The sequence below is a fragment of the Danio rerio genome, chromosome 5 (assembly GCF_049306965.1).
Source record: "Danio rerio strain Tuebingen ecotype United States chromosome 5, GRCz12tu, whole genome shotgun sequence".
Classification (NCBI taxonomy): Eukaryota; Metazoa; Chordata; class Actinopteri; order Cypriniformes; family Danionidae; genus Danio; species Danio rerio.
The window spans coordinates 24,741,880-24,862,500 of record NC_133180.1 but is presented as its reverse complement, the minus strand read 5'-3'; the positions used below and the strand labels follow the sequence as shown (position 1 = coordinate 24,862,500).

Below are 120,621 nucleotides of genomic sequence, written 5' to 3'. Positions count from 1 at the left end.
GACTTTTTTTCTTTCTTGTACGTTTTTGGTTGAGGTAACACCACCTGTTGCTCTTCTGTGGAATTTCAATATTTTAGGTTTCAGTCACTCAACGCGTCCCAAAGCCAGAGAAAACATCCTAATCCAATTGGAGATTCTGGTTTTACAACCTGCAGTTTTACACAGACAATAGATGGCTATTGGTGGCTAACATCGTCAATTTTATGCACTTTCCAAGTTAACTTTGTATCGACAAACCTAAAACTGTTTGTAGAATAGTGCTTGTCGATATATAAATCTATTGATCCAACAAATTAATTACTTGAACTTTTATTTTAACGTCAGGTTTTAAGCAAATGCAATATGCTAGCAAAAGCATTTTTAAGAAGCAGTGCATTATACTGCAACAAAGAAATTCCCATAATTATAATTTTGCATAGTTGTAAGTATATTCACAAAGGGTTTCTTTAACACATTATTTTCAGGCCTGGCATCCTCAAAAACACTGATTATTTTTAGTTACAGGTAAAGATAAAAATAGATGCAATGCTTCACAGTGCTTAGCATAATTGAGTTCACCACCTTTTAAAAATGAATATTTGTATCCATTTCTCAGTGAATATGGGCAATGTATTTTGGTACATTTAAACAAAACCGATTTATTAAACAGATATATTCATTCAAATAATATTTTAGTCACCAAGCATCTTTAAAAATTCAAGTATAATGCAATTAAAATGCTTCTCTTCTCTGTATTTATTATTTTTCTATAACATATAAATTTGGGTGTTCTAGTTTTTTGAGCGTTATCTTAAGTTCTTTTGTTAGATAAGCTCCAGATTTGGCTTCAGTACTGACTCATATAATGTATATGCACAGATATAATACTGTATAGCTTCCTATTAAAAATATGAATTTAAAAGATATATTTGTGAGGGGTGTACTTATATATGCTGAGAACTGTATTTCAAATTTACATTTGTATTTTACAGGCATAATCTAGTTTGACTAAATCCCATATATTTTATTGCATAAACATTTTGGATTGCTAACATTGATCTTGCAGTTTAATTAACAAATTTATATAGTATACTATATATATTTTCTGTATACATTTTTTATGAAAAGGCTTTAATTTTGCACTGCACCATATTGTATTTGAGAGTCATAAAATGTATTTATGCATAATGTATATATGTTATATATGCTGAGCACTGTACATTTAGGACAAAAAAAGAGGTTGAGCATTAAAATAATGATGTAATGATGTTTTTTTTGTTTGTATTTTTATAGAATACGTCCTATTTCATTTGAATTCAATAAATTAGTATAATTATTATTATTAAAGTCCTCTCTCTGATTTACAGAAAAAAAGGGGAAAATGTCACTCAGTGCAAAAACAAGTGTAAATTTTCTTGTCATACGCACATATAAAATACTATATTAAAGGATCACAGAAAATGTATTAACCGTAAAATTCAGTTTATGTCTTATACTTTGCCAAAAATCAGTTTTGCCCATTTATCAAACATGTTACAATTACATTACATTACACCACTTCATTAGGATTTTCCATTTGAAGAGTTTTTCTAAGCCTCCAGTGTTTGTTCAATTATTTCAGCAGAACTAAAGCAGTACAATAAAAGTAATAATAAGAATAATAATATTACGACAACAATGCACACTAAAGATTAGATGTGTCCTAAGTCTAGACTTAAAATAGAGTGCAAAGAAGCACTCGTAATGTCCATGGGAATGAAAATAACCCATTCTTTCCCATAAAAGTGAAATTGTCAAAGCTACACACAGAGACCTGAGAAAAATGCTCATTTCATTTCAACCTCGCATTTTATTGTCTCAAAAAGTAAGTTGAAACTAGATAAGTAGATGCTTGTGCTACTGTTTTTACATTGAAAAAAATCAAATCAATTTAATTTAAAGCAAACCTTAAAATAAGAGTTTTTTTGTGTTGTTGGGTTATTTTGCGATAATGTAATGTAAGCATAACAAATTATGCTATTATTATGCTATTAAATTATGCTATTCTTTAGGCATCCTGAGAAAAATGCTCATTTCGAACCTTCATTTTATTTTCCCAAAAAGTTATTCAAAACTAGGTTAGTAGATGCTTGCATTACTGTTTTATAGATGAAAATTCACTCAATTTAATTTAAAGCAAACCTCAAAATAAAAGTTTTATTGTGTCGTTGAGTTATGTTCCAATAATGTAAGCATAACAAATGAGCTCTGCACCTCTACATTCTTTAAGCATCCTCAAATCTGTTACTACATTGGTAGCTGATACAAACAGAACAAGCCTAAATAAATTAGAAATATGCTCCAACTCTATTAGCAAAATGACCCTCAGTCTGGATTATAGGTGTCATCAATGATTAAACGGGAGAAACCAGAACAAAAGAGAAGGGAAAGGGCTACAGAAACTCCCCATCCAGTTTAGGATGCATTTGTTCGCTGGTTTAAAAAGTAATGCCGTCTATTGAACAGTAACTTTTCATAAGTTGTTAAAGGAAGCCTAATAAAGTCATTTTTATAACAGCTTTTTTGGAGGTCTTATAGGAACATTCAGATGATGTGTTAGTACAAGCTAAACTCAGAGGGGGGGAGTTCATTGTCACACTTCTTACTGATGGTCAGTCGTAGTGGCTGTGTTTGGGGATGCAGGGCTCACAATAGAAGTGTGAAGTGATGCCTATAGAAACTAATGTGTATGGATGGTTGGGTGATAAGGAGTAACTACTCACACCTGCGGTCATTAGAGAAGACGACTCACTGGGCTGGAAGACACAGCGTCAGGGAAGTTCAGCCGCATCAGGGAAGATAGCTGAAAGAGAAACGAAAAACAAAAAGTTTTCCACCTATCAATATTTTTAGTAAAAGTCCATTAATTACAGTTTATTTTTTATTTAAATCTTCAGAAATCTATAGATACAAAATACAATACAGACAAAAGAGCACTGCCCAATTGAAATGAACTTTGTAAATGAATTCCATAATTATAATTGTAAATACCATCACTGTGGGGTGTCCAAGATCACTCTTGCATGATGAGCACATATTTTCATCAACATATAATAATTTGTACTATTTTGTTGTTAGATGATGCATCAACCAGGCTAAATCTACTTTTTAAATGCTAAAGACCCTGTGTCATATTGAAAACATCATATTGTGAACTCGCTCTGATATAATACATTACTCTTAGGTCAGTAGCTATTAAAATCCAGACAATGCAGTGATTTGCAAAGTAAATTGGTTACTAAAATAATAATGTGCGGACGTCATGTCTGAAAAAACTAGAAGCATCTTATAGTAACAATAAAATTTATTTATTTATCTATATGGTTAGCATTGTTACTTTTCAAAATCTTAACTTTAAAGCAACATGTAAAGAGTTCACTTTTGATTTAAGTTAACAAAGTTAAAAGTTGGACTTGATTTGCAACAATGCAAATTAAATTAAATGTAAAAAAAAAAAAAAAAAACTAAAACAGAAAAGGCACTGTTTATAAATACTTTTTCAATTTTATGAACTGACCCAAATATAAAAAGCTGCCTTTTCAACTGGCAACAGGTTTAACAAACGATTGTAGTTTCAAACGATTAATAGTTTAAATAGTGAAAAGAAGAGACTAAAGTAACCTACTATTAAAAATGTAAGTTATTTACAATTTCACTGAGTTGTACGGCAAGTCTGACAAATAACAACAAACAAAACATTTAACAAGTGCAACTGATTAACATCGTGCAACTGACGTCTAATGGTTTTGTGGCGAAATAACTCCAATAAAGTGGCTACTGTAAAACAAAGCGTTATATTGTAAAGTCCGTTTAAAGAGTTGCAGGTGACGACAGAAACTCTTCTCCCCAAAACCGAGTCCTCCTCCTGCTCTTGGCCTCTCCACATTCACCGCACCCCTTCTTTAGTGATGCTAATATGCAGAGAAAGAAAGCAGCTGGAGGCGGACAGTGATGAAATTCTATTATCACTCAACCACTGAAAGAGTCGCAGGCAGGACGCACAGCGAGCTCAACTCGGACCTCTTTCGCTTTTAGGTAAACTAACGTCACTTCAGAACTTGTTGCTTGTGTTCAGGCGTTTACAAGCACCTCTGCTTTTAGTTACAGACGGCTCGCTCTCGTTTTGGACGCACGTGTTCGCGAAACGTTTAGCGTCAGTGGATTTGATTTTAAGCTCTTTTCTAGTTTTACGGTGATACTCCGGTATCACCACTAACTTCTGTTGGCAGCCATGTACAGCATGCTGGAGCACGACATGAAGTCCGCCGTGCCACCGACGCACCAGAGCGCGCAGGGAATGACCCAGCTGAACGGTGGAGTGACCCACGGATCCGCCAAACCGGCTGTCAACAGCCAACAACAGCAGAGTAGCGATCCTATGGACAAAGTTAAGAGGCCCATGAACGCATTTATGGTGTGGTCTCGGGGTCAGAGGCGCAAAATGGCACAGGAGAACCCCAAAATGCACAACTCTGAAATCAGCAAGCGCCTGGGCGCCGAGTGGAAGCTGTTGACGGACGCGGAGAAACGACCCTTTATTGATGAAGCCAAGCGGCTTCGCGCGCTGCACATGAAGGAGTACCCAGATTACAAATACAAACCCCGTCGTAAGACGAAGCCCGTGCTGAAAAAGGACAACCCGGCTGCTAAGTATCCTCTGTCAGCCGGTAACTTACTGGCGGCTGCCGCGGCTCAGGGGTCAGGTGGAAGCCCGAGGATGGACAGCTACGGCTGGGGTCACACCGGTGGTTACCCTGGCATGCAGACCGATGCGCTGGGTTACAGTCAGCAGCTGCACCGCTACGATCTGTCCGCCCTGCAGTATCCATCCGCCATGGCCACCGCACAGACCTACATGAATGGTGCCAACTCCTACAAGTAAGTTTACAATTGCTCTCGCGTGCTTTGTAATAACATAATAATCAATAAATAACTTTACTAATAGTTTTTTCTTGGTTACTTGCAGCCCCATGTCCTATAGCAGCACTCCACAGCAGCCCAGCCCAGTCATGTCCATGGTGAAACCAGAGCAGGTGTCTCATTCTCCCACTGGAGCCCACAGCCACCAGCGGGGTCCTTTACAAGGAGACCTGAGGGACATGATTAGCATGTATATCCCTGGAGGAGACACCACAGACAGTGGAGCACAAAGAGGCTACTCCAACATTCAACAGCATTACCTCACCGGTACGGCGCCTCTCACACACATCTGATCAGGAAACTTTCTTTACCTTCCTGTTTCGGGTCTGGAGAGCCACCGATGTCGGGTGAAGATGCGTGAACATTAACTTGATGCTGTAAAAAAGGATGAGGGTGTGTGGACACATGGTTGAACTGGAAAACCCAAGGCAGCTGGACTTCTGGCCTTGTTGAAGTGCCTCAGAATATATTGTGTGGAATGTGTGTCACCCCTTTCTATCAGTTTTTTTTAAGGTCCATGTCTTTGTTTCTGTTTAGCATTCAATGATTTTGTCATTGAGGCCCGGTGCACTGTTGGAACTGCTTGTAGTAGTGAAGTGACACTTTTTCTGTAATAAACTAGCCGTTGGGTTGAGCCAACCAGTTGACTGGTTGAACAGCTTATTATTTGCATGGTAAACCAGCTAGTTTAATATCTCACTGATTTCAAAGGCATGGCTGTGAACGCTATAAAGGTAAAGAAGGGAATGAAGCACACATTCCCTCAGTCGCTGCTTGTCCTGATGATCTAAACACCTCAAAATGAATCTCCCAACCTTTAAGCTTTCGTACCATAAGACTCTGTAACATTGTGCTGCTCTTCATTGTTTAGGTAAATGCAAAATTGAAATGCACAACGGTTTAGACATTTTTGTTAGTGTAGGTTCATGTATGCCATGAGGTTCAACAGATTTTTGTTGCATTAAAAGTAAAAAATAAAATAGAGATCCCGCTTAGAGGGATTTGACTGTATTTTCTATTAAAAAAAGATCCATTAATTCTCAACTGCTCTGAGAAATAGAACATTGTGAATAGAAGAGTTGTGTAAAAAGGGGAGTCAAAACGTTTTAAATAATGTTCATTAAAAAAAGAAACCTTTATGAGCTTGTTAAAAGACTGTTTGACTAAGAATGTATTGTTGTGAAATGTTTTTTTATTATTATTTTACTTTTACGCCCTTATAGTAAGGGTTAATAATCTTGTTTGTGACTTGACAACCTTGACAGAAAAACCACAAAAAAATGTAATAAAGTATTTTATTATTTTTGTACACTCGTCTTTCGTCTTTTGTTTACATTAGATTCAAATATGAAAATTCAGTTCATGTTTATTTCTATACCGTTTTTACAATGTATATTTTACAAAGCAGCTTAAATTCTAGTAAAGTCCAGATTTCAGAGTTGAAGTTCAACTTAGTTTAGTTCAGTGTGCTTTAAATTTCACTGCTGAAAGTTCAAACAGTGAAGAGCAAAACCATGCTACTTTTTCATTTCATTTTTACAGTGAGAACTGAACTGTACAATAATGTAATGCTTTAGAAAATTTGTATTTCAGTATGCGTAACAGAACATTAATAATCAGTCTAAAAAAATCTCTTTTGATTTTGTAGATAAAACACAATGTGTTGCAAAAATAAAGATAATTATAATAAAACATCTTAAGCAAGTCCTCTTAAAATTACTCTGAATTTTCTGAACTGATAACAGGATTATGGCAGCGGGCCCCAGAAATGTTGAGGCCTCAAGCTACAGGTTATTAAAAACTTACTGGTACTTATATAATTAGCATTTCATCTGTTCTTTTCCATTTTACACATTCAGTTTGATTCAGAAACACTTTAGACTGTGAAATTCAAAAGCAGAAATTGCTGGCAAGTGAGCCTCGAGTTTGTTTAACGATAACATGGCAGGTGCTGCTTTACTATGGCGCCACAACCTACACACTTTCACGCATTAGACGATAATGTGATAAGCGAGACAGCCCAGCCCAAACACATAGGCCTTTATTGCGAAATTACTGAAACGAGCCTTTTCCAATGATTAATCAAAACTCATTTGGACATACTTTGAGCCTTTCCCATTTAAAAGCGACTCGCTCGAATCAGCGGACTCGCTTAAGTCGTCGTTAATACGATACCGGGCTTGTGGACCAGACATTAACGCATTTAAGTCGATATGACTAACATTATAATGAGCTAAAACGCAGCAAATTAAGCAAGTAAAGGGAACAATGAGTGCAGAGGACACTGGTTTGGGAGGGACGGGTCTTGGTGTTGGCGAGTGCTGAGGGGACATCTGACCTCCATCACCTAACCCCGAGAAGAAAGTGGACATCGATTAAAACTGATAAAAGTTAGGAGGATCAAAACACAGAGGTCGGAAGAATATCCCTCCCTTTCTCTCGTTTTTTTCATACTTTGCCCCCTTTTTCCAGGAGAGAAAGCGAGTGGCTGTCCGGGCCGTAATTGGCCGTTTCGGAGGCTCATTGTCCTGCGCTTTTGAGCACGCAGGTGCGCGCAGTAAAAGCGCGCGGTTCTCAGCGCCTCTTATGCTCGCCTTTGTTCTCCTTTCTCTCGCTCTCCTACCGGGCAGAAAATTAGCGTTGCATTGAGTGCCTCGTCTCCCCTCTCTCAGCAGTCCCGAGCTTAACCCGCTCGCTGCTCCCCGCTATTCTCATGGTAATGGTGCAGTCAGGACCGGCTAATCGGGGGTGGAGGGGAGGGGAGGACTGAGGGGGAGATGCCGAGGAAGAAGAGTTTTGAAAGGGGGATGGGAGTTATAAACAGTCGCGCAGATGACGACAAATATAGTCCATAAATGCTATTGCAGGAAGCTGGACAGAGAAGGAAGACGTCCATAAAGTCAACAGGTGTTTTAAAAGGGGTTTTGTATAAGTGATAAACACAAATGTCTATGTGGTGAAACTATCAAGGGATGGATAAAGTAAAAAGGTAGCCTATTAATGATTCATGAAAAAAATATATAGAGAGAACTATTTTTAAATATAGTTGAATATTTGAAAGAGATGACGAGGGAAACACAACAGGCTTACTTTAAAGCAATGTAATGTCCAATGTAATGGTTAAATGTCAAAGCAATGTCATTACATTTTGAAAAAAACTTTTGTATATCAAATAAAGTTCAACCAACAAACAGAGACATTTTTTCATGACTAGGAAAACACAAATCAGAAAGGTTCTGTCTTACCATTTTCATTAAGGTCTCTGTTTTTTTAGAAGATACTCTGACCTTAAGGGAAATACACTTTTAGTGACTGAATAATGTAGCAACCATAAGAAAACATATTAAGTTAATTTAAGTTAAGTTAATTATATTTGTACTATGATATATTGAAAAACTTGAAAATATATTAGATTTTAAAAAGCATGAAATCTATCCACCATTTTTATATTCTTTTTTTTAATCGTATTTTTTTATCTATTATTTGTTGTAAATTGAGAAAATTCTGTACCAGCCAGTCAGATAGGCTATACATTGCAAGGGTACAATTCATGAAGCCATAAAGGACATCATCTAGCCTTTAAGTTTGTTTTGATATTAACATCTTATTTTCAGAATTAATCAGTTGGCAAACTACAAAACCGAGTGACCATTGTGTGTGCGTGCGTGTGTGTGTGTGTGTGTGTGCTAATGTGGGGGTTCAGTTGAAGGGGGAGCCAGATTTTCTTGTTGAAAGCATAAGATCTCCTAGCAACAAACAGAGGCTTCCACAGGTTGTTCCCAAAGCAACAGCAATCCCCCAAACTAACCCCAAAACTCAGCCCCACACCCACCAGACAGAGAGAGAGCAGACTCCACAATTTCACTTCAGCAACATTTAAATGGCCGTGTGCTTACACAACTGAAACTATTTATCTAACAGAGTATTTATAATGTATAATAATCTTAATAATATTGATTTAATAATATTAATTCATTTATTGTATTTTTTTGGCTTAGTTCCTTTGATTTAATGTTACAGTTTAATAAAGTTTTGATTGGATGTACATAATACATAATACCTGTACATTGACAGTTTCTCATGTACACTTCATTCTCCTTTTCATGATTCTAACGACTAATTTGATTGGTATTTTCATTTAATCATGAATTAAGCGTATTGAGTCAAAGTCGGTTAAAAGACATTACAACATTTTTCCAACAATGAGCAGTTTTGGGGAAAGATACTTTTGAAATTAATGCATTACAATATCAATTTACTCTCCAAAAAAGTAACTAGTTGTGTTACTTAGCGTAACTGCTTACCATAAAAAGTTACTTTTGCGTTTATTTCTGTGTATACTTTTTATTACCTGGCTGAGGCGTGATCTCTTTCACAACTATTTTTTTGTAAACTATTTTGAACACAAGTGAAGAGCATTCGCAGAATACAAATGTCCATTTTCTGCTTTTTTCTTTAAACACTTTTATGAACATTTAACCCCACCCACACACTAAAAAAAATAGATCACTGTTGCTTGTTGAAACTGCCTGTTTAAAATGAGCTGAAACAACACAATTTTTGTAGTTTCTTTGGCTAATTTGTTTGTTTTATGTTCAGTCCACTTAAATTTGTAAACAATTAAGTTAACTTCAGCATTTTGTGTTGGGACAACATGAAGGAATTGTGTTGGTCAAACTACCTGGTTAGGGGATTTGTAGTTCTAAGTATGCTTTGTTTGGGATTGAAGTAAGAGAATGAAATGTTGACAATAAAAGTAATCTTATGTGTTTAAAGTTAATAGAAATACTTGTTAAAGTTTTATCTACACTTTATTTTGAAGATTTAGAAGAGTTTCATGTAATGCTATGAGTTTTGACATTACCACTTTGCAGAAGCACCCATGCTTTGGGTGTTGGCAGCTTAATGAGCAAATATGCAGTTTGTTGCTTTGCTTAGTGAGCAATACCTGTCCTAAAATTAGTTCTGAGATCAGTCTCAATTAACTGTATCAAATGGCTCTTTTAGTTCCTTTAGAATAACTTCAAATAAAACTAAGGGACTTGGAAATGTAAGAAACGTATGGCATACATGACATTTGAGTTTAACTTGAAAAAAAGTACAAATGTATTTCAACTTTTTTGAGAAAATCATGTTGGACCAAATGAGGGCACATACACATAGCCAGTATTGTAAAACCTATAATAGATGACGGAGTGAACAAAAAATTAAATAAAAATAAATAAATAAATAAATAAATAAATAATATAGTTGACTATATGGGTGACGCAGTGGGGAAGAGGGTAGCATGTTCGCCTCACAGCAAGAAGGTCACTGGTTCGATCCTCGGTTCAGTTGGCATTTCTGTGTGGAGTTTGCATGTTCTCCCTGCGTTCGCATGGGTTTCCTCCGGGTGCTCCGGTTTCCCCCACAGTTCAAAGACATGTGGTACAGGTGAATTGAGTAGGCTAAATTGTCTGTAGTGTATGTGTGTGTGTGTGTGTGTGTGTGTGTGTGTGTGTTTCACAGAGATGGCTTGCGGCTGGAAGGGCATCCGCTGCGTAAAAACCTGCTGGATAAGTTGGCGGTTATAATTTTTATAATTTAAATATTTAAACAAGAAAATAAAATTCAAAGGATGGCTAATAATATATATATATTAAAAAATAAGTAAATAAAATAAAATCAATACAACACGGGGGAAACTAAATTAAATAATTATAAAACAATAAACAGTTACATTAACAATAATGTGCTACCTAATTTTAGGATATTGTAATTTTAGTTGTGCTGAATTGGATCAGTGAGTCAAATTTAGGGAATGACAATACTGGAGTATAAATGCAAAAGTCAGGGCTAATTTTGACCTTAAAATAATTTATAAATTAATACCATCAAGAGGTGTTAAATCATTAAAATACTTTAGTGGCCTCCAATGAGGCCTAAAACTTACGAGATGAGCCTCTATAAGAGGACTTAATCTTCTCCAATTTCAGAAAACTTAAAATTTCTCTTTCAGAACCTGTATTATTATTATTATTATTATTAGTAGTAGTAGTATTATTATTTTAAAGAGGAGTTCTGCAATTAACAATGCACTGTATAACATACACCTACATTTACCTTTAAAAACACATCAAAAAATAATATTTTAGAATAAGGTTATCTGAGAACTTCCTCACCCCAGAGCTCTACATGCCGTATATACAGATTATTGAAAGGTTAAAGCAATCTGTTTGCTACTTTTGTGCTATTTGTCTTGAGTAAAATAACTGTCCATTCAGACAATGCCCTTTTCCTTTTCTTTGATACTTCGAAAAGTAATATTATTATGTAACTCGCGTTACTTGAAATGAGTTACCCCCAACACTGACAATGAGTAATAAAGCATCAAGTTTCTCCCTTTGTCATATTATAATGTCATTCATTCATTCATTCATTCAATTGTTTTCCTTCGGCTTAGTCCCTTTATTCATCAGGGTTCACCACAGCGGAATGAACCACAAACTTATCCAGCATACATTTTACGCAGCGGATGCCTTTCCAACTGCAACCCAGTATTGGGAAATGTCTATACACACTCATTCACACAAACACTACAGCCAATTTAGTTAGTATTCAATTCTTAATTTAGTATTCAATTCATCTACAGCCCATGTTTTTGGTCTGTGGGGGAAACCGGAGCACCCAGAGAAAACCCACACAATCACAGGGAGAACATGCAAACTCCACACAGAAATGCCAACTGGGCCTCGAACCAGCGACACTTGTGCTGTGACGCGACAGTGCTAACCACTAAGCCACCGTATCGTCCTTATATCATAATGTATCCTGTTTAACTGCTTTTCTGATCCAAAAATTGTAGCTATCAAACATTGTACTATGATTTACACTTATTAAAATGTTAGTGAAACAAAAGTTTATGTACCAAATGTCATTTGGTCATGTTTTAAAACAAACGTTTGATGACATTAAATGTAAATGAACATATAAAAATACCTCCCTATTTAAGGATGACAAAGTTCTGATATACTAATTGAAGGTCATTTTATATCTTTAAAGATTATATGAGGAAAGCAGTTTTCTGTCAACCTGAGCAAATCTACACTTCGAAAAGCGATTACTTACTCCCAGGGCCAAGTTAATATTTAGTTGCAACATGTTGATGTTTCGTAACATCTAGTTTTTATGAGGTGGGTCATTAGCCCAGTCTCCAACCTGGAGGACCAGGACATACACTACGGACAATTTAGCTTACCCAATACACCTACAGCACATGTCTTTGGGCTCCCAGCCGCATCCCAGTACTGGAAAACACTCATGCACTTACCCAATTCATATACCGCATGTCTTTGGACTGTGAGGGAAACTAGAGCACCTGGAGGAAACCCATGCAAACACGTGGAGAACATGCAAACTCCACACAGAAATGCCAACTGACCAAGCTGGGGCATGAACCGGCCACTCTCTTGCTGTGAAGTGAGTGCTAACCACTGAGCCACAGTGTTTCCCCATAAAAAGCAATTAGTTGAGTTTATTTTTAAAAAGTGAGTAAAATTATCAATATTATTAGTCAATTACAATTAACATTAACAGGCTGACTCAATTTGTTTTTAAGTAAAGTCAACTTGTCCCTTGTAAGGCAATGGGCTTTCTCACTTTAGGTAACTAATATTTTTTTTGCACAGTGAGACAAATTAATTACAAGAAAACTGTAAAAACCTGAATAAAGCTTGGGATTGTTAAACAGAAATGTTATTTTTAGTGACACTAATCAACTTTCAGTCATTATTTTCATAGTATGCCTTTAGCAGAATACATAGCAAGTTTACTCTATTGTCGGTACGGTAAACCACAATAAATTAAAACATGTATTTAACCAGACGAGGTCTAATTTAGTCTCAATATGCGTGTTTGTGGCTCGGCAGGACACAGTTGCTATGCTCCAGTTCAGAGCTACAATAGAGAGCTGGACTAACAGCATACTTATGCACTACTGTTTGCTTGAATGCCACCAAGAGCATTATTATGGTTGACTTACATGCTCAAACGACAACAAAAAAAAAGCAAAGAGAAGTAGTGCAGGTTTGTCTGTGCAGAAGTCAGATTGTAGGTGTGGTGCTTGTTCGTGAGAGTGCAATATAACAAACATTCGCCACAGAGGGATTGCGCAAGTAAACCACCTGATGACTGACAAGAAAAACTCAACTAATGAGCAGAATATCGTCACAATCAGATTTACTAACGTCACAGAAATCCTACTCTTAGTGAGTCATCTGTAATACATATATATAAAAAAAAAGTTATTTCAACTTTGCTCTCGAGCATCAGTCATGTCAGTGATGATGTAATTTTCAGCGCACCTTTACAAAAAAAGTAACTAGGTCAATACAAAGTGAAATACACACACAAATGATGTTTTCTTGTTTTTCGAACTATTTACATAAATTGAGGTAAAACAACACAATTTCTGAGTTTTTTGGGAGACAACTTATCTGTTTTATGTTCAGTCCACTTAAGTTTGTAAAAACGAAGTCAACTTAATTCCTTAAAATCAATTGTGTGAGCTTTTAGTTTAGTTTTCTTGTATGCATTGCCTCTTCTTGTTGAATCGCTGAATACCTCCTCTATTTTAAACCACTTTGGGCAAATGTGATGTTTTGTTTATTCTTGAAATTACTGAGTGACTTTTTTCAAATATCATCATTTAGATGCATGCATTATTACACTCCAAAAATATTTTAGCTGAATCCATGCAATTCTTGAGATTTTTTGGTGCAACTCGATTGTTGTGAGCACAGTCAACTCATTTGTAAAAACAATGAAGTTAATCTAATCGATTTATGTTGGGACATGGGACGATAACTTTTCAAGCTTTACCGCTGTTTGGAAAAGTCAAGGTTTTAAAACGGCCAATATTTTCTGCTATAACGTCTGTTCGGTATGGTAAGAATTTTGTTATTTATGATTTTTTTAGGACAACAGTATAAGCAGCAGAAAAGATCTCCAAAGATGTCATTTTAAATTGTAAAGAAATCAGTGTTTTTGAAACAAATGAAGACAGCAGAAGTCAATGATTCATGTTCATTACCTAGCCTGACATGTTTAATGCTCCAAAACATTATAAGTGTTTCTCAAAATAAAATATATTGTGTTCTAAGGGGAAAAAAAGTTTTAGTTTTTTAGCCAGACCTTTAAAAAGAACTTATTTTTGAGTAGTAATCACAACAGTGTGAAACTGTGACATTTTTTCCAAGGTTATCATACCGTCAGAAACTTTTACCAACCCATGTCTAGTTGGGACAACATGAGGGAATCGTGTGGAACCCAGAATTTTTTACAATGTATCGCAACATTATATTTTAATAGACATTAAGATTTAATCAAATTAGCTGATATATTTAATGGTATATGTTAATTCCCTGCGTTTTTACATTTAGATGGCATCTGCTGTCAGCAAATGCTCACGTAAAGATTATACAATAAGATTTTTTTAGAAACTATAGAAACAGAAATAGAAAAGAAATAGAAATTAGAAACAATGACATTGTTTACACTGGTTTTCAGTCCATCAATCTTTTAGAAATGTCAATATAAGTCAACTCATAACAGTTCCAAGTTACAAAGGGATTATTTACAGTCAAAAAATATTTTTGCTGCTTGTTCAAACTACTTATTTAAAATGAACTGAATCAACACAATTCTTGAGTATTTTTTTTTTTTGGCTTAATTTGTTCATGTTTAAACTGTATACATTTATAAAAAACAATTAGGTTAACTAAACTGATGTGTGTTGAGACAACATGAAAAAATTGTGTGGAACCCAGCATTTTTAATGGTGTACTAAAGTAGTCAACTAGTTGCTTTTATGACAAAGGTTTCACTCACTTTAAGTAAAATAGCTAATGGTTATTTACAAGGTAACAACTAAACCTACTTTGATGTTAATGAATCAAGCTTTACTGTGTCAAAAGTAAAATTAAAAAATGTTAAAATGTTAAGATATTTCATATAATAATGTTGCAATAATTGATTTTTGTTATTAGTATTTTACTTTATCAAAATTGTATAAATTATTGTGTAAATCTTTAGTTCATTTCACTGTAAAAAGTGGCTCATTGACATAAAAAGGTGAGCAAACCTCTTGCCCTTGAGTAATTGAAAATGTGCATAATTATAAAAAATAAGTCAACTCACCAGTTACAAGTTACAAAGGATTTACTTACTTTTTAAAATAGTCAACTTGTCATTTTTAAGGTAATGGTTCACTCACCTTTAAGTAAAATAGCTAACCACTTTTTCTTGTGTACTTAAAAAGTAAACGCTTTGAAACTTGAAACTGGTATACGCTGACTTCATTTGACTTATTCTGACATTTTGAAAAGGCTGATGTACAATGAACTAACATGAACAATGTGATTGTTGCTATTTTTAACAAAAATCTTATTGTATAATCTTTAAGTGAGCATTTGTTGACAGCAGATGCCATCTAAATATAAAAACCCAAGAAACAAACATACACCATTAAATATATAACATCAGCTTATTTTATTAAATCTTAATGTCTAACGATATATAATGTTGTGATATAACAACTGTAGGTACTGTAATATTACCGAATGAAACAATAAAATAATAAAAAAAAGTTTAAAATCTTTAAAAGAATTTCCATTTTTATACTGTAGATACAAATGTTGCAATGATTGATGTGTTATTAGTATTTTGCTTTATAAAAAATTGCATAAACCTTTATTAATAGCCAGTTGTCAGATATCACCACATGAATTATCTAAACAACACCCATTATCATATAGAAGATCTTTTGAAAATACAGACATTGTTAAAAAATAACTACTTCACTGTATTAAGCAATGTAAAACACTATAAATTGCAACAATAATCTGTTTCAGTTTGCTAGGAAGAGTTTAATAAAGCTCCATGTGCGTGGTTTGCTGACGTCTCAAACTAAATTTGCCTGATAAACTGGATTTCTATTCCAGTAGTTGTTCGTAACATATACACATTCCAATCACTGACTTTCTGCTTCACGTGAATTCACCTTGGCCAGACAGACAAATATTCAAGATTGATTGCGGGTATGATGGCTGAAGTGTGGCCTTTCCACACCTTTCTTTTTTATCTCTTTCTCTATCTTGCTCTCCCGTTCACACATATTTAGTTTTAACATGCAAACAATACGTCATTTTAGGGAATTATTTCCACTAAACTTTATCAGCTCACAGGTGGAACACAAGAGGAGTGTTAGTTTTAACATGCTGCACTGAACGAGAAAGGGATTACAGCACTCAGATTGAAGTATTGATCCAAAGCAGCTGCTTGTGAATGAAGGATAGAGAGAGAGAGAGAGAGAGAGAGAGAGAGAGAGAGAGAGATAGCGATGCTTTATTTTATCAGATTTCTTGAGGAGTGTTTTCCACTTTACTTAAAATAACCGCAATGGGGTTTTCTTGAACTTGGTAGAACTGTTGATCATGTGGACTAAGAAATGAAACACTTTTTAAATTCCAACAATGTTCATTTGAATCATAAATTACAGAGAAATTGTCAAATTTTTTGCAGCAGCATCATCTGATATATGCAATTATATTTTATGGAAAAACATCTTAATATAGTGGCTAACTTCTTTGTCTTTCTAAGACTGGCTATTAACTATTAATACCAAAAACTTTGGGATTTGGCTTTAAAAGATGCTTTGTCAAAAAATCCTCCATTGTTTGTTGTCATTTTCATTATTCTACATATTCCCTTTGACTCACAGACTCCCGATCTCAAATAACAATTATTAAACAATTATTAGGAATTGTGGTCAAGCTACTTCTGAGGGGATACACAGTATGCAAGCAAGCAAGCAAACCTAAACAAATGGATAATGTATTTTTTTTATACCTCATTTATTCATTTATTTTTTTTACTTAATTTATCCAGCATATGTTTACCACAGTGGATACCCTTCCAGCTGCATCCCATCACTGGGAAACACCCATACACACTCATTCACACACATACACTACGGCCAATTTAGCCTATCCAATTCACCTATAGCACGTCTTTGGACTTGTGGGGGAAAAAAACTGAGCACCCGGAGGAAACCCACACTAACACAGAGAGAACATGCAAACTTAATACTGAAATGCCAACTGACCCAGCCGAGGCTCGAACCAGCGAGCTTCTTGCTGTGGCACGATCGTGCTACCCACTGCGCCACCATGTCGCCCTACTTTGTTTATAGGAATTTTTAATACATTTGCACAAAACAGAAAAACAAGCAGCAACAACAACAACAAAAATAAAACACAAAAATACAAACAAACATCCCCAACACTAATTTCCCTATTGTGGCTTTAACAGAAGAGACACGTAGCTAACATCGAAGTCTTCAAGCGTTACACAAATGCACAGCAAGTTTAAGTGTGGGGTGCATACACAACTCCAATACAGTACAAACAAATAATAAATAAACATTCATTCATCCATTCATTTTCTTGTGGGCTTAGTCCCTTTATTAATCCGGGGTTGCCACAGCGGAATGAACCGCCAACTTATCCAGCAAGTTCTTACGCAGCGGAGGCCATTCCAGCCCCAACCCATCTCTGGAAAACATCCTCACACACATTCACACACACACACACACACACACTACAGACAATTTAGCCCACCCGATTCACCTGTACCACATGTCTTTGGACTGTGGGAGAAACCGGAGTACCCAGAGGAAACCCACGCAAACACAGGGAGAACTTGCAATCTCCACACAGAAATGCCAACTGAGCCGAGGCTCGAACCAGCAACCCAGCGACCTTCTTGCTGTGAGGCGACAGCACTACCTACTGCGCCACTGCTTCGGCCTAATAAATAAACAAATAATAAATAAATAAATAGATGTAAAAAAGAAAAATGCAAAACGATATACAATACACAAAATAAGCCAACCATTCAGAGTGTAATAGAAGTGAGGTTCTGTATAAAAAACATCTTTGGTTTCTTTCTTTGGACTTGTCTCTAGACAATTAAGTAGATGAAAAGCCAGAGAGCTCTATGATTTTATCTAAAATATCTGAATTTGTATTTTGAATTTGAAGATGAACAAAGATCAAAGGGAATTGAAATGAAACAAAATATATATATTTTTGGGTGCGCTAACCTTTTAACCCCAAGTTTAACCCTAAGTTGGCTTAGATCTTATTAAGTTATAAGCATGGCCAGACAGAATCTGTGGACATGTTTTGCTATTTCTGTGGAAGAAATTGTGAGAATTTTGTAAAAAAATAAAAATTAAAAAAAATAAAGTATCATAACTAAAACCTTAATATAAATAAAAAATAATACATTTTAAACTCTTATTTAATGTTACACTGCAAATCTAATTACATCCACTTATCTGGTAAACAAAGAAAGTCTCTCAAATATCTACTAAAAGACAGAAAATAAAAAAAATAATTTACAAACAGTATTGTAGATAAATCATATGAACATTGTCAAATCAAATCCCTTTTATTGTCACATCATCAGCAGCACGAGTGCTATGATGAGTGAAAAGCTTAGAGCATATAACTATTATTATATCATAATAATATTAGTGAAATCAATGTAAAATCTGAATAAATATAAATGTACACACATTTACACAAGTAAATACATAGACTCAATAATGGGCCAAAAATCTAAGAATTTCTGCTCGTGCAGATTCCATGTGGGCCAAGTTCTAAGTAAATGCTTAAGGGCAGTTTTATGTGGACTTCACAAGAAAATATTGTTCATTGTAAAAAAAAAAAAAAAAAAGGCATATATAAATGCCTAAAATTGAAGAGAAGCCCCCTTATCGAAATGAGGTTTATTTCATCTGGACACACAGAAGTTTTAATCGTTTGTGTTTGTGCGAATTTCAGAAAACCGTGAATGAATATCTCCAGTCGGATCTGTATCATCAGTCACACGAGTGTGGCCCACACAGATAGAAATACTCACCAAACACCAACACCACATTCTCCAGATATATATGAAAGAACGACATGAATGGGCTGCTTATCAGACTCAACCAAACAACACACATCAAAGAGCTCCGATAATAAACACACAATCAAAATCTCATGCAAGCCCATGAAGAAGCTCTCAGTATATGGAATACATAAGTAGATCCACTTCGCTTTTGACATATTTTCTTAAGCCCTTTCACACACACATACGCAGTTCTCCCAGACCCTGATGGGCAGGGCAAAGAAAACACACGCTCGGTATGATGTTTCCACACAGACATGCAGATTAGATCGTAATGATGGTAGATTGAGGTCAGACAGGTAGATAAGAAGCAAACCACACGCATGCACACAGGCTTTATGGCTTGAGTATTCACTGCTCCGGAAACACACACACACACACACACACACACACACATGAACAGCACTGTAGAGGAGACCTCCCACAAAGCAGACAGAGCCAAAACCACACAACAGACCCAACAAACAAACCAGAGCACAGCGTCAACACTGTGCCTAAGCAACACACTGCCTACCATTTCAATACCTTTAAACTACTTGTTGACTTCTCTACTAATCCACAAAATACTTTCATCCAACATGGGTTAAAAAGAAAATGATGCAAAAGAAAGTGACAATGGTGGTGGAGATTTAAGCCATCAGAAACATTTTATTACAGACAAAATGTGCAGTTTAAAGGATCATAGCTTTTTTGTATGAGACAAACATTCACAAACTCTTTTTAAAGAGTGCAAATGCATATACTGCAGTGTGGATCCAAAATAATACAGAACAAATAGTCATGATTAGATAGAAAATAATACTAAACTTGTAATAACTAGATACAGAACTCAAAAATATGTAAATTAAAGTAGAAAACAACTCTCCTGCCACACAGTGGTGCAGTTTTGCAATGCTCACACGCTGAATTGAGCTCATTACTACTGCCACACTGAGGATCACTTGTGATATGACCATTTAATCTTTCCCTTTTTAATTCCAAGGCATCTTTATAGATTACTGATTTTGTTAAAGGGCTTTTTGTGTGTGGACATTATTTTTAATATTCCAACAGAGATTGATCAGACAACACAATGGGTTCTCTTTTACTGAACCATGACATTCATTCCCTGCACTGACAACAGCATTTATGTCAGCATATATGCAAGCTAATAAATATTATTTAGTTAGTATGTTCCATGTAAGTTAAATAATCAAATTATGCAGGATAAAAACAATATGAATTTGTTATCAATACTGAGATGAAACTATGTAGCTACAACTTAATATAAAATGGGCATTGCTTAAGCAAACAATTATAATTATGAAAATAATCAAGCTATTTCTGAACAGCATTGATTTGATTAGCAACACAAAATCAAACCCTGTGTGTTTTCATTCATATATAATCATTATTAAGCTATTTGTGTTTACAGCATTTAAATTTGGCCATAAAAGTTTGAGCTTTGTATGCTTGATGCACAACCAACGTCTATCCTCGCATGTCAAGCAGAACGATCATCTTCCTCAACAACCAATGATGTTTTTTATCATGTGTCAAACTGTTATAGTTGAGCTTCTGTTTGCTGGTTGGCATTTATGTGTGACTAACAAAAAACAAAAATCAATTCTGCTCATAATAAAGTGATTATTTTTTCAGAGATGTGTAATAAACCACTTGGTTTATATGGATTTCATATGGATACCTTTTGATCTCTTTCTAAATGTTTTAAATTAGCAGAACTTTGGTTAAATATACTTAAAATGAAAGGAATTTTATTCAATGTTATCTTTAAATCTTGATAAAAATCAGCAAAAGTCTTATGTTATGGCAGTATTTTCAGTTAGGAGTGAAATGTGATCTCTTTGGTAGCTGTGCATCACAATGCACTAGCTGATCTTGACAAATACATATAATATTTTTGCACAGCAAGAGGTCTAACTAATGCTTATGTGTCAATCTATGCATCTGGATTGAAAGATCAGACATGAGCTTAGACTAAATAATGATTTTTGAAGCAGTTTTCAATTTAGTACTCAAACACAGTACTATAGCAGGCTATCCGCTCGTTAAGTCGTGATGTATTGGTGACATATTGAAAACTGTATCTGAGTCGAAGCCGCAACTCATTTGAATGGAGAAAATACTTGTTTATTACCCCTTTTTAGTCATATCACACATTAAAGTCTCTGGACTTAAAGCATCTCAGACACCAATATTTTAACTATTTAAAAAAAATCAATTTCAAAAAACAAAAAAATCACTTTCTGGCCATCTGATATTAGGCATGGATTTATACTGTATATATTAGTTTGTCGAAAGTATTACATTGCTTTGTAAACGTTTATTATTACCATTTGTTTAGTCTCCCTATTCATTTTGAGTGCTTGGACCCGGAAGCCGCTTCGTGTGACATTACACTTGACAAGCCGATATGACAGTCTGCATACAGGCAGTTTCTTTTACCTCTTTCATTCAGCCTTGTCTTTCTTCATTTGAGCTTCTTTCTTACTGTTTGTTGTGCATTTATTCCAGTACATCAGGATCTGTGCAAGAATCAACCAACTGCAACAGCAGGCCAATGTTTGCATCTGAGCTGAGAAAGAAAAACCTGTGTCCTTCAGAAAAAAAGAGGCACATTGTAAATTACAGATCAATTGTAACAGGTCATATAAACATAAACTAACATCTGTTCATGAAGACCAGAACAAGCTGGCACATATCCTTCAGGTTTGCCAAAAAAGAAAATAGATATAAACAATTCTAGTATTATTACCACTTAGAAAAAGATTGCAATAGTGTGCTTAATAATATTACCGGCCACTTTTTTAGGCACACTGCTTATCCAACTGCTTGTTAATGTAAATATCTAATCAGCCAATCACATGGCAACAAGTGTTTCAGTGTTAAAAAAAGCTGATCTACTGGTATTTTCACGCACAACCATCTCTAGGGTTTACAGAGAATGGTCTGAAAAAGAGAAAATATCCAGTGAGCGGCAATTCTGTGGGCACAAATGCCTTGTTGATGGCAGAGGTCAGAGGAGAATGGCCAGACTGGTTCGAGCTGATAGAAAGGCAACAGTAACTCAAACAACCACTCGTTACAACCAAGATATGCAGAAGAGCATCTCTGAACGCACAACACGTCCAACCTTGAGGCGCATGGGCTACATCAGCAGAAGACCACACCGGGTGCCTCTCTTGTCAGTTAAGAACAGAAAAACTGGGGCTACAATTTACAAAGGCTCACCAAAATTGGACAATAGGGTATATGCCGAGCTGGTGTTTTTTCCATACTGATAAACTTCTGGTGACCTGTTTTTGTGATTTTCTTTCCAATTTATACGGTTCCTTTTACAGCATCAATGTTGTAATGTAACTAAAATACATTCAGTTAAATAAACTTTGGCATTCGTTTAGTTGCTCAAACGTAAAACAAGACAAAAAGCCTTTTACTGGCAAGCACCCATCAGAATCGACAGGCTAGCGCAGAAGCTCTATTAAATATACTATGAGAAAATAAATGCTCATATTATAATGACATGGTGGGGAAATTGTAATTTAATGCAGTGCTTCTTGTACAATCTAAGACCCACTTTATACTGGATATCACTCAGCCAGTGGAGCTCGATGATGTTTGAAGAAAACTGACCTTAAATGTGCAGATTTTTGCATTGGCATACAGTTGATCGAAAGAAATTAACCCAGGTTACTGGCAAATTCAAAGTCCTATTAGCATGCTTCGGCATATACCCTTTAAAAGATTGGAAAAACGTTGGTTGTCTGATGAGTCTTGATTTCTGTGGCAACTTTTGGATGGTAGGGTCAGAATTTGGTGTCAGCAACATGAAAGCATGGCTCCATCCTGCCTTGTATTAATGCTCTAGACTGGTGGTTGGTGGTGTAATGGTGTAGGGGGTATTTTCTTGGCACACTTTGGGCCCATTAGTACCAACTGAGCATCGTGTCAATGCCACAGCCTAGCTGAGTATTGTTGCTGACCGTGTCCATCCCTTTATGACTTCCAGCAGTATAACGTGCAATCTCATAAAGCACAAACTATCTCAGACTGATTTCTTGAACTTGACAATGAGTTCACTGTGCTTAAAGGGCCTCAGTCCAATAGAGCACCTTTGTGATGTGGTGGACCAGGAGATTCGCATCATGGATGTGCAGCCGACAAATCTGCAGCAACTGCGTGATGCTATCATGTCAATATTAACCAAATTCTCTAAGGAATATTTACAGTCCTTGTTGAATCTATGTCACGAAGGACGAGGGCAGTACTGAAGGCAAAAGCGGGTCCAGACTTTTACTATTAAGATGTACCTAATAAAGTGGCCGGTGAGTGTAGTTCCTAAAAAAAACAAACTGCCTTGAAAATAGCAACTTTTCATTTTTCTTCTGTCTTAGTACATGAGGTCTCTACAGAAGGGTCTAGCTTTAAATAGGAACATTATTGAAATTCTTTGGTAATTTTTGAGCGAGATGCTAATGGTCTAATCTGATTCAATGATCTATGCTAAGCTAAGCTAAAAGTGCTGCCACCAGAACTCGGGAACGGCTAAATGAATTAAAAAATGATAAAACTTAACTGTTTAACTCTAGGAAAGTAGAAGAGAGAAGAGAGGAAAGTGTTCCTTTGATGACAGGGTAAATCTAACTATGAAAACCAGAATAAAGTCTGTAATTTAATAAATGATTTCTAATTAAATATCATCAGATGTGAGAGCGTGCATGGGTGTATGTGTTGTGCACCTGCAAGGAACTGAAGACTCGTCCTAGAGAGCCGAGAAACACCAGGAAAACAGAAAGTATAGATAACTGTCCCGTATGTCCACATCTGAAGTTACTGACTACCTGGAAAAACTGAACACACAACATTAAATAAGTAGTTTGTATTAATAAAAGATGTACCAATACACATCCTCTATACAGATTTTTGGGGGGCACAAAGTCCTGTCTCACCCTGCTAGCAACGACAAACAGCACATTCCATTCATACAGAGTCCAAACCACTGCCACAGGGGTCAAAGGTGAAGCCAAGAGGAACATAACGCCACAGAACAGAGCAAGCAAAAATATACCTGAAAAATAAACAAACATTTAATTATGGTCAGTAAAATTATGAAACGGGTATTCTATTCACATGAAACAAGCCTTTTCTCTTTTATCTTTTTCTAACCTTTTATGGTTTTGCCTTCATGGTGGTGGATAAGCAAAGCCAGGAGAGCAATCTGGATCACTGCAAACAAACTTTCCCCCCAGGCTCTACACACAAACACATTCATGTCTTAGCATGACTGCATACACATGCAGAGTACATTCCTCTTCGGTATCTACAATTAGTTGTAAAGCAAATGTTTTATCATTGTTTAATCCATTCAGCTGATCTATGTGTCTGATGTGAGCACTTTTAGCTTAGCTTAACTTAGCATAGATCATTAAACTGCATTAGACCATGATAATCTCGCTCAAAAGGTTTTAATAATTGTCCTATTTAAAGCTTGACTAATTTGTTGCTATATTCAGGGGTGGATTTAGTGATTTTGGGGCCCTAAGCAATTTCAGCCATAGGGCCCAAGTCCTGAAATGCACACTTTCTACTTTTATTTACTTTGTTTTTATATAGCAGCTTTTTTATATCACTCAGTCTTCTTTTCAACATTTTAAATGAATGCAATCTCTACATTTTAAATGAAACTGAGATCAACTAAAAATAATATATATATATATATATATATATATATATATATATATATATATATATATATATATATATATATATATATATATATATATATATATATATAATTTACTGCTGGGCGGCTCCATGATGTATATTACATTTTCTAATATGATTATTATTACATAACATTACATTATTATAATAATATTATATTTGATATTTAATTACGTTAAATTAGTATTTTTAACTCTCACTATACAAAATATGGTACAAAGCGAAGTTATATATAGTTTATAGGTATAATTTAAACCTCTAGATATTTATAAGGGGCCCCTAGATTTCCTGGGGCACCAAGTGGCCGCTTACTGGTTAAATCTGCCCCTGGCTATATCGTGTAATAAGGCTGTTAGAAAATGAAATGTTGCTATTTTCTTCCATACATTCCTCTTCAGTATGTACCATCAACTGTCAGTAAAGCAAAAGCTGTTTTACCCAATGGGAAAGTTTTGAGTGTAGCAGAAAGCTGCATGGGTGGAGATGGCCATCAGGTCCAGAAAAACCGAGGTCAGACACAGTCCGTATGAACTTCCACACCAAAGTATTTTGCAGATCTGGGGAAGTGGAGCTGTGGAAACAAGTGATATTTAATTATCTTTAAGATACATTTAAAGATATTACATTTTCGTTTCTCATTTAAGTTTTCGCGTATGTTCACTTGCTGTGATTTTAACATTTTTGTAGTTTTGTGAGATTAGGATTCTTTCAGTTTACCTAAATAGTTTATTACATTTTTATTTATTGTATTACATAAAATTAAACCAATCTAAATGAGAAATGCTGCCTTGATGACCAACATGTTAATGTATCTCTGGTAGACTTCATTCATTTTAAGTGACAGAAGTGTTTTTAATAGCTTTAGTTTTAGGTAATAGCTGTGGAAAGAAATGCATGCTCACATTCTTAAGCAACCTCATAATACAGACCTTGGAAAAATAATGCTTTGAATAATATATGAAACATGCAGGAATGATGCCAAAGAGTCTACTTACCAATTACAATTCCCATCAAAATAAATATTCCCATAGTCTTACTCAGGACAATCTTTAGGCAGGGTACTAAAGGAAAATACAGTCAGTAAATAACGATGAAGCACAAAAATGTTTTAGTTCAGAACTGACTAAAAGCTGAATGTAGATGCCTCAGATTACAACTGGAAAGTTACAACATGTAATTTGTGTGGTAAAGAAAGTATTAGTAAAACATTAGACACTATAATATGCAGAGGACATCTATTGACAAGTCAGTATTTTGATACTCATTGACATTGTCATGCGTTAAAAGCCATGAGATTAAAACCGTGTCTCACCGTGCATGAAGTTGAAGTAAAAGAAGAACTGGTCATAACATTTTTCTGGCATAAAAAATGTCAACAAAAATTCCTTTAGCGGAGGCATCATCGTCTCCTGGTCAGACGCGTCCATAGTTCAGGCACTTCTGTTGGTGGTCCTGTAGCAAAATAAACAAGTGACTTTTGTTCCTTTTTAACATTTAGTCAAAAATATTTATGCTTGCTATTCATAACAAGTGTCTTATTTAGTAAAATCCCTCTAAAACTGCCTCTGGTATGACGGAAAAGCAAGCTTCTCCAATGATAAGTGCGTTTTAAAGGGGCGTGTATGTTTTTTGGGGTTACAAACTCGTGTTGTCCTGTTTTTAGCGCTGTCAAATGAAAAGTTCTCCTGTGTCTGGAAGTGCAAATCTACGTAAAATTATCCGAAAACAGCACTTACATTTACAGTTTTGGGCACCATTTTTGAAAATTAATGTTTTTATAACGTGGCCTCGCCACGTTAGGCAAAGTGTTATCCTGCAGGGGGCGCTCGCTGCTCACACAGCACAGTCCCCTATTTTCTATCTATTAAATTGCGACCTTAAAAAAGCGTACTTTATAATAAATTGAGGTTTATGGTATACATCATATGAATGCTAAATAAATAAACTTTCCATTAATGTGTAGTTTGTTAGAACAGGATAATGGTTGACCAAGATACAACTACTGAAATATCTGGAATCTGGGGGCTCAAAAATATATAGTGTGTTGTCAAAATGAAGTTATTAATGCAAAATATTTTTTAGAACCAAAATTAGAACACGTTTTTATATATTTAGAATGGGGAATTTACATAACATCTTCATGGAGCATGATCTTTAATTATAATGAGTTTTTTTGTCAAAAAATAACAACCATATACATTGTATTTGTGGGTTTTGCCAAAAATCTACACATGCAACATAAGAAATTTTTTTTTTCTAGTCCAGGGTTAAGGGTTTTTATTATTTTAGATTTTTTTGTCAGGCCTATTTCAAAGTCAACCCATACTGTCTCTTAATTGGAAAAATCTCGGAAATTTCCAAATCTTGGAAAGAATCAGATGAGAGAGCTGTCAGTCATACAAACACTAATATGTTTTTGTGACAGAATATTTTTTAAAATAGTAAAGCATGGAAATAATAGAGCAATTGAATTTAAACTGTATTTCACTGTTAATACTGTAAAGGCCCATTACTTACGTTTTTTTTTTTTTACAGTTTGCCTCATGCAACAAACTACCTTTTGGACACCATCCCTTTGAATGTAAAATATATTATATTAACATATCAAAGGCATAATTTGTTTTATTTATATACTAAAACTGTGTGTTGTTTTACTTTTGTTTAGGCAGTAGCATTTTATTGGGGTAGTTCACCCAAAAATGAAAGTTGACCATTTACTCATCTCCTTGATATGGGTTTCATTTTCTGGGTTTCCTTTCCTTTTTTTTGAACACAAAAGTTAGAAAAATGTTAGAAACCTGTAACTATTGACTTTCATGGTAGGAAAACATGTACAAAATAACTTATTTTGTGTTCAACAGAAAAAAGAAACTCAAACTGGTTTTGTGACAATTGAAGGTGGAGCAAAATGTTTTTCAGTTTTAGGTAAACTATATACCTTTAATACCATCAACATCAATATCATCAAAAATTGGACATGTGCTGGGATGGATAAAGTGGACCATTTACTTTTAAACATCAATTAAATTCAATTCAATTAAATTCAATTCAGCTTTACTTGTATAGCGCTTTTACAATGTAGATTGTGTCAAAGCAGCTTCACATAAAAGATCATAGAAAATTGGAACAGGGTAGTTCAGTTTTTAGTGTTTAAGTTTAGTTCAGTTTAGCTCAGTTCAGTGTGGTTTAATAATCACTACTGAGGATCCAAACACTGAAGAGCAAATTCATCGATGCGCAGCTCTACTGATTCCAAACCATGCAAGCTAGAGGCGACAGCAGAGAGGGGAATAAACTTCACCAATTGGCGAAAGTGAAGAAAAAAAAACCTTGAGAGAAACCAGACTCAGTTGGGCACGACCATTTTAATTTCTCTGCTGGTCAAACGTCTTGTGCAGAGCTGCAGTCTCAGCGGTGGAGGTTGGAAGCTGGCCTCAACGAAGATTCGTCTGTCCCTGGAGCGTCACAGGAATCAGTCTCATGCTCTCCACTCCTCCATGACCAGCACAGCAGCTGCTCAGGATATGGAAACCTTGTGATCATCTCATCGCTGGTCTTGGATTGAATCAGTGACTGCATAGTCTGAGGGCCTCGGGAAGAGTATCCCCAGGTGGAAATGTAGAATAAAGAAAATAATTAACGTAACGGCTGTTCATAGTGTATGTAATCAAAAGAGTTTCTAACCAATCACAAACATCAAACAATAAAATAAACAAACTATTGCAATTAATACGTCATATACATTTCTGCTGGAGATATAGTAAACCCCATGTTGTCTTGAGACAATTAAGCAATATCTGCTTCAGGGGTTAACAAATCTGAAATATAAATAGGATCCCCAAGCTCCCAAAAATGCATGAAATATTAAAAATAAATGTTAATTTCAAAAAGGAATAAAGATTTAATATTTGTCATGTTTGCCTTTATTATATTTGATTCAATTTCAGGTTATTGGTTTATTTATGCAATTAAGAAATGAGGTCATGTGACACTTCTTTATGTTACTATATAGATTGTTGATAATGGTTTAAATAAGTAACTAAATATGCAAATTGTAATAAAACAGTTCCTTGTTTTTATTTTTGATACAAAGTTAAGAGTGAGAGAAGCTTAAGATGGCATAATTATCATGCATAATGTGATTGTTCAAATTTTTCTGTTGAAGCATTTCATTTGACAAACAATTTGTTCGTTTGAAGGAATACCGAGATAAGAGAGCAAGATAAGAGGGCTTTTATAATCTATAATGGGTCCATATACATTTAAGAGAAGTGTTATTGTTATTATTCATACTTTATATAAACCACCAATTAATCATATCTAAAAGCATCTGTTTTGAATGTTTTCTACATAAATATTATTTAAGTTCATTTTATAATGCTTTTATGAAAGTTTTTTTTTTTTCAATCCTTTGAGTGCCTGTAAGGGTGTGTCAGTCTATGTTTTAGTATACTATGTGGTTATTAAAATCATAAAAACCTGAACACCATTAACTAACACCATAGGAAAATCTGTTTTCTAAAATCTACACTGTAATAAATGCTGGGTTTCATGCAATTCCTTCATGTTGTCCCAACACAAATCGATTAAGTTTGCTTAATAGTTTTTACAAATTTAAGTGGATTGAACATTAAACTATTAAGTTGTCCCCCCAAAAAAACTCAATTTAGCTCATTTGAAATATGTAGTTTGAACAAGCGGCAAAAAATATTTTTTAAATGTACTAAATGTTTGCTTCTAACAAAAACCTACTGAAATATTAGTAGCAAAAAAAATATTTGTCGTTTCAAAAAACTCAACTATTAATAAAAGGAATAAAACAACAGCAGTATGCAGAGAGGTCAGGGGTTTACGCAACAGGAAAGCCTTTAAAGGAGAAATGTGTTCTGTCAATGTTTCCATGAGCCTTGGCTGCTCCACTTCTGAAACGTAAACTCTGGCGAACATCAAAAACTAACTCATACTGTGTGACAAACAAAATCTGTTCATTATCAGTCACTGCAAATTTGCTCAACTCCTTTAATGGAGATATTAACACAAAATGTTCAGAAGCGTAGGAGCTTAAAATACAACAGCTTCTTACAGGGCTATCAGCGTTAATATTTTTTACAACTAAACAAAGGCTGGACTGCAACTGTCATTTAACATTTAAGGAAATGACATGAATAGTTATATAGATAGCGTTATTTGTTTTACAGTGTCGCTGTCATGGTGTTTTTCTCTTTCTTCAGAATGAGTACAAAGTCCCACGGTGCATTTGCTTTATAGCACCCTGTGCAAACATAATTTGTTCGAGTGAATACAATCATCCCACACACACATTTTTTCACAGCTCAGAATTTCTTTCATGCCAGATTTGACTCCGGCTGCAGCTGGTTGATTAAAAATGTATTGTTTATGTGATTATTATGACAACCAGTTAACACTGATACATCTCAACACACACAATGTTAAATGCATTAATACAGTAATTGATATATCTGTCATACAGACCAAAGTTTTACATTTATTTTTGTTTTTTGAAAACAGTCTGTGTGAATTTCAGAGAGTTCCCAAGCTTAGGTTTCTTATTGTGTGCAAACAGTTGTTATCGCAATACATCACAAGCTTCTTCAATAAACAAGATGAACTGAATCGATATCATTTTATGTCTTGTGGTTATGTATAAAGTCATATGTATTTTAGACAAGGTGTGGTTGTAGAAACTGGAATCCAAGGGCTGGTCTTATCTTGACTCAATAACTGACCAGCAGTGCCTATAAAAACCTCCCCACTCCCCACACAGACATGAATTCAGGGTGTGTGTGTGTGAGACTCAGAGATCAAACTTTCTGCCAGGGTCTTTTATCAACACTGTAGAGATTACAGAGGTTATTCTCAGGCGTCAGGATTAAACCTATCTCACATCATGTGTACCGGAAAATGTGCATTTTGCGTCGGGACGAGCCTGTACCCGCTGGCGGTCATCTCCATAATCTGTAATATTATTCTGTTTTTTCCTGGCTGGGATGTTAAGTACTCGCAGAATGGACAACTTACTGAGGAGGTCAAGTACATGGGGGGACTGGTCGGAGGGGGAGTAATGGTGAGTCTGATTATGATTCATTCTAATGTTGAAATATACAGTGCACAGCATATACAAGTACACCCCTCACAAATTTCTCTTTTAAATTCATATTTTTACATTAGATTATTCAGTACTGAAGCCAAATCTGGAGCTTATCTAACAAAATAACATTCAATAATGGTCCAAAAAACTAGTAAATCCAATTTTTTTTGTTATAGAAAATTACTGAAAAAGAAATTTTAAAAAAAAGTGAAATCAAGAAGCAAAAAAATAATAATTAGTTGAAATTTAGAAGGTTGTATTTTTTGTTGCAATATTTTGCTTAAATTAAATTGTTTTTTCTTTCAATTTGTAAATATTTTTGGTGTCTAAAATATTGTTTAAATCTTTTTAATAAATCTTTTTTGTTTAAATTCACCAAAATACATAGCCTATATCCACTGAAAAATGGATACAAATATTCATTTTCAAAATGGGGTCTACTCAATTATGCTGAGCATTGTATATGTACAAATATGCATTTGATTTGAACATTATAGCATATTATAGTTTTCAGAATCTTTATTAGAATTCTAAACAACATACAGAATGTCAAATTTGTGTATAAAGTGTAGACTCAGAAATAAAGGTACCCAATTCCCCACAATTTTTCTCCTCAAGTGCAATTTAACAGAGATTAACACATTTTAAAAAATAGTTTAAATAAATAACTAAATAAATTAAATGACTAATTTCTATTAAATAACATCTTTTGTCTTTGTATTTAGCTTAAATTGCAACCAAAGGGCTTAATTAGGTTAATAATAGGTTAACTAGGGAAGGTTCATTAGTCAAGTCATTGAACATAATAATGAATATTATATTGAAAATAATATTGACTTTAAAAATTGTTTAGAATTTCTTACCTGATTTAATTCCAGCCAAATCAAAATAAATAGGCATTTCTCCAGAACAAAAATATTAATAATTTCGCCTTCAACTGAATGTAAGCATTTAAGCAGTTTGTCAATAGTTGCAAGTGTGACTGAACAAGGTGGAATGTTGCACAAAAAATTCATTAGGTGTTTCTTGTTATCGCAACAGCCCTAAGTGTGCTGATTTTCAGCATGTATGTTTTGGCTTGTATTGTCCTGCATGGTGGGAAGAGTCTTTCAGAGCGCTGCAAGCTGTTCTATGGCAGCAGGTCCTGTACAGCTATGAGGAGAGGAGCTTAGAAATTAGTTTGCTAAAACTATCATGTCTAAAAATGTGTTTTAAAATTCTCTTTGTTAAACAGCACTTCGGAAACAATTGAAAATAAATGACAATTTTATTGCGGGTCTAATAACTATTGCCTGTAACTGTATAGTCTAAAAATGACTGTAAGTTTAGTTTGGGGCTTTTTCGGTCACATGCTGTGAATAAGCTGGCCTTGTAAGAATACGCCAAGTTCTAATTTCATTTGGGAAAGGAATGTGCAAAATAATTTTGTCTTGTTTTGAAAGAGGAAATACTGATGCTTCAAGGGTATTTTCATGACTGGTTTTGCTTTGCTCTTGATAAGGTATTAGAGGTGTTGCACCAAATCCGAATCAACATGAACTGAGTGTGAACAGTGTGTAATCTTAAAATTAAATAAATGTACAAAATGCATTTATTGTGTGTGTAAGTCAACTCTAAATGTAACAAATCATAACATTAAATAAAAATCCAAATCAATTCTGTCAAATATAATTCCCTCTCTCTCCCCCAGGTGCTGATTCCAGCATTTCACATTCACCTGACTGGAAAACAAGGTTGCTGTGCTAATCGCTGTGGGGTGAGTGAGCCTTATTTTAGTCTTCAGTTTATAAATATCTACAATCCACTAGAAACGTAGTTATGAAAATGGACTTTTGCAAGCAGAGGATATGTTCTGTATTTGCCTTCTTTGAAATAGCATTAAACAAACACTTAAAATAAATCTGTTGAGGAGTAAAAATAGAAGAAATTTAGGAAAAAATAAGATTTTATTATTTGGAAACTCAGATTTAAACAAAATTTTAAACCCTTAGGAGCGGAGGACAGTTCTTGCAGTAAAAGGAAAACACAAGCAATTCTATGTTGTATGTGTATTGCAAAAAAAAATAAAAAATCATTTTTCAAATGTGGAAATCTGATGCTGTCCCTAGCTTTGAAATATGTTATACTTAGAATAACTGAGATTCAGGCTTGATCCTAGCTAAAAAAAAGTTATCCTTTGTTAACTTCTTTGTCCTTTGTTTTTGGAAGAAAAATGTTAGGCCTCTTTTTTCTGACTGGCTTCTCGGACTCCCCTCCACTTTACATTTGGAAAGAATAAGATATACCACCTCTAGGAACTCTGCGAAATTTGATAAAATGTGGGATACAGTCTTTTTTTTCTGAAACACCATAAAGACTAAGGGTGTCGTTTAATTTCTGAAGATTTGTAAGTTTTTTTTTCTCTCTACATCCATCGCTGTGTCTTTTTATAGTATGTTTTGTGTCGTCATTTTCGCTTGTTTCTTACTTTTTTTTACATTTTGCACAGATTATTGTTTATGATGGGTTTGTCTGTCTGTTTTTTGTTTTTCTGACTGCAAAAATTATAATAAAAAAAGAAGAACTGAGATTCACACCAAGTGACAAATTGTCCATTTGTAACATGATTTGGGAACCATTCATATTATTTTCGCATTTTTACAAGTCACTTTTTTTACATTCGATTTTTACAAGTCTATTGTATGTTAATTCATTTATTTTATTTCATTATTTATTTTATAATGTCTTTTTTGGTTTCATTGTTCTTGTACACCTTGCTTCAATCTTTAATTTTTGTCCCAGACAGTTCCATATTATGATTGCAAATGTTATTCATGTATGCCTTTTATTTTTTATCCACCTGCGACAAACATTTTGATCAATGTTAAAGTGGGAGATTTTGAGATCTTTTTGTAATAAGCTAAATTAACTGTGATGTACTCCCAAAAGAACTTTGATATACAGTTGAAATCAGAATTATTAAACCCCCTAAATAATTTTCCCCCCAATTTTTGTTTAATGAAGAGAAGATTTTTTTCAACATATTTCTAAACACAATAGTTTTACTAACTTAACTGATCTATTTTATCTTTGCCATGATGACAGTAAATAATATTTTACAGACATTTTTCAAGACACTTCTATTCAGCTTAAAGGGACATTTAAAGGCTTAACTAAGTTAATTAGGTTAACTAGGCAGGTTAGAGTAATAAGGCAAGTTATTGTATATCGATGGTTTGTTTTGCAGACATGGGAAAAATATATATTTTAAAGGGTCTAATAATTTTACCTTAAAATGGCTTTTAAAAAATTAAAAACTGCTTTTATTCTAGCCAAAATAAAACAAATAAGCCTTTCTCAAAAAAAAAATATTATCAGACATACTGTGAACATTGTATCCCATTATCATTTGGGAAATAAAAAAAAGTTTAAAAAAATTCAAAGAGGGGCTAATAATTCTGACTTCAACTGTATGCTTCATATATTTCTTGTAAAGATTTAGATGCTGCTGTATTTTTGAAGGTTTTTCATTGAAAATTAAACTAAAAAGAAATTTAAACCCAACATGCACGATGAAATATTTTGGAAATAAAATCTAGAGATGACAATTGACATCCGTGAACAATATGCATGCGCAAAATGACTGGCAAATGAAAATCAGATTTAGAACAAGATTTAGTATAAAAACTGAAATCTGAAAATACATAAATCTGTTTTATTTTTGTATCACCGCAATCATTGTTGTTTTAGTTAAATTGTAAAGTTTTAGTAATTTGGTTGTGCATTTTTTAAAAATCTGTCTGTTTATAATTATTATTCATTTTATTTTCTACTTCTGTTTAGTTGCTTTTGTTTTACTCAAAAAAAAGTGGAAAAAAAATCTTTAACAACAAGATTACATTTTTTTAAATTTTGTTTTGAGGATTTTCTAATGTTTATTTTGTTTAAAAATAGAAAATACAAAAAACAAATTTTAGTTTCATAGTTTTAGTTTTATACTTCTGTTTAAAAATATTATTATAGTTAAAATGAGAACCCAAATACCTGGGACAGTTCACCAAATGTTTTTTTTAACTTGTTTTCATTTACTCACCCTTTACTTTTTCCAAAACAGTTCTGTCGAACTAAAAAATATATTTAAAAAAAAGTTTCCAACATTCTTCAGATTATATTCTTTGTGTTCAACAGAACAAGAAGAAAGATGGAATAAGTAATGGGTGTATAAATGATAATAAATTTATTTTTGGTGACCTATCCCCATACTTCCCAACGTTTATCTCCAAAGTTTTAAGAGATAACAAAACGGGAGGGTGGTGGGAGATAGGTGTGAAATGTGGGAAACTCACAGGAAAAACGGGAGTGTTGGCAAGTATGACTGTCCTTTTAAACTTGGATAAATGAAAAGACACAATTAGAATGTGTTGTATGAACAGGGACGTACATCTCTCACAAAACCGTTATGATACAGAGACACAAAGAGCAGTTTCTAGATCTGTTGTAAATCAGTACCTTATCAGCACCTCCCCTTTACCGGGTTAAGGAAGTACTGTCATTAAACTGCTGTTGACAGAATCTCTCAAAACCCAACGACAAATAAATGCATTCAGAATGTAACTGAGTACATGTGATGTGACGAACACTTGTCATGTGCTGTTCAGACTATTGAACAGACCTGTTCAAAAACACACAGGCACTCCTCTGTTGTGAAAAATCTATAAAGATGTGACTCATGAGTCTGACGTGTCTTGAAAAATGTGTCCTCACCGCAACTCGCAAATATTTGCAGTTTGTGACTAATAAGAAAATCAACAGTTTTACAGGAATCACCAATGACAACCTCATTGAACAGTGACAGATTTGTATGAGTTCATTTTTTGGCCAAGTTGATGCATGTTTGGGAAATTGTTCTTCAAAGATAATTTATGTCAAACATTTGGGAACAATGATTTATGAAGTAAATGCTGTCTTCTACTTGTAAATGGTAAAACACTGAAGCATGCAAGGTAGATAACTGTTTTTGAAATATTAGTAAAATCTGGAATAATTAAAAATAATTTTAATTGCATTGAACTGCATTATGGGATATTGATTTCTGTATGGAAATCTTTTGATGTTGAATATTTATAAGTTTAACAATCATTTTATTAACATGTTTAGCAGTCTAGCTCCAGTTTCCCCCACAGTCCAATCACATGAGAAATATGTAAATTGGATAAACTAAATTGGCTGTAGTGTGTGATTGGGAGAGTGTGTGGGTGATTTTCAGCACTAGAGGTTGCCACTATAAGAGCATCCACCAGTCAAACAATTAACAAAGTAATTTGGTGGTTCATTCTGCTGTGGCGACCCTTGATAAAGCATGAAATAAGCTAAAGGAAAGAGAATGAGTGTGTGAGTAAAACAATATATTGTATACAAAATTATTTATAGATATAAATCTGTATTGGCAGTTCATTACCCATTTCTTTTACCATAATCTACATGACCAAGCTTGACATATCTTGTTTTAAACTTATAAAAATGTCTATAAATCTCCCTTTGTAAAACTTTTCAACACCAAAGGTTGTTGGAAACAAGATTAAGGTTGCATGTTTGAATTTTCAAAGCGGAAATAAACAGAAAACACCAATAAATCCCATAATGCATCTGTTTGTTAATATAGTATCTGTTAGTTAACAGATTGTAGTCGTCTTTCAAGTGTAACTGTAGAGTAATTGTATATCTCCTTTTTTATTAATTCGATGTATATGTTTGTGTTGCATTAATCAGATCATTCTAATTAAATATTTTCTTTTTCAGATGTTCCTGTCCATTTTATTTGCAGCAGTAGGCGTTGTTGGCGCTCTCTATAGTTTCATAGTAGCGCTGATGGGTCTAATTAATGGGCCATACTGTTTATCTAGCTTTAGTTGGACCACTCCCTTTAAAGACAGGTAAAGCCACGCACCTTAGTATTTGAATATATTTAAATATATACATTTCAAAAATTAAAAGAGAGCTAATAATTTTGATTTCAACTTTATATATATATATATATATATATATATATATATATATATATATATATATATTTTTTTTTTTTTTTTTTTTAATTTGTATTATTATGAATTGTATGAATGTATGAATTGTATAAATACTGTATAATGAATATTTCCCAAATGATGTTTAACAGAGCAAGAAAATTTTCACAGCATGTCTGATAATATTTTTTTCTTTTGGAGAAATACTAATCTGTTTTATTTTGGCTAGAATAAAATCAGCTGTAAAAAAAAAAAAAAAACATTTTAAAGTGCATCTATGGTGAAAAATCTACTTTTCAAGCTGTTTGGACAGACATATGTGTAGGTATAGTGTATAGACCGTCATATTGGTGTGATATAAACACACCCAGTCCTTTTTTCAATTTAGCAACATAAAAATGGTATATATATTAAAAAACATTATTGTTTATATATATATATATATATATATATATATATATATATATATATATATATTGTTTGACTCTCTCAGGAACGAGAGTTACCTTAAGGACCGTGACTCATGGAAAGATTGCACCGAGCCGAAGAATGTGGTGGAGTTTAATGTGGGTCTGTTCTCCACACTACTGGTGACCAGTGCTGTGCAGCTCGTCCTTTGTGCAGTGCAGATGATCAACGGTCTTTTCGGCTGCCTCTGTGGAACCTGCAAAAAAGACAAGGGGGTGAGGAATTCAGATGAGAAACAAAAAGCATATTTAAAGTAATATATTACATTACTCAAACACTGTAAAATATACAGTGAAAGAGAACTGATTAGTATTTCGGTTTAGAGTTAGACACGGAGGAGATGATGTAAATGATTATGTTTTACCCCTCCCTATTGGTTTGAAGGGAGCTACGTTTTGTTTCTTATTCAAAACTTGTTGTAAAGTAGTGTGTTTACACACAAACAAAAAGACTTCCAATCTATTCCTGTTCAGTTTTAAAGGAGACAAATCCGACTTTTTTTTTGCACAATGCAATTTTAGTCCATTTAATAATCTTGCAAAAAATAAATTCTTTCTTTCCCTTATAATTTACTTTATTGCAGAAAAATATTTTAGATTTGAGTATGTTTGTAAACACTCAGCAGTAAGTAGGACACTATAGTGCAGTACAGTATATTGTAAACACTGTCAGCAGTACATTATCTGTATTAAAGTAAAATAATAATAATCAATAAAATTACCCCAGTGCATGTGATAATTATTTTTTATAGTCTAAAGCAGAGATGCCAAAACTAGGGCTGGTGGTAACCTGGTAGCTTTTAATTTGGCCCGCCTTCTCATCTGAGAAGAGAGGGAGAATAATGGGGATGGTTAAGAGACTGTCATTTCATATTTAATGTAACCTTTTCTTAGTTTGTTTTATTGTTAAGCTACACAAAAAAGCTAACTGAAAATAAACGTTTCAATTTAAATGGTTTAAATAAATCAGAATTAGTTTAAAATGTACATACTGTCACCTGACGGATAGAAGACAATGCAGAGACTTGTATTAAGCATTGAACTCTGCTGTTATACATGTGATTATGTTTTTATTGCATTTTATTGCAAATATATATATATTTTTTATTATTCTGCATTAGGTAATATAATTTAAAGTAATGTTTCTATTTATTTATAAATAAAATTGGCAACTTAAATGTAAAAATGTTTGGTATCTTTATCTTCGGCCCATGGCTCTCAATGATATTTGGCTTTTGGCTCTTCATACAAAAAAGTTTGGGCTAAAGTAATAATTAAGAAAATCTCAATTATGTCATTCATTTGTGTTCCAAACAAGGGCAACTTTTCTATTAAGGGACAAGAATTACATTCACAATGATTCTGCAAAACCTGTGCCTTAAGTTGTATATACAAGTAAAAACTTACAACATAAATTCACAGAGAAAGCATACGTTAGCATTATATTGAAACATCTGTTTATATTTTTATAAAACAACTCACCACAGAGTTAAGGGATCAGAAACTATCAATCTGTAAACATGCTTTGTACTTTAAATGAAGAAAATAAACATGCGTTATTGATGTGATGGAAAAAGTTAGCGAGTTTACAGTCTACAACATACTTTGTAGAAATTCTGTGTATTAAACTGCACAACCCAAAAGAAATAATGGTGATCAACAGGATGAGAGTCGGCTCTCTATAGAACAAAAATGACAAAAAAAAATGAATTATTTTATTTGACATTTTTTGCATTTATGAGGAAAAAGCTTCGTTATGGATGTGACAGATGTAAAATTGGCACTTGTGTGATTTTGGTAAATCAAATATAATAGCTTAAAGCCATCGACAGAGACATTTTGAATGGTTTTAAAGCACTGTAAAACACTTGCTCACACAAAAAGCGCAGAAACGTGAAAACTTAATTCTTTTCATAGCAAGGCATAAAATTGCTCATATTTCATTTAAATACATCGAACATATTCATTAAACTTATTTATGTTTTAGTGTTTAAATAGTAATATGAGCATATTCTGATCTACTGTAACCTCTGATTGGCTATTTCAGCAGATGAGTGATTTTAAGATGACCCATTTTTAAAAATTCTGACATTATTTTCCAATTTGTGTCCACTTTTCCAAACTTGTTTGAGTTTCTTTCTTCTGTTGAATACAAATAAACACTAACTAAAAACCAAAACGCCATCAACTTCCATATTTTTGCTATGGATGTTAATGGCTGCTTTTTCCCCAGCATTCTCTAGAATATTAGTTTAGAAGACAAAAGTGTGTAAGTAAATAGCGAGGACATTTTTATTTTTGTGTGAACTATCTCTTTAATATTTTATTGGAAATTTTAAAAATGCTAAGAAAATTGTGAATTTTGTGACAGGTAAAAAAACAACTTACAACTCTCCAATCCGATGACTGTGACTAACACAGAAATAGTTAATTTTAAACAAAGTGACTCAAAATCTAAATAAATTCGTTTTTATCTGTTGAAAACAAAAGATAATGGGAAGAATGAAGGTTACCTTAAATCAAAGTCAACGACTACCCTCAGCTGTTTAGTCCCTTCATCACCAGCGTCGTGCGAGTGCTGCAAATGTCCCTTCAGGAGTTCCGTAGTTTTACAATTGTTATCATTAAAAAAAATCATTGAAATTGCTGGTATTATACTCAGAAATTAGAGTAGGGTTAAGTGGTGAAAAAGCGGTAATTGTTTTCTTTGATTTATCTATCATGCTATTATTGTTGCTTTTTTTTAGCCGCTGTAACTCCTTACTGCTCCAAACGCCCGGGAGACCATATCCATCACACCTGCCACCCAGCCTCCCAATCAGCTACCGAGCGCCATCTTCTGGAAGATGTTGAAGAATTTAATGGAATGTGTTTGTACTTTGTGTGTGTACACGTAAATCTTTTCATATTTTGATGTTTATTGCTTACATTTTTTCTTACTACTGTTTTTTAAGTAAAGGCATATGCGTAATGACTTCTAGAGCCAATCATATTTTTTAAAGAAAGTTGCGTTAATTAATGGCATAACACTCGTTTTGTATGCATCTGTTTTTTATAGGTTAAAGATTAAATGAACATACTAAGAATAAAATCCAAACTGTTACACAATGTGTGGAATGTGTGACTTTTTAATATTACACAATATAATTCTTCCCAGAAATATGAGAATTTCTATCAAGTTAAATTAATATCTCTGTAAAACATTTAAAAGACAAAAATACACTGGTAAAAATACAATTTTTAAGATGAATCATGTAAAAGAATATGTACATTCAGTAACATTTCAAAAAAGTTCCGTCTGCCCACAGTGTGAGTGTTCTTTGGGACAACTATTATTTATTTGCGCAACACTCACATACAAGTATGATAGCCACATTGACAGCACTTAGAAACAGTTAAAACAATGCAGCATTTTACTAAAATATATTTCATCTACACTATTTGTAATAACAATTATTGAAAAAAAGCATTATGAAAAGGTTGCCTCTGGTTTTTGAAACCCACTGTATTTAACACTTTTACAGTCACATTTTAAGTTCACACTTGAAAATTATGTTACAGTGATCGGCATATATAACTAAACCTCTCATGAATCTATAAAATTCATGTTTTAAAAGGAAGCAGTACAATATTATATTTGTGCATATACATTAGTCAGTACTAAATCTGGAGCTACTCTAACAAGATAACTTACAATAACGGTCCAAAAACTATAGCTCTAAGTTATTCAGTATGTTATAGAAAAACATTAAATACAAATTTAAAAAAAAAAGAGAAGCAAAAAAGAGAATTTAGTTGAGATTTTGTAGGGTGTTTTTTTGTTTGTTTGTTTGTTTGTTTTATTTGCAATATTTTGCTTGAATTTAATTTTATTATCTCTCAATTTATAAATATGTTTGGTGACTAAAATATTATTTTAATAAATATATCTGTTTACTAAATCTGTTTTGTTTAAATTAACTAAATACATTGCCTATATTCACTGAGAAATGGGAAAAGACATTCGTTTTGAAAATGGGGTGCACTCAATTATGCTGAGCATTGTATATGCATTTTATTACTTATGGTTTATCAAGAGAAGATCAAGTTTAGACTAAATGCTAAATATGTACTGACAAATGTCCCACCTGTGCAATGGTTCCAGCTAGGGGGTTAAAAGCAAATTACAGAATTTTGTTTAATTAAGAATAAGCAAAAATACATTTCTGATTGAACAAAATTAATACAAGTTTCAAATGAACTGGGATTAGAAACAGATTAGAAACAGTTTTGATCCTATATGTTTATTTTACCTACTAGTGCTTTCAAGGCAACATCGGCTGCGTCCAAAAGTACGCAAATAGCTAGCACCAAAGCTCTCTGTATTTTGATGTACATACATTAAATAATCATTTTGTCTTAGAACCTTAAAAATCAATGGTGCAATACAAAAATATCCTTCATTGGAAATGTATTATACACACATCATCTTTTTGAAATCAACAGCATATATTGTTTGACTGCAGGTGAACTATGCATAAATACAATCCACAATGTACACAACTCTATAACTTTACTGATTTTGACTGTAATGCAATAGTGTGCAACATTTGTAGAGCTCAAATTAAAATTATTCATGAGATATACACTACCTGACAAAAGTCTTGTCGCCTATCCAAGTTTTAGAAACAACAAATAATAACTTGACTTCTAGTCGATCATTTGGTATTAGAAGTATCTTATATGAAAGGCAAAGGCCTCTAGATTACGCTTATCTTACCAAAATAAAATATGATCATGACAAAAGTCTTGTCACTAAACAGAAATAATATACAGTATAGAATATAAAGTCACGATGCAGTGGAAAAAGAATTAATATTGTGTTTGACTCCCATGAGCTTGGAGGACTGCATTCATACATCTCTGCACTGACTCAAATAACTTATTAATAAAGTCATCTGGAAGGGCAAAGAAGTATTCTTGCAGGACTCCCAGAGTTCATAAAGATTCTTTGGATTCATCTCCAATGCCTCCTCCTTCATCTTACCCCAGACATGCTCAATAATGTTCATTTCTGGTGACTGGGCTGGCCAATCCTGGAGAACCATGAATCCTGATGAATCTTCTGAAAACTTTACCCACTGTTCAGGCAAGTTATTATTTGTTGCTCTTACAACTGGAATCAACGACAAGACTTTTGTCAGGTAGTGTATACACTACAAATGAATGCGAGTTGAAATCAGTGGTGCCTTCATGTGCAATTGCTGCCAACAGAGTCACTGCCTGACAAGTCAGTAAAGCTTTCAATCGCAGTCATAATTTAAGCTGTTGGCACACAAGAGTACTGCACGTTACATGGAGTCATTAGTTACAGAAATCCAGGAATGCTAAGATGTTTTATATCTTTACTGCATAGCTACAATATATTTTACAAGACTTTGAGATTTTAATTATGAGCAAAAAATAAATAAGTAGACTAAAAATGTAGTATTTGTAAGATATAAGGTTACAAATAAAAATGATTGATATGAAGGAGTGATGAGACCAGTGTTAACAGTGCAATAAACAGATCACTTCTGCTGTGTCACAAAAAGTTCAGTCATCACTGAGAATACACTACGGTGCAATAAAGTTTTAAGACCCTCGGGCCAAGGTCTATCCAATTTAAAATGCTAATAAATGTGTATATATATATATATATATATATATATATATATATATAGTTCAGTATAATTATTTACTAATTTAGAATTTTTTTTTATATTTTGTGTTGTGTGGATTATGAACAAACACAAATTAGCAATGGCTAAAAACAGAATATTTATAAAGTAACAGTAACCTGGAGTATGTACTGCCTCAAAAAGTATTGTTCACTGATAGGTCATGATATATTTGATGTGTTAATTCAATTGAATCTTATTTTAAAGCGTTAAAATAAATAAAGCCTTGTTATAAAACTGACTGTTAGTGTGCGCACAAACCATGGCACAGTAAATACAAAACTGTTTAATGCTAATAAACGAGACTGGAAGGTCAGCTGTCAAACTGTGCCATCATGACTTTCCGACTGGCTTCATAACCTAAGAACAGTGCACCGTTTGCTGGAAATGTCCGAATCATAGTGGGAGTCAGACCAGAATATAGAGCTCTTACACCTGAAAATAAACAAGACATATTTAAATCTGGTTTCAGCAATTGTTATTGGGTAAATCATAATATCAATGCTCAGATCTTTGTCTTACCTTCGGTTCTGAAGATATGCATGAAAGTCTTGAAGAAGCCTGATTGTCTGCCTGTCATCGACATGACCTGTATCCTGGATTTAACACAGTCCATTGGGTAAACCACCAGCCAGAGACAAGCTCCACCAAAACCTCCACTGAACACGATGGGTGCGACACCTACAAAACACAAACACACGTCACAGCCGATAACACAGGACATCTTAGATCTAAGAGTATATACACCGACCGCAATCATGAGCAAAATGATGCAAAACAGAGAAACTGAAGTATTTCAAAACAACTAAAAACACTTTTTAAAATATTCTCTCTGCTCTCCAAGCCCACATTTATTTAGCAGAAATCATGAACATTTATTCAGTTTAAAGTGTAAATTAAATCAAATCAAATCAAACCATATAATTTTGTAAGCTCACATTGCTCATTTTGTGGTGATCAATTCATCTGTGTATGACATAAAAAAGTTTAATAACATAAAAGTTTAAATAAAAGTTTAAAATAAATAGTTTGCCCTCATTGTCTAAAATTTAAATCTTAAATTGCACTTCCTGTTAGTTTTTCGTTAAATTCTAAGATTTCGTCTGTCTGCAGTATTGGGGTGGCTAACATACTTAACCACTCCCCCAACAAATAGAAATGGTGAGGAGGAGGTGTCTGTTTGGTTATAAGAACTCTCCCTAAACCCTTTTCCCAATAGTTCCAAAACAAAACTTTACTACATCCAGTCAGCTCACAGCAGAAAAAACATGCCACACCCATTGTTTTCCCATTTAATACTCCATTTCTCTAGGACAGAGATGGCCAAACAAGGGCCTGTGGGCCAAAGTTGTAATCTTTGATTTGTTTGTTATATTGTTAAGCTACAAAAAAACTAAATGAAATTACATGTTTTAATTTAAATGCTGTAATTTACTTTAAAATGTACATACTGTCACCCAACAGAGAGAAGACAATGCAAAGACTGTGAGCAAATCAAGGCAAAGACAAACTGTGCTTGACTAGTGTATTCAGCGTTAAACTCCATTGTGCTTTGTCTATTTTTTAAAATATTATGAAATTACCTATGGCAGTTTTAATGTCAAATAGTTTGGTATATTTATCTTTGGCCCACAGCTATCAATGATATTTGCTTTTTGGCCTTTTATCCGAAAAAGTTTTTTTTCTTTTTTAATATAACAATCTATTAATTTAAATCAAATAAAATCTGTATCAAATTTCATTTGTGCCATTAAAATACTGGTTAAGGTATACAATGAGTGTTTATTTTTGTGATTGTAGTTAGGGATACATGTGATTTTGAATGTAATTGTGAGGTGAAACCAAGGACTAATTTTTACTTCTGGACAATATAGAAAGTCAAAATCTTTTGAAGTAATATAAAAGCTGTTTCAGGCAAAGCAGTGTCGCAGTAGGTAGTGCTGTCACTTCACAGCAAGAAGGTCGCTGGGTCGACCCTCGGCTGGGTCAGTTCAGTTGGCATTTCTGTGTGGAGTTTGCATGTTCTCCCTCCGTTTGCGTGGGTTTTCTTTGGTTTCCCCCACAGTCCAAAGACATGCGGTACAGGTGAATTGGGTAGGCTAAATTGTCCGAAGTGTATGAGTGTGTGTGTGTGTTTGTGTGTGTGTGTGTGTGTGTAAATGAGTGTGTGTGGATGTTTCCCAGAGTAAGGTTGCGGCTTGAAGGGCAATTCGCTGCGTAAAAACGTGCTGGAAAAGTTGGTGGTTCATTCCGCTGTGGCGATCCTGGATTAATAAGGGGACTAAGCCGAAAAGAAAATGAATGAATGAATAAAAGCTGTTTCTGTCACATTTACTGTAAATGCATCACCAGGAGCCACATGTATTTATTTTATTTTGTCTATATATATATATATATATATATATATATATATATATATATATATATATATATATATATATATATATATATATATATATGTGTGTGTTTCTTTGAGTCTGAAAGTGACAGTTATCCACTAATTAGCATTTTATGAATAAGCAAGCACTTTGGGTTCTGCTAAAATTGTTGATGCACTGCTGAGAAAAATTAAAATTGCATAATGGATGCTCAGAGGGTAAGAAAATTAACTGCAAATGTTTATTATCACCCTTGCTGTATTCATTTATTCATTCATTTATTCATTCATTCATTTTCTGCGGCTTTTGCGGGCCGGGTCGTGGGGGCAGCTTGGGTAATGGTAGAGTCCACCCCTGAATCCTCAGTATCGGCTTCCTCAATAGAAGATATGTCGGTGGAGTTAAATAATTAAATAAAAAATACAATTAAATAAATTTAAATTCATATGGATATAATTATCCTAGACAAGGGTGACACGATGGCTCAGTGCATAGCACTGTCATCTCACAGCAAGAAGGTTTTAAGGCCTCGGCTGGGTCAGTTGATATTTCAGTGTGGAGTTTGCATGTTCTCCCCGTGTAGGTGTGTTTCCTCCAGGTGCTCTGGTTTCCCCAACAAGTCCAAAGACGTGGTATAGGTGAATTGGATAAGCTAAATTAGCCGTAGTGTGTGAGTGTGTTCGAGTGTGTATGGGTGTTTCCCAGTAATTGGATGCAGCTGGAAGGGCATCAGCTGTGTAGAGCATTTTAAAACATTCCGCTGTGGCGACCCCTGATGAATAAAGGGACTAAGCCGAAACAAAATTAAAGAATAAATAAATTTTATAAATAAATTAAATAAATTCTGTAATAAATAAATATAATAATAATATAATAAATAAATTCTATAATAAATAAACAAAGTATACTGGCAATTTTACCATTCATTTAGTATTTAGATTTCTTATTTATGTGAGGTACATTTGAAATTTTAATTATTTTCCAAATATTTTTCAAGTGCTTTTAAATTTAATAAAACAATTTTAAACACATTTTTAATCATAATACTTTTGATAACTTCTAATTTGTCTTGGCCATGATGACAGTGCATTATATTTTATTAGTTTTTTTTCAAGGTACTAGAATTCAGCTTAAAGTGCAATTTAATAGCTTAACTGGGTTTAATAGGTTAACTAGGCAAGTTAGTTTGATTACGCTAATCATTGGACAACAATGGTTTGTTCTGTAGTCAATCGAAAACAAATTTATTATTTATTTAATCTACAAAAGGATTAATATAATAATGGCTGAAACTTGCCCTTGTTTTGTTAAAAATCACTTATAAACATTTAAAAAAGACTTTAAATTTCACAGGAGGGCTAATAATTCTGTCTTCACCTGCATGTGCCTGTTTATTATCTCTGTCGCTATCAACAGGGTTAACAAGGGTCAGCTCTTTTTAAAAAAAACAAAGACTTCCTTGTTTACTGATTGACAATAATAAATGACTCAGGTTTGTCATTTCATTAAACACACACAAAAAAAACAGACCAATCAATACATGAGAATCTAAGTATGCTGTTAGTCATCATGCTGTCAATATTTCAGATAAGGTCATTATAATGATAAACTGTAGAAACTGTCCTTCTGAATGTTTCCATACCTATGTCATCCTTGCCACAGTGCATGTAGTCGGCAAAGAGAGAGCGGCAAAGCTCGTACGCTCCAAAAAAACAGAAATACCCAGGCACCTCACGGGCAATGGTTGTGGTCAAACCCTGGAAGAAACCTGCAGGACCATCATTATGCATAATGGACTTCATCACCGACCAAACTGTGCTGGAAAATACAGACAGTCAGACAGAATGAATCGGTAGTAATGCAAGCTCTCAAAAATAAAAATAATTATGTATAAAGTGTCTGCAGAGAGGCTTAAATATTAGTTCAATACTTACTTCTGGCTTTGGGTGATCTTGCCGGAGGATGCCATCTCATGCATTGCCTGCAGTCGACACTTCACCAGCTCAGTGGGACACAAGACCAGAGAGGAGAACACAGAGGCCACAGAGCCCGCGCACGCTTTCTGCATATCACTGAACACAAATAAACATACAGAGCAAAAATTAGCTCAACTGATATAGATTTTGATCTACTTGATTGTTGATTTTAAACAGATTTTTTTTACTATTTTAATTCTGCAGGGATTATATAAATTAATCAAAAAACAATTATATTGTTACAGAAATGTATATATTAATATACACTCACCGGCCACTATATTAGGTACACCTGTTTAACTGCTCGTTAATGCAAATTTCTAATTAGCCAATCACATGGCAGCAACTCAATGCATTTAGGCATGTAGACATGGTCAAGACGATATTCAGCAGTTCAAACCGAGCATCAGAATGGGGAAGAAGGGTGATTTAAGTGACTTTGGTCTGAAGGCACAAGGGTCTAATCCAGTACAAGTAAGGTGTACCTAATAAAGTGACCGGTGAGTGTACACATATTAATTTTTGTGAAATGTTTTTGTATTTATCTTAAAAAGTTGTTGTATTTATTTAGAAATTAATTATTGTTTTATCTTTGTAAACATGATTGTGGTTTATCTGTGTTTCTAAAATTGCATCCATTTTTATCACACATAAATTACAATATATTTGAGAAAACATTGTAAATGAAACTAAATATTTCACATATTAGTTATAGTTCAAATCATCCAAAGAAATGTATAGTTTGCCTTTTGGAAGAATAGACTAAAATAGCTAAATTCACGGATGTCATTCTTAACATAATAAATGTCTTTGTCAATGTCAATTTTACATTCTTTCCATTCAGAAAATGTATAAGATACATAAACGCAACCTTTTGTTCAGTATTAGTAATAAGAGCACATCTTTTTTGAACACATGATTTCTCAAAGCCTTTTGAAAGACTCCAGCTTCCATCTTAAGAAAACATTACAGTCAAATAACATTAAATTCAATCAGCAGATGTGAATTGTTGAATACTGACACAAATAGAAACATCACTTAAACTGAACGTGCCTCAGCTCAGCCCCTTTCCCCTGTCCAGAGACAAAGCGAACCACCTCCTGGCAAAAGCCGTAGCACATGAAGAGCACAGAGTTCTCTGCGATGTTGGCCATGAGGGCCGGTGTGGTGCCTTGATACAAGCCTCGAAGGCCCACCTGTCTGTATGTGGACACGAAGCAGTCCACAAAACCTCTGTACAATGTGGGAAACGTCTGCATTTTCACCTTCGCCGTGTCCAAAGGTTGACCACTAAATACACAAGCTGCACCCCCTAAAGAGGAAAGAAGTGCGGGAGAAAGAGTTTTTGTTGTTGTTAATAAAATGTATCGTAGATTGTAGGATTGTAACATTTTTAATCATCAATATATATATAAATCTTTTAGCACATTGTTCTTTTCATGGTTAGAAACTTTAATAAATTTAGTAATTGATACCAAGCACAATACATTTAACCCCACCATTTAAAATGATGGAGAAATGTTTTATTATGTTAAAGAATACTTCATTTATTAGGATATCAGTATTATGAAGCAATGATCTACAACTATTCCACAAACAGTAGCATACGCTAGATACTAGATCACACTCTTATCAACATGAATCTAAACAAGACAGATCGGGTCAGTGAGTTTGTGTGTGTGTGTGTGTGTGTGTGTGTGTGTGTGTGTGTGTGTGTGTGTGTGTGTGTGTGTGTGTTGTGGGGACTACTGAGACAATAGATCCAGACTGTGAAACCACATTGGTAAGCAAAAGCACAGCTCAAAGGTCACACAAGGACTGACAAAAGAAACGTTGCAATGCAAACTGTGCTGAAATCTCTATCATCACAGTGGTCTAAATTATGTTACTAATTTTCCCCTTAAATGACCCAGACAAGAAGTGAAGTTACCTATAGCGCCAGCAGAGAGGTCTATAACTGCCTGAACCACCGGATGTGGCGCCATCGTTAAAAATGTCCAACCGATCCAAGAAGTCTTAATTCAAAGATCTGTGCAAAAGATCAGACAGAGATAAAAATATATGTTAATCTATTTAAAACACTGATTTCATCATTGCAGATGCACACAGCAAAATAACAGATCAATCACTGCATAACCTACATAAACAAATGTTTTGAAAACAAATAGCATTAGATTGGGAGCCTTGTCTTATGTGAAAATGTTCCCTTGATTCAAACAGAACATTTATTTTCATATAATCAATTTTCATACAAAAAAAATAGCTAAACAGTTAAAAATATGATTAAATCATAAATAATCTCATATCATACCGTTCAATTTCTAAAAACAAGACTAACTTATTTTTCAATTTTGTTTCATTCATTAATTAATTTTCCTTCGGCTTAGTCTCCTTATTCATCAAGGGTGGCCACAACGGAATGAACTGCCAACTTATCCAGCATATGTTTTACACAGCAGATGCCCTTCCAGCTGCAACCTAGTACTAGGAAACATCCACACACAGTCATTCACTAGGGCCAATTTAGTTTATTCAATTGACCTGTACCGCATGTCTTTGGACAGTGGGGGAAACCGGAGCAACCCAGGGCTCGAACCAGTAACCTGCTTGCGACAGTGCTAACCACTGAGCCACCATGACACCCTTGCTTCATAAATTTAAGTAAATATATCTTTATTTAAAAATAAATTATTTATTATTGTTGTTTGCTGTGTGTTCAACATTTTTGAATGTAAGCCCTTTTCTTTTGATACAAAAAGGGTTTAAAGGTTTGAAATGTGAAAGGGTGATTTAAGACCCTCAGTTAAGTGTACTTTCCCCTCAAGATTCCTAGCTGAATTAGTTACAGCATGTTTGAAGAACAGGCTATCCTGGAGAGAACTGAACAATGTTACATAAGCAGAGCACAGAGCTGAATCTCAAGTTTCATGTGGCAACAAAGTTGAGGGCGCCGACTAGAGAAAGTCGCAAGCACATGACACCATGTGGCACTGAGGGAAACTCACACAAACCCTGACACAAGCCCACGCTCTTCGTTTATCTTCACTGTACACAGTGTCCTGATGCGCTATCTTTGATATTGTGTAACTGTCTATTGTGAGAGGCTAAATAAAACACCACAAACGGCTGCTTACAGACAGACAGACGAGTTTTGCATCACTGTGGATAGAGATGAACATCTGTGAAGTAAAACTGACAACGTGAATTTGACAATAAAACCCACCAAGCACGCTTACCTTATTTGACGAAAGCGCTTACAAAGGAAATATGTATCGCGGTGGTTTGATTCATGTTGTTAGCCTGCTGAACTGACACATATTGCGATCGATTGATAAATGACCTCTCGCCACAGATCCGTGTGTAAATGACAGAGGGATGTAGCGATATCTCGCGAAAGAATTGTTCAACTGTGTCGAATCTTTTCAAGGAATCGCTTAAAACAGCGGCCACGAGTCGGTCAGAGCGGTTCGTGAAACGACTCGTCTAAGACATCGAGTTTTTGGAAAAGTAGCAACAGAATTATGTAACTCCTGCATATTAAAAACGGGAAACACTAAGTGCATATGCAAACGTGACGACGTTTTCAATTCAAATCATGTCTAGATTGTTTTAAGACAAAATAATTCAAAGTAAATTCTTAATTTGTGACCATGACAATGTTAATATAATTACACAACAATACGCAGACAGGATAACACTTTTATAATTATTTGAGATCATTGTAGTTTAAAATTTGATTTAAAATTATAGTTACTATTAAAATAAATACATAAGCAAATAATTTATTATACTACGTGAGGTCATGACTTAAAGAATCAATTGAGTTGCTTTTTAACCACTCTGTTCAAAAGAACCAACTCGCATAAATGACTCGCTCGGGCTTCCCATCACTGAAGGGATGGAGGTTGACAGCAGCAACAGCAGACCCCTCCCCTGGACCACTTTATGAGTTTGTCCCTGTTCCGATTACGATCCAGTTTAATCGCATTGTATCTGTATCTAAAACAGACCAATTAAAAAAAATAAAGTCGCAAAATTGAAATACTTTTAAAAATGATAAATTAGTAAATTCACATTAGTGGATTCAAGAAAAAGCCCGGAACTTGTATACGTCTCCGGCGCCGGTCGGACAGTTGTCAGCGCTGCACAGGGAAACGTGCATGGACGACATTGAGGTCTTGTAAGAGGGGCAAATATGTACAGAAGATTGTTAATAAATATACATCAGGTTCGAAATGGATTAATTCATGCACAGAAGACACGAACACCCTCCGTAAAATGTAAAGAAAATGAGGGTTTTGCTCACACGTTTTGGTAAGTTGCAGATTTACGAAACTGACTGATGACAGATTTGATGGTCAGACTAGTATTTTATTTTGGTTATTGGTATCTGCAAATCTTAAAGTGATCTTAAAACTAAATAACGCACATATCAGAATTAAAAAGTGCTTGATTGACATGTATATTTTCATTGTATTGAACATGTTTATGTCATGTCTAATACGTGTATAAATGTTCATTTCAGCACATGTATTTATTTATATAAATATAAACAAACTGTTTTCAGGACCACAGGTTCAACAAGCCACAGGCCATTAGGAACCAGTAGCATCTGTTTTAGTGACAATAAAGAGAGCTCCACATCCCTGTCAGATGACAAAGAAAAGAGACGAGAAGAGAATGAGGCTAAAGCTGAAGTTGGCACTGATGGCCAGAGGAACACAGAAATTAAAAAGGGCCCGGATATATCAAATACAGCTTTGACATCAGAACTAGAGACTGAAGTAGAGTTGAAACCTAAGGAAATCAAGAAACCTGAAAAAGAGAAAACTGGGAAGGAGAGTCTTCTGGAGCTGCTTGGGGCAATGAAGGTGGATGTCACTACTGTGCGTAAAGTGAGACCCCCAAGGTTTCCTCGAATCAGTGAAAAACCCAGCACAGACCAAATGGAAAGCACACAGAGCATGTTTCAGGATGCCATGGCTGAGGGTTCGAAACAGCGGTGAGTTATACAAATACACATACAGTTGAAGTCAGAATTATTACCCCCTTTGACTTATTAGCCCCCCTGTTTATTTCTTTTTTCCAAATTTCTGTTTAATGGAGGGAAGATTGTTTCAACACATTTCTAAACATAATAGTTTTATTAACTCATCTCTAATAACTGATTTATTTTATCTTTGCCATGATGACAGTAAATAATATTTTATTTGATATTTTTCAAGGCACTTCTATACAGCTTAAAGTGACATTTAAAGGCTTAACTAGGTTAATTAGGTTAACTAGGCAGGTTAGGGTAATTAGGCAAGTTATTCTATAACGATGGTTTGTTCTGCAGATTATAAAAAAAAATGCTTAAAGGGGCTAATAATTTTGTCCCAAAATTGTTTTTTTTTTTAAATTTAAAACTGCTTTTATTCTAGCCGAAATAAAAAATAAGACTTTCTCTTGAAGAAAAAATATTATCAGACATACTGTGAAAATTTCCTTGCTCTGTTAAACATAATTTGGGAAATAAGAAAAAAAAGGGAAAAAAATCCAAAGGGGGCTAATAATTCTGACTTGAACTGTATGTGACCCTGGACCACAAAATTAAGTTTTGATATATTTACAGTAGAAAAAGTACAAAATGTCAGATTTTTTTTTACAAAGAAAAAAATATATTATTTTGACTCGTAAAATGTATTTTTTACTATTGCAACATAAAGGTTTGTGGTCGAGGGTCACATGTTACGGTATCATTTTTTTTTTGTTAAGGTAATTAATGAAGCTTTCATTATGATATGTAGCATTATTACAACTACTGCATTAACTAACCTATTTTGAACTAAGAAATAGCTTGAGAAATAGCTACATTTGTTAGGTATGTTATGTTAATGTGAGTTTAACAAAATATAACTCAACTCTAATAGTTATTAGTTTCATTAAACAAGACAGTTTGTTTAGATTTCTTAAAAATTACTATTATCTAAGAGTAATAAGTGCTTTACAAGTAGATTTATTATAATCAGCATTTCAGTTTAAAAACAAAAACCTTTATAGACCTTTTAATTAAAACATAACACTCTATAATGTACAACATGTATATATGTTTTATTTCATCAGTTTAGTTGCATTGCTTTATTTCATGACCTTCATTGTAAAGTGTGCTATAGCGAATCAGAATATTTTTAGTCAATATCTGGGGCATGCCGTTGAGAAAATTAAACATTTATTCGAAAAAATGACCAATTAAAGGGATAGTACACCCCAAACTGAATACCCTGTCATCATTTTCTCACCCTTCACTTGGTTCAGACCTGGTGGAGTTTTTTTTCGACTGTTAAACTTAAGAGAAGAAGTTTTGAAGAATGCTGAAAACCTGTAACCATTGACTTCCATAGGAGGAAAACAAATACTATGGAAGTCAGTGTTTACAGGTTTTCAGCATTCTTCATAGCTTCTTCTTTTGTGTTCAACAGAAGAAAAAAATGAGCGAGAGGGAGTAATCTTTCATTTTTAGGTGGACTATCCCTTTAAGTCTTAAAGCATTTGGTGCTGTGATGAATGTCACTGCCAATAAAACAGTTTGAATATTTTCAATTAGTGTTCTAAAAACCAGAATAATAAATAAAAATTGTAAAAAAAATAATTTGATGTGCCTATGATAACAATGTCATGCATGCTTTTTTAACTTGTTTTTTTTATTAAACTGTTTATAAACATAGTATACACAAAACATTTACTTACAATGTTTACATTCACAAAAAAATAATCAAATAAATAAAATTAATAGATCAATTATAATAATAAATAAATAAGAAGAAGAACTTGAAAAATGATTTAAAAAGTAGATAAATAACTAAATAAATAAACTCCAATATAAAGACAATAACTAAAACAATGCCCCATGGTAACATTTCAAAGTACAAATAAGTATGTTTCAATTAATGGCCAGGTCTGTTAAAAAATGTCTGATTTCAACTGCAAATCTGCAGTCATTTATTTATATGATTCAGCCTCTGTGTCCATTTTGTCAAAGTAGATCAGCGGGTCTTCATATCCAGTTCACTGTAATTATGTAGTACAAATAGGTAAGACATACTGAACTGATCAGAGGAAGCCATCAAGCAAAAAATAAAATAAAATAAAAATAATGGGTGCATTTTGTATTCCAAAACTTTTCTAATCTCCCTTTTAACCTCCTGCCAATACACTTATATTTTGGGACATTCCCAAAATATGTGAACATAATCTACAATCTCTCTAGCATTGTGATAATTGTAAAGATCTATAGAATTTGGCGACCACTAATGGGACTCTGAAGAACCTCATCTTCATCTTCCAGTATCATACATGCTTTATTTAGCAAGATCTGTTATATTGGAGTGTAAGCACTCACATATTTCATACACAAACGCTGAAGCAAAACGTCTGATAACGACACTTCCATGTGTGTATTCATTTATTAAGAGGTAAATAACTAGAATAAGTTTAGATTAGCTTTCAGTTTAGACATTATAAACATTTGTGATGTCTGAATAGCTCATTACCTCTGAAATTAAAGAGAAGGCTTTCTCTTTTTTTGCATGTATTTCAGCGAGACCTTGAATCCAGCGCTGGTTGCTGCAGCTTCTGCAGCTGCGTCCACGTTGCCAAACAGCCAACAGGTGGAGTCAGAGCTCCTCCAGCAGCTGAGGAAACATGAAGCAGAACCGGACGCTCAGAGAGCCGACAGACAGAACATAGGGTGGGTTATGAAAAGTCAACCTATTTTCTGAATGAATACTTTTATTGATCTTGAAATAAATGATTGTTTCTGGTGAATTACACTTGACTTTTCAAACAGTTATTTTTGTTTGACGGGATAGTTCACACAAAATTGAAATGCTGAAAACCTGTAACCATTGAATTCTGTAGGATTTGTTTTCCTTACCGAGGATCAATGGTTACAGGTTTTCTGTTTTCTTCAAAATATCTTTTTTTGCGTTCAACAGGAGAAATAAACATTCATGACCACTTGAGGATGAGTAAATGAGTAAATAATGAGTGAAATTTCATTTTTGTGAATTTTCAAACAAACATATACAGGCAAAACAAAACTAACACCCCTGGCTTCTGACGATATATTGCGGTCTTTTGAAGCGATTGATTTGTACGAGAAATTGACTGTTATTTAATGCATTATTATCTATAATGCTCCTTAAGACTTCATCTTCAGGTGCTATAGGAAGTAGTTTTGTTTGTGTGTATATTTTTTGAAACTTAAAGTGATATTTCACCCTAAAAATGAAAAAGACCTCATCATTGATTGAAACTCAAGTGTTTTTATAAAATTCCTTCTTCTGTTGCACACAAAGAAAGGTTTTCTGAAGAGCATTGGGTAAAAGCAGCCGCCACTCACATTTATGGAAGGAACAAAAATACCATTGAAGTCAATGGCTGTTTTTCCCAGAATTTTTCAGTATATTTTCTAGAGGTGTGAACCTACACTGGTCTTACGGTTTGGTTCGGTTATGATTATCATGTCATCGATTTGGTGCAATTTGATATCTTGATGCCTTGACGATGCTTCGCATACACAATTTGATATTTAATTTATATATATATATATATATATATATATATATATATATATATATATATATATATATATATATATATATATATATATATATATATATGTATATGTGTGTATATATATATATATGTATGTATATATGTATGTATGTATATATGTATGTATGTATATATGTATGTATGTATATATGTATGTATGTATGTATATATGTATGTATATATATATATGTATGTATATATATATGTATGTATATATGTATGTATATATATATATGTATGTATATATATATGTATGTATATATATATATATATATATATATATATATATATATATATATATATATATATATATATGTATATATATGTATATATATATATATATATATATATATATATATATATATATATATATATATATATATATATATGTATGTATGTATGTGTATATATATATGTATGTATATATATGTATGTATATATATATATATATATATATATATATATATATATATATATATATATATATATATATATATATATATATATATATATGTATATATGTATATATATATGTATATATGTATATATATATATATATATATATATATATATATATGTATATATATATATATATATATATGTATATATGTATATATATATGTATATATGTATATATATATGTATATATGTATATATATATATATATGTATATATATATGTATATATATATATATATATATATATATATATATATATATATATATATATATATATATATATATATAATTTTGTCCTGTTTTGAACTGTACCTTTAAAAACTCAAGTACATGCACAGAACAACATGAGCATTTATAGTAAATAAACGAATGTAAATCTCCCGCTTGCTTTCTGAGCATTGTCGAGGGAGTTCTGACACCCCTATTATTGGTCACGTGCTTAACTTGCACTTGTATATTCAGAAGTATCACTGGAACAGCCAAGAGAAGAGGAAAAGTTACCTTACACCAGCAGGACAAAGGTCCACAGTGAGAGAGAGAGAGAACTAGAGTTTACTTTCATCTTCTCCTTAACAGTAAGCTGTATCTTTAGTGTCTGAGAAAGACTGTCCAGCAAACGCACACGCAGTGAATAGTTTCTGCGTTTTTAAGAAGTTGGAGTGTTTTAATTACTTGCGCTCGCCTCCCTCACCATAGTAAGCTACTGCAGTATAGCGTATATGTGATAAAGGACGTCAGTATGTAATAACTGGTTAGGATCTAATACTGAACCGATACCAAATTGTCTGCATCTGCATCGCGGTGCACTGAAGAAACAATTAATTTTGACACTCTCCTTTCTGTTCAGTAGAAGTAAGACAGTCGAACTGGTTTGGAACAAGTGGAGGATGAATAAAGGATGACAGAATTGTGTCATTTTTGAGTGAACTATCCCATTAAATCTGTGACAAAATATGGATAAAGAATTGCATTGGAAAAACATGAAGTAGGATTATATTTGTTGATAAAAATATATATATTCATATTTAAATGTATGAAATCTTTAAATAGGACAAAGTGAAATATTCATCCATTTGTTGAAGCTTTTATGTGATAATCTCAATCTTTACTTTCAGAGACATAATTGCTGATATGAAAGTTGGGAAAAGGCAGATGGGCAGATCAAACAGCAGGCCCAGCAATCAGATCCGCTTTGATGATGACGGACAGGGCTATACAGAAGACAGAAGCATTACCAGTGAACTGATGAATGGAATTCACAGAAGGTAATTAATAAAGTTATCTATACATGCACTCTGATGACAAAAACAGATTTTTGAAAAGAAATGGGGTAATGGCTGGCTTTCTCCACAACCACAATATAACTATTCATAATTTAACATTCATGTAATTATAGAGGTTATGGATCAGTAATTGAATTATATGCATTAATCTGAATAAGACAATACTATGATTAAGGTGTTTACATCATTACATCACCACGCTATCCACATTTCCTCTGGAGTTTCATGTAATTTAGGTGTTCGTTTTATTTGTTGACTTTAACTGCAGTTTGGCACTTTCACTTTCATTCCGCAACATTTCATGCCCTTCATTCGATTTCTATTTAGTTTTATTATGACCTTAATCTGATTTAGTTAATCAAAAATCACTGTTTACATGGTAGATTCTTAATTAGAGTATTGTCTTAATCATATTTAAATTAGATTATTGGTGTCCATATAAACATACTCATTGAGAGAATATGTTTGGCAACCTTGTATTTTATTAATTTTTTTGGTGAAGTTAATTTAAGATTTTTTATGTGTGTGTGTGTGTGTATATATTTGTATACATGTGTGTAGTGGAAAAAAAGCCACTTACTGTGTGTATTGCTTTGTTTCAAAGGAAGAACTCCTTCACTGGCAAGAGGTTAAACATCTTCTCTCCAGGTATGGAGCAAGAATCGTCAGAAATGGGTAAGACGTTCCGTTAATGGCATTAAACACATTAGTACTGACATATTTGTGTATGTATTTACTTATTTTGTCCTGCTCTGAACATTAGGCCCGACCCTTTGGGATATTGATTTAGCGAATCAAATTGTTCAGTCGACAAATCAGATGCCTCGTAATGGCTTTGAGGAGATGATGCAGTGGACCAAAGAGGGCAAACTCTGGCAATACCCAATCAACAATGAGGCTGGTGAGTTTCAGTTTAAGAACAGGCTCCAGCTCCCTGCACCCTAACTTTGGCTGCATCTTAGTCACCTCCCATGTTCAATGGTTAGGGCAATTATTGAGAAGTCAGCCGTTTTAAGGGCTGCCTCAAAAGCAACAATGTTTGAGTGCACTGAATGTTCATGGCTTAAAATGTCCCTCAATGTACCATGAAAATCAGGGCCCATTGATGCTCTGTATGGTCCCTTAGAAAAAGTTCAGACGCATGAAACATAAATTATGTAAACCACCCCATTCAACATAAACCGGAGAAGTTTTTCTAAAAAAAACCCTGCTATTTATTTATATTTAACCCGAACCAGCAGGTTAAGAACAATCTAGCAGAGATTGTGTAATTCTTGAAAAGGTTACTGGTGGATGAAGCAATCAAATAATTTTGATTTAATGTGCATACTCGTGTTGTTAATCATTTAACAGGTTTCTGCACACATCATATACACTAGAGATGTTCAAACATCAATGTTTCCCCATTAAGATTTATTTTTCAAAACATCCCTCTTTCCTGGGAGCTAGGCTAAACGAATAATCACTGTTATTGCACTCCTGACTGAAATCAGACCCTCAGTCACCCCACAGAGGTTCAAATCACAGAAATTGGCTGTTAATTTTACATTATTGTTGTGTCATACGCATAATACATTCTGCAAAACATTTCCTCAATCAGTTACAAATCACTAATACTCTAAATCATTAGTTAGGAACACGTTGTTGTTACTGTACTCTTAAACATACGCCACATTTACACTCTTCTCTCGATTTTCATGTAAATGATCACTCCTTTAACATCAATTACAGAACACATCAACTCATGCAGTTTTTGTTTGGACAGGCCGAAAATACATATGAGCAAGCAAATAGTCTTTTCATTCTCAAAAGGTCACCTAATTTTACTCTTAAATTGTTTACGGTTTTTCTATGTCCACATAGCTGTCGCTATCATCAAAGTCATAGTCTTTAGTCATAGTCTAAATCATCACCCATGTCAATGTTCATACCCCCTTCATACAGTCATTTTCACTATCTGATGTGATGTTGGCGCTGTAACTAGTCTATTTACTGATTATCATACAAATCGAAATATACACGGCCAACAGCATAATATCATTAGACTTATCCCCAGTACAGGTAACACTACAGTACAGGCCGAATAAATCCAATCTCCCCATTTGAATGACAAACCAGTCTAGCCATGAACTACTAGCTCGCTTAGGCACTTTTACGGCCATTCTCATCTAGGCTACAGTGTCAGAAATGGTTTACTGGAATCAGGTAAATTCTAGGTGACACTAGCAGCAATGCCAGTTTTGTTCTCCTCAGACCACATATTCCATGCACATGGAATGAATAGCAATGTAATTTCTCCTCCCTCTTCAGCTTTGATTTTCAAGCACAGCAATTCACCTCTCTTTTCTTGCTCCCTCTTTTGCCGGTCTGTGCTTCTGTTGGTGTTAAAAGTTGCAGCTTCACACACACACCTCTTGACTTTGTTGTTGTTTCTCCACAGCTGTGACCTTGTTCCACTCAGATAGCAGCCTGCTGTTTTCTTCATACAGTTTCAAAGCCTCCTTTTCTCTTCCACTCCTACGCTGTTTTCTCTTCAGGTGATGGAATTTTCCTGCCGTGTCCAGCATGAACCCACGTTGCCCGCTCTGTGACCTTCACCACTGTTTCAGTGGCCAGTAGCACTTGGAACAGACCCAACCAGCGCTTCGGTCTCCAGCTCCTCCTCCTTAGGTCTGGGATCACCATGAAATTGCCAGGCCTCAAACTGTGCAGCGGTCTCTCTGCAGCCTTTCCCTGTGCAGCCTTTAACTGTACACAAACATCGGACAACACATAAGACATTTTTTTACAATAATTCAACGTGTCATTCTCACACACATCTGCCGAGGGCAGCTACTGTTTTCCCCCATTCACACCTACATGCGGTGGTTTACCAAAGAGAATTTCAAACAGGCTCCAATTCATTTTTGTTCTTTTTCTCATTCTCATATACAGCAGGACAATGGGTAGAGCTTGAACCCATGTAAGTTCTGTGTCTTCACAACATTTTGCCAATTTGTTTTTCAGTGTACTATTTTCTCTTTCAACTGCTCCACCTGAAGCTGGATGGTAACTGCAATGTGTTCTCAAATCAATTCTCAAATACTGGCCCACTTGTTTGATTGCTTCATTAACAAAATGAGTACCATTATCTGAACTTATTTTTCGTGGAATTCCCCATCTTGGTAAAATTTCAGTCGGTAACGCTTTTGCTACCGCTGCTTAATCTTGTTTTGAGGTTGGAAAAACTTCAACCCATTTTGACCACGTCAACCATCACAAAACAATACCTCTTTCCATTAAATGGGGACAATTCAATGAAATCCATCATCAAATATTCATAGGGCCCTGTTGGAGGTGGGTGAGATGTCAGTGGAACTTTTATCGCTCTGGCCACATTATGTGTATTGCAAATTACACCTTGTCTACAAAAATTGCCTGCAAATGTGGTGAACCCCTTTGTGAACCACAGTTCTCTCATTTGCGTAACCATTCCTGTCTTTGACGCATGATCTTTACCTTGAGTCAATTTCGCAAAATGTTGGAAAAAATGTTTTGGTAAACAAGCCTTGCCCTCAGCACACTTCCACACATTATCTTTCATCACACAGCCAGACTGTCTCCATATGTTTTTCTCCAGTCCCTGTCGCAAATGTTTGCAAATCCTGTAAAAAAGAATAGACATCGTTGTTATTGTCAGCAGATAGCAAAGTAAATTCAGAACTCTCGTCACGGGACGCTGCCACTTTTGCTGCTTTCACTCTTTTTTCAGACAGAGATTTGCTTTGTGAGGTATGGACGTGCCCCAAAAATGTTACTTTTTATTTAACAAATTGTAGTTTTGCCAAACTGACCTTGTGGCCCTGCGCAGCTTAAGGATAGACACAGTGTCATTCACACATTTTCAGCACATATCAACAGGTCATCAACATACTGTAACAAAGCAGTTCCAGCTGTCAGGGCCAAAGGTTTCAAACTTTTTAACAACGCCTCATTGTACTGTCCTGGAGTTACTTACAGATAGAGAATCTTAGTTATTAGGATGCGATGCGTATTTACAAATAGCCACTTTATCAGTTAATAAAATTGAGTCCGGTAGTGCAGCCACTAAAGGAGCATGGAGTATTGATCGACTATCAGATTTTAGAAGTTTTCTGTTTCCACAGAGCCCCAAAATCATCAGCTACCCCAAACGCATATCTTGAATCAGTATAAATTGTGACTTCCTTTTCTGTCATCAGTTTACATGCTTCTGTCAACACCACAAGCTCTACGGCCTGTGCAAAATAATGCCCTGGTAATTTCCCAGAGGTCACCACAGCAAATTCAGTTGTCAAAGTGTAACCAACTTTATTCTGGCCTGTTTGTGGATTTTTAAATGCCGAACCATCCACAAAGAGGACATTGTCTCAATTTTCAAGTGATTCGTCCGAGAGGTCAGGTCGTGGTGTACACACCTGCTTGAGGGCTGTTAAACAACAATGATGCTCCTCCCCATCTTTCTCAGTAGGAAGAAGAGTAGCCGCATTAAACCCTGTACATTGTTTAACAGTCACATTTGGCATATCTAACAAGATAGTGTGATATCTCAGCCAGCGAGCTGTTGACAAAAGCGATATTTTTTGTACTTGGAGTGTCATGGACACTGCATGCGGCACCATCAGTATTTTTCCACAGCTGCCACTGCTCTTAAGCAACGTGGCAGGCCTACTAATACAGGGTCAAGTTTGCTTTAAAATTTAGGCCGCAGGTCGCAGCCTACCTCCATGGTCCTGTAAGAGTAATAACGTCATAAATCCACTCTTTTCATCTACCATCTGAACGAATGGTTTTGTTCAAACTGGTAAGACTAAAGTAGGCACCCCAGCCATTTGTATTTTCTTGTTTACAAATGCCTGTTCTGCCTCTGTTGTCCAGGTTAGCTTATCTGTAAATTTGATCCCCTTCCCTAAAGTTAGGGGCTCTCAGGGGCTGTTCAAAATTGCATAATTTGGAATAAATGTACGACAGTATGAGCACATTCCCAAAAAGGACAACATCTGTTTTTTTGTAAGTGGTTTTGGTACATTTTTTTTTATACCACTCACTCTTTTTTCAGACAGAGATTTGCTTTGTGAGGTATGGACGTGCCCCAAAAATGTTACTTTTTGTTTAACAAATTGTAGTTTTGCCAAACTGACCTTGTGGCCCTCCGCAGCTTAAGGATAGACACAGTGTCATTCACACATTTTCAGCACATATCAACAGGTCATCAACATACTGTAACAAAGCAGTTCCAGCTGTCAGGGCCAAAGGTTTCAAACTTTTTAACAACGCCTCATTGTACAAAGTTGGAAATGCTGTGAAACCCTGACACAAACGTGTAAAGGTGTAGCCTTTGCCATTGAAATTGATTGCAAACCAAAACTGGCTATCTTTGTCCGCTGGTACGCGGAAAAATGCATTTGCCAGATCAACCACTGAATAAAATTGGGATTTTTCGGGAATTTGTGACAAAATCGTGTACGGATTAGGAACTAATGGAGCATTTTGTTTGGCAGCTGCCATTCTGTCGGTATCCCTTATATTTTTTACAGGAAAAATAGGGGTGCGAACCTCAGAATTGTTACATGGCACGATAACACCCTGTTCCAGTAAAGCTTTAAATACTGGGGTAATGCCATCAATGGCTTCTTTTTCAAAGGATATTGTTGTTGGCAAGGTCTGTAATCAGATTTTGCAGTGATTGTCACTGGATCACAAGCTTTAATCAAACCAACATCATATTTGCTTTTACCCCCACAATTCATTTGGCATTTTTGCTAAAGCCGGTTGTATGTCTGCTGTGTTAAAGACTACCATGCAAGAATTCTTTACACAAAGTTTGTCAATAGCAGTCACAGTTCTTGAATTATCTATTTCATTTACACAGTCACACCTGAACGCTTTCAAGTGCTCGCTCCATTATACCCCACCCTCTCTGCTCTCACAGTCTCCGGCTTCAACGCATAATTTCACAAACTAGCCCGACTCCACACAGTGATACAGCCTGTTCTGACATAAGATAAAGTGGACGCTGCTTCTCAATCAGACACAGATATTACACACAAACTTTCTGTTCAGTACATCTTTTCTGAAGTTTTATTCACTTCTCTTAAACCAAGTTTTCTCAAATTCATCATCTGTAAATTACGACAATGACGTACAATGCAGTTCACCAGGAGACACTATATTAATGTCAAAAGTTTTTACTCGATCTTTAGCCAATTTGCAGATTAAATCAGCCCATTCATTGTTTTCAGTCAGCCATTCATAAGCCCACTGTTGTGTTTATGATTCAAATAGCAAACAACAAAACTCCTCTCCTTCTTCCACTCTCACAACTAAGGAGTCTGCTGTTAGAACTAAGTTTAATTTATACAAAATATCCCTTTCAAAAAGTGGTATGAGACATTTTGGCAAACAAACAAAATGCGTGGTTGAAAACGTTGCCCCCCTCTGTCTCACAAATCAGCGGAGCTGTAAATTGCTCAATCACTGTATGACCAGATGCAGACAGAGACTCGTGAAGTTTGTTTGTTAAAGGTATTTCACACTGTAGGTCACATGGTCGTATGCAAGATCTGCTAGCTCCACTATCAGCTAGAAACTCAACCAATGTACTTAATCATCATAGAGTATTTTGGCATATTTAAAAAGGCTTCGTTATTAAAGAACAATGCCATTTCATCAGAAAAATGATCAACTTTACTGTGATCAAAATTACAGTGGGAAATGCAAGCTTTGTCTTCATTGCAGAGAGCTAAAAGTATGTCAGTGTATGTGTATATGTGTGTATACAATGTGTCTGCATTTAAACTTGTTTGTAAAAAATGTTCACTTCCTTTTACCGCTTGGGCTGCTTGCCCAGACCCACTCCGTTCTGCTTTTCCCTCTCCACACATCAGCTCCTCGTTGTTGATTTGCGCCTTTCAGGTCAATTCTTGACCAAAAGTCCATCTAAGTGGCAAGTGCAGACATTTGGTACAGTTTTTCGTCACATGCACCACAGGCTCTGCAGGTTTCATCGCCATCCGTCACATTCCAGTTTCTCCATCTTCTGGTATCTTTCTCACCCTTGACACCTTTGTGGCCTTTGAACTTGCGATGTCTTAGGTTGTCAGGTCTTGGTTGGATCTTCGGCCACTTGTACCAGAGCCATGTGCAGCTCGCTGTCAGCTTGTCTTCAGCATGTTGAGCACACAACAGAATGTCTGTTAAACGTCCATTTCTCCAGTTCAAACAGATATCCTCCACTCGCTCGAGGTGGGAATTCGTTGGTGCGGTCGGAGGTCTTATGGGACAGTAGCAGTTGAGGTCTGGGTCAGTTCTCAGGCCTCGCAGCTCAGCCATGGGATAGTGATGGTACGGCGATACATGTATGGAAACAGATGTATAGAAAGGATTAGTAGCGCTAATTACTCTTTCATTCTCACTTTAACATTTTTCATTTGCTTTTTCCTTCACTTTATCTCCTTCATCCTTTTCCCAGCTGCCTCTGCAGCATTTTCCTCTTTGCCTCTTATCTGCCTTCCTGAGCCAACAATCAACAGTGTCTCCCCACGACGCACACACATGCCTTTCGCAACAACAATCTGCTTTTCCTTCTGCCTTCTGAATCAACTCTTTCATTATGTTTAACCTAATAACACTCAACATTTTCTTTCCCTCAGAAACTTGTGATACTTTAGTGGTTTTCCTATATCTTGCATGCCTTTTTTCCCTTCTTTTTCCATATAATTTTTTCCCATATTTCAAAATACGTGTATCATATTTTCTCACCTTAATTTTGGACTCCCCCATGCTGGCGATACCCCTCTCTTTTTACTTTTTTGGTACCTATTAATCTGTTGGACGTCTCCAACAGATTTCGACTTTTCACCTAAAATCAAAAGGTTAATCTATCCAGCTTTAATTGCGTGCCCCCCAATTTCAACCTCCTTTTAGAAGTAAATTGCACAGCCCCTGATTTCAACCCCCTTCTGGGAGTAAATTGCAGTTAGCTAGCCAAACATGTTAAAAAGGTCTTGATCTTAGTCAGGCGCCAGATCTCACTTACTTAAGGTCTTGATCTCAGCCAAACACCAGATCTCACTTTTAAAAAGGTCTTGATCCCTGCCTGATGTCAGATCTCAATTGCTTTAATCACGCTACTATCCCTCAGAGACAGAAGTACCAGCATAGTGATGGCCCAAATCACAGTGAAAATGTTTTGACTGCCCAAAAAAGGCCAAAAGCTACTCAAATCTCATTTATTAAACAAAGAATTTGTCTCTTACCAGAGAGTTCAGATGCCACTTGAGTTCTTTTTCCCAGATGTCAGTGGGGTTCCTCTCCGAGCCTGGTGGTCGGCCTCTCAACCGAGCGAGGCAGGGGTGTGACACGAAGTCCCAGGATGATCAGTCATCGTCCGCAGGGTCCGGAAAAGTTCCTCTAAGACATCCCGCTATTCTGACACCAAATTGTAGGGGCAATTTTCTTTAACGAGGCTCTCTCAGTGTTCAAGAAGACAAATTCTTACCCAAAGTGTCTTTTAAGCTTTTATTCTTTGCAAAGAAGGTCACAATCATACAGCAACGACAGTTTCTGCAGAATGGGACCCTGAAAACAGAGTGTGCTCTCCCTTATGTCTGGTTTCTCTCTTGTACTGCTTACGAGGTCACTTCTAATCAGGCCATACCATGTTTACGTTAGCTGTCTCTCCGCTCTGATCCATGCCACTTACAAACCATACCATGTTTACATCGGGTGTCTCAACCTTTCATGATACAAGCATAGGATGAAGGACAAAAACAGGGTAGTCACGCACAGTAAAGTTAAGCAATATAGAAAATGCATATAAATCTGAAAAATGAATATAAATGAATTTCCATTACACTAGTGAACCAAGCTCATCCCTACCAGTGCACAAATTCATGAAAACCAGGCATTGCCAAACTTTTCAGGCCGCGACCCCCAAAATAACAATTACCCCCAATTTCCTCTGAGGTGGTTATAAATACAGAAACCTTGCATGCAATGGCGCACACACACACACACACCAATGGACATCTATGTCAGTGCTGTAAATGGGCCATAAAGTTTAACTTGGTGTTATAAAATTAATCTGCTGCATCTGACGCTATTGCTGTGTCTTTAATATAATGTAATTACCCCAGGGGTCGCAATCCTATAGAACTAGTAACTATAAGCTACAATAGTAACTATATAGTATATGGCATAAACGACTAATTTCCTCTTCAGTAGGTTATGGATAAAAAATGGTTTAATAAAAATAAATAGATTTTTGGAAATCACCAGGCGACCCCTGATTGAGACGCACTTTTTGTCTTTTCACATATCATGCAATTTTCCTCAGGTCTGGATGAGGAGGCGAGCGTACCCTTCCATGAGCACGTGTTCCTGGAGAAGCACCTGGAATCGTTTCCCCGGCAGGGTCCAGTCAGGCACTTCATGGAGCTTGTAATCACAGGCCTCTCAAAGAATCATCACCTCACAGTTCAACAGAAACAGGAGCATATCGCCTGGTTTAGAGACTACTTCCAGCAGAAAGATGATGTAATGAAAGAGGCTCAAGCGTAACTTTACTGAAGATCAAAACCAGAGAGGAATAAAGTCCGTTAAGATGCTTACTGCAGTAATGACTAATAGAACTAAGCAACAATTGCATCCATAATCTGCTTAAGTCTCCATTGTTGTTGTTGTTGTTTCTTTTTGGTCAGATGGATTAAATATACAACCTGCTGCAGATTGTCTGAGTTTGTGTTATATTATTAAGACATATTAAATCTTTTTCATTAAATTGTATGCTGCTCGTTATTCAGTTCACTGGTATGTTTTATGTGTTGCTTTAAAGCAACATAAAGAATTTTACAAAATAATTGAGACAATTACTATTTTCCTTATTAACACCAACTTTCAAAGCTACAGGGCGTCTGTGGGCTCTTAAAAAGTATTAAAAGTTAAGTCAATGTAGAAAAAATTAAGACTCTTAAAAAGTATTAAAAAGTCTTAAATGCTATTTTGCAAGGTATTCAATTTTAGTTCAGTTTTGATCATGCAATCTGTGAATATCAGGATGCGGTGTAGTTTATGAAGTCTGACTAGACTTGACATCATGCTGCTTTGATCACGACATCAACCAAGGCAACCATCATTTCTGCAGTTCTAAAGGCGCCAACCTGCTGCATTAGCTACATTTAATAGATTTGTGTTCAGTATATAAATAATGTTTAGTTTTGGATTAGTGTCTTGCGTTAATATTTAGTAAATATACTGTAAATCATAGGTCTTAAACTCAATTCCTGGAGGGCCAAAGCTCTGTAGTTTTGTTCCAACCCTAATCAAACACAGCTGATCCAAATAAATGAGGTGTTCAAAAGTCATGAACACCTTCATAAGTTGGATCAGTTACATTTGATTAGGGTTGGAGCAAAACTGCAGAGCTGCAACCCTCCAGGAACTGAGTTTAAGACCTATGCTGTAAGTTCAAATATCACCAGTGTTTCCAGTTGAAACCTAAAGTAGTTAGAAGGTTTTAAAGTGTATGGAAAGAGCCTAAAAAGTATTGAATTTCACTCTCTGATTCCTGTATATACTCTGAGGTAGGGAATATAATTAAAAACCCTCATGTGCATTATTTAGCAACTGAAGCTGATGTATGCAAGTATTAAGCAAGTGTTAATGCATCTAATTTGTTGCGCAAAGCCTTACAGGGTTTTTAAATGACCACATAATTAATAATTTGCAACTAATATAAATTTAAGGAAATTTATGGAAAATCATGCTTGTCCAATTTAATATTAAACTTATTCTTAACATTTCTGTAATACTGCATAATGGAATTACAAACTCGTATTTGGAAGTCTTGTAAATACATGAAGGCTCATCTGTAATCCATTCATAGTGAGGAAATATATTCCCATTATACAGTATATGTGTTCTTCACTGCTTATTTATATTTTTTCGTTCATCACACACAATCCACCATAGCTCAAGGCTGTTAAATATGGACACATACACAACCAGTGTTGCCAATTTACCAATTTTGTTGCTAGATTTAGCAACTTTTCATATTTCCCTTGCAACTTTTATTCAAAAAGCACCTAGCAACAAATTTAGCTATTTTTAACATTCATTTGGCTACTTTTAGCAATTTTTAAACAGTGACTCAAAAGAGCAGTGGCTGCAGGCTTCACTCAGTAGAGAAAATCCCTAGCTCAGATTGTTTTTCATAACTGTTAATTTACTGATATTTGTTAACATGTATTATTGTTGGTAATTTAGGTTGCAATAAATACCAATAGTGCTATAATTGTCACTTTTGCAAATGTGTCAATTTCACAAGTTAAAAAAAAAAGAGTACATAAGCTGTGAATGTTTAAAATAATGTAAATGTTCATTATCAATTTTATATTTAAAAATAACAAATTCTTATCAAAGTGTTTGTATTACTTTTACAAATATTCAACTACATTTTTCATACAAATTTAAACTGACATTTTAAATGTTTTTGCTGAGATGGCCAGTCAGTTTGAGAAAACATTTATTTATTATATATATATATATATATATTACATAAAGTAACATGTTAATAGGAACCTATTTATTGTGCATCTGGATGTAATGTTTCAATAAAATATAATGCACAGTACCTCAGAGAGTAGAAACATGACGGGCTTAAGCTCGTCAGCAATATCCATTTAATAATGGTTAAAGGCAGGGGTGTCAAATTCTGTTCCTGGAGGGCCGCAAGCCCCGCACAGTTCCATCCCTGCTTCAACACACTCACCTGTAGGTTTTTACTCAATAAGTTTGATCAGGTGTTTAATCAAGGTTGGAACTAAACTGCGCAGAGCTGCAGCCCTCCAGAAAATGGATTTGACCTGTGGTTTAAGGCTTTAACATTATCACCTTCTAACATTCACAGGGTTGCTGCAGGTTCCAGCAAGTTAAATTTAGGACTTTAAGAGCATTATTAATTAAATTTTAAACTCATACAGGGATAAAACACTGAGTTTTTCAAATTGCCCTATTAAAAAAAGATTTTGCCCTATCAAACTTTAAATAATTTAATGCACTTAGAATATTTTAGTTCATTCTAAGCAAAATATTAAAATAAATAAATGGAGAACTGTTAAACAAGGGTTATTGTAGAACAAATAAATAAACCATTATGGTAAAAAGTTAAAATAGCATTCTTAAAAAGTTCAAAGTTTTATTTAGATGTTTTGTTGGTGATTGTATTGGCGTTTGCCTGATTGGATAGCTATAGATAACAAAGGAAAATTATGACCTGTTCAAAATAGATTTAAGACCTACAATATTTCAGTAAAATTAAGACTTTTTAAAGCCTAAAATTTTGTTTTTGAGATTTAAAACCCTGCAGATTCCCTGATACATGTGTACTTGGCCTTTCCCTATGAGTTCTGTAGAAATCCTGCCTATTAGGATAAGTCATGATCCTCAGAGAATTATCACCTTTACACAAAACTGGGGTGCCCAAGCCTGTTTTTCAGGAACTACATTCCCGCAAAGATCACTCCACCTTTGATCAAACAAACCTGAACCACATTAATGTTCAGAAATACTTGCTAATTACAGATCGGCATGTTTGAGCAGGGTTGGCACCTGATTCTGCACGAAAGGTAACTCTAGAAACAGGACAGAGCACTACTGTATTAAACACGAGAATAGCTACCATCACTGCTGTATAAAAAACCAGTTCGAGACTGCAGGATGTCTGAAATGCATGTGGCAGGCATATTTTGGTTAGTGTTTAAAATAATGATTTTGATTTGAAGGTATCTGACAACTCCAGTTTTATTCAAAGTATCTGATTACAAAGAATGTACAGGTGTTTTATGAGCTGCACAAACAAAACTCTTCAGGGACGTCATTTATCAGCACATGGAGCTCAACAAAAACTCTCAAAACTCTTCATCAAATGAAAGCTAGTCTTTGTACATCATTCAGCAGGGATCAGGTCGCATGATACGCGTCTTTTAACAGTCACTTTCAAAAAGCAGCTATTTAGACACTGATGTTTGAGCTACGACTACATGTGAAAAAAACACTATTCTAACCAAAGCTAAAAAATAATATTTTCACAAAATTATGGCAAAAAGTACATATATTTGTACAGGTTAAATTTAAATTACAAAAGAAAAAGCAACTAGTCTCTGTTTTTCCAAACTCTGATAAGACTAATGCACAAGTCGAGACGATTCAATTGACCTCTATAGCACGCCAACAAAACAAAAAACATTGCTACAGAAGAAACGAAAATACTTTGGTGATCTTTGTGGTTTTTACAGAGATTAGCTCAAACTATCATACAGCAAAAATGTCAGGTGAGGAAGATGGGCAGCTCTGGAGAGACGCTCAACTCTGGACACTCGCCTCACCTAATGAAATCTGCAAAAAAAAATATATATATGTATTATAATTATTAATAACGTTGAAAACACAAGTACACTAGCAGATTTGATGACTAGTTTGGATAATTTGGCAGTTAATAATGAAATTAATATAAAATTACTGATAAAGGAAAAAATATTTATATCGAAGTGTGTGATTTGGGACGAACCGTTCTGGATCACCACCGGCGATAGCTAGTGGCTTGACGCTGATGGGGCACTTTATGCCGCAGTGTCTGCAAGTTCTTGTATTTTGACATGATACTCTGACTCTTTTTGAAGACGGACTTCTGGTTGAAGGTTGGTCTTGGAATCAAAGTACTCTTAAATAACAAAAAATGTTTGATTTACTTGAAATGATTATCATCATTACTATCAGCATTTCAATTTGGGACTCAATGGAATTCACTTTAGTACCATCAAAGGTTTCCTGATAACTCCATCAGGTGCCGACGGCCTCTTCACTCCAACAGCTGGGCGGAAACCAGGCCTCTGTATACAAAAGTATTCATATAATCAAATAAAACAAGACATGCCATCAACTTATACAAGCACTCTCTAATTCCAAATCTCCTGAAATCTACAACTGAAGAATTCAGTCACCTGAAATGCAACCGGCTTCCGGGTTTTTGGTGGACTTCCAGAAGACCTATAAAAAATAAACAAGTAGATGGTTCAATCAAGTAAACTTTTTAGGTTCTGAGATCAGATCAAGCAGCAGGAAAGATTCTTATTTACCTTCTTTCTTTCTGTTCCTGTGAGGAGCTAGGAGGACTTTGCAGCTTGGTGAAACGTTCATTCAACGTCAAATTTCCACGAGATTCTGATTCCTCTGAAAGGAGAATATTTAGAACAAGAAAGGTTAGAAACTGAAACAATACCACTATTTACACCGGCCAGTGTCCTGGAGAGTTTAGCTCTAACCCTAATCAAACACACCTGAACCAGCTAATCAAGCTCTTACTACGTATACTAGAAACTTCCAGGCAGGTGTATTGAAGCAAGTAGGAGCTAAAGTCAGCAGGACACCGGCCCTCCAGGACCGACTTTGGACACCCCTGATTTACAGTTAAAATTATGACTCTTACCAGACTTGCTCCTGGATGCCTTATTCCTCCAAGGTGCACTGTTCCTGGGACTAGTACTGGGCTTGTGGCCTGCCTCCCAATGGGAAACCACAACAAGGTCACGTGAAAGTCGCCTGTCTATCGGTGAGGAGCTGAAAAGAAGTCAACAATGCGTGAACTATTGCTGCTTATGGTCTGGATGCAAAAGCATTGAATAAACAATCATCAAGCATTCAGAAAATGCAAAGGCATGCACAAATGTTATCTGATTTCAAAGTGGAATAGACTTGTGCCTTGTGTAACATTTTCTCTCCTCGGTTCACTTCAACTAAATTACTCAAACAGTCTTCATGAACCCAATTGTATTGCTGTAAATGCAGAAGGACCAATTTATGGATTAACTACATGGGTACTTACAGCAAAGCAAGCCCAACATCTCCATGGTTCAGTTTGAATTGGTAGAATAATTTTCCCTGATTCAACTTGGCCTTTAGCAGCCATCCTTTTGCTAATGTGAATAACAGACCTTGGCAGACTCAATGAGTGGACTGAAGGACGCCATGCAGGTTTTACGTTCCAAAAAGTGAATCAATTAGCAGGTGAGCGCTTCCTTTTTCTCCAGAGTTGACAAGCCAGATGCGTTCCTCTTGACCTATCCTCTCATATTGAAGACTGAAAATATTTTTTCCTGCTGGAACACTCATTTCTTGACTTAAATGGAGGTTTGCAGTTCTGTATTCGGCGTTGAGAGAATCTTCTGAACGTTGTTGATTTGTACCATTTTTGGCCAGTTCTCCTTGATGAAACTTCACACTGCTTGTGCATTGCTGGTGTTTCAATTATCTTCTCTGTATATGCATCTTCATGAATCTTCATATAAATCCTTAAGCAGATCTTCTGTTCCAAAACATCTATTGAGGGGACTACAAATGAATGGTTGGTATCTGGTAACCATATTTCACTAGACAAATCTGTATTGTGTCTTCAGCACAACCTCCATTTCAGTGAAGAGAGTTGTAGAGGTACAAGGGGTCTCTGCAAGTCATCAACATGGCAATTCAGAGCATATTTTGTGAAAGTTTAAAGATTTCATAAAAACCACCCATGTGATGACTGGTTCAGTGTGTTCCCATCTTTGTTGATCTGTCATGAATGCAAGTCTTCTTTCTCATCGTGGTTCTTACTTGAAGAGGTCTCTTGTTACAAAAAGTTACTATGATTATTGGGTATTCATTTTTGGAAAATGGTCATCTTATTAGATGCTGACAAAATCTTTCAACATCTATTAGGTAAATGTACATGCCTTTATAAAAGGAGTTATTTTTGTTCTTAATCTGATTTCCAGCCACAGAGTCAATCTGTTTCCTTCATCCAGCCAATCATGTCAATTCTTCAGAGGGTACAACTTGATAAGACACATCAGCAGTATTTCAATGTTGAAAATGCTCTGCTGTGTAAAATTCTTCTCCATTTAAGTCCATTGAAATATTTCCATTTTCCAAGAAATTCCTATGCACTGTCCATGCCCCACACTTGTGAGATTGATTTGTGCTTGCGTTACTGCAGTGAGCTGCATACTGCGGCAGAACATTGTAGGTATATCATGACAGACTTTCCTTCAGCAAAAACGTAAGAATAAGGATTAAAAACCATTTCCCTCACCGAAAGAAACTTTAATCATCCCTTTTGGATCAAAGTCGATGTGGAGGATGCATCATGGAACAAACTGCATGTGACTTTTGGTTAAAAAAAAAGACTTTTGAAAGAGCTTGCTTATCTCTTATCACATTCTCTTGTTGAGGACAGAAGTATTCTGGACAATGACAGGTTTAACATCATACTGTTGAAAATAATGAGGAAAACGGGCATGATTTTCTTTTTTTCTCTCATCCATTTCATCATTCAGGTGACACCCATTTGTTGAAAGTTGTGCCATTGTAAAACAGGAAGCTTGACCTTCTAAACATCACGCGCCCATTGCCACAATGTGAGGGGTGATACCATACCTGTGTGCGCTCTCAGAGCGACGGGATTCCACCTTTGATTCAGAGTCCCTCTCAGCAACTGCAGTCTTGGAGTCGGTGTTGGGGGATGACTCTCTAGAAGATGGCATCTTTTTGAGTGGCATCTTGCGTAGTGGCACTCCTGAAGAATCTTTGCCATTTTTTGGTGTTGTCTGAGGCTTGGGTTTCTGGACTCTGTCTGATAATCTTGGCCTTGGTGGTGGGAGTTTGAACTGCGTCACCGACTCTGCTCTGAACCTTCGTGCCTTAAGCAGTCGACTCTTATCAACAAGGGTCAAACCACGACCTCTGAAGCCCCGAAGAGGAAGAGGTCTCACAGACAGTTCCCTGCGGAAACGCTTTGGCGGCCCATGCTCCAAACTGCTAAGTGGAGGCGGCCGTCTGAAATCTTGATTCCTCCTCTTCATTGGTCGTCCAATCTGCCTGTCTTGTAGTCGCATAAGCGGATAAGGTCTGATCGACGAGCCAGGTGGGGGTGGGCCAGGTCTTCGTGCTGGTGATCTGTAAGGGGGCCGAGAGTGTGGACTGCCTCCTCCTCTGTGTGCAAATTCCATGCTGGGGCGCCGAACATCCCTTCTAAGGTCTCCATGCGGTGCACGTTGATCTCTCTCTGCAGACCACCTACATATCCATTACAAACAATACAAACATGTTGGTTATAATGCCAGTTTGTGCAGCTTGAGCTGTGTGGAAGCTCTTAACTTCTATTAATTTAGATCCAGCCCCAGGCTACTGAATGCCATATCACTTCTGTGGTGGTATTACTTTAAGTGGGAAATGCCTCAAATGGTTTTTACATTTTCTCCAGACAGACTGTTTGACTTTAGGGGCTTTATTATTAGATCCTGTGGTACTTTACAGTGACAAAAAGCTGAAGGCAGCTGGGATTTACTCTCACCACCCTGCAGTGTGTACTTGACTTCGCAAACTAACACATAATTGTATAATTAAATTACCCAGCTTGTACAGCTTCATTTGTGTACCTCTCTGGATATGAACTCCTTCCATGAAATTCTCTGGGCTTTCTGTGGGGTGGGCCAGGGAACCTCGAATCCCCACTGTGGGGATGAGGGTAACCTCCTGGGCCATTCCAGTGGTGCCCACCAAGTGCTGGTCGGCCAAAAGGCCTCTCCCGGGGAGTGGGACCCCAGCTCCTGTCATGATCCTGAGGGCTTGGGCGTCGCTGTGGACCCCTGAAGGAATTATGAGGTGAAGGAATCCGTCGATCTGATGGAGGGCCATGAAAAGATCCGTGTCTAGATGGAGATGTGTGTCTAGGGTGGTTTCCATGGAATACTGGTGCTCTGTGGCTAGGCGGTCCATGTATAGAGGTATGAGGGGATTGCCTGTGCTGTACTGGGGGAGGGCGACTTGAGCGGGGTGGTGATGGCCTCCTTCGGCCTCTCTGTGAATCCTGCGAGTTGGGATACGGATGGAAGTGATCCTGGTTCTGCATCCACTGTCCGTGTGGTCGCTCTCTGCGTTCACCCATGAGTGAGGAAGGCCTCTTGGGGTAGGGCTGGGATCCACTACTGTTGTGAACTCTCCAACTCGGAGGGGCTTTTCCAGGAGGCCCTCTGAAACCTCTTTGGCTTCTTGAAGGGGGGCCATATCGCCCTTCATGATTCATGCTATTGTAGTTGTCTGAGAAAGGCCTGTATGAGAATAAACAACATTTTAGTCTCACTTATAATGATAAACTTAGTTCAATCAGAATTAAATATTACATATCTAAATCAAACCTGTGTTTGGAACGAGGAGATCCTGATTGTGGTCTCACCATTTTTTCAGTTTTATCACCTATCTTCAAGTGAAATAAAAGACATTAAATATTAATCTTCCAGTTAAGGTAATGCAACATGCCTCACGTACAAAAAACAATAAAAATATAAATAATTGCGAAAAAATAAGAAATATTGACTTAAGGTTGTAGTATCTGAAAATAAAACAAAAAATTATAACACAAAGAAGTTCTTATAATTAATAACCAATAATACTTCACATAATTTTAAGTCCATACAAACAAATCCAAGCAATCAATCTTAACGTGTCAGTGCTTTGAAAATGTAACAAAAGTTAAAACGTTTCATGCTCCTCGGAGAGTGTGTGTGCTATTTAAAACGTTTGAGGACATGTAACGTTACCGTTTCTACAATGCATTTCAACCCCTTTTAAACAAACAATACAGTACGACACTGCAGGAAGTCGATACAAATAAAATCACTGAATGCGTTTGCCAGAGACGTGGTGGTTGGATGAAACAAACTAACATGCAAGTTTTAGTAGTTTTCCACGACCTTAATTAAATCATGTTAAAAGTCAAAAGTTGAACCGAGCTCGACGACACCACATTCCTGGCCTAATGTTACATGAACGCGTGTCTGGGCCGACAAGGCCGTGAGTCACATCCAAAATGCTAACTCGAAACAAATGTACCAGCACGACGTTTCACTAGTAACATTACACAGATAATGCAACAACACTTCTAAGACAATAGAAACAACATTAGCGGTACGTGTAAATGTAAAAACACATCGAACAAAACAACACTCCTTCGTTTATCGCGCTAATGCGAAACTACGACAAAGCGAAACCATTTTCACTACAGTGCTATGCAACAATATCAGTTATGCTAATAATTCGTTTAATCTTTTCACTGTTAAAGGTCTACGTTACTAAAATCCGACAAAGTTGACTGGCTGTGTTGTTTTGACATACCCGATGTAGCGCGATACTGAAAACAGATAGGCCGTGATAGCAAACAAACGTCTTCTGTTAAGCGTCGGTCCACATCTGACCAAAATAGAACCGTAAACGTTTCCAAAAAACAAACACTCCGTCGCTTTCGTCGTCACATCTAGGTTTCTCCGTCGAAAAAAACGAGTGGTCTCCGTGAAATTACATTCACACCGACTGAACAGCTGCAGCCGTGACGTCACCTGAATGGGGCGCGTTCACGACCAGACTGGGACAGGAACTGACTAGGATAGGATTATTATCGAATCCGCCCATATCGTTGCTTTGTTAGTATGTTATAATATTTTTAGCACGTATATTTAACAGTGTTAATCATTAATTCAGTATTAGATACTGGTTTGGGTAAAATGCATAAATCATATACAAAAATTATAAATTCTCAAAATAGACTGGGAATTAAAAATAGGCCTAACGTTACCAACATTTGCCCAGTGCTAAAACCTCAGCTGTTGTACCGTTTGTCTCTCTCTCTCTCTCCCTTTGTTACTCCAGACTATTACATAACTTGGTTTAAATAAGATAGCATGGACACTTTTAATTACGTTCACTTGTCCTATGCCTAGAAGTTGGTATTTGACTACACTGACTTCATTGCACTGAAGATATACTTTTCAAGTGATTGGAATAATGTGAATTGACAACATTAAAATACAAATTAGCATTCTTTTGTTCCTGCACAGCATTATATATAGGGGGTTTGTCAGGCACGTGCACACATAGGGCTCAACCTGTGAAGTGCACATGCCCTTTTTAGTCTTGGATAGAAAGTGCCCTTCCAAAGAGATCTGAAGTGCCCTAGCGCCCCCCAACCTTTACCCCCAATCTAATTTTCCCACCTTTAGCTGTTTCTGGGTCCTGCTGAACCCTATTTAAAAAAAAAAAAACATGATATGGAAGTCACTAGGGACCAGTCCAGCACAATTTCCAAAGTGTGTTTTTTATCTTATCTAATTTACACAGGTTTGTTGAGAGGCAGATCTATATCAGACCCTTATCATCAAACATGGTTTTATTAGGTAACTAATTTACTTTTTAGATTTTATTTTCTGTGGACCCATAACCAGATTACAGATGATCAAAGTTAATGTTAATCTACTGACCTCTGCTGGTTCACCACATAATCTCTTATACAGTACGTCCTCTTTCTTACAGCAATGGGAATGTTTTTCTTATGTTGGTAAAAATAGACATGTTATAATTCTTACTAAAGCTTCAAAGTATACCCACACATCATACTCATACAGTATTATACTATAATAAATGAGAAATCAGATAACATTGACACTTTTAACTCACACTTTCCATCGCCATATGTTCCATTGAGAGATAGATATGAATCATAATAATAACCCTGTGATCTTTAGTGCTGAACAGCTCACATGACATTTGTTTACCTAAATACTGGAGTCCTGCGATACAATAAAGCTTCAGCTCATCAGGCTGCATTTTCAGACATTGTTATTTTGACTTTTCACCACCTTGTCTTTTTCCCCTCACTTTTTCCGTAAATGACATGAGCATGTAGTTAAAAGGATGAGTTGCTTGTGTAGTCAAAAAGAGATGTGTTTGCATACAGTGTGTTTGCAGCAGATGTGAGATGCTGATGATTAGACTCCCCCTGCGGCTAAACATTTGGTTAATACACTTTTGTCCATCCAACCAAGAGCTTCACACAGTCAATGCCTCAATAACTGTTTGGCCTTTGTAAGTTACCGAGGGGTAAATAGCAGGAAGTTATGAGGCAAGTCAGTCAACTGTATATGCAGAAGAGGTGGTTGTTCAGGCAGCTGTTACATTTAAGAGCTGTCAGGAGCTGGACTGACATCAGCAAACACTGTTGCATTAAGGTAGGAAATTCATATTTCAGCATTTTGTGACTTTCTGTAAAAAAAAAATAATAATAAAAAAGAACTTTAAAATACATTCATACTAATATACATCATCGGTCAAAAGTTTGGGGTCAGTTTTATTTATTTGTTTTTTAAAGAAAATTTATTATTAAACGGTTAATATTTTTTACATTTTAAATAACTGCTTTCTTATTGTATATAGTTTCAAATGAATTTATTACTCTAGTCATTATTGCTTTTATTACTATTAATAATAATAATTAATATTAGAGTGACTTCTGAAAGATCATGTGACTCTGAAGACTGGAGTGATAAAGCTAAAAATTTGTCATTAAAAATCACTGGAATAAATGATAAATACTTTTGAACAGTTATTTTATAGTGCAATAACATTTCACAATTTTACAATTTGTGCTGTATTTTTGATTGAATAAACACAGCCTTGGTGAGCTGGAGAAACTTATTTTAAGACAGATTAAAATCCTACTGAGCCCAAACTTCTTACGGGTCGTGTATATTTATAAATATTATGACAGATCATATAGTATTATGACATGTGACACTTGACCACAAATTATGATGCAACGGTATTTTGCCAAAAACTATTAGAATATTATGAAAATATCTTGTACAATGATGATATTTCATAAATGTACAACTGTAAAATGTATCAAAACCTAATTTTTAATAGCAGCAAGCATTGATAAAAACTTCCTACAAATATTAAGTTTGTTTTTTTAACCATCAGATTCCAGATTTTGAGGTAGTTACATCTCAGGCAAATAAAGTCCTTTCTAATGTGTCATGGTTGGTTGCAAGAAAGCAAACCCAGCTGCAGCAATCAACAATATAAAAGGTGTTTGAGAGAATTAGGCACAAGTAGACAGACAAGGTACAAACAGTATAGGGGCAATAACACAGTGAAGCCAGTGGTAGAGACAAGATGGCACTAAATTGAACAGCCAGCCAGGGGAAGAGTGGTCAGAGCTAGATCCTGGAGCAAGCTATGTAAACTCACTGGCAGGCCAGGAAAGTCAGGACACAGGATAGGACTGGAGAAGTATAACACAGCAAATAGGCAGCAATAATATAGACAATTAAACTTCCTAAATATAAAAACTATGAAATTAAATATAAACTTTAGTAGAAAAAGAGAACTAGACTGACTCAGACAACTGGAAATAACAGAAACTGAAAAAGACTAGAATCTTAAAGAGAAATTTAATAATCAAAAAAAAAAAATCTAACAAAATTAATTAGAAATACAGGACTGGGATTGACAAAAAAAAGGATTAAACCCGAACAAAGATTAACACACAAAATTAGGTAAACACTAGGAACAAACAAAAGAAAGTTACAGCAACAAACAAACAGTAAGTAGACAAGACAACTAACAGGCAATACAAACCATTCAGTAAGGATATAAGACAAGCTCATACAGAACAAACCAGCAAAGAAATGAGAACACACAGCACAATATATATAGAACAAAGCACATGAGAGACAGGTGCAATCAGGATAACAAGGAAATAAGAGGGCGTCGGGGTAACTGAAACAAGGAGGAAAGACTTTTCAATCATCAGAGCACGCGTGCTGAGGATGATGTGACAATAAAAGTTATTTGATTTGATTTGACAAGAGCACATGGCCAACACAACTTAAGGCAAAGCAATGCAAGCAAGCACAGGGCAAACAAGGAATCATTAAACACAAGACTGTCAGGTAAGGACCATGACATGATTTCCAAAAATGGATTCTTATAACTGGTTGCCACATTAACATTAGTTTTTTTTTAACTTAAGTTTTTTCAGTAAACTTCTGATGACATTTTTTTTTTCAATTTAAATAATTAGAAAATAGGGTTAACAGTCCTGTTTTTAGAAGAGTTATAGAAGAAATAATTAACATGGTGGAATGACCCTGGTCATTTCTAAATCTTACCAATGTCACTTTCTAAAAAATGCTATGAATGACAATTTTTCAACAAACATTTTATTCAAACCCACGCCTAATAAATCCAATACGGAAACTAAAAATCTTCAAGTGTTCATTTTTTTTTGCATCCATTAGGTCACGGCTGCCCCTACAGTTTACAGTGGTGTACAGCACTTCTAAAACCCTGGCATTAGTGAATCTGAACGTGCAGCTGTTTTGATTCACTTTGATACTATATTTGAGGGAAGTGAAAGCAAGTGCTGTCAGCAGATATTTCTAAGCAAGTGTTAGACCGCTTCACTAATTCAAGAGAAAGCATAGATTGTCACCCCATACTCAAGATGGTTGATGTTGACTTGGGAACTGTTAAACATTCAGATATTAAAAATCATGTGAGACCAGTCAAAAGAATAAGAGTCACCCTTGTGTGGTTTATTTCTGTTTGTAACCTCACATCTGACCGCTTGATGCAATTAAGTAATCACTGTAAACGCAGTCACTGGGGGAGATCTCACTCTTTTGATCTGTCTATCTGCCTTTGGTGAACGTGGCTGGGTGTGTGTAAGCCCTGTGTCTTGTATGGCTGCGGAACAGTTGGCCTTATGAATTATTTGTGTGGTAAAATTGCATCTCATTTTACAGCTCTATTATATGTGATCTCTCTGCTCTCACCTCCCACCGTCCTTCCCATTGTGCATTTCTAATGAAGCATGCAATCCCATGCTCTGCTTCCATATCTGACCCCTAACCTTCAGGGTTCTCCGCCTCCACTGTCTGGATCAAGCGAACCTCATCATACCTGTCAGATCACACTGTCTGTTGCTGCTTCTCTCCCACCACTTCCCATATTTCCACTTTCTGTTCCTTTATTTTCCTTCCCCCCTTCCATATGCTATTTCTTTCTTTGCATTCTATGACTCTCATTATCATGTTAAATTATTCCATCATTTCTCTTCTCCAACTTTTTAATTTCTTTGCTTTATCAGAATCCATCTTATGAGGTCTGTACATACTTGATATTTTAGTTTCCCTCCTCTCTCCTTTTCCTTCTGCATCCATTCTCTTCTTTCTCTCATACACTCTCGCTTTCTCCTCGCTTCATTCCCCCTTTTCTTGTCCACCTCCTCCTCCTCTCCTTGCTTGTTTCCTTTCCCAGTGAAACCCCAAACCTCGTACACACTCTTTCTCCTCTTCCTCAGCAGGATGCTTAATCTGCGGGCAGCTCAGAGCCAGTTCACCCATGAAGTGCGAGAGCCTGGGCTATGGGTTTGGAGGGTGGAGAAGATGAAGGCTGTGCTCCTTGACCCTTCGCAGAGGGGGATCTTCTACAATGGAGATGCGTACATCGTGCTCAGCAACCGTGGAAAGGATGGAAGTGACCTGCACATGTGGATGGGTTTGTAGTAAAATTTAGTGTTCAATTAAATGAAACAGTACTGTAGTTTGGCATTTTTTTGTTTATTACTGCTGGATTTCTTATTTTGGTTAGGGGAAAAGTCTTCCCCGGATGAGCAGGGTGCTTGTGCCATGCTTGCCACTCAACTGGACAGCTTCTTGGGAGGAGAGCCAGTGCAACACAGACAGGTGCAGGGCTTCGAGTCACATGAATTCATGGGACTTTTTCCTAAAGGAGTCAGCTATAAGGTGAGTGTAAATGCACAACAGTGAAACAAGAAGCCCCTTTGTTTTCTCTTCCAAAATAATAAAAATAATAAGATCTTTCAAGCCATTTAAGGTTTGTTGTTGTAAAGAAGGAGCTGCGTTCCAACTCTCGTTCCAACTCTCGTTCCAACTCTCACCTATGGTCATGAGCTTTGGGTCATGACCGAAAGGACAACATCTTGGATACAAGCAGCTGAAATGAGTTTCTTTCACAGGGTGGCAGGGTGCAACCTTGTAGATAGAGTGAGGAGCTCTGTCACCTGGGAGGAGGAGCTCGGAGTAGAGAAGTCAGCTGAGGTGGCTCAGGCATCTATTTCGGATGCCTCCTGGATACCTACCTAGGGAGGTTTTCCAAACATATCCCACCGGGAGGAGGCCTCGGGGAAGACCCAGGACATGCTGGAGGGACTATGTCTCTCTGCTGGCCTGGGAATGCCTCAGGATCCCCCTGGAGCTAAAGGAAGTGTCTGGGAAGAGGGAAGTCTGGGGTTCTCTCCTAAGATTGCTAACCCTGCAACCCAGCCCTGTAAAAGCAGTTAAAAATTAATGAATTAATGAGTCGTTTAAGCTGTTTTTGCATCAATAAATCCTTAAATCACAGTTTTCAAAATAATCTATGTTGTATAAAATAAAAAAATGTTACGTAAAGGGTGACATAAAGGTTCACCAAAAAATTTTAATGGACCTTTGTGAGTTTCAGTAACCATTGATATCTATAATAGGAAAAACGAACACATTTGCTTTTAACTGCTTTAATGTTCAACAGAAAAAAAAAACTCAAACTTAAACGTTTATGATGAAAAAAAAATTATAACAGAATATTTAGTTTTGGTTTGATTATGGCATTTATGATTAAATTATGACTGATTAAGTGTCAAAACATTTTCATAGAATTATTGTTGGGGGACACATTCATGCACTCATTTTCCTTCGGCTTAATTTCTGATTTGTCAGCGGTCACCAAAGTGGAATTAACCACCAACTACTATGCCATATGTTTTACACAGTCAATGCCCATGAAAGGACACGTGCATTATAATATATAACTATGTAAAGATTGAATTTATGACAAAATTAGGAAAGAAATAACTAAATATGTAAAGTAATGTGTTTTGTATAGCGCATTTATCCTGTCATACACCTAAAGCACTTCACAATCATGAGCGGGGTCTCTCAACTCTACCACCAGTGTGCAGCATCCACTTGGATAATATTATGACAGCCACAGGACAATGGCACCAGTGTGCTCACCACACACTTGCTAGGGGGAGTGGAGAGACAGTGACAGCAGATTCGGTGGATGGGGATGATTGGGAGGCCATGATGGGTAAAGGCCGATGGAGGGAATTTGGCCATGACACTGGGGTTACACCCCTACTCTTCATGAGAAATGCCATGGGATTTTTTATTAACCACAGAGAGTCAAGACCTCAGTTTAAAGTCTCATCCGCAATAAATAAAATTAATATATATTTTTTTTACAATTTCCAAATATTTAGTTTCAACTATGTTTTTGAGTGTACTAAAGAATGTGCCTCTAAGAATCTATGGGTTCTCTGGTTTCTCCATCTTGTCTCAGGAGGGTGGGGTGGAGTCAGGCTTCAAGAGTGCCAGGTCTAGAATTGATCCTGTTAAATATCTGTACCAAGTCAAAGGAAAGAAAAACATCCGCGCAAGAGAGGTGGAGTTTAGCTGGGGGAGCTTCAACAAGGGGGACTGTTTCATACTGGACCTGGGAGAGGTTTGTAAATGTCTTTATATGCTATACATGCTTGTGTGTTGGTGAGCAACCTTTATGATCCTTTTATGATTGTGTGTTTATGCTCAGAATATAGTCGTATGGATTGGTTCCAAAGCCAACATGTTTGAGCGACAGAAGGTGCGTGAGATAGCAATGCTGATCAGAGACACCGAGAGGAATGGCAAAGCTCACATCATTGATGTTCGAGAGGGAGAGGAACCAGTAGAGATGGTCAAGGTGACAAACAACACGTCTATTCCTTTATTCCTTTAAAGATGCATAAAACAAATCATAAAACATGCCACATCACATGGCAATTAGGTTCAAATTAATTTGTTGTCCTTGGTGATTCATTAAAAACAAGGAATATGTATGTATGTGTGTGTTTATATATATATATATATATATATATATATATATATATATATATATATATATATATATATATATATATATATATATATATATATATATTTGCAGGCAAAATGAATGACTTCTGTTGAAACACTGATGTCTTGAGCATGTTCAAAACAACCTGAATATGATGATCAACTCTCAGAATCTGAAAACTTAATCTTCCCAATAAAACATAATCATACTTTTTATATGTAAGCTGCAGCACCCAACATAAGAACAAATAAGTACCATTTTGTTAACAAATACAGGTAAATTAAAGATAATAATGTTGTAAGTAATGTTTGTATTTTGTACTCTAGTTTAAAGTTAACCCCAAGGAGTCAGAGATAGGCCTACAATTAATTAAAGGCAATTATTTACTGAAAAAAATAGTTAGCAGAAGCCAGCTTCCACACTCACAAAGAGTCCATAGGGCGCTCTCTGTGTTGAGTCTCAAATCCAGAGCAATTATACTTTTACAGAAGGTCACCAACTACGTCATGCTCTTAGGTAGGAAGATTCTGGTTGGTTGAAACAGAGATAACCTTAGATAATCTCCACATATGGACGTAAAATTCAAAGCATAACTTTCAATGACTATTTAGGTGACAAGCAAACAAAGGTCAGACTTAACAGGTCCTCCAGAAGGCTATTTTGAGAGTCAGAATGATCACAGAGATGAGATTCAGTCCTTAAGGAAGAGTTTAAGCAAGTGTCTTATCAGTATAGTATATTGCTGACAGTGTAAGAGCAGCATCTTACTGAGCATTAACAAAATACAAACTACAACAGAATTAACTTTATTTCTAACATGTAATATCAGTGTTGTCACTATTGTGGTTACAAACTTGGCATACAAAAAGAGCAACAAACACATTCAATTACAGTTTTCCTCAAAAGAGGGATGACACTATGACATGAAATAATGTAGGCAGTTATTATCAACTTTACTTATAATCATATCAAAGGAAAGATATATCCAAATATATGTATATGTTTGCCAGTTTTTGATTTAGTTTTTAGACTACTGTTTTAAAAAATGAATGCCAGTAAACCACTGAGTAGCATTGTATAAATCCCCAAGGACCATGGTTTCAGCAGAAATCGTCTTTAATGCTCTACTGAGGAAAAAATTAACCTACATCTTCAATGGCCTGAGGGAGAATAAATTAACAGCACATTTAAATTTGTTAGGTAAACTATCCCTTTAGGGCAAAAAAGAAAGACTAATTAAGGTATGATTAGTAAAATACCATCTCTATCATCACTTGTAAGGCACTTGGTCCAGTTCCAGCTCTGAAGGACAGCTCAACAGAGGAAGACTCTGAAGCAGATATCACCAATTCTGCTTCCCTTTACAAGGTCAGCCCTCTTTCTTTTACACTAAACGTCATATATTATAAAAAAAAATCAAAGTACCTAATCTAATCTTGTGGTCAGTCAATCTCCTTCAATGTTATAATGACACAATATTACAATTACAACTACAAAAAGGACACAATTAATATGATATTGTCACAATACTTTTGTCATGGGAAAATAAGTCTGCATAAACCAGATATTGCTGAGACCTTTATATCATTATGTTGATTTACTTCCAAGTTCCAACTGAAATGAAATATTGAGTAGAGAGTGGGGCTTTTTTGTGCATCATACCCTTAGCAAACTAACGGTAAGGAGGTTGTGGTTAAGAATATTGTGGCTGAAGCCGTCAAACAACTGCCACTCCAAAAATTGACCAAAACAGACTTTTTTAGTGCACAGATTAATTTTTCACCTAAAGAATAACAGTATGTGCCAGCAAAATTAACATTGTACATTTTTATTTTACATGGACTTTTAAGGGCACCTATGATGAAAATCATCTTTTGCAAGCTGTTTGCACAGAGAGATATGTGTAGGTATAGTGTGTCCACAGTCATTGATGTAAACACAATAAGTCTTTTTTTTTTTTTTAATTACTGACATTAAAATAGCACTTAAATCCCAGTGATTTCGAGGCCCACCGCAATGTGATGCAGGAGTGTGGTTTTCCCACCCACCAAATTGATTGACAGGTGCCATATCTCGATAATAACACGTATACACATTTCCACAAAACATTTTTTTTGCAAAGAAACTGAGATTAAATTTGTTACAACGCTCTGTGTTCAGCTGCACCTTAATAATTAATTTTATAAGTTTAAAACGTTTCTAAAACATAAAATAAAATTACTATTTAATTCTTAACTGTTATAATTACCATGGCCACATGATGTCAGTAAATGCGCACAAATGTGTGTGTGTGCGCGTATGTGCAAACGGCATTTCTCATCATTTCAGAAAGGCTTGAATAATCTCCACCACAAATACATGAAATGAAATTACTTGGTAATTCTGACGATGAGCTGCATTTCAGCTTCATCACATTCTAAAAAACCTTAAGTTATTTATTTAACCCAATAGTTGAGTTAAACATTTAGTGCTTTTGTTGGGTTATTTTTAACCTTTTTAAATTTATTTATTAATAACTCAACCAGTTGAGTTAAACATTTGGTGCTTTGTTGGGTTATTTTTAACCATTATTGGGTTATTTATTTAATAACTCAACCAGTTGAGTTAAAAATTTCAACAGTCAACTGATTTAACTGACACAAAATAGCTTTATTAATATGCATGTGTGATGTTGTTTTTGTGTTATAAAGTTTATTTAAGCTATAATGCAATATTGTTGTAATATCAAATATTTTATCAAATTACTTAGCCGTGTCGTGTTTTTTATATCTGTTTCACCATTCAAGAGCATCTTTTAGAAGCGTTGGGTTGTGGTTCAATGTAATGTACATTGTCGACACTGAGTGAAGCCTGCTGCAGCTGCTGGACAGCCTCTACAGCACATTCCTTATTTCTGTTCAATCAACACAAGGTTTTCTGCTTATAACTGTCTGTACTTTTTTCTGTTCTTCATTGTTTGTGATTCTTGATTTATTTTAACAAAAGTGTCTGGAACTAAAATGTTATGGAAATAAAGCATTTTTAATATTTTTGAAAACTGTATGCTATTTATTTACACAGCAACAATTAAAAAAAAAATAGTAGCACTAGTAATAGTTGCAATATTAATACTAGAGTGAAAAAAACAATTTAATCAAAATAACCCAATGGATTGGGTTTAAATAACCCATAGTTGGGAAGGTGCTATAATAACCTATAGTTGGGTATTATGTTGGGGTAATTTTAATCCAAATATTTTAATAGAGAGAGTCTGCCTCTGTCACTGTGGATTTATCTGATGTAAGGCATGATGAGAATGTCAGATATTGTTGTAGATATGCATGTCAGAGTGGTGGGTGGGAAGAAGCAGCTCATTTGCGTTTAAAGCCACAGGCTACAAAAACAGCTACATAGCCCTCACGTTTTGAGTTTGTGTATCTCACTTTAGTTTTATTGCTGGAGAGCAAAATGGGATTATCATGCTGACAAAATGACCAACACTTTAAAGAAAACCTCTTGAAAATGTTGTATTTTGTTGATGCCGCCATCTTTATTTGACATTAATTCTTTGTTTTATGTTTAAGATTTAAAACTCAGTGTTATAAATGACCAGCTCTGTAAAGTAATATATTTTATTATTACACCAAATAGTGTAATAAAATCTTGACTATATATCATATGGGCATCTGTGTATTGAATGGGCATCAAAGTATTGCCATGGAAAATATTTCTATACTCTGCTAAATAGGCATGGGATGATAATCGTTTTAAAGGTATACTGCGGTTTGGAAAAGTCAAGGTTTTAAAACCGTCAATTTTCTGCTATATCATTCCTTTGGTATATGTACGATTTTTTATTTACTTTTTTTTTTCAGTATCTCCAGCAGAAAAGATGATGAATCGTAATAAAATCTGTGTTCTTGAAGTCATTGATTCATTTTCATTATTTAGCCTAATGTTTACTGCTCCATAATATTATAAATGTTTCTCAAAAGGAAATATATTTTGTTGAAAGGGGAAAAAAGTTTTTTTTTTTACCCAGACATTTAAAAATAATTGATCTTAGAGCAGTAATCACAATACTGTGAAACCGTGATATTTTTATCCAATGTTATCATACCGTCAGAATCTTATACTGGCCCATGCCTACTGCTGAATCAATATATCCTCACTAATAATTCTCTTTCTCAGGTGTCTAATGCAACAGGCCAAATGACTTTAACAAAACTGTGTGACAAAGGACCTTTCGGTCAAGAGCTGCTGGAGAAAGACGACTGCTTCATACTGGACAATGGATCCAATGGGAAGATCTATGTTTGGAAAGGTGCTTATTCAATCCATGTGTGTCACGTAAAATCATAACTTTTTAATCATTACCTTTCATTGCGGACAAGCAGGGAATGGAGCTAATGCAGAGGAGAAGAGAGTCGCCTTGAAGGTAGCAGATGAGTTTATTACCGAGATGAATTACCCCAGGATGAGAACGCAGGTACAATAACCAGCAGTTCAAGCTTTCATTTTCACATCTGTGCAAAACTATGACCTCCAGTCATCCACTTTTATTACACCCTCAGGTGGAAATTCTCCCTCAGGGTCGTGAATCGGTGCTCTTCAAACAGTTCTTCAAGAGCTGGAGTTAAACATCAACACCAGCAGGATGTATGATACTCTTTTTGTATTATCGCACAGCATACTAGCCTTGAGTGGTGTAGAAGACTACCTGTTGAAACTCTTTGCTGTTAGCCAAAGGATTGCTTGTTTATTATGAACGGGACTGTTGTCATTTTTATTTAAAAAAAAATGCCTATTTAAGAATAATGTTTTTAAAAAGGCCATTTAAATTGTTCAATAATTGTCTGTCAAATGCAAAATTAAAAGTATAAAACATAACTCAAAGTTCTGGTATTATGTGAATTTGAAATTTCCGGGTTTCTCAGTAGCAGATTTAATCACAGCTGGGTAAACTTCGAGAGTAGTGAATGGCAGCGAGTGGGAGAGCGGGGCACAAAGTAACACTTTTTGGTTGTGGCCAAATAATGAACAAAGTAACGGGAATAGACAGGCCCGGATTGGCTAATCGGGAGGACCGGGAGAATTCCCGGTGGGCCGGTCCGTTTTTTGGCCGTGAGGGCCGGTGTCACTAGTTCCAGAATCGGTTGCTCTCAGCAGTCACACTTTTTAAAAATAATTTAATTATTTACTTGACCACAGCCTTCTTATTAATTATTTTACCGCAGCTCTGCTCTTTTTATCTATTTTCTCTTAGCCTCGTGAGCAGGATGCAGGTTAATGATGATATACTGTAACTAGATAAGTCACCATTAAACGTACAGCAGTTGTGGTACAGTGGTTAGTACGTTAGATTTTGAGGCGGCCAACCTGGGTTCGGTCCTTCTCTGAGTAACAATTTTTTTTTTTTTTTCATTTTTATTGTTAAGACATAATACTGTAAGGGTTGTTGAACATTTGAAGTTCTAAAAGTGCTGTTTTCTCAAAAAAAAAGACGTGATAGTGTAATTAGAAACTGAATTGGAAATAACCTTATTTTAATATAGTCAGTGGTGAACTGAGATGGGCCGGTCTGAGGCTTGAAACTCCAGGGCTGAAAAAGAGTCCCACTCCGGCCCTGGGAATAGACAAACCATTTTACCAACAAATAAGCCTCTCCTACAAATGAGCACTGGTTGTATGATCACCAGACCTATGGTTTCTGTGCAGTATTGCCAAAAGTGCCAGGAGTAATAACTGTACTATTTACTCCACCTCCGGGGCTAGTTGTAACAGAGGGTTAGTTGTAACATGTGCTCAAAAAAGTAAAATTTCACACAGTTAATTTAAATGTATTAATTTATTCATTTCTTTTCGGATTAGTCCCTTTATTAATCTGGGGTCGCCACAGCGGAATGAACCACCAACTTATCCAGCATATGTTTTATGCAGTGGATACCTTTCCAGCTGCAACCCATCACTGGAAAATCATTTAAATTCAGTTTATTTTAAATAGTATATTACCTCAGTAGTTGTGTCACACCCTCGTTACTGCAGCTCCAGTCAGCACTCTCCCTCACCATCCACCACTCACCACACCCGTAAACAATCATCTGATTACTAATCACCTGCATCTACAATCACCCATGCACCATATATACTCACTTCCTTCATTCACTCACTGGCTGGAATCGAAGTCAGATGGTTCTGTCATCGACTCTCCCTCTTGTACTCTTCCGTGGATGTCCTTCTTCTCCTGTGGATGTAAACACAACCGCTTAAGGGAGGTGACTAAGCTTTGATAGAGTAATCCGGAAGATCTAAAACTTACCATATTAACTGTGTGTGAGATCGCTCTCCCTCTGCTACACCCCTTACCTGCTTCATCTCTTAGCATCTGTTGCATAGCACTAATAAATACTCTTAAAGATTTATCCATCTGTATTCCTTGTGTGACTGTGACAAACGTGACTAAAATTATACTAAAATACAGCATGTTTATTTATTTGTCTATTAGAAAAACACATTTGGATTCATTTGCATTATTACCCATTATTTTACAATGCATTAATTTGCAGTATTAGCATTAAATTCTAATTAAAAACACTTATATAAAAAGTTCCCAACATTACACCCAAATTATTTTGTTAGTTTAATTGTTGTCCAACAGTGTGGGGCTATTTGTAACACCCTGTTAAAACTGTGTCGTGTTTCCTCAATTGGCTAGCAGTAACTGTGTCTTTTTTTACTTTTAAATGGTTCCATCTTTTAGCGCAGAAGACTGTATTTACAGCAATATAAGATTTTAGGTGCATACTTTTTAAATATTTATTTTTAAATAAAAAATATATATATATTGAGTATATAAAAAATACCTTTATGCTGAAAAAAAATGGTTTCTCCATTGTTTCTCATCCAAATTTTGCTGAACTTTTTAAATAATTGGCAGGAAGACATCTGCCAACACTGTGGTAAAAAACTCAAAGCATGCCATGGTTAACCCTGAGCAAATAGCTTTAAACCCCTATTTTACCCAACGTTACTTTGTCCCCTGCGCTTCCCTACAACAAATCAACTTTTTTGCAATCCCATTTGCTGAAATAATATTAGAAAAACTCCACAATGGTGTTATCAAGACTTACAGAAAAAGTTATACTTTTATTTACTTTGCTGCTTTTTATTTACAAATGCCTCACACAAGCGGTAATTTGTTGCAAAGACGATATATGTAAACATAAACACAAAAATGCCCATAAGTTCATTCATTCATTTTCCTTCAGCTTAGTCCCTTTTTAACAAGGGTCACCACAGCAGAATGAACTGGCAACTATTCCAGCATATGTTTTATGCAGCGGATGTCTTTCCAGCCGCAACCTAGTACTGAGAAACACCCATACACTTGCGCATTCATACACACTAATACAGTAAGGCCAATTTAGTTAATCCAATTCAATGTTCATACATTTTTTACAAATCTAAATGTTAAAAACTTTCAAGGATTTAAGATGCTGATGACTATACATAACAGCGTTGTGAATAGGGTCATGATGTGTGGTGATGACTGTTCTTCATATATTGAGGCTCACATTAACTCAATATCATACATGCACAAACAGACACCAAATAAACTACTAACGCTTATGTAATACATACGTGACCTTTAGTGTGATCAGAATTTATCTTGGACATGCACGCAAAGATAAAGGATGAATCTGTAAATTAATCTTAGGGCTGATCCTCCACACAACCAAGCCAAATCAGTGGAAAGGACAAACGACTGGACTTTTGGCTATGAAAATAAACACTACATAAATAAGAACTTTGCCAATAGCAGTTTCTCAGTTGAAAGCACACCGATGTTCTTCCATCTTCTGCCTTAAAAACTGCTTTAAATGTTGAAAAACAGGCCTACAAAAAAACGCTGTTTCAGTTTTAGTGAGCAAGGCTTTAATGTCTGTAACTGCATCTTTCATTTGAGATGCAGTTCTTCGGAGGGTCAAATAGTGACCATCTTTGTCATTGCATTGTTTCGACAACCTTATGCAATGAAAGAAGTTATTTCCATTAATTAGTTGCATTAATTTCTATGCCCAAGATCTTGTATTGGTAATGGGAACCCATCCACTATCTAACTGTGAGGTATACACCATCTGCTCCAGCACATCCCAGAGACATTTAGCAGGCTTTTTTTTTGTTTGTTTTTTTTTTTTTTTAACAATTTGTGCCTGATGAATTATGACATTGTTATGTGGTAATACAGTTATGTGAGACTTCACATCAGAAGCTACACACACCACATCAATAAGGTTTAAAGAATTGTTTACAAATCCATAACAAGACTGTAATCTATTAATCATTGCATTAAACTTACATCCATAGACTTTGATGATTACTCACCCTCAAGTGGTTCCAAAGCTTTAAGAGGTTCTATTTTCTGTTGAACACAAAAGAAGATATTTTGAAGAATGTTGAAAACCAGTAACCATTGACATCCATAGTAGGAAAAACAAATATGCAAGTCAATGATTACATTTCTAACATTTAAACAGATTTAAAAAATTAAAAATTCTCAAACTGGATTTAAACAAATGATTTGAGTAAATGAAAATCATGTTCATTTTTGAACATTCTGAAATATCTATTTAAATTAATAAATTAATGTATTAAGTTACTACTATAACTGTAGTTGCTAAGATATTTTCTATTTCATGCATGTTTCAGATGATTTTCCAATTAATCCACATTTCAGACCATTGAACAGCGTAACAAACAGTTTACTGCCTAAATATGGAGGTTAATAATTGCCACTTGAGTCATTTGAGAACTTGTGTAATGAGAGTGCTTCATCTTGAAATGACAACCAGGGAGCAATACCAGTTTCATTATGCCTGTTGATTTGATATTTTATAATACAAAAACACATAATCAGCATGTACTTATATGTCTATAGCCTACCAAACCAATGAATCATCAGGAAACAGTTTCGAGCTTTGGAGCAGGAAAGACCAACTTGGCCAAACACAGTGATAAAGTTTTGATTAAAAAAAAACTTCCTGTAGTTATAAAGTCACCCTTAGAACTTGGCTAGCTTGTAAGCTTTTGTGGTATAACAAATCTAGAATAGATTTATTTATTTAAAAATGTTTAGCATTCTTACTTAAAAACAAAATTAAAACAGTTTTGCATGCATGTTGTTTTATTTAAGTGAAGCATATAAGCACATGAAGCATCTACATCTGTTTCAATTCCACATAAATAGCAATGCTCTTCCTTCTCACAGTTAACAGAAGTTTGAACGAGTTGATAGGTGAGATATCATGTCTATGATAGGGCGGATTTAAAAATCAAAGGTCACTGTCTAGTCTATAGAGATGACATGATAGGACAGAATTGGAGTGCGCTGGTTCTGCAGGTGTGCACAACAGAGATCTCTTTAGCTGGCCTGTTACCGCGGTGGAGAAGGTAAGGGCTGGAAAATATGTAATATATGTGTTTAATGTTTTAATGCTTAGACATTGGGAACAGTTTGATTGCTTTCATAAAGGATAAATATGTTTTGGTTTTTAATATGTTTTACTACATCAGAATTGTACAAACCATGTACATAATTAAAAAGCTTAATAGCGGTCAGAAATTACAGTATTGGAAAATCTTTGGAAATGTTTGATTCAGTGCCCAAACAAAATCTGACAAATATTTTGAACACAAACTGTTTAGACTTCTGTCTTTGATTGTTTTTAGGTAACCTTATACAACAACGTTTAATTAGTTAATGTTATTGTATTTACTGATGAACTAAGAATGAACAATACTTAGTTATTAAGTTATACAGTAAAACTTCACACAGAATCTGCACGTGCAAAAATCCACAGATTTCCGCAGATTTTTAGCCCATAATTGAGTCTGTTTATTTACTTGTGTAAATGTGTGTACATTTATATTTATCCAGTTGTTAAATTCATGTTAAAATAATATGATTTGTTTACAATAAAATAAAGTTTGTAAAGTTATATTTTCTGTCTTTTGGTCGATATATTATATGAGAGACTTGCTTTCCCAGATAAGTGAATATAATTGGATTTGCATTGTAAACACTAAATAAAAGTTAAAAATGCATTATTTTTTATTTTATATATGAAGTTTTTAGTTATGATACTCCTAAAATCATCACACAAAATCCGCAGCTTTTTTACAAAAATCTCCACAGAAATTGCAAAAAATGTCTGAAGATCCTGTCTGGCCCTAATTATGACTACTTAATTATTTTTTAATAACTTATTTAGTATTAAGTTAGTTATACAGTATTTATTAATCATAGTTCAACCTTTACTATTGCATTATTAAAACCCAAAGTTGTGCTTAAATAGTTCATGGACTGTGAGTTAACATGAACTAACAATGGACAACTTTATTTTCATCAACTAACGTAACAAAGATGATTAAATTCTGCATTAAATGTATTGTTCATTTTTTGTTTGCGTTAATGAACACATAAACATTAACTAATGTAACATTATAGTGAAATGTTACCATTTTTTGCAGTTTTTGTGAAAAACCTAATTTAGAAAACATAGATTTTATATAATATTAAAATAGTGTTTATGTGTAATTTTCATAATAAAAAACTATTTTAATTTATAAGGTTTAAAATTCTATTTTCAACCCTTTTGTTAAGACATGGATTAAAACATACATTTTATTTTACAATCTTTCAAATATACAATTACTTTTTAAAAACATTATTGAACTGAAATATACTATGTTACACTGAAACAAAAACAAATGATCATTTCTAAATGAATATGAAAAACAATTACTCAAAATCAATTTGTAGCTTAGTTGGTTTATGTAAGTACATTTGGAATATGACTGTGTTTTAATCACTTCAGCCTGCTAACAATTTGTTGAAGTAAATGGCGTTTTGAACAATAAATATTCATATGTATTTTGTATTTGAAATGTTTCAAACATTTGACGAGCTGACAGTTTATGCTTTTCTTAAGGCTGAGGTCCTCAAAAGTGCAGCCACTATGAAGAAGAGTATCTTGAAAGCTAACCGTAAGTTCAGAGATTATGATTTCAAAAACAATTTATACCATGTCTTTAAAATGCAGAGAGTAAATATGTTTGTGTATAACAGGATATGAGGCGCCTGAAGCCGGTTTGAGTAACTCTATTGGAGCTGTAACCTGGACTCTTCCTGATGAAGGTCTTCAGGCTCACAGCTCAGTTCCCAGCAAGAGCAGCCAAAGCCCCAGACAAAAGGTAAACAGAGATAGATGGACGGACAGATGGATGGATAGATGGATATAGATAAATAAATCAGACAGACGGACAGAAAGACGGACAGAAAGACAGACTTTTGCTAATCTGTTGTATTGCAGGATTTGAAGGATCTCCGCAGCCTGCAGGAATGTGTGAAGTTTATCACTCAGTGGAAACAGCAGGTCGACCAAGTCTGCAAGGTAATGTGTCATTTATATACATGAATCGATTTTAAAAGTTACACTGTAAAAACTTACAAGCTTGCTTTAAACATTTACATTGAATCAAATTAACTTTGTGTGTCACTGATTCAATAAAAAAGAAGTTAAGGGGTTAGTTAAGCAGTTATTCCACCAGTTTGACTGTTTCTTTTACTGTTGAACACAAAAGAATATGTTTTTGAGGAATGTTGGAAACTATTACCCATTGGCTTTCATAAAAAAAAAAAACAAAGACTATGGGAGTCAGTGGTGACAGGTTTCTAAAATTCTTCAATATATCTAAATATCTTTTGGGTGAAAAAGAAATGTAAAAACCTTTAGAACAAGTTTAGTAAATGACAGCAGAATTTTCTTTTTTGGGTGAACTATCCCTTTAAAGGTCTGATGAAGTGCTTATAAATGTGCAGTTTTTATGTGATGTTTGATGTCATCTCAAATGAAAAATTAAGAGAGGGTGGCACAGAGTAGCTCCTCCCCTTTTCAAAACAGCCAATAGTGTTTCGTTTATATCACAGCTCTGCCAATGAGACGAGAGTGTATGAGATCAAGCACGTCAAATGAAAAGCAAATAAGAAGCGTCTTTAATGGGGCTGGGCATGTCAGACACTAGAGAGCATTCGATTGATTTGTCATGATTTGATGAGAAGCTGAAATATGAAGTGACATGAAAAAAAACCCGTTGATCCATTAAAGTGACAAACTGCAAGCTTGATGTTTATATAAGATGTTTATATAAGTTTTATATTTTCTAATGTGAATTTTGTCACTGTTTTGGAGCAATCTAGCAATACTTAATTAAAACTAACATCTAAAGTCTTTTATTTTAATTTCACAGGTCATTTTAAACTGTATTGTGGTTTCATTCCTGAATGAATCAAGGTGATTGATCAAATCAGTTAAATGACTGAAGGAGTGACTTGTTGCCTTGTATAGATGTAAACACCCCAACAAAAATGTTTCAAATTGCGCACAGTATGAGGGCGAGTAAATGAATATATGATTTTTTTTGGTAAACTGTCTCTTTAAATGTTTAAAAAAGCCCATAAAGGTTGCTTGGCAACATCTTAAACACAGTAATGGTTTATTGCATATTAATGTATCATAAAGTTATAAGTGATAAGACAGTAACTCTGGGAATATGATTGAACTATGCACAATGGAACGGTAAGGAATGATTATTGTGTTTCAAAGATGTTTGTTTTAGACTTTTTTTTTTTAAGAGTTGCATCACCTTTTGGATGCCTAGAGAGTGATGTCGATGCAGAAAGTAAAACACTTGGGTTAGTTCACCTAAAAAATGAAAATTCTGTTATTAATTATTCTCCCAATCCTTTGTGGCCTTTGCTTATTTTCTGAACACAAATTAGGATATTTTACATAAAATCGGAGAGCTCTCTCATCCTCCATGGACAGAATAGTCCCAAGACGTTCAAAGTCCAGTCAGTGGTTCAAAACAGCTGTCTTCTTTTCCTGTTTACAGGCAATATGAAACTTACATGTTGCACCGCTGACTACACTGAATTTTCATTTTGTGATGTGTGAACTGACCCTTTAATGTCTAAAAATGTCACAATAAACACTGACCGCTTAAATGTGTCTTCTAGCCTGGTGCCAATGCTGATGAAGGCCCGGGTGCTAGTGTGCTTGCAGAGCCACGCAGTCTGGAGCAATGCCGCAAACTCATCCTTGAGTGGGCACAGGAGCTCAGGAAGGTGGACAGTGTGAGTGCATGACTTAGAGACATTTTGACATATGCTGCATCCCAAATCGCATACTTATACTGCACCTTAAAAGTATGTACATTTTTTTTTTTGTGAAGGAAAAATATGTACTTTTGAGTGTGTAACTGAGAAATTGAAGAGTATGCAAGCTTTGGGAAGCCTACAACTTCCATGTTAACAGATCGTTGTTGCTTAGTTATGAGCCCTGTCAATCATCCACACATCATCCACATTTCTGTCAGATTTAATCTCCTACCTTATTAGAGAAGCAGCAGCAGCAGGTTAATCTCCCATTCACGAGTCTTTCCTGCAAATAAATCTCCTCAGATCTTTGGGTAATGCATCTAGACGTTAATGTCCAAATACGTCTTTATAAACGTTTAGTATTGTTGTTGCAGATGAAATATAACACAGAAAACGCGATTTAAATATTTTCCAGTTGGCAACATATTAATTAACAGTCATACAAACATCTTTACCGAAGTCTACTTGACGGTTGGTCTCGTGCATCCATCATGTTTGTTGTTTATTTACACTTTTCACCCGCGTTTGTCGTTCTAATCAAATTCACGTCCAACGATGCACTGTGGGCAATATTAGTGGTTAGAGTATGAACGCTTCTTTTTTTTTCTTTTTTTTTTTTTTTTTTGCAAAAAAACAGTTGACAAGTTTGTAGCAATATGTTTACAATGCAGAATATGAATTACATTGTCAATGAAAAAGAGATACGAGAGAGAAAGACAGAAGAAAAAAAGAATAAAGAACATGATATAAACTTGAGGGTAAGACATTTAAGAATAAAGAACAGTACATAAATTAAAGTCATTACAAAATGAAATAGTTCTGTTTGCTTTCTTATTTTTAGATAATGAAATTAATTGTATATAATGACTAAATTCTTGCAAAAACACAGGAAAATATGGTTTAGTATTAGTAAATTTGCATTTGTGGATATGGAATTTACAAAGAAAATATATTAAATTTATAACAAAACAAGCATTTCTCTTAGTAGGGGCAGATTCATAATAACCAAAAATAATTTCTTTAAAAGTAAGAGAAACATCTTGTTGTATATTATCATTAATAAATAATCCAATATGTTTCCAAAATTGTACAGCATAATTAAACTCCCAAAATAAATGAAAAACAGTTCCAGAATGAAATTGACAAAATGAACATTTTAGAGTATGAACGCTTCCAGTTCTACACTTAAATTTCTTTACCGGAAATAGTCAACCATCTAACAATAACCTTTGGCATACTCTTCTAAACATACTATGCTTTGGGACATACAAATTATATTTTCAAATACTGTTTAAGACGGATAGTTTGTTATTTGGGACGCAGCATTTTTGGAATTAACAATAATTTTTGCATAAGTTGAAGTACCTTTAATTTAGGTACTTCAAATGTCTAACATACTCCTAATATATTTGAAAGTGTAGTCCCCTCCTGCTGAACGCAAAAGAAGATGTTTTGAAAAATACTGGTTGCCGGCATCCATCTACTTCTATAGTAAGAAAAAAAATACTATGGAAGTCTTTTTTTTTGGCTTTGCGTTCAACAGCTCAATTTTCTTTTTGAAGGGTGAGTAACTGATGTCAGAATTTTTATTTTTGTGTGAACAATCCCTTAAAAAAATACACCAGAAACCTAAAAGTTCAGTGATCTCACTTTGCGATCACTATAAATTACCCATACAGTTAAAAAGACACCAAACATCTGTAAGCAAACAGACATCATGGACTGTTCTCATGAAGGTTATTGCAAATAATGATAAGTTTCTTTTCTCCTACCTCTAGTTGTTTAGTGAGGGTACATGGAGAAAAGAAAGAGACACCTCCTGGGAGCAGAAAGAGAGCCAGGCTGACTCTGCCAAGCATATGGAGCAGAAGATCATGGAATGGGCTAAAGAGCTGCAGGCCGTGTCAGAGGTGTGGACACTGAGTTTGACCTCATAAACATAATTGATAATGTATGTGTATTAGGCATGGGCCGGTATACAATTCTGACAGTATGATAACCTTGGATAAAATGATCAAGTTTGACAGTATTGTGATTACTGCTCTAATATATTCTTTTTAAATGTATGGGCTAAAAAATAAAAATAAAAATTCTCCTTTAAACACAATATATTTTATTTTGAGAAACATTTATAATATTTTACAGCAGTAAACAAGTCAGGTTAAATAATTCAAATGAATCATTGACTTATGCTAGTTTCAAAAACACTTTCATGGAATTTAAAATGACATCTTTGGATATCCTTTCTGCTGGAGATACTGTTGTCCTAAAAAACCTTGACTTATCCTTGAAATTGGTTATCGTCCCATGCTTAATTTGTATAAAGTGTGTATATTTATACCTGTGTGCAGCGCTGTGGGGTGATGAGACAAGAATTGGCCCAATTTCTCAAGCAGCTGGAACTGAAGAAGAGGAAAATCTTGACTCTGTTGCCGTTTCTGGAGTTCATAACTTGGTCTTTGCTGAAGCAGGACAGCCAGGTATGAAACAACAACATCTAGCTGGAGTCCATAGTTTACGACCATAAACTGAATCAACTATTTTATCAGGAGATATTATTATCGCTGCTTATGTAAACAGTTTGGCATAGTTTATGAACAGCTACAACACAGCTCTTGCAGTGCAGTGGTTATTCTATAATAATTGGTGCTTTGGGAAGTGTGTGTTTTGGGATACTCTTTACCAGTTATCAGTTTTACTCTTTAGAAAAAAAGTTGCTGAGACAGTTATTGATGAATTAGATAATCATTGACTTCATGTCATGATAAAAAAAACATTTAAAAGTTTTAAATATAGATTTAAATATTTAATAATAATAAAATTATAATATTCCAGTACAGGGTTGCAGCTGAATAGTGCATCAGCTGTGTAAAACATGTCAATACTTACCCCTTCAATACTATAATAATATTGGTATATAAAAAATGTAAGCAGTAAATATCACTCACTCACTTTTCTTTTCGGCTTACTCATCTTTTTCAGTGGTCGCCACAGTGAAATGAACCACTAATTACTCGAGCACATTTTATAACTGCATAGCAGTAGATTTACTTTTGAAATAATGTGTGTATTTTTATGTGTGTTTAAGGGTGTCGTTCCACAGCTATGGCTCCTCAGTAAACATCGTACTTGGAAAACAGGTGAATCTTTTATTTTCAACCTTCAATAGATTGAAATACAAATTAATTTACATTAAGTTCAAAAGTGATCATTTACACTTATGACTGGTCACAGTGTTCTTGATAATGAATAAGGCTACACATAAAGGTCTGGGTACAGATAAGGCGGTCATCAATCTTGCTCTCGTAATTATTCTGTATAACCGCAGCAGAAATAAAGATTTATTGACTCTGACAAAGACCAAATTGATTTGGAAAGGAGACTAGCATATGGTTTTTCTGAAATGGCAAGGCTTGTAAATTATTCCCAGTAAGCATGGGTGAGAATTTTCCTTCTTTGATCAAAGGAGCTGAATGTTGGGGGCCCAAGACTCATCATGGGCAACAATGGCTGTCTCGACACATCCAACCCAACAAATCTGCTGTGGCACAAGTCGCACTGATTTTACTGAATGTTATGGGAAGGACATAGCATAACTCCTTTCACAGCAAAACCGCCAAACATGGCCACAAACAAAAGTGTCTATAATGACCATGTGAGAGTCAAATTTGGGGTGCTTTCACATTCTGTGGTTCGGTTCATTTGGTCCAGACCAAAAGCAACAAATGATACACTGTCGTTTTTGGGTCCTTTTCACACTACACTGATTGCTTTAGTCCGAACCAGTTGAAAAGAACCAAAATGCAGTCATGTGACGTGATGTTATTGAACATATTTCCTAAACTGCTTTTCAATTTGTCAGAAATAACGTGCTTGAAAATGCCAATGGAACTCCCGCAAGTAAACAAACCGGCAGACACAAAATATACTATATAGTTTACATGCATCAATTAAAAAACATATACATTTCGAAAAATGAAGCGCAGCTGGAAAACAGTGTTTTAATGCATTGCAAATGGCGAAGGCGCATCACAAGTCACTTCAGGAGAAGGCGTGAATTAATTTAGCTAAACTGCGACAAGGTCATCTTCTGGACATATTACCAATGATCTATCAGGTAATGTTTTCCCCTCTCTCTCTCTGATTAAAATAGTTGGTTTAGCACTGCAAACAAATATTTTTCCTCCTCATCCCATCAGACTATGGCAACCTGATTAGTCCAAAAAGGCGCAGTACTTTTTGCGGTTGGGTCTGTTCTAGTTTGGATCATGCTCTCACCACAAATGAACCGCTCCACGTTTCGTTTGAAAGTGTACCGAGATCACCTCTTAAGGTGGTCTTGTTTTCCTTTTTTTGGTCCGGTTGCTACATTCACACCTGCCCAAGGAACCGCAAGAGGGAACACAAACTTTAGTGCGATTCAAACTAAATAAGGCAGGTGTGAAAACACCCTTAAACCTTGGAGCAATGGTAGGTGATCACCAGTCCAATGAGTCTGTCCTTGTGCACACTTTACATAGGTAAGCGATTAGGGCCTGGATGAACTGCAGTGTTCTTTTGAGAAATCCTGGGTCAGGTGGACGTAAATTTGACAAATTGTTGCATATCAGGAACATGCATTAATGATTTGTTTCACTGGTGAAAGTGTCAAGATAACAGACTTTCAGCAGGATAATGAACTTGGCCATACAGCACACATTATTCAAGAATGGTTTGAAGAATTTGGACTCCAAATTTCCCAGATCTCAATTTAATTGAGCATATGTGGGTTGTTTTGGATAAACTCCTTCAACCTACAGCACCTCCACCTCCCTACATACAGCACTTGAATGATCTCAGTGGCAGGTACCATGGGACATCTTCAAGGGTGGTTCATGCCTTTGAGAATCAGCACTGATTTGGCAAACACTAACACCTAACTACACTAGTGGTCATAAAAATGTACTATTAATGTAAATTATGATGTAATTTTTACAGTATTTACACTTTTTAATTCAGTACGCCTGATTTGTTTTGACAGAGACACCAAAGTACATTCCAAACTCAGGTACTGATTATCTTCATTGCATAACTTGACATGGTAACATCTAAAAATATAATTATGTTAATCATATCACTGCGGTAATAATGTTTATTACTGTTTTCCATAGTGTGGAGATGGATCCGCAGTGCTTCAGGTATCATTGACTCAGCTATTTACTGTGATTCACCTACCAGTTAGTTTTGGATGAAGCCTAACCTTCGCACTTGTTTCATTTTAACACATGCTCTGTTCAGTGGACATCTCACTGGACCCAATGACTAACCACCCATGGTTACAGCTCTCAGATGATAAGAAGAAGGTACAGGAAGCTCTGAGTGAAACTGAAGTGTCGTTCAGCAAGCAGCGCTTCGACAGCTGGCCGTGTGTCCTGGGTTGGGAAGGGCTCACCTCCGGTCGCTACTATTGGGAAGTAGATATTGCCAACAAGGGCTACTGGCGTATCGGAGTGACCACTGCCTCCTCTAAAAGGCACGGCAGGAGCCCTATGAACCCCTCTGAGGGCTTTTGGACAATATGGAAAAGCACAAGGCAGTTTTATGCATGCACCAAGCCGGAGACCGAGCTGCCTCTGACACTTGTTCCTAAGAAGCTGGGAGTCTACCTTGACTACGAGGAAGGACAGGTGTCTTTCTACAATGTAGAGACACGCACTCATATCTTCACATTTACTGCAAATTTCCGTGAAACATTGTTTCCACTTTTTGCACCGTTGGATGGACGCACACTTATCACACTGTCCACCGCTGAGGTCAATCCAGAAACGGCTTCTCTCTAAATATGCCATCTTTTAAGCTTGACTCCTGTCCTCTTAAGGTGTCAAGCGCAAATTTGAAAAGCACATGTGCACTACCTTTTGAGGTTTACATTCAATTAAAAACACAGGATCTAATCAGATAAGACATTCAGGAGAAAATAGCGTTTTCAATTCATTAACTTAAATTCGCCAGTGATTCCCACATAGACCTTACATGGGCAGGCCACCCAGGTATATTAACGGCTGCTCAAGAACATTTGGTGACACTTATTCTTTTATCCTTTTACACTTTTTTTTTATATCCGCCCAATATAATCGAACATCTGCGATAGATTACGTAGTGAAAAATCTTCTCTTGCTTACATGTTTTGTACTGCGCAAGATCTGTCAACACTCCCACAGAAGTCTCACGTGCTCTGCAGACCCACAGAGGCTTCCCTTTTTGAGATTTTGATGTTAAAGACCTTCTCAGAATATTTTTAGACCTCATCGCCACTTCAAGTTCTAATCAGTATTAAACCTTTACTTAATAAACAGCTGTGGTTAAATGAATCAATGGAGCACAACCATGAAACAGAACTCAAATAAGCTCGGAAGAAACAAAGCTCAAAATAATAAATTACGCAGTTGTTTTCAGCGACAGGATTCAGCCACTGTGTAAACTCGTCTTTCTCCAACCGGGAGTATACAAGCTTTCATTTTCCCATTTTGCCGTCTGTTTCGCTCTATGGTTTCGCTACATGTAGAGAGCGTCACATCATCTTTCTGCGTTTGTTGCAAATTACGTGACATCACCTGAACGAAGGAGGTTGGCCTTACACACCCTAGCCCAAACCAATGGGGTGGATCTAGCATGCCGTTAATATTAGAAGCCTAGGAGGAAAATAAATGTAATGCTTTTTTGGAGTCAAACACTTCGGACAACAGTTGAAAAAAAAACATGATTAGGACCTTTTAAACGCGTTACATTTTCTCATAATTGATTTATCAACTTTTAATACTTTTTAAGATCCCGCAAACACCCTGTAATACTCAGAGGATGAAATCTAAATTGGCTGCAAAATATTTGTACAGCATTAGAAATGATTCATCAACTCATTTTTAAATAATCTACACATTTTATTCTTGTAATTATTATACATTTTAAAGATATAGTCTGTTTTTATTCTTTTTTTCACTAATTTATTTCTCATTTGTTGTATATTTTATTAATTTGATGATGTCAATATATAGCATATCTTATACATCTAAATTGCTTGGCAATACTGTCAAAAATGTCATGCCAAAAAAGCAACCTGAATCTGAATGCAAAAGAGAGAGAAGCAGATTTTACCTGTCTGGGTGCATATGCGGTTCTGGAATACCATAAAAGAATTGGAGAAATAATGGATGTCTTTTTTAATTTATTTAATAGTATTCTTACTTTTACCCACTAAAAAGATACATTTTATAATTGTTTATTAATAAACAAAAATATTGTTAAAAATGTAATTATGTTATGTTTGTTGCATATAATTAACCGTTTATGTGATGTGGGTAAAAGGTGTTTTATCCGGCTACCACAGCAAGTATATTTCAAACCTGTGTGAAGCACTGTGTGCATTTTGGAATATCGCATGTTTGGATTAATTGTTCAAAACTTTAAAAAAGTGCATGAACTGAGTAGGATTTTTTTCTACAAGACAAAAATGCACAAGCTACAATATAAACATTTAACAAACCATGTGTGTCAAAAAATCTTTCAAAATTTTGTTTTAACAGATTACAAGATAACAAAAATGAACATGATGAGACAGCATTAATGGACAAACTAGATCACCGACCACATTAACATCTAAAATGCCTCAGCCAAAGTCTGGTCATCACATGGTTGAGCATTATTACTTACCAGAATTACCTTTTCAAAAGCTTTTCACCTTCATCTTAAGGCAGATGTCATTTAATGAAGAAAAAGACCTACAGTTACTCCTACCATGGCTAATTCCATTTTTATATATATATTTGTCAGTAAGCAACCACTTTGTTTTCTTTGACACATTGGAAACATAAATGGTCTACAAATGTTTTACGCAATACAGCTTTTCTGCATATAAATTTAATCTGCATCTTTGTAACAAACTAATCACAACTAATATTTTACCAGAACAATATGATCAAATTTACCAGCAGGGAGATCCTGTTTTGATCCTGTTTGTTCTTAACTCTCATTTGTCACACATTGTCTAATGATCCTGATTTCTATGTACAATAATTGTTGATTTTGGGCATTGTGCTTACAATGTACAGGTCAATTGGTTATTATGTAGCATGCTTGACAATAATTTGATTATTCAAAGATTGTTGACTTTGCTTCTGCTTTATGGTTTGCATCAATATGTAACATTTTAAAGTCAATTTATAAAAACAAATGTAGCTCACCTGATAAAGAAATTAAAATACATATTTGCTTCGCTTCTCTGAGCATTAACCAGTTATCACTTCCATAAACAGCAGATTTAAGGACTTTCTAAAGCACCATTTACTTTAAATCAAGCACCTTTGTACTTAATACCCCAGCATATGTAGCGCCATGAAAGTCCTTACTGTACTGAACATTTCTCTTTATGATTAAAATGTCATAGTAATGATAAACAGTCATGTTCGTTGAACCTTAATACAAATAGTTGAATAAAATACTTGTAATATTCAAATACTGTCTCTGAAATATTGATCAAATGTGCAACCTGTCCAGGTTTTTGTGCAAGATTAAAATTTAAGATTTTTAAATTAAGAATTTTTCTTTTTTTGTTCAGTTTTTCAAAGCAGAACAGAACAATTGTTAAAATAACACCCTACACTCTACATTTGTTTTAAAGTACTTTATAGGCCTGAAATTTCATGTCTGTGATTCAAGCATTTTCGAGAAATGTGGAGAACAGTTCCTTTGTATAATTAGCAGTTCTTGTGTGTGTTCCCTTTTGTTGAATCCCTGAATGCCTCAATAGTTAGTCACTTTGGACAAAAGCATCTGCTAAATGTAAATGTAAGAACCACCTAGTGTGGAAACTACACCTATAACAAGGGTGTCCAAACTCCGTCCTGGAGGGCCGGTGTTCAGCAGAGTTTAGCTCTAATCCTAATCAAACCGACCTGAACCAGCTAATCAAGCTCTTACTAAATATACTAGGATCGTCCTGGCAGGTGTGTTTAAGCAAGTTAGAGATAAACTCTCCAGGACATCAGGATTTAATTTGGACACCCCTGACCTATATAATTGGGTAATGTGAGAGACTTGAAGCCATTGTATTGTTTTATGAAATATTATTGATATTAAATTTGCTGCTTGCAGTACCAGCAATGTATACTTTGAAAAGTATCTATGAATTATACCTTTCCAGACAATGTGATTATCTACAAGCTCCAGAGAGCTGTAATAACTTTTGCTTTCATAAATCTTACATGCATCTTCAATATTTTAACAAGCCCCTATTATGGGTTTTTGAAAACGACCTTCCATGCAGTGTGCACCATGTTCAAAACTATTGATTCTTTAATAAAATAGTCAACTCTAGGGTCGAATAAATAAACAGTGTTGGGTTCGAATCTTTTGCTTGATCACGCCAACGTCGATATGGTACATCACCAAATATGAAGTGGCGGATCCAGTAAAACGTGAACGCGCCTTTTCCTTCAGACAATAGAGGAGCACGGAGGATTACGGGACTGATCATGACAAAGAGGACAATAACTAACAGATGGAGATTCGGCTGTGGAGAATAAACGGTTAAAGTTTATTGTCAGAATACCACAGTATAGCTGACCTAATGCTGTGTTTGTTCCTGTAATTTTTCTGATTTTTGATACAAGAACCTACACTGCAACGAGGGATTCGCCAGCCGTTTGTTACTAAAGGAAGAATCAGCAGAGATTATGTATGTGACTTTGTCAGTAACTTTTACAGTTCAAATAGCCCCTTTTCTTCTTCCTCCAGATCATAACATGCAAGTGTAATTAAAATTGTTGCCTTGTTCTCTGCAGTTTGCAAAAAAATTTTATTTCTGTGTTGTAATCACTCCACGCAGCTTGTAATCAGGTGTCTATTATAGATCAGTGCTTGTATTGTATCAGTTTAAATTTGTATGGAACGGTTCACATACTGTGTCCAAAACCACGTTGAAAACACGACGCATGTTTCTTCCTTTACCGATTTAAATGCGTTTCTGAACTCGCGATCCTCTGCCTTTTGCCTTTGCTATGGCCACCATCAGCTGTTCTTGCAGACATGCGTAGCCCAGTCAATTTTCAAAATAGTTCAACTTTTGCTCGTGTGGAGAAATTACTGAATGTGTGTGTCGTTGTTTTTACTTGTGGTTAGGGTTAAGAGTAGAGTAATATGCTGGTGTTTAACTGCATTGGGACTGGGTCATTGGATCAATCAGCATAGATTAGCTTCACGCAAAGGAGGGGTTTGGGAACCGCTGAACAAATAATATGGGAGTCGTTGGGATAATTAGGAAATAAATGCATATTATAAATGAACAATAATAATAAAAAAGCATATTATAAAGACAATAAAAGTGTTTTTTGACCTTGCATGCATATCAGCCTGTTATTGAGGACGCCCAAAACATGACCTTTCATAACGCATAATAGGGGTTCTTTAAGCTGTAAAAATATCACTGCTCTGTAAACACGACCCGACCCCCCCAAAAAAGAATTCAAGAAACAGTAAATGTTTTTTTTAAAGAGTGTATTTTAAAACATTTCTCTTAAAAAGAAAAATTATAAATGATTCAGCTAGCTACAAATAAATGCACGCTTATATATTTATAAAAGGCAAATGCGTGTAAACAGTAATAAGAAACAAAACCAGCATAAAATCTATAGCAGGTAAAACAGTAGAAGAGTTTTATCAAGATTTCCAGGAGGGACTTGTACATGCCCTGAGTATTTGACATTTCATTTGCTCATATTTAGACATCCAATCCATAACCATTTGCACAAGCACATGTCAAAACAGACTGGCCACTTATGAGCTTATCTGTGCCACATTACTCAACAACAATCACAAGAGTAAATCAACAACTACTTCAATTGAAAAAGAACAATGGTTGTACTAAATCTAAAAGCGTGTTATAAAGGGCAGCTTCTCTTATTAGCTAAAATACAAAAATAGGAACAGCAGTAATTAACATAAAAAAATATAAGATACAAAACGGTTTTGCTTTGGTATTTTTATTACATAATCGGCTTGCAACCAATTCCGATGGTTTGTTCCAATTAGTCTAATACTCATTTCTTTATAAAAATAAAAAAAAATGCTGCTTACAAAACAACCGAATACTGGCATTATTACAATTTACAAAAGTCACAGGTAAACTTCGTTCCTGAACGTTCATTTAACGGGTCTGTAAAACGTCAGGCTAGTCTTAGCCCTCGCCAGTGCTGGTAAAACACTGCAAAATCAGTGTCCAGCAACAAAGGTCCCAGTGGAGTGAACAAGAAGAAACATGACAAACAGGACTAATGGATCACATGTATCGCAGTTCCCCAAATGACCCCTGTGACAAGCTTTTTTTTTTGGTGTAATAAAAGCAAAAAAGGCAGTCCAAAAAGAGCAAAACTCCCAGTTTCTTTCTCTCTTAGCATCCCATCACCTTAATCAGAGTCGCTTCTTCCTTCGTCCTTCACCATCAGCTTCTTTCCCTGTTTGGGCTCAGATGATTCACGATTCTCTTTTTTGTTTTTTGTCATGCTGAAAGAAAAAGAATGAAAGAATTGTGAAGTTTGTAAATGTCAAATTAGCTCTGCTGACAGGTGTTGTATTAAATAAATTGGATAAATGGTTTGATTACACACACACAAATTGTACAGTGGAATTGAGAACTTACAATTTCTGACGATACTTTTCAGCATCTGAGGCAGGCACCACATCACTTAACTCCAGACTGTCGTTCAATTTCTTTAAAATTTCATAACGCTCCCTGCCCCTCACCTGAATGGAGAAACAAATGTTATGGTGATGCGTACACAAACCACTAGGGATTTATTAAAAGTCCAACAATATTTGCAGTCCACAATGTCAAGTTTAAAGTAAGAGCAGGGATGAGCAATAACACAAACGAAAACTTAAATTTGGCTTAGAAATAAAGTTAGAACTGCTAAATTTACTTCTTAGGTCATCTCAAATACTGAAGGTAATAAATAAATACATTTGCATTTTTAATTAACAGCAAAGGTTTTGTGAAGCCTCAAAATCTTTATTAATGCAAAAACAGTATTGCATAATGTGGAATTATGTCCTGCAGAACAAGCCTTCATAGAGTGTGCCATGCAAAAACAATCAGATGCACTTCTTATAATACGTCCAATAATACCACCTCCTGACCTTACCACTGGTGTATTGTGCACGTCTAAACTAGAGCTGCACGATTCTGGCTAAAATGAGAATAGCGATTTTTTTGCCTAAAATAAAGAGATCAGGATTTTCTCATGATTCAATAGATGTAAAATAAAGGTTAATTCGAGTAGGCTTTTATTATTGTTATTTCTCAAAGATATGGTAAAACAGCAATAGGCTTTGTGTAGGTCTACTGTTGGTTAAAATGCTACATGTTGTATAGACTTGGAATGGTGGACTTGAACGGACTTTAAATATGTCCTGGGGCCTCATGTACGAAGACTTGCGTGGAAATCTTACTAAAACATTGCGTACGCACAAAGCTGTAAATGTGCGTACGCAGAAAAAATTTCAGATGTATGAAACACTGCGTACGCCGAATCTCACGCATATTCTTTTGTACATCTGAATGAACGTGAAACTGAGCGCAACATGCACGAGCACAAAACCCCTCCCTGCCTCCTCCCCCGTATGAATATGCTAATGACTATGCTAATGGAAAACCCAACGGCAAAATCAAGCAAAAAGAGAAACTTTGAACAGAATGTGAATTGGAGGTGCAGCTTTCGGAGGTAGACCGGAGAAAAGCGGTGTTATTTGCAAGTTTGTTCTCCGGAATTAACAACAAAAGAAAAAAATAGAGTGGGAGAGTTTAGCTGATAGGGTTAACACAGTTGGGTCTGAACATCGCACTGAGTGCATTTAAAAAAGAAATAGTGTGGTTTATATCTGTAAAATGTTGCAGAACCTTTAGAAGTCTCAGTGGCGCACCTTATAAGAAGCATGTGATCATGTACTGTCACGTTCGAGCATAAACTCGGCTCGAATCCAGCGTCTGATGAATTCTTTTTTCTTTTTTTCCCCGCTACATATCAGATTTTGCCCACTATTTATCACGAGAAAGACAAGTAGGAATCATCAATAAGTTTGTGCATCATATTTTATTTGCACATTTATTGAATGTAAATGTTTCTGATTCACGCATGCAAATTCATCTTCAGATAGTGTCTTTATAGAAATGTGCGTGCAGTAGATAGCTCAGATTACATTGGGAAAACAGGCGACCGCTGCAAATTGTGCTTTAATGTTTAGCTGGTCAACTGTATGGTATGGAAATCTTACATACCTACCATATGAACCCGTCTCATACAGCTGCCATTGCAAGGCTCAGACACTTTGTAGAGAAGAATTTAACACAACTGCCTCTAGGAGTCGCCAATGGAAATAAAACAGACACGCACAAAAAATGTGCGTACGCCAGCCAGAAAGCTGCCGTGAACCTGCGCACATTCCCACGTTCAGTTCATTGTTAGTAAATCCAAACGTGAGCGATTCTGAGCGTGAAACCTGGCGTACGCAAAGTTTTTGTGCATACGCAGCGTTGATACATGAGGCCCCTGGTCATTATTGTACAGTAAAGTGATGACATCAGGATACAACTATTCATAATTCTGAGGTTGAATTACTGTTTAAGAAGTATGCTTGCAATCTGTCATTGACATTATTAGACCAATTATTGTACTGGTAAAATCAGACATGTATCATTATCAGATTCCCTCTTGCATTGTATTCAACATTATAGCCTATAGTAGTCATACTGAAACTGTTAAATATTTTTTTTCATACTTTACACTTTGTGTTCACTATGAACAAAAAAAACATCAAATGCTTGTCATAATCATAACTCTAAAATGCGAAATATGATTATTTAAATGTGTGCGTGCTTTCGGTTTCATTTTCAAGTGCGGTTATTTTACAACTGTATTACCTGTTATTCACAGCCTATGGAGGTTTTGTCCACTAAAATAGACTTCGTTCACAGGCGTGCACCCACCCTGTGGTGACAGCTGACGGTCAGCTCGCATCACATGTGATTTTGCGGCCGTGAATACATCATTACATATAGACAGAAACTACATATTTGAGGTTATTGAGGTGATTATATCTTATAAATACAGCATGTGACTCTTTCAAACCCATTTGGGGGTGTCCACGTTGCTGAACAACGTACGTAAAACAATGAAGACTTGTGCGGCCTTTGCTTTTCTCCTGAACTTGAAAATATTATTGACAGAATCGTAGAAATGCTGGATCAAGATCGCCTAGGGGGCTGAATCGAGATTGTGATCTTTTTTTCGATTAATTGTGCAGCTCTAGTCTAAACTGCAAATAAATTTTATTCAAAACAAATTTAAAAGCATTTAAATAATGTGTGGCTAAACACATATTTGTTGCTAAACCGTTTTAAAAAATAGTATTAATAAGACAATCACCTGCAGGGTAAAGATCTCCTCATCGCTGCTGGAGCCCTTGGCCTTTTTGCTCCCCTCAGGTCGTAATGTAGCTGAAGAAGATTCTTTCACCAAACCTGCCAGGTTAGATTCACATTACCCTCCTATTATAAGGCAAAATATTTTTCAGCAGTGTAGCAGCAAACTTACTACGTTTGGTCCCAGTGGTGGTTTTGGCCATGGTTTTGGTCTCTTGGTCTTTCTTGAAGTTGCTCTCCTCAGTTTTCCTGTCTCTGCCTGGACATGCACACACACGCACCTCAAAAGACCTCCGGCCCAGCAACTGACCTCTGTGGGACAAAAAAGCAGGATGTAACAATTGAGCATGAGCCAGATGAAAATGGATTCAAATGCGAGATGAGTCCAATTGATTGGTATGTTAAATCACGAGAGATGTTTTGAACTCCAGGAACCGTTTTGTTTACAGCAAAATCACTTAACATGAGTAACAGTGCCAAAAAAGTTGTAGCAGATGCTGATATAGAGGAAGATCTATCTTCATTCAGTCCAGAAGAGTGCCAGCCTGCAGAAGGCAAATGTCTGGCCTGCGACATCACACAGGAAATACAACATATGACTGTGTTTTTTGTCAACTGTCATCAATTACACATGATTCATCTCCGCTGGTTTTTACAAGCGAGTTAAAAGTGCACAGAACAGGAGAACCCTTCAAAGATAAGGTATGTCTATGTCTAATCATCTAAGAGCTCTCTCCCATCATGTTAATCTATGCTTTAAACAATCAACTCAGCCAGTTTATATTAGCTCAAAAACAATAAATGACAGAAAAAAGGCACAAATAAAGTGATCACGAAAAGCGATTTGAACATCTCTCCATTGATTTCTCAATTTGAATATTTCTTAATTTTTTGCAAACTTTCCTCTCTCTGACTTTAAGTGAGCATTTCCAGAGTTTTAATTGGAACTTTAAATAAATAATTATCTTTGTATATGATGCAAAGCAGCATCTAATATACATATATTGTGGGGTAAGAGTTGTCGTCTCGTCATTAAAGAAGAAAAGGTTTGCACATTTAATAAAATATGACTTACGTGAAAAGAAAGAATAAAATTAATCAACTAAAAGAAAGAACAATTAGTCCCTTAAAGGTGATGTCGGGTCTTCAGTTTTATGCTCAGGCACGTTTTGCACTCACACTAAAAGCATACCTCGCCAAAGCCCAATGGCATGCCTCTTCCAACAGGGCCATGGCAAGGCAACTGAACTGTTTCGGATAGCCTAGTGCGAGCACACTCTTATTTTGTTAAGAAAAATTATCGACAAATTTGTAGTGATTTAATATGAGAGCAGCATCATGAAGCATCAAAAAAATAAAAAATAAATTTAAAAAAGCAGTTCACAAGAGGAGGAATCAAATATGCAGTACTTACTCCTGAGTCTCCAGAGTGATGATTGTGAGGATGGGCCTGCGGTTCATCCCCCCCATGCAGCTGCTATTGCACATGTAGTTTAGTAGCACAGTTGTCCATTCAGCACCAAGCTGCAAAAACAGGAAAATGTGACTGTTAAACAGATGGACAGACACATACTCTGGCAATTTCATGTAAATAATAATAATAATAATAATAATAAAATAAAAATAAAAAAAGAGTTTGTAAATCACACTTTCCCTTAAAAAAAAAAAAAAGAATTACAACAGTAAAAAACAAACAAATAAGCAACAATAAACAATACATAAAAGATAAAAGTTAAAATCTAATGCTGGCCTTTGATATAATTCTACTACTTTTAAAAGATTAAAGACTTCAGACATTATTACAACTGAAATTAACATGCAACTATACTTCACTCATTGTACAAAACCAAACAGAATCCAAAAACATAAACAATTAGATCGATAACAGGACACTTGTGAATTTGGCAAAATTTGAACGAGTACATCAAAAATAGAGCTGTTCACATAGTGAAACCGATATGGGCTGGTGGTCTGTGAATATGAACAGCATGTAAATGAATGGCAGGGTTTACTACAGTCAAAATTGAGTTACACTATCCGTAGTCTCACTAAATGTAGAACTGCTTTGAGTCATTCACAACCATTTTATTATTATATGTGGAAAAAAAATGGTCATATCAAAAACAAAATATGCCATGAAAATTTGTTTCCTGTGAAGAAACTGATAAAAATATCACAGCAGAACAGACTTCTCAATGTAATAATGCATTCAAGTAATTTATACTCAACTGTTCTGAAATGTTAATTTTGACTGCAATAAAGGAAAAAGTTATGTTAAAGGTTACATTTTATACACTTACTACATTACTATGCACACTTACATTACTAAAATGTAGTTTGCATAAACATACATTTGGGAAAAACAACATTTTGGTAGGGTCCTACAAAAAGGCTGTGACATACCAAAGCAACTTCAATATCAACTTTAAACTTCCATGAAAATAAAATCAAAAGCATTAATGAGGTTCAACTAGTGGCTACAATACTGGTAGACTTTTTAACAGATCAAAATAGAGAGACTAACCTGTGGTGCTTCATATGGGACAAAAACACTATGCCTTAAAGTGATGTTATCTTCCCTGTAATTTGCTCGCTGATTGCCCTCCACTCTTATCAAATGACCAGCAGGCGCCAAGTCTGAGCAGGGAGAAAACAGACAAGATATTAACTTTCAGTGCAAAAAGTAAACACCTTATAATTGTTTAGCTTGTGTATTCCAGTGTAGGGCTGCACGATTTGAAAAAAAAAATCTAATTGCGATTTATCTGATCAAAATTGCAATTTAAAAATGCAATTTACTAATTTTTTAAGAGCTGCAGGTTTGATGTGGTGGCTTTAACAGCACCAAAAAAGACCAATCATAATCACAAAGTACACTATGCTACTGTTTATTTGAAACCACTTTTTATATAATACAATACAATAAAGTTGTCAGCCGTCATGACAAATTAAGAAAATAACTAAAGTATTTTAAATTTAACTAAAACTATATATAAAATTGTGCTCGTGTGCGTGTGTGGATCCACAAGAATCACTGTAACAGCCAAAACAAGAGAGTGAACGAGAGAAGCAGAGCAGAAATGAAGTTAGCAGCTTTCATTTCATCTCCACATATTGGTTTGGGGGTCTGCTGTAACGGTTGTTTGCTTTTTAACTAACATTAGTTGGATCGTTTTAATTACACACACTTGCCTCCCTCGCCATAGTAATAAACAAAATAATCACAGTTTCTGGCAAAAAACAACAAAAAAAAAACACACCTTTTCAAATCGTCATTTTGGTTTAAAATCAATTAATAGTGCAGGCCTAGAATGATGCAAGAATGGATATGGAAAAAAAAATGTCTGTACTATCTCCATCCGGGGTTCGCTCATGATGGGGGCATCTGCGGACCACTTCAGCCACATGCTCGGACTTCTTATAGATGGCAGTGGCTCGAACCACGGAGCCCTGTGGAGGGGCAACGTCCACCACCATTTGAACGGGGCAAGTTTTTGCCAGCTGACAGAAGAGTTTATTCAGGTCCGGTGAATACTGCAATTACAAAAAAATAAGTTTCACCCAGTTGTTATAGTTTAGCACTTAAAAAAAAAAGTTCAATAATCCATCCAAGCAGTTTTTATTAGTATCGGTAGAAACTAAACAAGTTAATGTAAGAATCATGACTAAAATTAATGAGAAAGCAGATTAAATATGAGATATTATTGACTGGGGTATTCCTTAGTACTGGTGCTTTAAAGAGATAGTTCACCCCAAAATTAAAATTTACTCAACCTCAAGTGGCTCCAACGTTGCTGTTTTTTGTTAACATAATAGATATTTTGAAGAAAGTTTAAAATTGGTGGCCACTGATATCCATAGTAAAAGAATACGAAAAATGACAATGGCCAGTATTTATTCATTTATTTATTTTAATTTTTGTGGTCTACAGAAGATATTCAAATAAGTTTAAACTGTAAGTGACGGTTGGGTAAAACCATTTTTAGGTTTTTGTCAACTTTCCCTTTAAAGTGAATAAAAATTTGTCTCATCAATAATGTATCATCAAAACATCAACACTGAAGCACTATCGGTCTCAAAGAATGTCGTGTCCAGAAGGCTGATTTTAATATGCATTTGCAAATCTTATTAACTCAATTAAAATGCAAGTATGTTAAAAAACACCCTAATGCGTCTTCACTAGCACAGAACAATAAACTAATAACACAAATATAATATTAAATAAAATAACAAAAGATTAGCAGGCATAAATCACTTGACAATATCATCACAAAGATTTACAAAATTACCAATTAATTTAATGAACTACAAAATAATTAACACATTTTAATCACACTTACATTCAAGCCTTTTAAATGTCTTTTCAAATGTCTTACCCTCCTGGTCTTGTAATGTCACACAGAATGTGAAGCACCAGCTTGACTGTCCAGCACTATTAACAATCCTAAAATGTATTACACTCCATCCTAAAAAATGCATAAAAAGACCAACATCTCCCTCCAAATGTTCGCCAGGATATTTTAAAAATGCGAAACACATCTCTGTTCTGAGTGTTTTAGTCTGCAGTTTGTGCTGTGGCAAAAGCAGACACTCCCCTCCCCCACTGCTCAATCAGGACAAGTTCAGACATGTTCAACCTCCACTGATTCTGCCTTAAACAATAAAACTCCACCTCAAATTAAAGGAAATCAAAAACTCTAATCAAAAACAAAGCACAAAAACTAAAATCAATAAGAAAGACAGATTATTGGACTTGATAAAATATAACATGTCAGATTAAATAAGACACACATAAGCTAGACTGCCTGAATGAGGTATATGACTAACTTCTAATATAACCGAATATGAAAGGGAAAGAGCTTTCTTGACCAATAACAAATGCTGCCATTTTATTTTTTTTTGTCATGCAGCCATCTTAGAGCAACACCTCTTTTCATAAAAGGTAGTCAAGAGAGCAGTTATTAAACTGTACAATTTAAAATAATAATCCTGGAATTGACTGTATGAATTTCACCATAATAAACAGCTTGTCCCTTTACTGCAAGTCGCTTTGACAAAATAAACAAAGTTTCTTGCTACATTAAAAAGTCAATAGTACAACTTTTCTCAACCTCTTTAAACAAACATATGACGTTTACTTTATCCATTCACCAATTCACCCATGTCGGTTGACAGAATGAACATCAGATCAGCTTGTCTTGGTAAGAACTTAATTTTTCCACATATCGTTGTAAAAAAACTCACTTGCCATAACATCTCCTGATAATTATCTATTAAACATCCAAAATAAATTAACAACATTTTTTGACTTAATTATCAAATCATTGATCCTAACCACAAATGAATGATCTCTCTTTAATTTCACTATTAAAGCAAATAAAATAGCCTCGGTTTTCAAAATTCAATTTAAACATCTAAAGTTTATTCCGCACCAATTCACTCATGTAGGGTGACAGGAGCTATTAGATTACAGAGTAAATATTTAGGCTAAAAAGTGAGCATTTAAAAAGTTCTAAACCAATAGTTCAACTGAAGAAAGAAAAAAAAAAAGGTTTGGTTGTGGGTGGTACGCTGTGCGACGTCACTTTTTTTTTTAACCCCACCACTACCGGATAACTTTTTGGCGCTGCACATGAGAACATGCCCATTCATGTCTTCAGACAATGCTGTAAGAAATAATCTTCTTATTTGCCCACACCTGATGTCAGACCAACGAGCTAAATGACTACAACAACCATCTCTGAAGTCAAGTGGTGAATATACAAAAGATAGGAGGCCTGAGATATCATTCAGCACAGGAGAGGAGGAGGGGAAGAATGAATGAATGAAGCCGTGTGGTATCCTCAGCATTCAGATTCAACGCTCACCAGTAAGAACAACCTGCATCTCTGCATGACTTCAGCTACATGTCCACATTTAGACTACTATATGCTACATACTGAAGTTAGCCATCTTACTACCATCATATAACCACTTTGCACATACACTTATACAGTATATTATCAGTCATATTTGTCACTAACCCTAATTTTATTTCTGAATAATTTACACAGATTATGAGCAAACCATGGCACATATGCAAACAGATTTCTACATACAGTTTTGTGATATTTTCATTATGGATTATGAATGTTTAATTTAAGATTACTAGATTGATCAACTATACTGAAATGTCTCTTTCCATTAAATTTGTGAAAGTATGTGTGTGTATGCGCTTTTGACTCACAGTGCAAGTTACAGATTTTGCTGTGCCAGACTGCGGGAACCTGAGCCTAAATCCATGATCGCCGGGATAGTCGCTTGTCTCCGGAACAGTGGATGTTGGTGGGAGAGTGGATGGCTGAGGCTGTTCTTCAAGCACATTTTCAAAAAAATTGGGGTCAAACGATCCCGGCAAGTACTCCTGGCAAACACAGAACAAACAAAAGTTCAACACTGAAAACCAAAAGAGGAAAATAGAGATTTCTGGGTGTTTGAGATTATTTTTTTAAATACCTCATCATTAATGATGTCCCAGCAAGAGCCACCACCTGGGGGCTGAATACTTCTGAGACAATTGAAAAGGAAGAGAGAGAAATTAGTATTAATCTGTTGAAGCTCATACAAAGAACTCCAGATAAACAATACGTTCGACAGATGCATCTTAAACAAGCAAACACCAAAAATATTAAGACAGGTACATTATAGCAACCTGACATGGCTGCTAACAAAAATACGGGGAAATTTAGAGAGGCAGGAAAAAGAGGAGCGTTGTGTATCAGGAGTGCGACCCTTGCGAACTTACATCAAATTCTTCTCCCAGAGCTCCGCGAACTCTTGGCTGTCGTTTTGCGCCATTGCTGTGAAATTATAAACACGAAAGTCATAAAAACCTGGGGGGAAATAATATATCACGACAACTAAAATTACTATAACGTTAAAATAAAAGTCGGGATGTTGTTTCTTATGCAAAGTGTGATATTTATATAACATGTACATTCACTTTAAATTTAAAAAACAGGCGATCGCTCAGAGTCGCAAAGATGCCGCTTAACGTTAGCTTATTAGCTTCACAGTTCTGTCGCGCAAGTAGATATAGCTAAAAATGAATAAAAATGCGCATACCTGTACATAAGATTTCTAAAAGTCACCTAAAGCTATTATACTGAAACTCTAAGTTTGCATTTTCGACAGCTAATGTTAGCTAGCTAACAGGCTTAGCGGCTAACGTTAACATCAACGTTTTAGTAACGTTTAAAGCGATGTCGGGCCTAAAGTTCGAAATACGAGTTTCACTCTTAATTCATTACCAGTTTTTATCGAATCGACGTCAGTTTGTTACAATAATACAACACACAAGCGGTCCAATGATGTTGCACACCAAATCCCGACTTTTACTTAATATACAAACAGCTGAATCTACAAACACTAGTTAACGTTAATAAATATGATCGATCAAACCACTAACGCTAGTCAATAAAAGTTTCGCTTTGTTACCTTTGCAAGAATTGATTTTGCCGACCTCCTCTCCACTAAACTACGATTATCGACTTTCGGATTGCCCGGATATGTAGTCGATCGACTTAAAGAATGACCAAAACAAGGAGGTTATTGGACATCCACAAAGCAAATCCGCGTGGAGTTTTGGGGATTCCCCTAGTTACAGGAGGAGCATGTGACGTCAGCGTCACCTGACGGACAGAGAATGAATTAATTGAAAGAAAAAAGAAAACGCTGCAGAAAAATATCGATTTTAATGCACGAATCGATGCTTCATTCCACTTTATATTTATAACTAACGTTGTCTGTTTTATGCCAATTAATTCGAGTGTTGCAAAAGGGCGGGATCTATTAAACGAGGAAGTTGTTTGTCCAGTGAACTTTCTGCATCCAGGTCGCGTAGACGATTTAAATCTGCAGCGTTTTTATATATTATATTGAACAATAGCACTTGTTGACCTTGCGTTTCGCAGAAATAGTAATATTGAAACAAAGAAAGGATCTGTAATGGTAGATAAACAGAGGGATGCGAGGCAGATGTGTCCTTGCTGTGATTTAAGAAATCACATGGAAGGCGTCAAATTGCAATCTACAGAACAAACTGAAAGTCGGTTATTAGTGGTTTACTGGATATTATAAAATAATGAGCTCCAAAGGCTTATTAAAATTACTGTGCTTTACATAGATTACAGCCACACAATGTCTGTGATTGGTCCGTCCGTAAAATCATTAGTGAAACCACTGACTGACTAGTTGTGTCCCCACATCATGGGAGAGGAAGACTGTCATGAGCACTTCATCACTCAGACTGAAAGTTTATGAAGTAAGTATCGCATTTCAGAAATTTCATTTCATTTTCTTGTCGGCTTAGTCCCTTTATTAATCCGGGGTCGCCACAGCGGAATAAACGCCAACTTATCCAGCAAGTTTTTACGCAGCGGATGCCCTTCCAGCCACAACCCATCTCTGGGAAACACCCACACACACATTCACACACACTAGGGACAATTTTAGCTTACCCAAGTCACCTGTA

At 35.4% G+C, this 120,621-nt stretch overlaps 9 protein-coding genes and 2 long non-coding RNA genes across 35 annotated transcripts in view; 5 read left to right on the top strand and 6 right to left on the bottom strand.

Moving 5' to 3' along the window:
- Positions 1 to 4,894, bottom strand: part of LOC141385809 (uncharacterized) — a 37,338-nt gene extending 32,444 nt beyond the window's left edge. Inside the window, exons 1-2 of the long non-coding RNA XR_012406848.1 lie at positions 4,695 to 4,894; positions 2,742 to 2,821 (exon numbers count right to left, since the gene is read on the bottom strand). This is a non-coding gene — a long non-coding RNA (uncharacterized lncRNA). The remainder of the gene's footprint in view (positions 1 to 2,741; positions 2,822 to 4,694) is intronic.
- sox19a (SRY-box transcription factor 19a) lies at positions 3,983 to 6,247 on the top strand. The gene is made up of 2 exons (NM_130908.2): positions 3,983 to 4,896; positions 4,985 to 6,247. The coding sequence occupies exons 1-2, from the start codon at positions 4,250 to 4,252 to the stop codon at positions 5,229 to 5,231; spliced, it is 894 nt and encodes a 297-aa protein (NP_570983.2). The 5' UTR covers positions 3,983 to 4,249; the 3' UTR covers positions 5,232 to 6,247.
- A 13,314-nt stretch (positions 6,248 to 19,561) lies between these two features.
- mpdu1a (mannose-P-dolichol utilization defect 1a) lies at positions 19,562 to 31,820 on the bottom strand. Of its 5 annotated transcripts, none has more exons than XM_068221153.2 (9): positions 31,630 to 31,820; positions 27,987 to 28,170; positions 25,970 to 26,109; positions 25,653 to 25,718; positions 25,096 to 25,228; positions 24,100 to 24,185; positions 23,883 to 24,001; positions 23,673 to 23,783; positions 19,562 to 21,530 (listed from the first exon to the last, which is right to left on the bottom strand). In XM_068221153.2, exons 3-9 carry the CDS (start codon positions 26,082 to 26,084, stop codon positions 21,384 to 21,386), a joined length of 777 nt encoding a protein of 258 aa, XP_068077254.1. In that variant the 5' UTR covers positions 26,085 to 26,109; positions 27,987 to 28,170; positions 31,630 to 31,820; the 3' UTR covers positions 19,562 to 21,383. The 5 variants fall into 5 exon arrangements, with proteins under 5 accessions (XP_068077254.1, XP_073806290.1, XP_073806289.1 ...); XM_073950189.1 differs by having other exon boundaries at positions 28,019 to 28,170; positions 31,630 to 31,817; XM_073950188.1 differs by lacking the exon at positions 31,630 to 31,820 and having other exon boundaries at positions 28,019 to 29,672.
- tm4sf21a (transmembrane 4 L six family member 21a) lies at positions 30,526 to 40,340 on the top strand. Its single transcript, NM_001105117.1, has 5 exons — positions 30,526 to 30,742; positions 32,457 to 32,522; positions 36,545 to 36,678; positions 37,259 to 37,448; positions 39,980 to 40,340. Exons 1-5 carry the CDS (start codon positions 30,566 to 30,568, stop codon positions 39,986 to 39,988), a joined length of 576 nt encoding a protein of 191 aa, NP_001098587.1. The 5' UTR covers positions 30,526 to 30,565; the 3' UTR covers positions 39,989 to 40,340.
- Positions 40,341 to 42,178: 1,838 nt separating this feature from the next.
- On the bottom strand, positions 42,179 to 50,654 carry slc25a15b (solute carrier family 25 member 15b). Of its 2 annotated transcripts, XM_005165177.5 has the most exons (7): positions 50,522 to 50,654; positions 49,216 to 49,314; positions 48,339 to 48,597; positions 47,244 to 47,381; positions 46,952 to 47,127; positions 43,454 to 43,612; positions 42,179 to 43,366 (listed from the first exon to the last, which is right to left on the bottom strand). In XM_005165177.5, the coding sequence occupies exons 2-7, from the start codon at positions 49,268 to 49,270 to the stop codon at positions 43,245 to 43,247; spliced, it is 909 nt and encodes a 302-aa protein (XP_005165234.1). In that variant the 5' UTR covers positions 49,271 to 49,314; positions 50,522 to 50,654; the 3' UTR covers positions 42,179 to 43,244. The 2 variants fall into 2 exon arrangements, with proteins under 2 accessions (XP_005165234.1, NP_001121816.1); NM_001128344.1 differs by lacking the exon at positions 50,522 to 50,654 and having other exon boundaries at positions 43,245 to 43,366; positions 48,324 to 48,597; positions 49,216 to 49,270.
- An 826-nt stretch (positions 50,655 to 51,480) lies between these two features.
- Positions 51,481 to 67,203, top strand: mrps31 (mitochondrial ribosomal protein S31). Its single transcript, NM_001128328.1, has 7 exons — positions 51,481 to 51,599; positions 51,853 to 52,287; positions 54,865 to 55,014; positions 57,457 to 57,606; positions 58,229 to 58,299; positions 58,388 to 58,525; positions 66,980 to 67,203. Exons 1-7 carry the CDS (start codon positions 51,481 to 51,483, stop codon positions 67,201 to 67,203), a joined length of 1,287 nt encoding a protein of 428 aa, NP_001121800.1.
- A 3,214-nt stretch (positions 67,204 to 70,417) lies between these two features.
- si:ch211-114c12.2 lies at positions 70,418 to 77,073 on the bottom strand. 3 transcript variants are annotated; one of them, XR_012405777.1, is made up of 10 exons: positions 76,849 to 77,071; positions 75,873 to 75,934; positions 75,114 to 75,785; positions 72,524 to 74,751; positions 72,128 to 72,258; positions 71,778 to 71,871; positions 71,643 to 71,688; positions 71,457 to 71,531; positions 71,210 to 71,362; positions 70,418 to 71,037 (listed from the first exon to the last, which is right to left on the bottom strand). XR_012405777.1 is itself a non-coding variant. In NM_001002300.1 (10 exon segments), coding segments are annotated over 8 exon segments (1,842 nt in total). In that variant the 5' UTR covers positions 75,914 to 75,934; positions 76,849 to 77,073; the 3' UTR covers positions 70,418 to 71,037; positions 71,210 to 71,218.
- Positions 77,074 to 78,635: 1,562 nt separating this feature from the next.
- On the top strand, positions 78,636 to 89,334 carry capga (capping protein (actin filament), gelsolin-like a). Of its 7 annotated transcripts, none has more exons than XM_073950753.1 (9): positions 78,636 to 78,734; positions 81,875 to 82,068; positions 82,162 to 82,316; positions 82,550 to 84,075; positions 84,163 to 84,312; positions 85,747 to 85,833; positions 88,636 to 88,768; positions 88,842 to 88,933; positions 89,019 to 89,334. In XM_073950753.1, the coding sequence occupies exons 4-9, from the start codon at positions 83,842 to 83,844 to the stop codon at positions 89,082 to 89,084; spliced, it is 762 nt and encodes a 253-aa protein (XP_073806854.1). In that variant the 5' UTR covers positions 78,636 to 78,734; positions 81,875 to 82,068; positions 82,162 to 82,316; positions 82,550 to 83,841; the 3' UTR covers positions 89,085 to 89,334. The 7 variants fall into 7 exon arrangements, with proteins under 7 accessions (XP_073806854.1, XP_073806851.1, NP_001275994.1 ...); XM_073950750.1 differs by having other exon boundaries at positions 81,872 to 82,068; positions 83,914 to 84,075; NM_001289065.1 differs by having other exon boundaries at positions 78,671 to 78,734; positions 83,914 to 84,075; positions 89,019 to 89,184.
- LOC141385808 (uncharacterized) lies at positions 79,943 to 92,866 on the bottom strand. Its single transcript, XR_012406845.1, has 3 exons — positions 92,830 to 92,866; positions 90,598 to 90,688; positions 79,943 to 82,858 (listed from the first exon to the last, which is right to left on the bottom strand). It is a non-coding gene; the product is annotated as an uncharacterized lncRNA (long non-coding RNA).
- Positions 92,867 to 93,785: 919 nt separating this feature from the next.
- On the top strand, positions 93,786 to 105,913 carry si:ch211-114c12.5. Its single transcript, XM_021476347.3, has 11 exons — positions 93,786 to 93,894; positions 95,436 to 95,490; positions 95,573 to 95,697; positions 95,817 to 95,897; positions 97,523 to 97,639; positions 99,442 to 99,573; positions 100,015 to 100,143; positions 100,752 to 100,803; positions 102,684 to 102,710; positions 102,814 to 102,840; positions 102,941 to 105,913. The coding sequence occupies exons 2-11, from the start codon at positions 95,463 to 95,465 to the stop codon at positions 103,480 to 103,482; spliced, it is 1,260 nt and encodes a 419-aa protein (XP_021332022.1). The 5' UTR covers positions 93,786 to 93,894; positions 95,436 to 95,462; the 3' UTR covers positions 103,483 to 105,913.
- A 2,262-nt stretch (positions 105,914 to 108,175) lies between these two features.
- On the bottom strand, positions 108,176 to 119,754 carry tp53 (tumor protein p53). 12 transcript variants are annotated; one of them, NM_001271820.1, is made up of 11 exons: positions 119,586 to 119,754; positions 118,894 to 118,948; positions 118,605 to 118,656; positions 118,336 to 118,512; positions 115,460 to 115,643; positions 114,634 to 114,746; positions 113,524 to 113,633; positions 112,282 to 112,421; positions 112,114 to 112,208; positions 109,332 to 109,435; positions 108,176 to 109,195 (listed from the first exon to the last, which is right to left on the bottom strand). In NM_001271820.1, exons 2-11 carry the CDS (start codon positions 118,944 to 118,946, stop codon positions 109,099 to 109,101), a joined length of 1,125 nt encoding a protein of 374 aa, NP_001258749.1. In that variant the 5' UTR covers positions 118,947 to 118,948; positions 119,586 to 119,754; the 3' UTR covers positions 108,176 to 109,098. The 12 variants fall into 12 exon arrangements, with proteins under 12 accessions (NP_001258749.1, NP_571402.1, NP_001315516.1 ...); NM_131327.2 differs by having other exon boundaries at positions 118,605 to 118,653; NM_001328587.1 differs by having other exon boundaries at positions 112,114 to 112,196; positions 118,605 to 118,653.
- Positions 119,755 to 120,621: the final 867 nt, after the last annotated feature.

Bases quoted from the DNA above. Each gene is read 5' to 3' on its own strand.
- mrps31 (NM_001128328.1), top strand. From the start codon at position 51,481: ATGTACAGAAGATTGTTAATAAATATACATCAGGTTCGAAATGGATTA. The intron at 55,015-57,456 runs GTGGGTTATGAA...CTTTACTTTCAG, and splicing joins GCCGACAGACAGAACATAGG to AGACATAATTGCTGATATGA. The intron at 57,607-58,228 runs GTAATTAATAAA...TTTGTTTCAAAG, and splicing joins ATGAATGGAATTCACAGAAG to GAAGAACTCCTTCACTGGCA.
- si:ch211-114c12.2 (XM_073949911.1), bottom strand. From the start codon at position 75,913: ATGGTGAGACCACAATCAGGATCTCCTCGTTCCAAACACAG. The intron at 72,259-75,113 runs GTACACAAATGA...ACTTCTTTTCAG, and splicing joins AGGAGTTCATATCCAGAGAG to CTCCTCACCGATAGACAGGC. The intron at 71,532-71,642 runs GTGACTGAATTC...TTTTGTATACAG, and splicing joins GGAAGCCGGTTGCATTTCAG to AGGCCTGGTTTCCGCCCAGC.
- tp53 (NM_001271820.1), bottom strand. From the start codon at position 118,946: ATGGCGCAAAACGACAGCCAAGAGTTCGCGGAGCTCTGGGAGAAGAAT. The intron at 109,436-112,113 runs GTGATTGTCTTA...TTCTCCATTCAG, and splicing joins AGGAGATCTTTACCCTGCAG to GTGAGGGGCAGGGAGCGTTA. The intron at 109,196-109,331 runs GTAAGTTCTCAA...TTTTTCTTTCAG, and splicing joins GAAAAGTATCGTCAGAAATT to CATGACAAAAAACAAAAAAG.
- sox19a (NM_130908.2), top strand. From the start codon at position 4,250: ATGTACAGCATGCTGGAGCACGACATGAAGTCCGCCGTGCCACCGACG. The intron at 4,897-4,984 runs GTAAGTTTACAA...GGTTACTTGCAG, and splicing joins AATGGTGCCAACTCCTACAA to CCCCATGTCCTATAGCAGCA.
- slc25a15b (NM_001128344.1), bottom strand. From the start codon at position 49,270: ATGGCGCCACATCCGGTGGTTCAGGCAGTTATAGACCTCTCTGCTGGC. The intron at 48,598-49,215 runs GTAACTTCACTT...TTTCCTCTTTAG, and splicing joins CCTCTCTGCTGGCGCTATAG to GGGGTGCAGCTTGTGTATTT. The intron at 47,128-47,243 runs GTAAGTATTGAA...TGTATTTTCCAG, and splicing joins AAGATCACCCAAAGCCAGAA to CACAGTTTGGTCGGTGATGA.
- capga (XM_073950748.1), top strand. The intron at 85,834-88,635 runs GTCAGCCCTCTT...TCTCTTTCTCAG, and splicing joins ATTCTGCTTCCCTTTACAAG to GTGTCTAATGCAACAGGCCA. The intron at 88,934-89,018 runs GTACAATAACCA...TTACACCCTCAG, and splicing joins ACCCCAGGATGAGAACGCAG to GTGGAAATTCTCCCTCAGGG.
- tm4sf21a (NM_001105117.1), top strand. From the start codon at position 30,566: ATGTGTACCGGAAAATGTGCATTTTGCGTCGGGACGAGCCTGTACCCG. The intron at 30,743-32,456 runs GTGAGTCTGATT...TCTCTCCCCCAG, and splicing joins TGGTCGGAGGGGGAGTAATG to GTGCTGATTCCAGCATTTCA. The intron at 32,523-36,544 runs GTGAGTGAGCCT...TTTCTTTTTCAG, and splicing joins GCTGTGCTAATCGCTGTGGG to ATGTTCCTGTCCATTTTATT.
- mpdu1a (XM_068221153.2), bottom strand. From the start codon at position 26,084: ATGGACGCGTCTGACCAGGAGACGATGATGCCTCCGCTAAAGGAATTT. The intron at 23,784-23,882 runs GTGAGACAGGAC...TTGTGTGTTCAG, and splicing joins TGTTTGTCGTTGCTAGCAGG to TTTTTCCAGGTAGTCAGTAA. The intron at 21,531-23,672 runs GTGCACAACACA...TTTTTTCTGAAG, and splicing joins GAGTCTTCAGTTCCTTGCAG to GACACAGGTTTTTCTTTCTC.
- si:ch211-114c12.5 (XM_021476347.3), top strand. From the start codon at position 95,463: ATGAAGAAGAGTATCTTGAAAGCTAACC. The intron at 95,698-95,816 runs GTAAACAGAGAT...GTTGTATTGCAG, and splicing joins GCCAAAGCCCCAGACAAAAG to GATTTGAAGGATCTCCGCAG. The intron at 95,898-97,522 runs GTAATGTGTCAT...TGTGTCTTCTAG, and splicing joins AGGTCGACCAAGTCTGCAAG to CCTGGTGCCAATGCTGATGA.